The sequence below is a fragment of the Mya arenaria genome, chromosome 5, assembly GCF_026914265.1.
Source record: "Mya arenaria isolate MELC-2E11 chromosome 5, ASM2691426v1".
Taxonomy (NCBI): Eukaryota; Metazoa; Mollusca; class Bivalvia; order Myida; family Myidae; genus Mya; species Mya arenaria.
The window spans coordinates 72,153,066-72,297,244 of NC_069126.1; the positions used below are offsets into that span (position 1 = coordinate 72,153,066).

Here is a 144,179-nt window from a genome sequence, read left to right on the forward strand (position 1 = left end):
GTTCTTTCACTCCCTGAAGTTTCATTGAATATATAATAAAAAATAAGTATGATTTATGTATAGTACGTTTAAAGCATATTACTGTGTTCTGGTTCGCGTTGATAATGGTTCAAATTCCCCGACACTCAAATTAACACATACTTATATGTACAATTAGCACTTTCTTCGACCCACGGCATGGCGATCACTTTTGCCAAATTTTCTGGCACATTGATAGGATTCAATGCATTTATCAAAGTTGAAACATACATTCTTTATTTTAATCAGTATGATTTGATAAAAAACTTAAATGTATACTTGATGATATGACTAGCAAACTAGCTGTATTTATAAGGGTCTTATCATAAAAAGTTATATTCGAGTTAGTTCAACACGTTATTTATACATACTTGTAATCCAGAAATGCGATAAATTCCTTTTCTCTAGATCTCCTTACGTTTATTCCATTGGTTTACAAGCAGCAGTAAGTAGTACCGTTCGATCGGTATGTTCACCACACTCCGCAGTGACCGCCCCTGGCAGTGTTTCATACAGCTGGTTATTACTATCAACACTGACCAGGATATTCTAATGTTTACCTTCATTTAAATAAATACTTCTATATCCAAATATGTACATTGTTTTGTAAATTTGTGCATGAGCCTTTAAAACACGTACATTATTTAAAAGGGTGGGGGAAGTGTATAGCTTTAATAACAGGCCACTTTTGTTTGCGGCTGTTCATAAAGCCTGGGCAACCGTACCGTTCCGTTTTACATTTCACCGGGAAATGTTGATCTCCTGGAACCCAAATTTTAATATTGGATTTATTTACCTTTGGTATCATTGTGTTTGTAATATAACTTGTGATGGCAAAAGCCTGGAAACATACATAAATATTTAAATAAAATAAAATGATTTCACTGAATATAATATGTCGCACGTTTGAAGCAGATATATCTATACTGTATCGTTAAGTGTTTAGGAGTTAATTCGACGAATAATTGTCATGTGACTTTGCATTTAAACATTTTTATTTACATAATTCTTATCTCAAGTATGTAAATTTGTAGAGGCAACAGCCATCTTTGCATGCGCCTTATTCAGTATATTTTGCGCAGATGTGTTGCGCTTGAGAGCAAAAATTGAAGTATCTCGTAATAGAAAAAATGATATATTTGCCAACTGGTACATGTATCGAGCTTATTTTCCTAAATTTTTGCTGGTCAGTCTGGAGTAGTTAAAAAGTTATCTTACTTTCAATCACAGCAGGGAAAGCTGTTGCGGACACTACACATTTACAGTGTTATGCATCTACTTTTTTCAGCTGTTATCATTAACAGCACTTTTAATTGTCTAATCCATTGAAGAAACTCATTTGCCAAATATAAAACCCAACTTGACGGTTGTTTATTGATGGTTTGTGTATATTTTGTTCTGTTGGATGTTATTTACTTATTTCAACTTATTTTAGTTGTCAGTCTACATTCATTTATTTCTTTAAAAAGGAGGCAGGTAAACCTGGGCTGTTCATGATGTCAACTGTAAAAGTGTACTTAAAAAAAAACAAAAAAACATTTGAAGTGTTAAACTATGCATTTATTTGAAAATAAAAGAATATCAATACCACTATTTTGTTGCGGACACTACAGTTTGAACTCCATAAATGTACTTGTTACAAATAAAGTAAATTATGTGTTTGAGAGATGTTTTTGTTAAATTTTCAAAGTACATTTAAACTCACAGCAAATTTTAGACCTATTTTATGATCTTTCATTTGGTGTTTGTCAATTTATGCATATTGCATCATGAAAAGTCCGAAATATTTCTTAACAGAAACAAATTTATATGGCTGAAATATCACATTCTATCCAAAGTGCTTTCCCCAGAGACAATTCAAACACCTATTTATCAAATAGAAACAAAGTGGAGAAGGCAACTTTCACCAGTAAAACTGTAACAAAAGTAATGGAAACATACATACCATGTTGCAGACACTACACATTTGAACGCCTAGCGATAAGTAACTTGTAATTGGAGAAATAACAATATTTCTTATACATAACTTTTATCTTTATTTTAACAAGTTCAAAAGACATGTACTTACATGTTTTAATAACAAAATTGAGCAAACAGTAAAGAATATTTTGTAGACTAGATTGTAGACAGAGATTTAAAGTATTCCTCAAGAGATTCAATGTTGAAAAAACATAAAGTATAGCATTATTTAAAACAATTAACTTGGACTCTTTAACTTTAATCTTAGTCTTTAGACAAGGTGTAAACAACAAACAAAATTAATTTGATTTTCAGCCAAATAAAAAGTTTATAAACACAACATGCTTTGTTGCGGACACTACAAATTAAAACACAGAATCTATCTCGGGCATAAATGCTATAATATTTAAAATCAAACTTTGTAACACATGAGATCAGCCAAAATAATTATGTGTACTTGCACAATTTAGCACCCAGTACTTATAAACTGCTTATTTTGGTATAAGCCTGCCCTGGAAGGTGCACCAACTGACTGCTTGGATATGACTGAAATATTGTTAAAAGCGGCGCACAACCCAACAATAAAAATTAAATAATATCAAACTTGGCTTTCTGGTCAAAATTTAACTTCTAGGAACTTTAAAAAGCAACAATTAATAACTGTAACAATTCAACTAAAAACTGACAACATTATTCAGGTACAGTTCACTTGCACATAAGAAGGCTTTCCCTTTAAGTGTTTGTCATATGCACCAAAAAAACTAGCTTAAGAAAATTGCTTTACTTAAACACAAACAAGTTCCTCCTGTTTGTGCTTTTTGCAGACAATACAGGGTCTGGCAAAACTTCTATAATGCTAAGAATTGGCTCCCAAGATTCATCTCGAACATCTGGCCACATGTACAAGGAACCCTTAGACTTCATGAAAGACAGGCGGACTTCATGGCTATCATTGTCAACTTCCAGAACCTGCAATATTGAAAATCAAAACAAACCATCAGAACACTTTAATCACTGTCATTTGTGTACATATGTGTTTGTGTGTGTCTGTGTAATGTTGTATACCAATAAGGTAGATAATTAGATATTTTTCATTATTAGCAAATCATTTACAAGGAAAAACATATTTTACCTGAGCCATGTATGTCTCTTGGACAGCATTGGTGGGGCCAATCTTAACAGAAACATACTTGTCCTTGGAAACACTACCAGTGCTGAAATGAGAACAATGAAAGCATAAAACTAGTGTTTCTCTGTAGCTGTTGTACATTACATATATATTAAGTATTATATGAGTGTGGTTGTGTTACACTGTATGTAACAAAAAATGCATGTTTTTCGCTTTAGTATCTATATATGCACCCTTTGGTTATTAAACACTCTCTGCTTAGTGCTAGTTGGCTTAGTAACATGTAAGCATGGTGTGTGGTGTGAGACATGTCTATATTAACCATTAACCAGGCAATGCAAGCATCATGTACCCTGGGGGTTCCAACTAGTATAGATAATTTGCCTCTACTAATATTTGATTTATATAATAATTACAAATTTTATTTACTAGTCTGTTTATTTATTATAGCTATACCTTGTGTTATTAGAGTCACCATCAACATTTTCATTTAGAGCTTTGTTAACAGTTTTCTTAGCATCAACTTTCTTTTTCTGAGCTGCAAGGAATATAAGTAGATTTTGCAGGAAAAACACATGTAAGCAATAGCAGGATATTTAAGCAACATGCAGGTTATTTAGCAACATGCAGGTTATTTAGCAACATGTAGGATATTTTAGGGAAAATACAGGCAAGCAACATGCAGGTTTTTAAGCGTATGCAGGATATTTAAGCAACATGCAGGATAAAGGCAACATTCAGAATATAATAGCAACAGGCAGGTTATTTAGCAGCATGTAGGATATTTTAGCAAGAAGCTGGGCAAAGTAACATGCATGACAAAGACACAGTAACATATAAAAGCTGACTGTTAGATCACATGAAGCTTCCTGTTTGATCAAATAAATGTAAATAGTAATAATACTGCATTTAAACGCAAAAGATGCACTTACCGGTTTTGTTCTGCTTCTTCACTGGCGGTTTTCTGGACTTAGATGTTTTAATACACGTACCAACAGTTATGGTGGATTTTCCCTGCTCTTTGAATTTATCAGGTGTTGCTTAAGACAGCGTTAAGGAAAAATCTTTTAAATCTGAAATTAAATATTATTGATTTTAAAAATGTACCACCAACAACAATCTAAAATAAAGGATACATTTCAGTAGAATGACACGGTCAGTCCATGGCTCGACATACTGGCTGTTTAGGCAGTTGATATCGTCATTGCAACCATCGCAGAAACAGCTTAGGTTCCTGATCTGTAAGGCGTTTCCAGTAGTTTCTTTTGTGGTGCGCACACTGTGTATTTTCCTTGTTCCAACAATAGTTGAAGCATTGGCATTTGGACGCTCTCGTTTGATGTCCTTTGTGTCGACATATACAAATTCTCTCACATTATCTATTTTGTTAACTGTGAGTCTCTCATTGCAATAGTCATACAAATCTTTAGCATTGGCTATCACTCTCTTGCCTGAAATAACTGCCTGATGACATGAATTCTTCACGGTAGCGCCTAATCCATCACATACATTCTTGCAATGTGATGTCTCAAAAAAGTTACGTTGCATGACGAAACCTTTTTTCAGCACTGATGTCTGCAAAACTGACACGCCCTTTATATTGACACGCTGCACCATCAGTCCATTCATAAACAACATTCAGGTTGTCTTTGCTATTTTCAATCCTATCATACAGGTGGTCTCTAAACACGAGCACCCCATGTGCATCATGCTTCTGGTCATTGGACACTCCAATTAGTGAATGTCTCCTTTTAATGACTTGGTCATTCTCATCTTTTACTGAATAGTAGGTCATCATAGGGTGTAGCGTGACTTGGTTTGTGTCCCAAAAAGCACTCTGAACTTCATTTTGGAAACGACAACTGTAATTTTCTGCATAATCCATAATAACTACTGCTTCGTCGTCACCCATTTTCAATTTGCCTTTTTCCAGTTGAGTCAGCTGCCATTTAGCTCTGAATATATGCGATGGTAAGGGCTTCAGTACCATCTCTGAACGTTCTAAAAACTCACTAAATGTGCTAGATTTTGCTACGCACGACACACAGCGTTTTGTCTGGCCTTGTTTACCTTCTATGTTTATTGTTTCTCATCTGTGGTATTTGATGTTTTATTTTCCATACATTTTCTCAGTCTCTTGGAAGTTTTCACGATACTTATTTGGTCCACATTCATCACAGTTGCCTAGGATACATTTTCCATCAGGGTCATTGACATTGCCGCACAGCATGATGTCTGCCAGGTCAGTCTTTGTTAATTTCTTTGTGTTAGGATTTTTTCCACACAGGAAGTTGTTGATACTTTCAGCGACTAGTGCTGCATTGCAGCAGATCTGGCAGAGGCAGCATCTTCTATTCGTTTCACTTACTTTTCTCACATTCTTTGGCTTCAACAGATAAAATGTTGTTCGGCCTATTTTCTTGTCTGGATATTTCTGCAAGAAGGCTTGATGGGCATCAGTTATTGTTGCTGTCATGATAAACTTTGGCTGGCATTCTTTTGTCACATCTTTCTTATTTGGAATACAGCGGCTTACTTCTCCTGATATAAAAAACTCTTTTACCATAGCTTTTGTTTCAGCTGTTATTTTGCCTGCTTTTGCTTTTCTTACTCTGTTCCTCCACCAGCATTTGTCTTTCAGTGTTTTTGAGTTTTCATCTGAAATGTTCTTTTCTTTTTAAGTTTAGTTGCACTTTCATTCACAACGTAGGCTAGTGTTCTCTTGGCATGTTTCTTTTCCGTTTTTTGTGTACTTTGACTTTGACCGACTGGTGTACTATTTAGACTAGACACAGTTTCCATTACAGATTCTCCAATGACAGCCATTTCTCTCAATTTTGGAGAAGTAAGAATCCCTTTCTCTTTGAGTAGCTCATTTGTTGATGGTGATGTGGCTAGTTTCTCTACCAGTCTTGCTCTTTTTGCCGGTGTGGTTGGTAAGGTCTCTTTGACTCGTTTCAAAGCACGGTGTTCAGACCACCTTAATGTGAAGGGAAATTTTGCACTACTGGTGTTTTCCTTTACTCCATGAATGTTAGTGTTATTTTCAGTTCCTATTTGAATGTCCTTATTGTTTTCATTATCAGATTGAAGATCAATGTTGCTTTCATTTTCAGTTTGTGCATTTGTGTCCACATTTCTAATGGATTCTCCTTGTTTTGTGCTACTTTCTTTAAGCTTTAATCTCAGACGCCAATTTTGTGTTCTTAACACTGCTCTCTGCTTTCTATCTTCTGCTTGCTTCTCTTTTAGTGATATAACCATCTTTCTGGCTGTACTGTTGACAATATTCATTGTTTTATGTGTTTTCTGTTGCTTCTTTTTAGCCCTATACCTTTGCATTTCCTCACACTTTCTTATCTTCAGTTCCCTTTTCAATGTTTCATTATTTCTAGCGTGTTCTTTCTGTTTAGCACGTTCACGTTTCTTTCTTTCTCTATCTTTCTGTTTTGATTGTTCATGTTTACTTTTGTCTAGTTTTAACTTTGCACGACATTTCCTACATCTCTCAGTGCTAGTCATTGGTTTAGTTTTCATTTTTTGTTCTGCAACGAAAAGAAAAACGTGATAATAAGCACTGGACAGTTCCTGTAGTGTCCGCAACAAACCCAGAAAACAAGATTAAGCTGTACATAGTATTAATTGTTTTTATAACATATTTTGCTGCTTTGAAAGGAAGCACTTATGAAGCTTTTCACTACAGTACACTTTCAGAGTACATAGCATTTCCCAAATTTTGTTACAGGATTAACATACAAAATATTCAAATTTTGCATGATCGGCCTGTAAAATCAGCCCTAGATTGTTTACTTCATTCTTTTTGCTGTTTAATGATGAAAATGAATTGGTTCTGAATATTTACCGCAAAACAAATGATTAATTAACACTGAATTGTATAGAAATATACAGCTGAACTTTGCATTGCGGACACTACAGCGTTGCGGACAGAGACATTTATCTGCTGTAGCCTAAGTATTCAATGCTGCGAGGAGATATTTGGTATTTTTGTTTGTGTGTTTATGCAATTGTTGAAGAACAGTAAGTGCCCTCTCTAAGCAAACTGTAAGAGAGTTGTCTGAAGCCCTGTTGCGGACACTACACATTTTGGAGGTTTTAACTGACCTGAAACGAGAAAACAGAACTTCATTTTATCAACCGCAATTGTTCGCTGTCTTTGTTTTTATCAAAATGCATATGCTAATCTTCCTTTAGAACATATTTAAGATAAAATTATGATTATGTTTATGTAAAATATGTCATGTTTTACAAAAGAATGTGAAAAAGGTAAAATGCATAACGAAGGACTGGTTTTACATAAAGTAACATAACTTGAAAAGTAATCGTCCAATTTTGGTAAAATAAAAAACATACTTGGCACGAACTATTTTTGGAAAGGGGAATTTACAAGCTTATCCTATAAAATTGCCTCAATTTTATAGATTTAATAATGAAAAACATAATTTTTCTAAGTGCAACAGCATAACGATGAAAAACATCAGATTTTTAACACCAATTTTATGTCGTACAACATACATACCAAATATAGGCATGTTATGCCTCGTTGTCGAGCTAAATCCATCCTTCAGCAAAATAAAAAACACCGTTTCAAAGTTATATATTCAGTAGTATCTTAAAAACATAAGTATAACAAAGCTTCATTCTGTGTGCGCAAAATATACTGAATAAGGCGATTATGGGGAATGTATAAACTCAAAACTGAGTGTAGACGCATGGTGACATTATGAACATGCCATATTTTTGCTCTTATGTATAATATTGAATTTATGCTCTGAAAGGCAGCCTCAATCTCTGGTTCTAAAAAACGCCATGACGTCTGACTGATAACGATCGGGCTCGCTTATTGATAAACGCCGGAAGTGCTTAACGTGTAGCAACCGGAGAGCGGTTTTGAACACTCAACCGGTCTACGTCAGACAACAGTGACTTTTAAACACAATATTGTTCGCGGTATAGGTATCTGTAGAATATGAAATAAGCTTTACTTTTTTTAAGCGAAAATTCACGTTGGCATCCTAGGTTGCTATAAAGTATTTATGGTATACACAAACTCATATATTTCGTCAAAAACATATCAGTATATGTAAAGATGTCTTACATATGAGTTCATGTTACTGTTTAAATCTTGTAAGGAAATTAATAAAGAAAAGTTGAAGAAAAATCGTTCATTTTTACAATTCAATTTCTACAGTTTCCTCTTTTTTAAACTAAGCAGATTTTTTTTTTCATTTTTATGAACCACTTTATTGATTAAGCTTTAAAGGTATGGAAAAAAAAATTGTTTAAAAACAGCGTGGGGTAAATTAGTATTCCAAAAAGTCAAGAGCTGAATGTTTGTTAACACTCAATAGTCTTGGAGTGAACATAAATGTAATCATCAACGGTTTTATATGATATCCAATAGAACAATGGAAAGAAAAGCAAAGCCGATGAAGGATTAAGTTAAGAAAAAAATATAGTGATAATATACTAAGATCGTAACAGTTGTTGCGCCTGAGTATACTTTCGCAATATTTTGCTGTTCTATACTTTTATGCCATATTCTATCATCATACATTTAAGAGCAAATTTGACTTGAAACTGATGTTCATTGTAAAGAAATAATATACATTAATACACCTCCTTGAGGTCACGCACACGGGCTGTAAAACCTTTTACAGGCCCTTGAAGATGAAAACGACACAGGAAAGGTGTATTATCGCTATTATTGCAAAAAACAATACACACTATAAGTTACTTTTGTGGTTCAAAAAACTGTTAAATGACATGAAAATGCAAATACATATTTACAAAATAATCTCATCAACAAGTACTTGTTTGACGTCCTTAGCGGTGTTTATGTAGCTGTTTACCAGTAAGCTGGATCAAGGCCGCCACAATACACGACAACATTTTTGCTTGGACACTATTTTGTCAGTCTTTAGTCAATTTGAAAGTGTTTTTAAGGAAGTATACTGGATAACATACATACACACACGCACGCATATATATATATATCTGTGAGTGTATGTGCGTGTTTGTATGTGTGCGTGCGTGTGTGCTTGCGTGTGTGTGTAATCAAGTGTCCATATATATATATACCTACAGTAAAAACCCTGTATGCGATCACCCTGTTTCACGACCAACCCGCTAATGAGACCGATATTTTTAAAACCGAACCTTTTCCCCAGTAATTCAATGGTCGTAAATCCCTAAAAAACGGACACCCGTTATTCAGTAATACGACAACTTAATCCAGATTAAATAGTCACATGTTAAATTGATCCGTTAATGCGACCGCAAGCAGGTCCTCCCGAGTGATGTTATTTCTGCGGATCTGTTTCAGAACAAACTAAAATGGATTCCATTTCGTCGTATGCTATGAACTAAGTCATTTTCAACATTATTTTTTCTGATGCCGAAGATGAACACTCATATTCTATATATAAGAATAAAGAATAATGTATACACTTTTATTGTAGATGATTGTGTGTAGATTCAATAAATTGTCAACTGCAGCAAAATTGATTGTTATGTAAAACTGGATGAAAGACTTCCAAGTTGCATTAACATATATGACAAATATTACCCTTTCACTCCTTATATGTTTCACTTAGTCTTTAAGTATCCTTTAGCTATAACAAGTCCGGAAATAACACTTCAAGCACTTACATGCAGTGCCTTTGTTCATATTAGTTTCACCTGCGACATACGGGCGGGTGGCATCCAGTATGTTGTCCGATCAATAACTAAAGAGCCCTTTGTCCAATCAGGTGTGCGACATAGGGCCATATTGGCTCTCTTGGTTAAAACGTTGAGTCACATGTTGCTAAAGACAATGATACAAAGATTTAAAAAGAGGCACGTATATATTATGTTTGAAAATATATGAATTAAATACCGACGTCTAGAAGCATTGTGCTAGCATATATTCAGGCCATATTTATACCAGGGTTTATTTGCTTATTATGAAGCGTTACATACAGACAATTTATACACGTTAAGCACATCTGTTTCCTTAGCAGCATTTACATAACTATCGGATATTTTTGATACAAGCTTATTTATTTTGCTAAAACTAATGTTCCATAGTATAACGGTCTCGAAACTAAACGAATCCCTGCCGAGTCATATTCAAGCTACATGTACAGAAAAACCGCGGTAGCTCGAGGGATCCTGGGACCGAGCTAAGACCTCAAGTGATCCGATGATTAGAACGACCCCTTTTCGTCAGTTATGGAATGTCTTATCTTTTTAAAGTGTTAAGTCGTCAGTTTAATTCGGCATCGATTATGCTTTGCGTTGTTAAAACGTTTATAAGTTAAATAGCAGTCGTATACAAAATGTGAAAAGGTAAAAGAAAAACCAATTAATGAATACAGATTAAAAAAACACATTTTCTCAAACCACACAATAATATATTTAAATTCGTGTCGTTAATCTTTCAAAATTAGCTTCTGCAATGCCTTTATCAAGTATTAGCGGTCATGCGTAGACGGTGATAATCGTTTTTTTTCACTCCTTTTAAATTCCCTTTTATCTAACATTGCAATTTATACACCTTTCAGTTGTTGGTATATTTTCGGACATGCTTTTAGAAACATGTTGATTATTATGATCTTGAGGTAATACTAAGGTTTTGCGCATAATTTGTGTATTCGGGACCGGCAGCGGTACTCTACTCCTCGACTTATTTAGGTTTCGATGCAGCGACGGTATATATATTTTTTTTGAAATAGAAGGAATAATGGTCGTGCTTTGACATCGACTGAAAACCGGTTTTCGGACGACCGCCTGTTCGATCGACCGCGGTTTTACTGCATGTGTGCATAAGAATGCTGCTACGAGGAGCCAAAAAAGACTTAATTGTGATCGAATCAGTATAATTTTTTTTAAATCATACTAAAAGCGTAAATGAGGCACATGAGCCTATTCAGAGCGTTAACAAACTGAATTTGATGAATGGCTCAAGTTCCGAAGTGTCGTTACCTTTACAAATGCAATTTAGAATTGAGCACATATGCAGAGTAGCATAAATACAAATACAGGAAATGCACCACAATGCGTTTTTTTTATACCTGCAGAAACTTCAATAGTATCATGTATTAGTCAATGCTTCCAGTTTGTTTGTCACAGAAACAATTGCTCAAAATCTAGAACAAGTTCATAAAATATATTTACATATGAAACAATATTTACATATTGCCTTCATTGAAGTGAGATACTGCATCCTGTCAACCCGATAAAACACTGTCGACCCAGGTTTAAGCCTTAATTAGACCACGCTCACTCTAATCCAACCAATCGGCATTCGCTATTTCATTGCTCCATTTCTCATATACACGTTGTATAATCAAAAGTATATATTACAACTCCTAAAGCACGATTTCTTCGAGGCAAAATGGATCACATTTGATGAACAGTTAAGCATGAAACTATATTCATAGGCCAAGAAAAATAATCTTTAATTTATCATGCACCTATTTTTAAAACGTCTTTCATGGTTTAATACTAATCATTGAATATTCTTTAAAAGCATGTTTTGGTTGTAGGTAAATGTTTCGTCTCAATGAAACCTTAATACTGTAAACAGCGGGTATATAAGATACAAAACAATGAAAAACGAATCAGGACCAATTGCAATTTGATTATATTGATCGTGGTGTCGTTTACGACACAACTTTTACATTCACCAGATAGGGGTCGGGGCATTGGTGTATGTGTACTGCGGTGTATCTTCCGATGTATAAATATCCAGTAAACTTTATCCCCAAAAGTGGATTTTTGTAAAGCCACGTATACGGTAAACATTGATTCTATAACCATAGAAAATTCGTGATTGAGCCACACCAAAATACGCATTATCTGCGGTATGCAAAGTTAAATGGTATTTCGATTTCATGAGTCTTTGGATTGAAGAACAAGAACCAAACCTCCTCGCTTTAGTTCACGTGGTCTAACGTCCACGAGGAGTCTATCCTATACTCGATAGTGTTTTCCGAGAGTTGCCGAGGGATTACGAGCTACAATGTTTCCACCAAGAAAGTCAATATAGAAATTGCGAAACACGAGGTGCACGTGTAATGTTACATGACATTATGCGTACAAATAATAGTTGCAGTAAGGTTCAAAATTTCTTAACGAATGTTCACTTTAATTATGTACGGGTAGGCAGATTTGTGGTATATTAACCCGTCTTAACATGTACTATGTTTACATACCTGGACAACATAGAGCACAAAGAGAACGGACGAGTATCCGTTCAAGAAATGTTAAAGAAACGCCTCTCGATTATTTATGTTATGATACCGAACAAAAATCAGGACTGCCAATTACAACTAGATAACAAAATTAACAAAACGTATATCATAATCGACACGTGGTGGTTGTTAATAAATGTAATATCAGGTTTGTTCGTCACAAGGGTGTTTTCTCAATAACTTTAGCGAAAGCCACTCTGGAATAAAAGAAAAAGAAAACTGAACAGTTCCCCTTGACCTCAACGTCAATATGTCCATTAATCTACTGGTTGTGTTTTCGATTTTGCGTGTCAAAACCAAATTATCAAGTGTACTGGGTATATAGAGTGCTATCTTTTTAGTGTTTAAAGATAGCAATGGCCTTGACCTTTGATCTAAATATGCAAAGAAATCATTGAGTTAAATTATGTTTCACTAGTTTATATCTATTTGTATATGGAGCAATATTCGATGCAAGGGAGTTTGCTTTGTACAATTGTGTTAGTGTCGCGAACTTTGCGAAATGCCAGGTGTTGCTTTCATATGAATTAGTTAAATATACAATACATTTGAGATTGCTTCTAATGTTATACAGGTGTTTTATGGTTATCATATGTTTGAGCTATTATTGGTATAATCCTATGGTTTTACTTTATTATAGTTGAGTAGTTTTAGTATAACATTTCATTTGCACAATTGACCTTGTACCTAATCACCATGAATCTACCGCTGCTTTCATTTGTGTCATTACTCATGTGATCTCGCAAAAAATCACGTGAATTCGTGCTAAATACAAAACTCTTGCACTTCATGTTGAATTTGGCGGTAAAATTATAGTATAAAATGCCTTTGTAAGGCGTTTAGGAACAAGAGTGCAAAAAGAGAGTTGAAAGAGTTTATAATTATAACATCGTACAAGGGTAACATCGGACTAGCAATTAGAAAATGAATATGTGACCAAATGGATTATAGAAATTAGAAAGTGATAAAGTCTGGAAATAAATTAATTACCTACCGTATGTGATTAAAATAAAATCACTGTCACAGTTAGCCTGAAATAATTCGTATTACCAATATTACCAACTTAAGCGAGAGCAAAGATAAAACAAATGATATGACAATATCACCAAGTGTAAATATTTTAATACAGACGTCTTATATAACAGCATTTCTTTATATATTTCTTTCTAATATCAATTAAAGATGGGCACCCACAAACAGAATGAACTTCATCTTCAACATCGTTAAAACTTGGTATAACAACATAGACACTATCTATGATTTCGTACAGTATTACTTCTAGCTAATATACCGGTTTGAATATGAAGCGGGTGCACAGACAATCGTAGTCTAAACACAAAAAGTGTTGTTAATTAGTGTTGTCGCGTAATGCCAACGCTCACTTAACTTTCGTGATAGTTCGTTCAGTAAACAACCAACAACTGTTCAAGTGTTCTAAGTCTTTATTTTGTTATGTACCTTCTTAAGTATCATACGGGCTATATGTCTAGTTCATGCCCAAAACCTAACCTAACTAACTGTGTAACATGCTTTCATATATACTGCTGATTTCGTCTAGTTTGTGACAGGTGTGCATATTTAATTTCTTGTTATATACAAAAAGATGTATTCTACAGTCATGAACTGTCAAGCTAATTGGTCTAATAGCCAGCGGCTATCACGAACTGTCAGCATCTAAGTAAATCTACATTTGATCACCATGATGAAGTATTTGCTTTTTGTTACAAATAAACTTTGAATTCTACTATTGATTTTTGTTATTACTTTAAAGTGTTTCATACGTAACTTTTATGTTACGTGACACTTTAAAGTGTTTATACGAAACTACGTTACGTGACATTCGTCCGATTTTTCTTAAAAGAAATATTTCACCATGGGAATTATTTCATCGTACTTAATATATTTTAATTTAATTTCATTTCGAGATCTGAAACCCGAGAAAAATAAAATGTTTTGTTTTGCCACCAATAACCCTTGCGTTATACTTTTTATCCCAATATTTTTTCCAATATTTTTTTTTTTGCAATTTAACAAGCGCCAATTTAAATCTAACAGGCGTTGAAGTTCAACGCGTTTCCGCCCTAATCTTATTTTTAGGAAGTGTCATAAATAGGTGATAATTATTCCGTAAAGATCGGAGAAACTATCATGACTTAAACCCGCAGGGTTAATTGGTGTCAAAGTGAATTGCTCGTGAGAATGATGACACTTGCTAATGATGAGGTGTCAACAGGAATGTTGTTAATGGAGACATTTGATGAGAGAGAAATACTCTTTGGTATTTTTAATTTGATAAAAACATGTCAACTATACTTGATTAATAATAAAGTAGATGATCAGAAAAAAAAATAATTTTTTTTGTGAATATGAAGGTACGGTTTTGTTTTGGTTTTTATATGAACTATGAAGAAACAATAATACATGCAAAATAAGTAACACCCGAAACCAAATATGAAAAGTAATCAATATAAACAAACACAATACACTGAAACAGGAATAATAATAATGAATGAAGTCCACACTTTATAAAAGTCACCGAATTAGTTTCTAATCGACACTGTTGACGTCTATATTGTTCGTGGATGGTGACCGGGGGCGGTCACTTGAGCATCCGGTACACGTCGATGTGAGCGGCAATACCGGAAGGATGGGCGAAGCTGCTGGTCCTTGAGGCGGCATGTCGAGATTCGCAGTGGCACGTGTCCAAACGCTTTGGAACACGGCCCTTTTCATGGTGAGGGCTCTCACCGACCTTCGGGAAACTGTGGCATCACAGCAGCAAACGCAGACATGGACCTGGCGTTGGGTCGCTACACGGTGAATTTTCTCATGTACTTCAGTGAATAAGTCCATAAATAGATAAACGATTCTTATGTACAAGTCCATTAATGATGTCCATCACTATTGTGGTATCGTCGGCTGACGATTATTTTAGTGACATATCAGAAGTCCCGGTGGCTGTCAACAATTTTAATTGTGGCCCTCAGGGTTTAAATCCATCCGATCCAAGCAGGGATAAAGTCTTTTGAATGCTTCGGACAGCGGGGTTGCAGCCGACGTTGATTGGTTGCGGATACCCGGTTTTTCAGGCCTCGCCTCTGATTGGGCGAGAGTAGATTCCTCACTGGCCTTGTAGACCACCTGACTGTATTGTGGGTGGGGTTTGGGACGCGATCGGTCAGGAATACATTTGAGAAAGGCAGAATGATATTTACAAAGAATGAGAACGGTCACACTGACAAGCAGAACACCAGCTGCTATGATTGTAATTAATTTCCATAGTGGCCACCCAGAGGATACGTCAAGGACAGCATTAGGTAAGTAAATTAATTTATTCATTAAAGCTCTTAAGGGAAGTTCGTGTATCTGTTTCAATTCATCAGGCATTTCAATTTTTAAGACATTAGTAAGAATTTTATGGAGAGGATCCCAGATTTGAAGTGATGTGAAATTGGGAAGTACTTGATAATGTTCATAATTATTTAATAGTAGTCTTGAGTTATTTGTAAACCATGACCCCAGTGTAAGATGTTCATTATACGCTTTGCAGTTCATTTGCAACGATAGCAAACTTAAAGGAGCTTCTACTGTCTTTTTGCTGTGAGTTTGAATGGAGTTTTGTCATATGATTACAAATGTTAAGTCCGTTTTTGAAGCGATCATCCAAATACCATGATATAGATATTCTGCGGCTGGTAGGCATTTATTTGGTCTTGTTATGGTAGAGCATTGACTTTTGACTTTATTGTCTTGTTTCATAAATAATGCTGTAATACAGAACTGGGATAAACTCATTTGATAAAGCGCCATGCGAACTTCGCAGAATGGACTAATGCTTTGTGCACAAGATTGTAATTCAAATTCAGTTAGGATGGAGAATTGAGTGCGTTCTTTATTAGTAATCATTCGCGTAGAATCCAAATCGTAATGAGCTGTCATACTGATATTGTCTGCTTGTGTAAGACTGCGGTTTTTACTAATGAAAGGTACATCTAAATTGTAGGCTTGATATAATTCATATTGATTATTAAGTTCAGAAAGTGGAATCTTGATCGTTACAATTATATGTCGTTATACATTATTGTGTTACATGAGAGGATTTGATAGAATTTCCAAAGTTGTGTTTGAGGATCGGCAGGAAGGGTATATTGTTGCGGTAAATTCGAGACGATGTCTAACAGTATTTCTCTCAAATGTAATGGTGATATCAGGCTTGGGAATATTTTGCGTGTACTAAGCATATCTAACTTAGATCTAAATTCATCCAAATACATCGTCGCGTGCATTACTTATTGTTTTATGTCTTCAACAATGAGTTTTAAATTATTGTAGTTAATCGCGTATCCTTGCACCATTTCCAGTTGCTTTTCTATTCTACCCTGCCAACGTGACATTTTTATATTAACCATTTTTAATGCTTCGATTAATTTATTGATTGATTGCCTATTTTCGGATATATGGGATTGAGATACGTTTAAAACTGTTAAACTACTTTCAAGAATATGTATCACCGTTTGTTGTGTATGCGCGATCTTAGCAACGTTATGTCTCAAAGCTTGAACGTAGGAATCATCTCCTACCCCGAATAGAAATTTGAATATGCCTCCCAAAGGTAATAAAGACCGTTCAGATCGTTGTCCTAAAGTTTGTAACTCTGTATAGCTATTTAATACTTTCGCGTAAGTGTCCTGTACCTTTCCCAAATCTAATTGAATGTTCCTAATTGTTTCAATAAATGCGTCTTTATCAGTATACTTATCATTTTCCTTAAAATGCATAATAACCTGATTAGCCATTTCGGTAGAATTCATTAATCTCTGATCAACTTGATCAAGAAAGTTTGCAAACACCTTAGTGTCAATTACCAGTGCTAATTGCCAGTGTGACTTAGTAATTGAAATATCTTTAAGTTTTTGAAATATGACATTTTCGTATATCTCAAAAGTTTCACTCATGCCAATCGCGTACCAGAGTACAAGGTAATTAAGGTAATTCATCCTTGTTTCTGAAAATAGATGATTAATAAAATTGATAACAATCAATCATTAATAATCGATGTGTAGGTATTTACAGTATTTACAAACAATTACAGTATTTTCACACAAATACCGTATTTTCACACAATTACATTATTTTCACACAATTACTTATACAGTGCGAAGTCTTCTACATATGTCAACATTCTTAAAGCAACTCGTAGTCGCAAGTCGTAAGTGTCTGATGGTTAGCACATCGTTCTCATAAGAAAGGAATTGTGATTACAGCATAACGGACAAACATTTTAACATTGTTTTTATCGCGTTCTTTTTATGCCTCGAATCCTTCTTATGTTTATTGACATTAAGTGGGGGAGCGGAAACAGCCTCAATATTCATTGCTTCATCGTCGCTAGACTCAGGGGTTATCAAATTATCAGAATCAATATGATTTGTATCTGCGGGTGGGTTATTTAGATTGATGCCGCTCATAAGAGATTCAGAATCAGAACTGCTTAGAGTATCATTCGCCACCTCTGTTGGCATCTCTGCGACTTTAGATTTATTTCGTAGAATCTTTTGGAGTTCTGCGAGGGGTATTTCATTTTCACTATCAGACTCGGTGCCAAGTTCTTGCTTAACTCTTTTTGTTATAGGAGGTAAATTAACTTGATGGGGTTCTGAATCAATGGGCTCAGAATCATTTGAATCAGAACTTGATAAATCACTTGGTGGGACGACATAGTTTGCTCTTCGTATAGGTCGTTTATTGGCCATTCGTCAATTTTTGCATGTCGTATTTGTTCAGCGTGCACTTTAACAATATAGTTATCAAGTTGGTTTTTTATAAGGTAGGTTAGTGGTGATTTCTGTTCGATTATCCGATAATACGGTTTCCATTTAGCATCCAATTTATTATGTCTTTGAAAGTTCTTATAATAGACAGGGTCATTTAAATTAAAGAGTATGTCTTTGGCATTCCTATTTGCATACTCTACTCGTTTTCGTTTCGATTTTTTAAGCTGTCTGCGGACTTCTACAAATGCTTTATGTTGTGCATTAAGCATAATTTGATAATATTGTTCGCCATGGTATTTCATTCTGGGCTTAAGTAGATTATCGATTGGAAGAACCGGGTCTCGATTAAAAAGAAGGAAATAGGGTGAATGTTTAGAACTCTCTGATGTTGAAAATCTCATTGCGGCCAAGGTCATGTTAAGATGTACATCCCATTGTCGGACATTACCCTCTACTAGTTTTGATAAAATGTTATTGATAGTTGCATGAGATCTTTCATTTTGACCGTTGGCCTGAGGATGATAGGTGGAAGTTTTTACATGATCTATGTTTAATTCTCTCAGAACGGCCTGGAAAGCACCGCTAGTTACTTCGCTACCATTGTCGGAGATTAAACGAAGGGGAGTTGAGTATCTACAACAGATTTCTTCTACCAGTAAGTGTATTAAGGTATCTGAACTTTTGTCAGGTGCTGGAAAAGCCTCTACGAAGCCTGAATACATATCTAAGAAGCAAATTATGTAACAGTTCCTACTTAGTGTTAGGGGTAGGGGCCCCTGGACATCCACAGACACTACTGAGAATGGGTATGGTGCCATGTTCAGACGGTCTTGCATGGGAGCTTTTATTTTGGTTAAATTCCGACTTTGACAGGTAACGCATTTTTCAACATATGCGTGTAATTCTTTAAACAGTCCAGGCCAAAAATATTTTTGTTTAATGTTTGAAAATAACCTTTGACTACCCGGGTGCCCGTTATTATCATGATATTGCGTAATGACTAAAGGTGTTAAATGGCTGGGAATCACTAATCTTAAATTTGGCTCCTCATCGGCGTTTGACAAGTAATACAGAATGCGGTCTATTTCAATATATTTATTCTGCTCCGTTTTGCTAGGCTGACCATGTCGCAGTTTTATCTTTATTTGTAAAAGATTGGCATCAAGATCTTGTTCATTAGCCATTGACATACTTTCAAATTGTTTTACCGGTTCTACGAAAGAATCTTGTTCTTCATATTCTTTATCAACAACCTGTTTTTTATTTAGATAATGGGAATTAATTGCGTTGACTTGTTTAATATTCTCTGGAACATAATTTTCGGAAATTTGAAAGGTGTTATCACTTATATCCGGTTCGTAATCAGTGGGTGGGTCAATTTGGAAAGCATCGGACGATGGGGGGGCGACTCAAGAAATCTGCTATGATATTAGTTTTTCCGGGTATATATTCGATTTTACAATTATAACCAGCTATGCCTAACGCCCAAAGTTGAATTTTCTTGTTTTGCATGGGAGACTCTAAAATATATTTTAAGGGTTTATGATCGGTTCTAATAACAAAGTCAGCATTGTGTAAATAATGGTCTAATTTTTGTAATGCGTAATGTATGGCAAATGCTTCCTTTTCCACGGTAGTCTCATTTTTTTCACATTTTTGTGTGAGGCATGCTCCGATATTTTTATCTGAAGCGTCTGTATACAAAATGTATGGCTTGTTTATGTCAGGATAAGATAAATAGGGAATTTTCGTCAGATTGTCTTTAAGTAGTTGAAAACTTCGTTCACAGTCTGGTGACCAAAAGAATTTGACTGTTTTTCTAGTTAAATTAATCAATGGCTCAACCATTTCAGAATACTTTGGACAAAATCGGCGGTAAAAGCCGGCAGATCCCAAGACTGACCTAACATCTCTTACACATTTAGGAGTTGGAATTTGTCTAATTGCTTCTACTTTCTTAGGGTCTGGTCTGATTCCTAATTTGTCAATAACAAAACCTAAGTACTGTGTTTCTTCTTGCATGAATTGACATTTTTTCATTTTTAATTTGAGTTTATGTTTTTCAAGTTGTTTGAATACTTTTTGGAGATGTACCAAATGTTCTTCCTTTGTTTTTGAAAATATTAAGATATCGTCTAAATACGCAATGGCAAAACTTTCACAGCCTTCTAATACTTGGTTAAGTAATTCCTGGAACCGTCCAGGAGTTCCACAGAGGCCGTACGGAGAAGTATTAAACTCATAAAGACCTCGGAATCCGGTCGTAAAAGCAGTCTTTTCTTTATCTTGTTCTGCAAGTTTCATTTGGAAATATCCTGATTTAAGATCAAGCGAACTAAACCATGAACTTTTACCTAAAATAGCCAATATGTCATCTATGAGAGGTAAAGGATAAGATGTGGGTTTTGTAATTTTGTTTAATTGTCTGAAATCTACGCAAAATCGTTTAGTGCCATCTTTTTTATCTACTATTACAATGGCAAAAATCCAAGGACTATGTGACTTCCTAATTATATTTGCCGCAAGCATTTCGTCAATTGCATTGTCAATAATTTTCCTATTATTCAAAGGTGTGCGGTATGGTCGTAATTTAATTGGGGGGTGATCTCCTGTCTCGATTGTCATGGTAACGGTGTCAGTTTGAGTAAGATCGGAGTCATTTTTAGCGAAAAGTGTTCGATTTTGCATTATAATTGGTAAGATCGTTTCAGCATGATCTTTGGGTACTCGTAAGTCTGTCAAAATTTCATCATCAGTCATTGGATTACCTTTATTTTGAACAGAAGCAATCTCTTGAGCTTCTAATTTTTTAATATTGCCTATAGCACTGCCTTTCCTTAACTAAATTGTTTTATGAGTGTTATTTATAATTGCAATTGGAAATGTACGTTTGCTTTGAAATTTAACCACGGAATTAACAATTACAAGGCCTGGTTCAGAATCTAAAAATGAGTTGTTAATGTTTTTGAGCTCATAACATTTTTATGTTATCTATATTGGGATTTGATTTTACCTTACCATTTAATAAGTACTTTGTTTGTGGTTTCAAGACAGTACATTTTGTGAAGTCTCACAATTGATGCAATATGTAAATCTTCTTCCAAAGGTACATAACTATCATCGATGCACATACATTCTAAATCAAAATAGAGTCTTACCCCATTTTTTGATAAAAAATCCCTGCCTAAAATGATATTTCTATTTATATTTGGGACAACATAGAATTCGTGCACTTTGTGAACTCGGCCGATTTTAAATATTAATTGTACTGAGCCATCAACTTGTAGCGAATTACCGTTAACTGATTGTAAATGAGCGCGTTTATTGGAGAGTTTAGGTTTGTTTTGTAATAACCTAAGGGCCTTTCGACTAATTAAACTAACTTCAGCACCTGTGTCTACTAAACTTCAAAAAGAAATGTTTCCTATTTTTATCAGACATGAATTTGGATTCCCACAAATTGCTATAGTGAATGTTGACATATGTTTTCTCCTATCACCGACTTCTTTATGATAAGAGACACCTAGTTTTTTTTGATTACGTGAGGGGTAATATGGTCTCATGTCATTTCGACATTCCCTTTGAAAATGACCCATTTTCCCACAATTCCAACATTCAATCTTTGATTTCCAATCGTTATTTGGCCTATCACTAAATTGGTTATTTTGAACTTGAAATTCTTTACCTATAGCATTTATTTCGCGTTTTCTTGATTTACAATCTTTTATGTTATGACCGGGCCGTCTACAGTATATGCAGTATTTATTTGGTCTTAAATGATCAATTTCCATAGGTTCATGCCTATCATTGATGCTAATATCATGCCTGCTATTTTGACTCGGCGCATTACCTATTTGAAGATTAAATCTAGTTCTAAGATTTTGTTCATTTGTTGCACTACGCACCGCGGCTTGAAGAGTATCTGGATTTTCTCGCATTACTTTCATTTTTAGGAAATCATGTGCCAAACCATCAATAAAGAAGCCTATTAGTTGCCTTTCAATAACTACTAGGTCGCCGTTATGACCTACGAAAGCTTCTTCCGCCATCGTTAAAAGTCGTTCTGCATATATTTGAACATTTTCCCATGGTGTCTGTTTTATTGCCCTTAATAGACAGAAAGCATGTTGTGGATCTTGTACTTCCGAAAATCTTGATTTTAATTCCCCTTTTAGTGTATCCCAGTTATCATCAGGGTTACTTTTTAGATACCTTTGTATAAAATCACTAACTGCATTTTTGCTAGACTGATAAGCTACCATTTTTAATCTTTCGCTATCTAGACCCGTAAGAACGCCGTATTTTTCAATATTTTTTATCCAATATTTGAATTGTTTGGTATCCCCGTCAAAATATGGTACTACTTGTGATATACTCTGAGTGCCAACTACAGCCGATACATTTTGTAATTGTTCCTCTAAATTTTGAAAAATTCTACTAATATCTGGTTCTGCCATTTCTCTATGTTATCCAATAAAACCGAAATTGTCACTCACCCCTTTTTCGTTTCAGGTGGTTGTTAGTACTCGCCGTTGTGTTCCACGTCAACCCTGTTCTTGAATATCCTCGGTCAGCAGGCGCCAAACTTTTACGTGTCACGTAATGCCAACGCTCACTTAACTTTCGTGATAGTTCGTTCAGTAAACAACCAACAACTGTTCAAGTGTTCTAAGTCTTTATTTTGTTATGTACCTTCTTAAGTATCATACGGGCTATATGTCTAGTTCATGCCCAAAACCTAACCTAACTAACTGTGTAACATGCTTTCATATATACTGCTGATTTCGTCTAGTTTGTGACAGGTGTGCATATTTAATTTCTTGTTATATACAAAAAGATGTATTCTACAGTCATGAACTGTCAAGCTAATTGGTCTAATAGCCAGCGGCTATCACGAACTGTCAGCATCTAAGTAAAACTACATTTGATCACCATGATGAAGTATTTGCTTTTTGTTACAAATAAACTTTGAATTCTGCTATTGATTTTTGTTATTACTTTAAAGTGTTTCATACGTAACTTTTATATTACGTGACACTTTAAAGTGTTTATACGTAACTACGTTACGTGACATTGTTTCAATATATTCACGAAATTCATTTTGAAATATTTTGTTTGATTTATAAGAATACTTACACTTAAAATATTTCCTAAACTCTCTAGGTTTTTCTGAACTTTTCAATATCTTCCATTCTCTTTTTGTAATCAATGTTCTCCATTTTATGGGTAATATTTCTTACAATGAGTTTTTCGATCACATGAAATCAATGTGTTACAAAGATTGATCAAGATTTAAGATTTTAAATGCTTCTAAACACAGGTTTCAACAATACAGTCATGGTTAAACCAGCATTTATTACTATTTGTATAATGGTCAAAATAACCGGCATCTGTATTAAACATTCTTTAGAAAACAATAAGTCGGATACACTAAGTATAACGCTAGTAAACATAGTAACTATCAATGAAACAATTACATTTATCATGAACAATAAAGTCTTTTTTATTTTCAACCCTACTGTTAAAAACCCCACATACATATTATCAACCAAGATACTCATATAAAAACAGATCGTTTTCTAAAATGTCAAATAAATCAATATTATACAGTATTGTATATTGGCGAGTCTACACCCACACACATATATTCAAGAATGTTAAAAAAGGCGATCAAGTTTTAGTCAAATAGTTGTATCGAAAATAATTCTTATCATTTCAAATCTATCACTTAAATACTATTAAAAGCATAATGCTATTCCATCAATATTTCGCTTAGCGTTCCATGTTGAAATTTACGATATATATTATGTGTTTTTATTTCTTTAAATAAATATAACAAGAAGAATCACACCATGACTTAAAAAGGAAACAAATATCATATTTATCTAAAATATTTACAAAGTCTTTTCTCTCTTTCTTGTCCATAGTTAAATGTTCAATGTAAAAATCGGGAGTTCACCTCCGGCGTATCCCTATCTCCTCAACAGGGTGTCGTACAATACCCATGAACGCCTGCCTTCATTCCTAGCTTCCTCCATCTTTGGTACTTGTCTGCGGCGCTTGTTCAGTACTTCGGATGGAAACGGCTCGTACATCTGACGGCCTGTCCCCGCAAAATGTCCACTGTCTCCTATCTACCTCCTGGTCCTTGAACATTACACGAATCATGTAAGTATTACTTCCGTTTTTGCCGAACAAACATACGCTATTTCCCCCCATCAATTGGCCCCGCCACCATCCTCTTAAAATCGAAAAAAAAAACACCGTAGGTACCCTGATTACGGTCGTTTTGGTACGGAACCCCTGTTCTCAAAAAAAGTTATGCCTATCTTTTTTTTGAGATGTAAGTGGAAACAAAGGATTATTTATGGCCAAATCCGAATATTGAATTATTCTTTAAATATGATATGTTTTCAGAAGAAACATATAACCCCTTGCTAGCATCTCGTATTTTCGAGCTATGTGACGTATCCTTCTAACCTAGGCGTTAAATATTTATAGGAAACACGCGGCGGACCCTATTTCTTCTTTCTAAAAATGTCCTTTGAAATTCCCCATTTTGAGAAAAATCATAAACAAAATGCTTTTGTGTTATTAAATAAATCCTTAACAAAGTCGAAGAATTTCAATTCTGTTTTATTTTTATTTCTAATAAAAGCGAATATATTAAATGAACGGACGAAGAATATTCTCCAATACCTTGGATTGATTTTACCTTAATAAAACTTTAGAAAAACAAAAGTCACTCAGGAATCCGGTCAGTAAAACAAAAGTGTCTATATTTCAAGTTGAGGAAAGACGAGAGAAATGAAACTTCACTTAACCTTTTCGTCCTACTTGAGTTTTTATAATCGAATGAAACCATATGCAAATTTTAAGTACATACTGCATTCTCATAACCCCTGCATAACCTAATATTTATTTAAATATTTCAACCACGATTTGTGCATAGTTTGGGCATGGATATTAGTTATCAATGGTTGACATTATATGAAACGTAGGCACGTGATATATGCACTAAACAATAATTATACACAATAGAGGAGAAAACTTAAAGCTTAAACTATGTCTGACTTTTGTTATTCCCATAAACTCCTTACAATGGTATTAAGGCTGTCATGTTCAATCGAATATTAACCAAAAAGATATGAAAAGTAAGATGAAGGATATTAGGCAGAAACATGGTAAATTGGAGTAAGTGATAATATGGAAATTTAAAGATGTTGGACGATAATTACATAATAAATGCTGATAAAAAGGTGTACTATTAGCAATTCTTGAGAAATCAGTGACACAATTAAAATCTTATTATAAATTGTACTTAAAAAATAATAGGTTTAGGCAAATCCATTAATTCCAGAAATATAACTAAGAAACATAAAAGTTTAACCGTCTAAAAGCTTAAAAAGGGCCTATTGTTGCAGATAAATGAAAATAATGAGAGTATTATTCAAACGGAAAATCTGTATTTGCCTACGTTCTATTTTTTTAAAAGAATTGTTTGCTTAATTTTGGTAAGTGAGTGAAACTGCCTGACAGTGTTTTTTTATGTACGGTACTCTTTATTATAGGAGATCTGACTTAATCCAATATTTGAAAAAGGGGATGTTTTTGGAGGAAAGCCAATGAAAATCATACATTTTATAATATTTAAAATGCTGTTTCAATGATTGGGACATTCCAATCTTAATCAAACATTTTACCTTTACATTCATTTTAAATTTGAATGATTTTAGAAGTTGGGCTAGTTTAACCGTCACGTGTGTAACAAAATCGTTCGAATATGTCAAACATAAGTGAAATTTCAGTTGGCTACCTTCACCCGACTGACTTCATTACAAACTTACTTACTTACCAAACAACGAGCTAAGACAAAATGCAGAAACCATGTTCAAAGTGCATTAGTTCAAGGTCAAGGTACCATTTAGGGACAAAAACTAATTGTATAAAACTGTTCAATTCTTTTGTTTCATCAAAGTCTACCAAATAATTATTCAATTTTGCAAATTGGCCAAAAGATAACCTTTGCAGGGGCGGACCAAGAACTTCATGTTAAAGGAATTGTAACTAAGAGGGGTAACCTTTTGACTTGTGCGCCTCCATCAGAACCGACATTAATTTGGTTAAAAGCGTTATAAGACCTAAACGGTGCACCAGTTAAAGAAATAATTTATTTCATTTAAGAAAACCCTTCAGCAGTAATTCCTTCCCACTCATTCTGTTAATAGAACTTCACGACCGTAATCGGTAACAGTTTGTCATATGACGTCGTCCGATGGGGATTAATATGACAGACCGATGGTGACATTTCAAGTTCAGTACCAGTAAATATTTAAGTATTTCAAGTTCACGAAATAATTTTATTTATATGTTGAAATTATTTATTTGTTGACTTCAATTTGTAAACCGCGATTTCTTGAATTTGAAGTCATCAATTTAACTAAGGTTTATGATCATTGCATTCGCCAATAATGAACAATTAGAAAGCCATAAAAACGATATTATTAGAGGTAGGAGTGCACCTCCATATTTAGAAGTGTCGGTGCTAATATTCAGGTGCATATCTTTATTTCAGAAAATCAAAAACATTTTCAGACAGCCGCACCTTTCAATATAGAAATGCACATATATGTTGTAGTTAAGGTGCACCTCCGTATTTAGAACTGCACTTCCAAGTATAAAGGTGCACCTTTTAATTAGATAGAGGTGTAACTTTTAATTTAGGATTTACTTGCAAACTGATATTCACACAAATACGGCGACTAGTAGTTTAAATAAATAAACGAGCGATAATCGAAATCTGAAATATTGGTTGGTACAAACAGGTGGTGAAAAAAGAGGGTACGCATATGTCACAACACCTATTAATAATATGTTCGTACGAATTTTTCACACACGTGAATTATTCGTACGAATATATCTCATGTGTAACATATTCCTATATTTAAAAATTAAGGTTCAACAGGGCTATATGTCTTATTGTTTATAAAAGAGTAATTTTGAAAAATTGAAGAACAAGGGAATCCGAAATCTTTGAAATACAGTCATATTTAGTATAGCATCATTTCGTTTTAGTTAGTGTAGAAGTATCAACTATGGTACTATTGTAGGGACACAGTCTGCCTGACAAGAATGTGGTATATTCACGATGTTTCACTTTATTCATATGCTGATAAGTGTGATAATTTTACTTCCGCTTCCGCTGTAAACATTCCCACTTTTTCTGCACCTGAAATTATAATGTAAAACAACTATCTTCACTGGGTTCCAAAATAAATTTAGAAGCAGCTTTTATCAAATGGGTAAGGGCGTCAAACCCAACCTCAAAATTCAACCGAACCTCGCCCAAAATAGCATGCAAAGGCCTACGAGGAGGAATAGAGGTCAAAAGAGAAAAGTTATATCCACTGGTGTCGATCCACAGACAAGGAATCGAGACACTCCTTAGGTTCTCATACCGAAAGTGATTACAGTAGAGGCAGTAACTTGGTTGACTATTGTTTTAGTCCCAAACCATCAAAAGACAGGTCTAATATAAACGAGTAGTGGAAAGCTATATCGGTAACCGAATCAAACCCAAGCAAAAATACAACCCCTGTCAATATAATAAATGTATCCGCCAACAGCACACATTAGCAACAGCACCAGTATATCTACACCCTACAAAAATGCATTCCAGTTTTGTTGCAATCTCCTTTCCAAATGGGTTCTCAGATGCAACCCCAAGGCTCCAGAAACATTCAGAAGCCATTTGTGTTATCGGATAATGATATTCGAAGAATATAATCACTTCTTTAAGAGAGGACATGGCGGCCAAGGTCAACTCTGCCATCCATGAGCAGCTGAAACCACTTCCAGAAGAGGTGTATCAGCTTGTGACCCAGATCAATAATTTAAAATTTAATTGGGTGCTGCCAATCAATACAGTAGAAGGAACTGTGTTCTTATTAGCAACATCGCTGAGGAGCCTGGTTAGAACACTGACATTATTATCATGATTAAAGTAAGGTGGCCTGGATATATCTTCCAATGAAAATGACAGGTCCCACAGAAATGTGGGCAAAGGAAAAATCTAAAAACATCATTGTCAAGTTTGTCTCATGTAAGACCAAAAGTGCAATAAATAAGAAAGAGCAAGACATGTATTAATGAACAATAAACATCATACAGAAATGAACATGAATACAAGTGTAGGCAGTTAAAATGAAAATTCACCGACAGCTAGTAATTAGTAATTTGTTAGCAATATAAACAGACACATGGACCTTGTACAGCTCGGATTCATATCCCCTTCTTCATGATCTGTGAACTGCCAGTGCTTGGAGTAAGCTTCAAAGTTACTCACGTATATTGCTTGTTATTCATTTGCCAATCAACTACATTCTCCTTTATAATATTGAGTAATAAGTATTATAGTTATCTCACCTCATGGTTATAATCCGTGTCATTCTTTGAACATGAATGTTACATTATTACACTTATAATACGTAATGTATCTTTTCTTAATATGATTGTGTACATGCATACCCAATATGTATGTTAAATTGACAATCTAAGCACTTCTTTCGCTATCCACTATGCTTCTAAATTACTAATTCAAGAAATCTAGCATGTATGTAAGAAGTACTTATTAGAACTCATTTCCAATTTTACTCCATACATCCATATACCAATGGATTCATGAATTATAAAACACCACATCTTTTCTTTATAATATGTTGTCAATCATGTAAAATAACCATTTCTATATCTGATCTTAAACATGCTTCAACCTTTAAGGTCGTATTCAATGTCATTTGGAGTATTTAGAATATGCTTTAACATTTACTTAGCTACAATTCCAAAACTCTTAGAATGCATGTAATTAATGTCAGTAATTCAATACCTTAATACTATTATAAGCCTATATTAACACTTAAATCAAATACGTTACACATTAAAATCTGTGAGATTCATGTGAATTATTATTCCCTAGATACGTATAAATACTTGAATTTACATTGTTTCATCTTGATGTTATATCTTGACATAACAGTGGAATTTCTTATAGTTAGCATTGAGATGTACCATGCGTGTTGAAAATCATCATTAAGCAATATCGTTTGCTTAACTGTTTAACTTAAGGGTGACTATTTTGTATGTATATGTATGTGTAGGTGTTCACAAATTTAAAAACAAATACTGCCTTTAAGTTAAAACACTTTATAATGAATAATCTTATAATGAAATACCAAAATTCTTCAATATGAATTTAACTCTTTCATAACTTTGAGTATATCTGTATAATATCATATCTTCAGATACCATTTAATTTATGATGAAACATATATTAATATAATTTCCTCTTACCTCCTCAGACGTTCGGTTATATTTTATCTAGTTTTAATGTTTGTTCTTCCATGGAAAGCTTTTATTTTCATGTTTGAACATGCCCTTTTCAGTTTAAAATGCTATATTTCATTAGTTTGTTTAAGCATTAGATATCACATGTTTAAGGTTGCTAAATTACCTTCTGTCATAACCTATTGTATTGGAATAATTTCTTTCTAACTTTATAATTACCATGCTTTTTCAATCTGACACGCAAGAAAATACCATATATATTCATTAAAACGGTAAAAGTACTTATTTAGTCTCTTAAAAGGTTATTATTATTAAAGATTAAACTATCATACATCTTTAATACGTCTGACGTGATGTTATTAGCATATTTTAATAGGATTAACTTTGTCTTGAAATTAAAAATCAGTAATATACCTACCTGAATTAACCCTTCCTGTCATCATCCTGCGATTCTTTCAAGCTGCTAGCACTATGAATAACTTGCTATGTTTGATCTTTCCACATCAAAACAATTTTCCCATCACTTTTTTGGCTTTGTGGTACGTATTGAGTAAACATTATAGTCATTACGCATTATAGGACAGTAGTACATGTACGTTTCATTCTTACTTAGCAAACGTGTGATAATGATAAATCTGTGGAACGCAAAGCATCATCACCCTGGTGAACGAGAATGGTACATGAAAATGAAAGAGTAGACATCTCTTTTACCAAAAATATAAAAGAAAAAAATGTCCGTTATATCAAACATGTCAATATGTTATATATCAATTTGTACGATTTGAAGCAAACATGTAATAATGGAAAGGCTCGTGTACTTAACCTGTTTAATACTATTGAAAGTACACTTGATTACCAACAATACTTCAATAATTTACCACATGACTAACGATGTTATATTACTAGATTAAGAGTGTCTCTGCTCATTCATTAAGAATCCACACCGGTATACATTATGTTCAAATTACAATATTCCTAAATATGAACGTTTTTGTACTTTTTGTAATTGCATTGTAAATGATCTAGAAGATGATTATCATTTTACTAATATGTCCTTTTTGTAAACACATCAGAAAAAAATACAATGAAAATACTTGAACATTTAAGACAAAGCAGATAAAAGGTTTATAGAACTGCTCAGGTTTGAAAACAAAATTATTGTATCCTTTTATATAAGGGATTGTACGCTTAAATTATAATATATTTTATGATGTATTGTTTTAATATATTACTAGGTTATAAATAAAACACCATTGAACGTAACAGTTTGATAATGATAAATCTGTGGATCTTTAGATAAGTGTTTATCAATTAGTATTGATACTTATGTTTGAGCTGATACAATATCGTCATGGGCATTCTGGTCAATGATAATGATGTGTCCATGCTAATTGATTGCTATTCGTTTGTGTCTTGCGCAGCCTTCAATACTTTATGACATTCATAAGACAATGTCTTGTATTAAGAATAATGGAATAATATAATTATTTAGTAATAGATAAACATATGATTATGATTTTGTTTTATTATATTATCTTTTAACCAAATATGGTTTTAATAACTGACGGAGTTCCACAAGGATAAATTAGATTTAATTAGTTTTGCACCAGAAATAAGTTCATGACTTTAACCGATAATTCTCTGGAACATTTCCCTCAGTTTATAATATTTTCTTTACGTCTTCTGGCGAAAAACCCTTTCTAATGTCTGACATTGTAACACCCATGAACCCTTGATATACCATTAAAATTAATGTTTTTGATGGTTTCATTATCGGCTTTATCTGGTTCCTAAATTGTACATGTTAATGAAAATATGTATAAATAAATGAATTATGAATGTTATGTCGCAGACACCACTACGCCACTCTTCATAAGCATTGTCACCAGCAGTATTGTATCACGAACACTACAACCTTTGGTAAAACGTATATAAGATGGAACAATTATTGATATATTTATTGTTGTACATTGTCTTTTTGTTCATTTGTACAACGTCTAAAGGGCAATGGTAAGGTATATTAAACACAAATACCTCTTCTAAGTCGCTCATAGATCCCCAAACATTCAATTAGAAAATTAATTATCGTTTTAAAACTTGTAGTTATTTTTTTTAAATATTTATTTTGACTAGTTCTTTAACATGGCGTTTTAATGTTTATAGTAAGGTCCCTGTTGACATCCAAATTAACCGTGGCATTTTAGTCAAATTAAAATGTGTATATACAATAAGCGTACTGCATAACACACCCATATGTAAAGTTTTTTGGTATAAATTGAATCAGTAAAATATTTTCTTAAATATCATAGGGGCTCACCCTAGTTCCACGCTAGTGAAATGTACTTGACACAAATAAATGTGGACACCAGCTATACCACAATATTCAATGTTTACTTCTTGTGAGCCCCGCTAACAAGGTCAGTTTGCTCTCAGGGAACCTACTCAACTCTGATCTTAACTAGACAATGTTGTAGCCTCTACAAATTCCAATCGCGTATTTAAAAAAGCTTATTAGTTGACCAGTTTTATTTTATTAAGGTACAAAAACAGACACACTGAGTATAATTGATCATTCAGTAATAAAGTACATAAAAACATAATAATGTATAATGTACTACATTGACATATATCCTTGTCATCTTAAATACATGTATGTTCTGTAAATGCTATATATCAATGCTATCAAAACGGAACGGTTGTAAAATACGAATAAATGTAAAATTATACAAGTACACTTAAATTATATGCTTACTGAGTATATATTTTACCAAGCCGTACTATAATGTTAGTATCGTCAGCTTTATTACTTCATCGAACGTAATGTGGTTCTGCTCTAAACATATGGTTGACTCAGATTGCCTACCAACAAAAATACTGGCGCTTTTATACTTGCACAGTAACCGTAGTTTTAATGGAACGCCACTACCATGAAAATTGATTACAATGCCAACCTAAACGTTGGCGGTGCAAACAAATTGAGAGACAATCGTGTGACCGCCAAACAAAATAACGTTTTAATATATATATGGCAGTCATCTTGAAAATGTACGCTACTGATGCAAAGAAAAGCTCTGGACAAAGCTTTCAGATTTTTAATATATACATAAACAAATCAAAAAGATGAGTCACTATATACATGATTGATGCAGATACAGATACAAACATAGATCTTGACCTAAAAACGGCGGAAAATACGCAAACAAATAGCTGACATCTTGCTAGTACAAACATGTTACGATCAATAAACACAAGAGAAATGGATATATCGTTGCATCGGCGGTGAGGAAAACAAATATATGTTTGAAAACAAAAAACATATCGAAGGAACTTTAATTCATCGTCTTAGATATGAAGCATGTTTATATTGAATAAAAATTCACTATATGCTTGTAATTACCAGGTGGGATACTAGTATTACATATCTAAATGGCATTTTGACAAATGCAAATCTAGAGTCAGTTTATGATATTTTTGCCCCACCAAATGTTTACATGCTCTAGGTGGAATGGGGGTAATTAATTTTTTTTCAATATAATATGTTAATATTAATAACTTTCAGGTAAACACTGTACTAATAAATATAATATTTTTCATCCGTAAATGGTTCATCTATCTGATTTACATTAACAACACTGTCCGTATGTGCTTTAGAGAACAACACCGATTTTAATTCGGATTAAAAGTGTCGACGTCATATGGCGTTGAGGTCCACTGTAATGTTATTAAAAGGAAACTTGAACTCATGAACAGCTTTGTATTTCTTATTTTTGAATTTTAAACCAGGCGCATTCAAAAAATAATTTAACGTTGTTTTCTTATTAAAAAAGCTCAAATCTCTTTTTGTCATGCTCGGTTAAGTTCTTTGTCTTTGCTGATGCAAATAAAAAGGCTACAATTGTAGTATAAGTGATGTATTTAATTACCAACACGAAACGATGAACAACTGTAAAAAAATCAAAAACTAATACAATGGAAATCAAATTATGCAGAAAGTCACGAATCAATCATAAATTTAATGTATTTAATTATCATCTCCACATAACATCAGAATCGAGTATGACCTCCAGGATTGGCAACTACTGCATTAGTCAACGCCCCATAAACCAACACAACTTGCACACGAGGTTCATTGAAATGTTGTACCACTCTTCCCAGAGAGTTCTGGTTCGCAGTCAGGTGAAACAGAGGGCCACGGATAAGGTTCTATTGGGTTAAGATGTAAAAAGTTAAAGGTAAGCCGTGTTGTATGAGGACTTACGTTGTTTTGCTGAAAATTAACTCAGTGCGTTGACGTACCATCCGAACGACGACTAGTTCAACGATTTAGTCAATATATTTTATGGCAGTCAGTGTCCCTTGGAAAAAAATGTGCACCTGATCTTGGCCTTTCTGACACATATCATGTTACATTTACTTGCTGTTATAAACGTGAAATTGTCGAAGGAGACACATTTAAACGTCTAGCGACGGCCTCTTGTTTACGTCCATACTCTAGTATTTCCTAGCGCGATTTTCATGAGTAGGCATAGCAAGTTATGAAAAAAACTATTTTTGTCCCAAATTCATTCTTTAAACTCATGTCTGGTTATGCATGTGATATTTTGTGTTAGAAAGCTGCATGTCACAGTTGCACAAGATGCACGTGCAAATCCTGCGCTGACCCAAACTGACTCCATTGAAGTTTACTGGAACGTGTTTGTTTTTGTGCGTACCAGAGACATGATATAAATGTATCCATTTGTGAAAACTATATTTTTCTAAGTAGCCTTTTGAATTTACAATAGTTTATATTGTCGAAAACATACATATCACATGCACACTGCATGGAGAAAATCAAAATTTGGGTGAAATAAGCATTCTTTTTAGTTTTGTATGCCTTTATATTGTCTAAAATCAATTTTGTATATTTAAGACGGCAAATGACATAAAAATGGGGATTGGTATTGAGTGTAGATAACAATTTTGGATAATGTGCCGCTAACGCTGTGTTGGCTCGACGCTATTTTAAATGTCTCTCAAATGTATATAAAATATAGATTTGCCTGTAAATCCTTAATACTTTCAGACATTTTTGAAAGGGATCATGTGAAATATTTTCCTAGATGTTTATCCCTCTTATTTCTGTTTAATAAGACAAATCAATTATAACCTTTTTTGGACGATCCTTATGTATTGTGTAATATGGATTATTTACAGATGTCCCAACGTAAAGCTTAGGTGCAGCCCTCCGGTTATTATATAAAAAGCAAAAAAAAAATAACATCGTGCATGCTTTCATATATGATATAATCAGGACTAATTGTAAAAAAAAATGTAAAAAAAATAAATAAACACACACTTGACACATATCCGTGGAATGTTGAAAATTAATTGGTAGTCTCATAACTCCAAATACTTCATTGCTTTGATATCCTCAACAAAGAATGGTTCAGCATCGCTTTACAATATAATGAATGTTTCATAGGCAAGAAAAAGTACAAAACGCCTAAAACTTCACTCCTTCTTACGTCATCATACAGCCTCAAGCTTTATAGCTTCCACTAACTTATCTAAAGCACCGTCTGTATCGGGTCCTTCAGCACTGTGTTGTTGTACACGGGATCATCTACAAACCAAGAAAAACAATGAGAACAAACAAGATGCAAGAATTCTGCTTTAAAAATTATTTTAAATCAATGTTTTTTTCAATAAGTTACACATACAATCTATAATGTATACAATGCTGGGTGATTCTCATTACATTTTCCTGTTCAATTACACTCCACATTAAATTATTGCTCATAATAACTATAGCTTTCAAAGCCAATTGATATTTACTTTAAAAGTTATACAACAATGACCAGATAACCCAAACGTTGAAGAAGGGAAACACCTGTCTGATTAAGAAAACATATATTTAATGTATACAATGCTTCTACCTTTGACATTTTCGTACGAAACATGTGTCTTTAAACCAGGCGCATCCAACGGCGTGTACACGTGAACATTGTCGAGGCTGAAACAAAGCAGGTTTGTTAACTATTTACCTCAATATATATCGCATGAGAACGTTAGAGCAAAAACAAAAACTTAAGTGTGACCCTGCCTGCATCGACATCGGTTTGCAATTAAGATGATTGAAATAGATAAACATAGTTTCTCCCGAAGGAGTAGTTTACTGAATCATTGAAGTGAGCACAAATGGTGAAGAGAATTTCACAATTTATAACTGAAATTCATTCTATGAACAGGATTTTATTTTCTGCAATATGATATTTGATGTATATATATATTTATAAAAATATTCTTCCTATTTTTATATTGATTCTTTCATTGACAATTTAAAAGATATTTTGTGTGTTTGACTGTGTTATATGTGCTAAATGCTGAATGATTACGGTAAAATTGAATACAAAGACAGAAATACTGTATAAATTTGTATAAACGTAATTCAGTAATTTGTAACGTAAATGTCGAGAAAATATGTTATGGCAGCGGTGGTAAGCGACCAGATCTTAATCGACCGTTTGTCGTTTAGAAACTTAACTAGATTAACTTGATTGTTAAGTTTCTCGCGAAAGGCGAGTTCACCGAGACGTTGAGGTGACCAAATGAGGTGAAGAGTGATTTAACTTCCAAGTTAGTCAAATATCTTAATCTTATTATATTAGGTTACTTACGTTTTAAAAGATATTATATTATTTCATTGTACCTTTTCTTTATATAGATTTGAAGGTTGAACATTTGTCACAGAACATTTGGCATTTGGAAGGCTGAGCATTCAGACTGATCTGAATTTATTTTTGTCAAATGTATATTTTTAAGTATGCATTTTTGTAATCAGCTAACGCCTATCAGAGTGTGAGGAGTGTGAAGTGTGTGAGGAGTAGCTGCTAAGGTCACAGCGGGGAACGCTTTAAAATCTTCCATTTACCTGAGTATTTCTGTTTTTTCAGTTGTTAAGGTTTAATACACTTTTAAGACACCAACTAAAAGTTGTAAATAAGTATATAATAGCATTGTTTTTGTATACGTATTTGTGACATTTTATGTAATTGAATTGACCATTTTAAAGCCAGATTATTAAAGGATAATTTAATTTGTGTAACTTTTGAATAGTTAATGTGATAGAAATTCATTTAAAATATTTTATGCATAATACTGAATTATGCTATATGTTATAAAGACATAGTATGTATACTTGAGTGAGCTTTGGACACGGTTACATAACATAAATTCCAGACTAGAATTCTATTATAAAGTACATTTTCCTATTAAATTTCATTGCCGAAATCGAAGATCAATTATGCGCTTCGGACGTCAGATCTAACTTAGTAAAATAAAGTTACGTACACACTTTTAGTTTCGTTAGTTACTCATTCCCATTTAACTTTGAATAAATTAACGCTTTGAAAATACTTACAATTTTCTGCTTAATGTAGCTCTCAAACCAATTGGATAGTTATTTGTACTTAATGCATAACTTAAAAGTTTATTGCCACACCAACCCTTACCAAGAGTTGTTCGATATACGCCAGATTTATGTGTACATTGGATGTTACTTTTACGATAGATAATATGTCATAGACAACAGTTAAAGGGTCAGTAAATATGAACGGCAGAAATAATATAGTAACTATGACATACGTACATAATGTACGCACCACGAAATAATTGGTGCCGAATTTGTGATGCATTGTTAAATTCATAGACTGACGATTCCCAATATGTTAAAATATATTTCAAAGAAAGAAAAAATGTAAACCATCTCAATGTTGCTATTCATACACTTGTGTACGTCTTGAACTATCAAAGAAGTATTTTCATTTGTTTATCTCACCCATTGTCGCCATTATCTGTAAAATAGAAAAATAGTAAAATCTGTTTTTTCAGTTGTTAAGGTTTAATACACTTTTAAGACACCAACTAAAAGTTGTAAATAAGTATATAATAGCATTGTTTTTGTATACGTATTTGTGACATTTTATGTAATTGAATTGACCATTTTAAAGCCAGATTATTAAAGGATAATTTAATTTGTGTAACTTTTGAATAGTTAATGTGATAGAAATTCATTTAAAATATTTTATGCATAATACTGAATTATGCTATATGTTATAAAGACATAGTATGTATACTTGAGTGAGCTTTGGACACGGTTACATAACATAAATTCCAGACTAGAATTCTATTATAAAGTACATTTTCCTATTAAATTTCATTGCCGAAATCGAAGATCAATTATGAGCTTCGGACGTCAGATCTAACTTAGCAAAATAAAGTTACGTACACACTTTTAGTTTTGTTATTTACTCATTCCCATTTAACTTTGAATAAATTAACACTTTAAAAATACTTACAATTTTCTGCTTAATGTAGCTCTCAAACCAATTGGATAGTTATTTGTACTTAATGCATAACTTAAAAGTTTATTGCCACACCAACCCTTACCAAGAGTTGTTCGATATACGCCAGATTTATGTGTACATTGGATGTTACTTTTACGATAGATAATATGTCATAGACAACAGTTAAAGGGTCAGTAAATATGAACGGCAGAAATAATATAGTAACTATGACATACGTACATAATGTACGCACCACGAAATAATTGGTGCCGAATTTGTGATGCATTGTTAAATTCATAGACTGACGATTCCCAATATGTTAAAATATATTTCAAAGAAAGAAAAAATGTAAACCATCTCAATGTTGCTATTCATACACTTGTGTGCGTCTTGAACTATCAAAGAAGTATTTTCATTTGTTTATCTCACCCATTGTCGCCATTATCTGTAAAATAGAAAAAACAAAGCAAAAAAAAAACATTACGATTTGTATGTATACGAGCATACATGTATAATCATGTATCTATATAATTGCAATTGCATACTATCTTTAAATGTATATTTTAAGTTACCATGTCCATAAATAATTCTGACAGAAAGGTGACATACAATCGAACATACACAATTCAGTCGAGGTTTTTCAATTTGAGTCTATACTTGTTAGACATTCCTTTAGCTCTGATACAACCAATGCGATTACAACAGCACACAAATTATATATAATCACAGCTAATGAAGCCACAGCCACAGAGAATGGGTTTACCCCGCCGATGGATTAATTGGCATGGAACCAAACTTTCATGACCAAAATAAGTTTTAATAAAAATCAAATTTTGCAAGCAATACAATCGTTATAGATAAGTAAGTTTAAAATCTTACCCAGAGCAGCGTACGGGGACTTATCCTATACAATGGAAATGTCTTCATAGGTCTGAGTTGGGTTGTACCCACGAGTATTAGCTGCTTGTCTGTAAATGTGACAGAGTACTTCGGTAGTCTGTTGTGCGTCATAGGGCCTTCATATCATCATTATTCAGAAAACCATTTAATAATGTTTAAAGCGATTCTTTACACTACAAACGTTCGGTGTTACCATTGCTTTGGTGGAAATTACTGTTTTCATTATAAATAGAAGCATTGTTCTGAAAATGTTCAAAATAATAATGTTTTGAGTATATGTTTGACAATTGACGTTTAAATTCACTTTAGTCATCGGTGGATGTGACAAAGACCCCTTATTATAGCATAGTGGACAGAGGGATACTTTTTAGGGTATGCTGTAATCTAAAATTCAACTAGTGTTAGAATGCAAATATAACCCATGCAGAAAAAAAGGCTCTTAGATCGTATCGTTTTCTCTGCGAAATTTCAACTCATATTGAATTGCAAAAGAATATTTCATGTATGCGTAATGATCATATCATATGTAGAGATAAACCAAAGATGATCATGATTATGTTTTATAAATCATATTTAACATAATAGGATATACATTGAGACTTGTGGACCACAGATTATGGTGCTTTATACTGGTAAAACACGTATTGATACCAACCATCATATTGTCATTTCATATAAAGACCAATTGGTGACAAGCTAGGTACACATTTTTTTATTCTTATTCAAAACACAATATCTTTTTGACATTCATTGCTGTTCGAAGTTTCATTCACATTCATCCAATATCTTTTACAATTCCGTTTCGGTATGTTTTGTTCTAGCATATTTTTCTAGTGAAAGAGGGCAATTTGGTAACGTTTGTTACAGAGTGATGGTTTTTGTACCATATCGATGCATCTATTCAAGTCATGTTATTCTTTTAGAAAAGTTCAGATAAAAAGTAAGATGACATACTTCATTTAAATAAAAGGATTGTAATTCGGACAATATCAACGTGTTTTAATGAGGTTAAACAGACAGCTAAACGGGCATACACGTTTATTATTAAATCTGCTTTGTATTTACTCGCTAAAATGGTGACTTACGTATCTATTGCCTCATCTGTGTTTGCATCATGATACAGATCTGAAAATGAATATCAATAATAATTTATAGCTCGGTTAATTTTCCAATTCTTTGTTCCATGTATAGTCATGTTTATAACTAGTGCATATACGTTTGTAAAGTTGGACGCTGTTTAATAAAAAGAGCACTTTAAAAAAGTTCTCTAGGTCTCTTGAAATTCCAATTATTGTTTAAAAGTGGCTGAATTGGACTGATATATCAGTACAACAGCTCATTGACCTTTATCCGAGTTAAAATCTGCTTATTTCCACGGAGAGACGATAAGACCACTTAATTTTATCTTAAGTATTCAACTTGCATTTTGGCAGGGTGTATGCGTTTGATGTAAGATTGCGAGAATTCATTCGTAGATGCAAAGTAAACTTCTATGTAAGTATATAAGAAAGAGTAACATTGATGAAAAAGTTAGTTTGATTGTTTGCACATACATTGCTTAGCACTGATGACATATCGCATGAAAGTGTTGCCTAAATCGCATTGAAGACTTAAGTATATCGTGTCACACTTATGGCAGCGTTCAACCCAAAGGACATATTGATAGTATGTGCGATTTGAGGAATTATGTGTTTAATAAAAATGGGTATGACATAAATATTTGAGGCTAGTTAAAACTTGATATAACTTGTACATACAATGAAAACGTATAAAGCTTAGACTTTTTATGAAAGACTAACATTTAACAAAACTATTGTTCATCAAAGACTATGGTGTTTTTTTTATTTTATTTTAAGATTTATATGTTCAACTTATTAATGTGATGATTTTTGAAACCTTAAGCGTTTAATCATTTAGTGTGTTTTAACTGTTTGAGTAAAATTAACAGGGCAGTGTTCATAACTGTCTCCCTTCGAATCACACACGGAATAGTCTACAGGTATAACTCTAAATAAAGGACTCGTCCTATCTGTCCTATAATGCAGTAGGTGGAATATATGTTTTGTTCATTGTAAATTAACGGTATTGAATGCGTGTCAAAGATACGTGGTTACGTGGTCCCTGAGCGTATTGTGGTGGAGCAATACATCTGATGTCGATTCTCGGATTATGCAAGTCGTAGTAACTTCGTGAACGATTAACACACTCTAGATCCCCAATTACTGCTAAAGGAGCATCTATGATTTGTTGAATGTGGAATGTCTAGTGTTGGTATTGCTGCTCAGAACGCAACAAACACACTTTATAGAGGGTTCGTATTATAAGATACAACTGCGCGGTGTTTAAAGTTGTAGAGTAGAAACTCAATTATTTGAGGGTCACAAGTGCCAATTCATGGAGGAATAAGTCACGTAGTAAAAGTGCCGCTTTAATAGCAGTGTCAAAAGTGAGTCTTGATAGCGAGACAAAGCGCCGGTTCGTTTAAGAGGGTTTGTTATAGACTCGGGTGTTTGTTGAGAGAAATTAATTGTATAACGTTAGGTCATCATAGCACAAAACCCTAATTAATTGAAAAAGAATGAAAAAAAAACTGGATTCCATGTAATATTCTGGCCATTTATAGTATATCATGGATATTGAATTGTATTATATTATATTGTACAAGTGTTAATTTCTACATTAAATATGCGCACTTAAAATCTCACCTTCCCGAGATAGTTTGATTGGACACAAACAGTCAATGTTGTACTTTCGTCTCAAAACCATGACCACAACTATCACCAAAATAATCGCTGCCACTATCAATGCAGTTGTTCCACCAACTATAGATCCAACGGCTCCAGGTGGTGGTTCTAGATTTAAACAATAGCAACATTTAGCATGCAAACTACTTCAAATTTATCTTGTAAGTAAGCATTTAATATTGTCAAGAAAGAAACATCTATAGGAAACTATATATCTTAAACATCATTGGTACGCCGATATTTTCGGTATTTATTTTAAGATTTGATTAGAGTTAATAACGGCATATTCCTTTAGAAATCAATTTATTTAATAATCAGGCCTTTGTTCTTACTTCTTAGTTCATTAATCCAACGTTGTCTGAGTAATTGGTTCAGTCGATCATCCAAAGTACTATTTCCGTCAAAATATCTAAAAGCCCGATGTTCCTTAACTCATCGTGGCTATGTTATTGAAACATTACCTCAACAAAGCAAACAATCTGTGAAATGATTTTAAAATCAGAGCAGTTCACCTGCTTTTTTTGCGAAGGAGTTATTTTTATGACAATTGTGGATCAATTAATGTCACTCACGTGAACCTTTATGTCATTTAAGCCCAGATTAGTGCTCTAGAGTTTTTTCTTGGATACAAAAAAACAAACTCTAATCTTTCCCCTGTGAATAGGACTGCACTAAATTATTCAAACATTTTACTCTATTTCATTGATTTGTCAATAGATTGCGTTTTTCTTGCCATATTCGTACACAGTCAGGTTTAAATCAAATCAGCCGATGCTTGAAATAGCAACTCAATAATAAATAGGATCGTTTGTGGACTTTTGAACACTTCCTCGGTTATGCTGAAAAAATATTTGCTTGATGATTTGAATAATGCACACCATGAATGGACGAGCAATAATACCGCTTTTCGAGCCTATCTGTCGTATTAGTGAACCATGTTTTCTGTTATCGATTTTGCTTAATGCAATAACACAACTATTTGTTGAAGCACTAGATTAAACTAACTCCTCCACTGAACATGTAATTTAGAAAGACGTTGATATTACAGTTATATTTTATCAACTCGTAGGACATATTTTATTATTTTCTTCAACGTATTCTGTTGAACTTTCACTTTAAAACATCGTGCACTATTCACCGATATTGTACTCAAAAGTAAAACATGATTTTCTGAATCAAGTTCATGGTAACTTATAATTTTAGTTGGAAAAAAATATTCACACGACCTTGTTGCATTGTATTCCATATAAAGCAATATTAATAAATAAGTTACCAGTACCCGGAAGAGACGGAAAGACGGGATTAAATAATTTATTCAACAACTAAACGATGACGGCTACAAGCAAAGCGCAAATATATCACCTGCAAAACCTCCGAACGGTGCTAAATAAAATATCGATTTTTGCGAAAGAAAACTGTTAAAAAATACTTTATACCTACTCTGCTAGAGTTTCTACGTTAGTGATTACCATTCATAGCTGCAATGTTTATGTTTGTATTTGGTTGATTTATTACATACCGACAAGTCGAATTGGAGTGTCGAATTGGAGTGAAGTATTTTGTTTACAGTTTCCTTTTTCATTTCTTGAAAATAGAATGACTTCATACGTCGATCCATCGTTTAATCCTGTAAGTAATATTTTGTACTGTATCTTCTGATCAATCTCATCTGCCGTAAGAACCAAGTATTTCGAACTTTCAATCATTTTGTACAAAACGATAAATGTTTGCTTAAGTCCACCATTGAAGTGACTGATCCACCCGATAGTAGCTGAAGACGAAGTCGTTGTACTATATGTTAAATCAGTTGGACACTGAGGGACATCTGTAATAAATAAACTACAGATATTTTTTTACAAAGAATAATATATTTATAGAAATTTGCATATAGTAAATTTAAGTCGAGTTAAGCCAACTGCTTAACTCATCGAAAAAGAACATCTAGTATAGAGCATCGGTGGCCTTTGTTTGAATCAAACCATTCACACACCGCAAACACTTCATAAACTTGTAGACCTGACAGGATAACATAAGATATTTTATTTCTTTTATTTTGTGATTCTGACCTCCAGCCTTGTCACAACTAGCATTCAATCCTACAAATGTAACCATAGTATAGTGTATTATAAAGCACAATACATAAATGTACGAGGGGTAAATGTGTGGTTTTACACATTGGCCTTCATAACTTGGGCTTTGTGATTAATTTATTCATATCATATGCCATAAACATGAATGCTAAATATGTCCCCTTTCTGTTGGTATACAATTTAAACTTTTGTTTTGACTGATATTCGTTTACTGTTGACGTCAAATGTTTTTGTTAAGCGTTAAGCGTGTGTTATGTTCGCAACAAAACAATATGTTCTAAAATTCTGAAGGTCAATGTTGGTATCTATAGCTTGAACTTAATTGAGTACAACGGTAAAATATTTCAATCACTTTTCTATGAAATATTGCGCATTGGCGACGAAATTATGTTATTATATAGATACCATTACGGAAGTTACAGGGTGCGTTTTTTACGCTTTTCTTTCCGTTTTAGCGTTCGAAACAAATGAATATAATCTCATTTTAATATGATTTTACTAGAATAAGATTTATGCGTGAATGTAGCATAAGCAACAAGTGGAACAACTCGAATTTGCACTATGTTCACTGTCCAAAAACCCGTAACTAAATGCAGGGATTTTAGGGCTTCAATTAACGCCGTTTTATATATTTATATAAGGTAAATCAAATGACTGATGGTTAAAATTAATACTATAAATGCAAGAATAACTGGAAAATTAGATTCTTGAAAAAAGAATGTTTGGTTAAAAACGGGTTAAAGATTCTGAACCAATGCAAAAAATGTAATAGAAGTAAAGTTTCATACTCATTATTTCAAGAAATGCAAAAACATGCATATCAAATGGTAGTCCAAATGAATGTACGCTGATGGACTATTTACGATTTTTGATATGGCAAATCCTTCACGTAAAAAATGTTTTGAACCAAAAGTGGGTAATTATTCCGATCAGTATTCCGGGTTTAAGCATATTGCGTCTATAAAATATCATAAAAACAAGAAATATTACCAGATAATGTTATTTAATAATAGTTCCGTACACAAAAAATAAATATCCAATGTATAACTATAAGTTTGATGGGTTTTTCTTTATTTCATTCTGTCAAAACATAACGATATACGCATGAAGGGCACCTGCAAGACTGCAGTTCACAGTTTCACAACAATCGAAACACTTCGGCCATGGCCGAGTTGTTATGATTGTATTTACGAGGTCTATCTCGAATCTTGTCGGAGATGGCCGAGTTATTACGATTGGGTCGAGTTGTTCCGATTGGCATAATTGTTGTCTGTGTCAGTCAAGTTTCGTTTTATTGGAAAGTTAAATCATGTGTTTTAATTCATTTATTGCTTGTTTTGTGCAAAATAACTTTGCACTTACATGGTGAAATATGAATTTAAACCTTACAACATTGTAAAATATCAATTTAAACCTTAATTATTCTTTTCAAACATAAAATACTTTACTTAATACAATTTTTATATTTTTTAAACCCATCCGGTTTTTGCACAAACCCATTTAGACGTTAGGGATTGGAAAAACACCGTATTACAAGTCTATTATTTTAGACTAATTGAATGGGTGTAAATTATTAAAAGTTGACCATTGAATAAAACTGTCCGGATGCATAAGTAAAGAAGAAACCATTGGCTTCAGGCTTATAAGTAAATAAGTTAATGTAAAAGAAAATATGTTTTAGTGTAATATGTTGCATATTAAAGTAAAAAACAACCTTTTCGTTTCTTTACTGTAGATATGCTCAAAACAATTGAGCCTGATAATTCATGTATGTATAGAGTTCGGACTTTTTCTGAAAAAAATGTTTATAAGTTTGCTTAAAGCGATGTGTTTCAATGAATCTACTTTCTTTTGATATAATTTGATACTAATTATTTTTTGTTATCAAAAGTAAGGCTAATAATAAACAATTTTGTCTAAAACTATAATTATGTTTGACTTTTCTGTTTATGAATAATAACAAATTATCTAAAAGAAGCGATATTATATTTCAGTTTAATAAAATAAGACATGGTAATATTCTAGAAAAATGAAACTTAAACTTTTAACAAGTGTTTTTCATTATATAATTCTAGAATTAGCAATAAATGTTTATAAAGGAAGTCTTTGCAAGTAGTATTAAAATCTAAGGCATACATTTCATAATGACGATAAGTTGACTCAGAACTTATGCATTTTATTAATTTATATTTATGTTTCTAGCAGAAAATGTTTTTTTGTTTATTTCTTATATTTGAAAGATAAAGGAGCATTCGGGATCAAACTTGAATTGTTCCAAGACCTTATTTCCATGTTGACAATTCACCAATGTTCCGCATATAAAACGTATCATGTAATGCATTTTACAGACATTATTTTCCAGCTTTTCCTTTTCAAATATGGTTATATAGGATTAATACAACCATAATTAAATGCAATATTAATAGAAACCAGTTTTACAGCTTGTTTACAACATTCTACAGCTGATTAAGGCCAATTTAACACTTTTCGGGTTGAAAAATAAGTCATTTTTTTAGTGTTAGTGCCGATTTAAAAAAAAAAAATATTACAAATTCAAAATTGAAAATTTATACAGTTCTGAACATGTCCTAAGCTGGATAAAAAGTATATCAAATTCCATTACAAGATCCCATTTTTAAAAAAAAACCCACAGTGGTTCATGCTAATAAAGGTATTCAATAAATTGTTCAGTAAACAAAGTTTAAATACCTTGAGGACTTAAGTTGAATATTTTGTTGAAGTCTGGACTTATTCCATTGGACACCGTAAGCAGATAGGTTGTAAAATCTTCTTGCTCAATAGCATTGATGGTGAATGTTGTAAAAACACCGGCATTGCTGATGGTGTATTTGTCACTGTTGTGAACTTGAGAATACGTTGTCCCTTTCCATTTGTGCCATACATATCCGTCTTTGTTTGGAACAGGATATGCCACTACATCAAAGGAAAACGTTGCATTGCCGCCAAAAGCCCCTGTAACATTGCTTTCCCATTGACCTCCTGATGCTCTTGGTGAACCTTGTAAAAATGCATTTCTTTAGGATTATGGGTGGCTTTAAAATAATAAAATACCTATGGCCTTTTTCATACTACATACTAAACCCTTTTTCTATAAACGTAATGATTAGTTCACACAAAATTAAATCCTATACAGTACGTCATAATAAATTCAACTTTCGATTTTTTATGTGTCTAAATTTGTTTAAATGAGCATCATAATTCGGCAACTGTTATAAAATATGGGTTTCTTACATCGAACATAAACGTTCATTTCTTTCATTGGTGCCGTCTCAATCTCTGTGTAGTTGTTATATCCACGACAATAGTAACTTGCTGTATCAAGACAGCCAGCTTGTTGAACATCAAATCTCAAATGAAGAAACCCGTCGGTCTTTTTTAGAGTAACGTTGTTCTGTATCCTGTCCGATTTTCCAAATATAATGGTGGAGTTTGGGTTACTGTCAACTTCACAATAGAAGTTAAGCGTTGTGTTTTCATCAACAGTAACATTAATCGCGTCGAGATGACTGGTTAAACCAAACTTGGTCACAGACGTTATGTCTGCATAACACAAACGCATATGTTTATAAAAGTAATTAAATGAGAACAAAATGACTTTGTTAATCTTGCTTGTCATTCGATATATTATTAAAAAGCAAGGTATAACTGGTTGTTTCTCAAATGATAGAAATGTTGACTATTTACAGAAATACATGTACTATAAAAAAACTAAAAAAATATGTTTTTGTATTCGTAACATGACTCATGTAATTTTACATTTCTTAATTCGCATTTTGAAAATAATTTAACACTCGGAGCAAGGCTTGCATGTCACAAATGCAATTGACACACCTAACTTTACACTTTTAAGATAAAGTTGTTTGGCTGTTTTGATACCAATACTAAAAACTACAGAAACGAGCTCAGTAGCAAAAAGTTTTAACATTAACCCGGTTTAATGGCACTGGGTACACGCCAAAGACATAGAACACAAAAACAAAAAATCACGAACAAGAAACATGGAAGAACAGTATTGAATCGTAATTTGTTTAAGGTACGTGCGGGATCAGAGGGACTACGACGAATTATACTTTGTTTCATGCAACAGCATCGTACCACAATCACGTTCTAATGTTAGCTCATAATATGAACACTTACACCATACGTTAACCTGGAAAATTCCAGAATCCTCTCCAACTATTTCATTCTGCTGTCCCGTTGGCTTCATGATGTTACGAACTGTGCAATTGTACATACCACCATCGCTTTTCTTCAGTGACGGAATGAAATGTGTTCCTTCGGTCCATGTAATCCGGTCGTTTAACCGAGCAATTACGACTGTTGTTTCTGTTGGGTTACCTGGCTCGTATTCACATTTCAGAGTTAAATTTTCACCTAACAGAGCGCTAAGCCTGGGAAGTTGATGCAACCGTGGCGAATCTAAAGTGTTAACATGACATTATTAATCAAGGATTATATGTTGAAGGAATAAGGTTCATTGGTTTATGAAAATATTAAATTCTTATATTCACTAAATATTTGCAGAACCTCTCTGGTATATTGCAACTGCGGGGCCGACAGAAACATTTTAAAATTAAAATTAAATTAAATTGTGCCTTCTCATATCTCTTTTAAAAAATTATATATGGGGCAGAGCACAGGTGTGTGTATTTGAAACAAGGCGCTTGTTTCCATCTTAATACATAATTTTGTAATTGAATTTTTAAAAACAAACGGAAAATATATGTCATTGTATTTACAAATATATATAAATATATTAGGGATGCAAACGAATGGTAAAACAGGTATTCGAATATTTGGTAATTCTTTCAATCGAATATTCGAATATTCGATTACCGAAATACATATTTTAGAAGATGTAGTAAACTACTGATTTACTGAGGATCCTGATTTTCCCAAAATGAGCTTTTGAAATTCTCCATGGACAGGAAGAAAAAAACCAATCAAACAGTGTTTTTCGCCAATGGAAGGTCTACCGTAGAATGATCAGCCTCGTTATGAGATTGACCTCTAAACTGACTAAATATAACTATAGAAAACCCAAACCAACTCGAGAACTAGTAAAATAATAAAACGAAAAGATGAGTGGATTGGAATCATCTATTGTACAACAATAGTGGAAATATATCCTTAAATCCATTTCAAAGCAAGAAAATTGTATCGAAAGATGGAAACGGTTTACAGCACATCATATGCAACAACATTATTGAGCCCAATATTACATAATTATGGCATTCATATCATCACCTCGATTTGCGCTATGTTGCACAGTATAATTTGCAGCCAAGAAAACACATTTGTGTTAAAACCGATCCCTAGCATGTTATTGTAAAAGTAGGGGGACTTTTTTATAGTACCCGACGGTATGTCCCTAAATTACACATGATGCGTGTATAGTCATCACATTCACACCTCTGGCATTAGGGGCCAGTCGCTGTAAAAACAAGATTACCGAGCTTTATAAACAACATTAGTGATGAAGGCAAAATGTGTTTTGTTCTCTTTATTTAACATTTTTTTTCGAATATTCGAATTCCGATTTTGACATTCGAATACCAAACGTTTGATCGAATATTCGTTTGCATCCCTAATATATATATCAGTCTGATAATGTTCATCTAATACTGATATTAAAATGGAAAGTACAAGGACCAAAACAGACCACAAATGCATCAAAATAGCATCACCGCTTTGATGGGAATATCGCCTGCGAAAAGTCACTAAAACTCGAATTCAGTGGAGTTATGTATTTATCTAGGACATAAGGCCATATGTTCACACTTGTACCATCATGTATCAGTAATTACGAAATAAACAACCAAAATCTTAGAATGGATACTGCCGCCAGTTTATGCGAAGTAGATGGCATAGAGTCATTTGTAGGTAAAAAATACCGATCAATAGGGCAATAGGGCTGATAAACTCTTATAAACATAGGATTTGATATAAGAATAAGTGAATTTGTTCGCAAGGTTAATAAAAGAATATCGTATATAATGTCGCATTTAGATAAGACACAGTAACTCAGATTCTGACCAGATTCCAACTAATAAAACATTTCTTCAAGGCCAGACCGGACAAGAAATATCGCAATAATATAGCCTCTCAAGTGTCGGTTGCAGCTGTTTAAAATAAAAGAACTGAAAAAAACTTTAGCAAGGCCAGATCGGACTAGAAATATTGCAGAGATATAGCCTCTTGAGTTTTTCCAGGATTTGACTTATTGATCTAATTTATGACCTCATGCGACATAGTTTCAAACTAAGCAAAGATTGCTTCAAAGTTTCATGAATATTGGAGCTTGTATATTTTCTTTGTTTCTTTACAAGTTTTCTTTAAGAGTTGACCTTATGACCAAGTTTTTGACTCCATGTCACCCACATTTTAAGTCTACCTAGAATACATAAAGGGAATTATTCTGACCACAGTTTAAACTAAGTTTGACCAAACACTTCTAATAGTTGGTTTCGGACATGATGGTTGAAGTTTTTGACCTAGTGATTAAGCTTCTTACTTCATGCGACCAAGATTCAAAGTAGCTATTGATTTTATCAAAGAAAACATTTTGATTGCGTTATATAAATATTGCCTCTGATGTTTTCCTGTCATTTTTTTCTATGTTATGACATAGTGACCTTGTTTTTAACACCATATGACCAAGTTGCAAATTAATTCTAGAGATAATCTAGGAAAACAGTCTAACAAAATATTCATCGATATTCGACCTAATTTAATGTCTTCCGCGTGCTCCAAACATAGAATATAATCCATTAACTGAGTTTCTATGATTTGACCTAGATACCTAGTTTTTTGACACCACATGACCCCTTAATTGATTTTATATGATTTGACATATTGACATAGTTTTTGACCTCATATGAACCACATTTACAAGCAGTAAGAATATTTTGAGATGGACATTCTGACCAAGTCATCAACTGACCAATTCGTAGCTCAACAAGGTTCCAGTCAGAAAAGTGGACATACGGACGGACAAAATAACGTACGGACGGACAACGCCTAACAGAACAATACCCTATTCGATTCGGCAGAGGATACAATATGAGCATCATCAGTGCCAGCATTTAATTTGAAAATAAGCGCTTTTTAAGGATGGTTGTAAAATTCAACACAAAAATGCCATTGAATGATTGGCTGCTTAAGATAGTCAATTGGTCAGTATGCATTTAAATATAGTGTATTATGTTTTATAATAAACAAGGAACGGTACTCTATGCATCATAGAGGCAAAGATTGAATAAAGACATTATCTTTATTATTTATCTCAAATTGAATCATATCTAAATTTAGCTAAATTTTAAGATGTCATCTTAATTCCTGGTAAAACAAAATCTTATTCATCATATTGCATCAATCGTTTGCCAAATAGCCCTGAACATAATCAAACTTTGTATGAACTAAAAATTAAAGACAAGAGATGTTTGTCCACCCTAATGCACCCTTAGCATCAGTAAGATTTATTCATGTGTTTTAGTGGTTGCACAAGATGTTGATAAAATCGAAGAGGAATATAGCTTTGAACATCGGTTTCATAAAGATGTTGACTGTGACCGTGACCTTTGATCAAAGAACACCCAAAAAATAAGAATCAAACACTAGTCAAGGAAAACCTAGCACTGATTTTTTCATAGTCATTGGTCGTGCCGTTGTCAAAATATTATACGGTTGATGTTTTTTTAGACTGTTTACCGTGAAAATAACCTTTAACCTACTGACCTCTAAAACAAAAAAGGTCACGTGAAACATACCACCAACTAGTCAAACGATTCTGAAGATATAGAGTTCCCCGCAAAACCAGCTTAACGGGAATCTTAAGTTGACTTTTGATGTTAATACACCACCTTAACTATACACACGTTGTCCAAAATAAAATAAAATGAAAACCGAATCACAATTTTCAACATAACATTGAATTAATGTGTTTAACCTTCTAGTAGGCCTTGATTCTGATTCTGGATTGTTCAATATTTGGTCTCACGAAAGAACAAAACCTCAAAACGCCATGTTTTGGAATAGTATTTTGTACAAATAGAACATAAATTTATGATATTCTTTTAATCATTGACTTTTCCGTCTAAAAGTGATGTTTCAAACCGCCGACAATGAATTCATTTGCACGCGTTCATTTTTTTTATCTCAATATTGTTTTTGTTTTAAAGAAGCTTAAGATAATTTCCATCGTAATATTCAAGTTCTTCTGATATTTTTTAAATGTGGCTACAATAAACATAAGCGGGACTTTCCGATTATGTTTAAAGAAAATAAGTTTAGATGTATAATACTTATAATTACTATGTAAATTCATATTAACTTCACAAGTATAATTAAGCTGTTAAAAACTCTTGAATGCTCTCTTCAAAATTGTTTATACAATTAACAAACAATCTCCGCGGTTGTTGTTTTATAGTCGAGAAAAAGACATAACTCGCCATATATTAAGGCCATAGCTATCAACCTTGTTTCTTTGTTTCTGGCAAGTTTCATATTAAACTGACGACGCCACTGCCACCACCGAAAGCGACACCAAGTCAGAATTCCACGATTTTCAATGAAGAGCTGAAAATCACATGATTTTCTTTATATAATACTGTAGAAACTTACATAGTACATCCATGGTGACATCAGAAGTTACCTCTGTTGTAACTGGAGTTTTGCTGGTATCCGAAGGTGTCATCGTTGTTTTAACGGTACATTTGTAACTGCCTCCGTCCTGAATTTTGATCCCGCCGGTCCAGCTTAAAACTGAATTTGAACTAACAACGGTACTTCCTTTGGTCCAAGTAAAGTCATAAGTGGATGGATTAGGTTTTCCAAAACTGTGACACGTCACCGTCTTAGCACTGTCTTTAATTATGCTAATCGCGACGCCCACTGGAGAACCGTTCACTTTGAATTCCGGTGTTGAAGGGGGATCTGCAAAGGAATATAGTTTCAAAGATTTGATACCGTACCATGAAAATAAAAATCAATAGGTTGTAAATAAAATGATTTTAAAGATGGGACAACTTGTTTATAATTTTCTTTATATGTCAAGTTGAGATTGAAACCTGTTTGTTTGTTTTCGTTTGAAAAACTTTTTTAACATTTTTTTTCTCGATATTCTAATATTCATATATCGCATTGAATGATTAAATGATACTAAAATAAAATCATCATTGTACAAATAATATCTGCACTTATACATCCAAAAAAAAACAACATGATACTTATATTAATAAATAATGTGTGTAACAGTACTTTGATACTTAACTCTTTTTCTGATTAATGTATCGGTTGATTGCTTGTTCGAAAACATTCCTAAGCGCCAGTAAACAAACAAAGGAAGACTATTTAAATCTGTTATTGATAAAATATTACATAGGAAGAAGAAAGAAGTTTTAGTAAACAGTATATAAATTATTATAATCAGGGACAAACTAATGCTACTATATCATACAGTGGACGCAGTATTCATAGTTGTTTTTCATTTTATCTAATATAAACTGACATTTTGTCACGGGGGAAATATATGATATAGTAAACAACAACAGTCGAATTAAGATAGCTTGGCCATAGATGTCCGGCTCAAAGTTAAATTTAACACATCAGTGACGCTACAGTAACGGCATTCAGTTATACTTACACATAATATTGACGTCAAATATAGCCTATTGCAACATCAGTGACGCTACAGTAACGCCATTCAGTTATACTTACACATAATATTGACGTCCAATATAGCCTGTTGCAACATCAGTGACGCTACAGTCACGTCATTCAGTCATACTTACACATAATATTGACGTCCAATATAGCCTATTGCAACATCAGTAACGCTAGTGTCACGTTATTCAGTCATACTTACACATAATATTGACGTCCAATATAGCCTGTTGCAACATCAGTAACGCTATAGTCACGTCATTCAGTTATACTTACTCATAATATTGACGTCCAATATAGCCTTTTGCAACATCAGTGACGCTACAGTCACATCATTCAGTTATACTTACACATAATATTGACGTCCAATATAGCCTGTTGCAACATCAGTAACGCTATAGTCACGTCATTCAGTTATACTTACACATAATATTGACGTCCAATATAACCTTTTGCAACATTAGTGACGCTACAGTCACATCATTCTGTTATACTTACACATAATATTGACGTCCAATATAGCCTGTTGCAACATCAGTGACGCTACAGTCAAGTCATTCAGCTATACTTACACATGATTTGTTGTAGAAAACAACATTCGCATTAATGTAGCTTGTAACAATCACATGATTCAATTGTACTTACACATGATATTGATGTCCAGTTGAACCTGTTGCAACGGTCCCGCCTCATGCGTGGCAGTACACGTGCACGTGTTGTCTTGGTTACGTCGCGCTGTGAACTGTACAGAACGACTGACTGAACCGCCGTTTATGCTTGGATCAGACTCGATGCCATTGTAACAACTCCACGCAAGACTGGCAAGAGGATTACCGCCAGTACTTCTACATGTCAGCCGTTCGGTGCTATTCTCTATCATCTGGTAGTCCGTTATTGTGTTAAAATCGTCAATCACTGGCGGATTAGGTGGAGAATCTTCAATATAATAACGATTTGTAAGTTGTAACTCATATTGTATATTATACATCTGCAAAAGGCTGACGCTTGCAGTGTTCAATTTTCAGTCGTTTATTGTGCTCAGTGCCCTTTAAAACGCAAAGTTTTACTACATTATAATGATTAATTGTTTTAGAAATTTGTTTATCAGAACCCTAAGCACAACAAAGAGGTATATCTAGATAGCGTTATTATTCATGATTTTACCCCAATTTGAATCATTTGTTTACTTATTTAGATTGCAATATTAAAGAAAGAACTAAAATATCTCATTTTGAAAACCGGTCTTGTCAGACAATACATAATGTCATCTTTAAAACACTTGGCAGAATATCGATGAATTGTAAATTGCATTGTTAATAAAAGTAAACTTGGAATAAAAAAAAATCCTGATGAAACCTAAATTTGCTTTATTTTACGATTTTGGTTTGCTTGTCATGTATGTTGAAATTTTTAAGACATATTATAATGCTATTAGTCCCTGCACATAATGTAATAATATAAATAATATAATATAAAAATCACAGTCTTAACATATCATTTCTTTTCCATTTTTTATTCTCTATATCATACTGTTAATAGCTGCGTTTATAAATAAACTGATTGTACTGTAAGTCTTTGATTTTCATATCGAAATATAACCCTCAAAGAATTTTGATTAGGGTCCCAAATGATGGCATCTTTGAACGGAGGATGTAATTTGAAGTTATGTTAAACGTCAAGTTGAGTGACAATGCAAATATTTAAATAAGATGTTGCTCACATATCATAAATATTTTCTTTGATTTTTTTAAATGGTTTCATATACAACATTTGTTCATGAACAATACACAAAACACTGAATATCAACCAACTTGAAACGATCATCAGCACATATGTAGTATTTATCCATAGGCGCTAAAAAAGGAGGCCGAAGGAGTGACCCAGTGAAAAGGACAATGTACCAGTATTCCAGCGTCCTGGATTCCATCCCTGGCTTTGGAAGCTAAGATTTTACTGCCAATGTATGTTAATGTATTTAAAAAACGTTGCTTCGAAGTATTTCAAAGATGAACTTAAATTACTAATATCAGTTATGTTTATACGTTTTTTTTGGCTTTTAAGACAGTTTTATTACATTAAACACAAATAAAAATATGGCAATAAATACGTAAAGACACACCGATTTCATTTTCAATGATCAGGAGATATGATAACAATGATTGGAATTGAAACGGCTGGGGTTTTATTATTCATACGTTACTATGAACAAGTTGAAATTAGAGGTTGACAAGCCAGATATCATATCGATATAGATCTGTTACATGTGAACAAAACCAGATAAAATAAATTTTGTTGCAAAATGTTCAATATGAAAAATGTATTATACGGCGAAAATGATGGAAGTGTGTATAAAACGCGTGATATTACACTTGATTGCAACTAAATAATATACATATCAACGTTGGCAAATTATTAGGTCCGAGAAGTTACTATGTCACTTTTTTGTACTTCTCAATTTAAATTCAAAATTAAAATGTAAGCATTAATGGGTCATTAAAATACAGAGAATTGTTAACCATGACTATTTATGCAAATTAGATACTTGGCACTTCAAACGCATCGTATGTTTGCTAGGATACGATTAATATGAAATTGATCCTTTATTGTGAACCAAAATAAGTACAGCAGAAAGGAAATTCCTGTCACGGAGCTATTGGATCAGAATTTTAATAAAAACAAACATAAGCAAAAAAGGTCATATGTATATACATGGGACGGTGTAAGAATTTTAACAATCCTGTCAATTTGTGGTATCACTACTGTTTAAGGAAATGTATTACGGTATTAACTCGACAGATATGAGAAAAGTTTAAATCCAAATCCATTTCTAGATCTACGGTTGACTACATGTGACGAATAAAATCGTATGTATTCATCATAATTGAAACCTTATTTTCTACTACAGCTCAGAATTACTGTATGACTGACACCATGCTTTCTGTTGCTAACCTTATTAATGATTTAACATTGCCAAGATTACTCTGATGATTACGGAATTGAAAACACTTACCTGACACACTGACGATAACACTATTTCCGCTGTTTATATTCAAATTTGCTTGGCACGTAAAGTTGTCGTTCTGATAATCCCGTTTCACATTCAAAATAGTCAGCGTGAGACAAGTGTAGGTGAACAGAGTTTCGTTGAGACCAGGTTTTCCAAATATTGAACATGGTTCAGGTTGTTTGATTTGTATATTGTATTTTCGTGTCGAATTGTTTCCATTGTTTATCCAATTTATTAAATACATCTGTTCATTTCCAGTATACGTGCATGTTAATGTTAGTGATGACCCCTCCGGAACAGTCGCTGCTGATGAACTTATGGTAACGGAACCATCAGCACCTATAATAAAAACATGAAGTACTTTTTAGAAATGTGTTATTTTACCTTTAGACATTGTATGCACGAGTTTAGAAGCGTACACGTATTGTGCAATGAGTACGGTCACCAAAGATGGAGTCATTTACAGATATTTCAAAGAAATATGTATTTTTCATAATATTTTTTATAAGTCACTTTTATTAGCAATTCGAATTTACTCCATTTTCAGGCTTATGCGGGAATATATTTTTCATTATTTACTACAATTACTTTGAAACTTTGAACTTTTTTTCCAGTCTGACTTAAAATCAACAATATTAATTGTGTGTGGGCCTTTTTGAATCAACGTCACGAAGACATATATCATACAATGACCTAATAAACTTAGGGGTCCGAATGGCTCATGTACCGAAATGTCTTGTATCGACACAATGTATAACGAATGCTATCTAAAATAATCATATTATGTATTAGTGTGTATTTAAATTCTCAAAATATATGAAATAAATACCGACGTCTGAAATAATTTTGCCTGCGAATAATCAGACCTTATTTAAACCATGGTTTATTTGCCTTTTTAAAGAGTTATTAACAGACAAATCATATACTTTAAGCTCATCTGCATTTCTAGCAGTATCAACATGAATATCAGATAATTCTGAAAGTTTCTTCATTTTGCTTACATTAAATCTCCATTGTATACAGACTCGAACTCGAGCGAATGTCTGCCGAGTCATTTTCAAGCTACATGTATGTGTGTAGAAGAGTGCTCCTAATAGAAGCCTCAAATAAGACTTAAATGTGATAGAATCAGTTTTTTTGTTGCATAATTCATACAAAGCGCGTAAATGCCTGGCACATGAGCGTAACCCGTCGGTTACCAAACTGCATTCGGTGAATAGCTCATGTTCCGACTTACGAATGCAATTGAGAATTGAGCTTATATGTTTCCTTAGCAGCATTAATATATGTACACACATATCTACTTGACTCAATAGACAGACCAGAAATGTATATAGATAAGCATTAAGCAGACACGAAACATAGGCAGACACAATCTGCCTGGGCTATTTTTTTTGGCCTTATTTTATCCTTCACACGGGGAAAAGATTACTCATATTTATAATTGATTAGTTTCTCTGAATGAGTTTCTTTGTAAACATAATCACTTGATTGACGTTTTCAAGAAAAAAAAACACACTGCCTTTTAAAAAACCAGGTAGTGTATATCGATGAAATTATGCAACTACCGCCATAGGCCAACCATTTTTAAAGTGAATAAAAATTAAAGGACGGCGGTATTATTATGTTTTAATGGGTTTTATTATCATTGTATTTGCTATCTTTAATTGTTTCTGTTTTTATCGGTAAAAATGCAGTAATTAAAAATCGATATTTTTCTTCCAATGTCGCGATTTAAGTAGGATATATATTGTGTTTGTACCGGAATTGGACAAGAAAAATCAAAATGGCAATATTACAAACGTCAAAGACACTATATAATGCTTGCACTAACTAAGGACCTACATTTAAACGTTTAATTATTCTATAATGACAATTTTATTTAATGGAACATTTTCAGCATTGTCGCAGACACAAGATGTGGTGTTACTGAATAGCTGTTGTGGTAGTTCTGCCCTATTGAAAAGAAATATTTCGAACTCCCTATCAAAGTTTTGCATCCCTTGGGAAGTTCTGTGTGGCAAAGGTTTGTTCAACATATTTGCCGTTAAGGAACACATGATGCAATACAAATGTCATGATGAATACGCAAACTTTGCTACACGTTTAAGCAGGATAAGAAAGGGTAATCTTAAATCTGAAGGGATCAAAATCCTAGAGGACAGAGTCACTAAAATTATACATAAATGCTTCCGTAGACAGGCATTACATATATTTATAACGAATACTAAAATAGACAAACGCAATTGGGAAAGGCTAAGGGAATACAGTTCAGCCTACACTTCAGTTAACTAGATTGGAAAAAATTCAGCATCTCTACAAAAATACTCTGTTTCTTATTATAAATCAGATATGGGAGAAAATTTAAAACACTAGTAATCATAGAACTTCGCAAATGCGAAAAAAGAAAATGATGTTCAATATGGTATTGTGAATGGGGCTCAGTGAAGGATATTTGATTTTGTAACAAACTTCAGCAATGTTCACACTATTTTAATCAAACTTGACAAGCACAACGTTCGAAAACCGACAAGAACATCATCACCATTTGACCTATCTCGCTAAAATAAAAGTGTTGTGCTAATCAAACGCGTTAACGGTTTATTCTCAACCTTCTCAAATGGGTCAGTTTGATTGCGAATAGCATGGGCACGATTCCCGCTAAATTCTTCAATTGCTTGTAACATCCACGATGGACACGGTGTATCAGTTGTTGAGTTTAAGTTGGCATTTCCACACGAGGTAAGTGGCGGTAAGGCATGTAGTGAGTCTATCTTTAGCACTACAAGGCATAATGAATCTACACGTTGATGCAAAAGGAATACAATAAGGAGCTCTTGTTAAAACACACATGACTAAACTACAACAGACGATGCAATTGGAAAGCTCGTTCAATTGTCTCCATTACCCATTAACATGCTTAACATTACCAGTGACGCTTCTCATGTTTATATCAAACCTACCAAATGGTGTAGCAGATTAACTCTGCAACCTGTCTAAAATATTGGGCGTCACAGAAATTCACTGTTATCCAAACGATTCGATGTTGCAGCAATTTACTAAAATAACATGACAAAACAATACCCCCCACGGCCTTTAATGCTTCTTTGAACATTTGTATTTGGTGCAAGCCAAACGTACAAACATTGACAAAGTATTAATTCAGCTACCACCTAAGGGCATACATTTCAGTTGGAAGTCATAATTAATCAATTAAGAAGGAAAATTACTCCAATAAATGTTGCCCTAAACAGAGAGATTATACGAATCTTCCATGGCCGTGAGTGAAAGATATTTTACGGAGTCTCCGCAGAACACAATGTGCAAGGGCTGGGATGAATCTATCTTACACGAGCGGCTATGATAGATGCTTTTTCTCCGACCTTAGTTAAACAAAATACAGTAAAAATATCTTTTTTTCGCTGGAGTTATTTTGTGCTTAGTGCAAATAAATGCGTATAGATGTAATAATTTGTGGTTGTCATGAATTTGCGCGCAAGGATTTAGATTGTGTTAATAGTCAACTAGTTATTAGTTCTGAGGGGAGAGCAGAATTATTTCTTGAATGGAGGGAGAAAACCTTCTTATGGTGTCATTTGAAGCAAGAAATAATTGATTAGGATTTTAAATATTTCCACAAGACAAGGTTTCCATGATGCTGCATACGACTGTCTTCAACAAGGAAGGTAATTTTGTGATGACAATGAAAAAGAAGGTCAATACGAGTACTTGTTTTATCCCTGCCCTTTGGCAAGATAAGAATTTCTAGCACGGTCAAATTTTTATCTACTTATCTGAGGTGGAAGAAACACCATTCCAGAATGTTTGAAACAACTTACTATTATTTTCTGTTTGAATCAGTCATGTCTAGACCTTTATATATATACAACACGGTAATTATAATTTTGTTATACAATAAGACATCAAAAAGTTACATACCAATCAATCGTCCATAGATCTATAATATGATCGATGCATTTTGCATACACTACTTCAAATCCGTGACACACACAAAGCAAATTCATTTCCCAAGCAATCAATGAGTATTTAGTTTACCAAATAAGCTATATCTATATCTAAGTCATATTGCCGAAACCTCTCTTTATCAATTTACCAGGCAGAGCGACCAGATAGTATATCTAATAAAATTAAGATTTAATCTAAATAAATACGCATTTGAGATTAACGTTGTGTTTTGTAATAAATCGGAAATATACGTAATTGTTTATGTACTCACCTATGGATATCCTGCAAAATATAACTATCACAAAGGTAATTCTTAAGTGTAAGCTTGACATGACTGCATTATCATACATAATGAATGGAAAATACGTATACTTCAGTAGTTTGCTCAATAATCAGGAAGTTTAAATCTGTCCTAGTTTATTTAAAGCATACGACAGCAGATAGACTTCCTGATCGTATACACAACCTTGTGAAATCCTATGAAAGTTAGTGGAGTTATTTAAACGTAATGAAATACTCAATTTCTCAAGAAATAAATTCATGAGGTTGTTATTCATCTTCATGATTCATATCCCGTTTGGGGAATGTAAATTTAAATATGACGGAAGCTTATAGATATGTTGTGTTCGTTTCGATCTGAATTTTTGAAGAACGACGAATATCTGAAATTTTGAAATAAATATCAATATATCTATTCACCCTTCCATATCGAACATTTACTACAGGAGTGCATTGTGTTCAAAATGTTCTTAAGGTGTAAGTGTGGATCAGTGTGCACTGGTTACCTGGTTTCCCTTCGATTTGATGGTCATTCCTGGCGATAACACATACAGTTATTTGATAAAAAATAAAAAATAAAAAAAACATTTCTTTAATGTTCATGTAATTAGCGTTTGTTGCATTGCGGCAATCTTTTTATCTCGTTTACAGTTTGTCGGGGTTTAATCATTGTTCGTGTAACACGTGGATGGTTAAATACAAACCTTCATACCTGTATATACACAGATAATGGAAATTACAAGTTAACTTACATGAAATTGCGATCTTAAAATTGTTATCTGAAACACAATTGTTATCTACGTGTAGGCTGCATGTTTTTTTTGCAACTATTCGTTTTGGTACTTTTCTTGGCACGTTGTTCGTAATGACAACTTTTCGATCAAATTGAAGATGTTCGACTTAAGTCCATTTATCGAGATTTTCTTTAAACTGCAGGAAATCATAGTTAGGTTATGCTAGATCGTTGTTAGGAGTAGCCCCTTTGATAAATCTAAAGAAAAATATGTATGAATATTAGGGATGGAAACCGGATACCAAATCGGTATCCGGATATTCGTATCAAGTTTTCGAATTCTAATCGGATACTCGTATCAAATTGTTTTCATAATAAGAATCAGAATCAGAGTCAGAATCAGAATGTATTTTATTTGGATTTAAACATGTAGTTTATCATCCAAAAATATGTTACAATAATATGTACAAGTCAATAGTAAGTAAATACAAACACAATACAACAAACGTGTTATGTTAACCTATAATGGTATAATATATACAGCAGTATACTGCATAAAGTTACATTTAAGTATTGTTATTCACTTCAAAACTCAATGAGCAAATTTATTAACAATAACAGTAATAATAATAATAATAATAATAATAATAATAATAATAATAATAATAATAATAATAATAATAATCGCAAGAATGAATATATTAATGAAGTAACTCATCATAATCCGTTAAAACCAAAAATTAAATTAATAAGACTTTGCTGGAGGGTAAATTAATAACTTTCAAAACAATTATCATATTTACTAAAAAGGTTCCTTACACAGGTATGTGTATTTATATTTAGACAAAAAGAAGGCATTTATTTCAAATAGAGCTAAAATAACGAGGGGAGAGCATTAAAATAAATATGACTTCGAGAAGGAAACATTTACAATACATAGAATGTTAAAACAATGACAATCTTAACCTTGTAATACATTATCTCTAATTTTAATAGCACAACGTATATAAGTAATCATTTTATATAATACATCAGAGTTCTTGCATACAACAAGTTCAAGAAATTTGACCATATTTGGTCTTTGCATAACATGCGCCGGTAAATAGCGTTTACGGATAGTTTTATATTTTTGACAAACACACATAAAATGGAATTCATCTTCTATGTCCCCAGAATGACACACTTCACAACGTCTCTCATGTCTCTCTATACGATTGCGACCGTATCGTCCAGTTTCCACCCGTAGATTATGGCAAGATATCCTCATTTGTGTGAACAGTTTAAGCAAATGAGTAGGAATACTCGCACTTAGATATATTTCATATTCGAAGTCTCTTTTTATTTCCTTATAAACTATTAACACATAGTTTGATTGTAAATTACTTGTCCAGTCCTGGATAAAACAGTCTTTAATTCTTTGCTGGAACTCGTTTATAAATAGTTGAGTATTTATATGTGAGGCATTCTCCCAAACGTCACCAAAGCCGTATTTAAATAACAAGTTCTTAACATTAAATAACCAATTTTTCTTATTTGATTCTAAGTCCCGAAAAGACATCTCATATATTCTTTTTACAATACAATTTTTGGTACATAATAGTTTTGCCCAATACTTGATGATACGTGTGTAACGGTTAATGAAAGTGTTACTTTAGCAAGTTGTTATTTACAACGTTCAACAGCTAGCATGCGTTTTCAGTCAAAAGCGTTGTAATTGATCCTTCTGCTGCGTGCATACAAATGCACGTTAAACATTCGCTTACTTGTTACCGTTCGGATACGGTAGTTAATATGTAGACTTAAAGTGGCACTCTTATTCAAAATCAATACATACACATGTATAACAAACATAAATTTTGAGTGAAAAACCTTTAACTACTTTCAAAATAATGCATTTATGCAAACTATAAATTACATGCATTTATTCTTTTTGGTATATTAAAACAATTGTATTAATTATGTGAAAACTTATTTGGGAGTAAGAGTGCTTCTTTAAACAAACTTAAGGCACAACAAAATGCTTTAAATTTCTAAAACATTATTCTTCAAAGTTCAAATTGTTGTAAGTGAATTATAGAACTTCAGTTTAAATGAGTTTAGAAAAAAGTACAAGTGAAATAAGATATCAAATGACTTCTTTTAAGAAAGTTAGCTTTTTATATAAAGCATTTAATTAAATGGGTAGTTATATGTATATAATTCTGGAAGAGTCAGTTACTGTTCTTCTCGTGGTAAGTTGATATATCACAATAACACATTGTGTATGACCAAAACGAACTATACAGTGATGCAACAGGATTTGGCATTAATATATAGTTATAATTAAACATTCTATATGCAAGTAACGTAGAACTGAATGGATATAAAATATATAAATTTATATTGTTGAAACTATGCAGTAATTACCGTAAACATTCATAAGCGTATCGCCTTTGGCTTACAAGAAATGATGTGCATGTAAGAGTAGGCTAATACGTGAACACATGCAAAGAATATCAACGCGCTTAAATGAAAAAGGTTTTAAGCAGCTACTAACAGTGTTATCATCTCAAATGGAATAAAATCATAACAAGAAAACACATTTTAACAACGGAGAAAAACACGATCATTTTGAATACACCTGTTTACTTTCTTTGGTCTTAATTTTCTTGAATTTATTTTTCGAAAATATTTGAAAACTTAAAAACAGATAGGAACGTGAACACTGTGATAATTAACATAAAGGAGATGCCCAAATTTCGAAACTTGCAATTACAATTATGCATGTTTAAAAAACAGGACGGAATGAAATCAATAAGTATGAACACGAGTTTGCAAGAATGAGCATTTATTCATCTCAATTCAGTTCAAGCTAAAAATACCAACATTGACCTTGAGCATTTTAGAACATCTGCTATTGTTTTGTTGCGAACCTAACACACGCTAAACAAAACATTTTGACGTCATCAGTAAACGAATATCAGTCAAAACAAAAGTTTGAATTCTATACCAACAGAAAGAGCAACTATTTATCATCCATGTTTATGGTATATGATATAGACATATTAATCAGAAAGCCTAAGTATGGAATGCCAATGCGTAAAATCTACCGAATACCCCTCGTATATTGATGCATTGGCTTAATTATACACTATACGATGGCTATATTTGTCGGATGGAATGCTAGTTGTGACAAGGCTTGAGGTCAGAATCACAAAATAAAAGAAATGAAATATCTTATTTTGTCTTGTAAAGTCTACAAGTTTATAAAGTGTTTGCGGTGTGTGGACGGTGAGATTCAAACAAAGGCCACCGATAATCTATAAAAGATGTTCTTTATCGATGAGATAAACAATTGGCTTAAATCGACATTTTTCTGTATGTAATTTTCTATAATTTTATTAATCTTTGTAACACACGAGCCTCTGTAGTTTTCTATATTACAGATGTTCCTCAGTGTCCAACTGGTTTAACATATAGTTCAACGACATCGTAATCAGCTTCTATCGGGTGGATCAGTCACTTTAATGGTGGACTTAAGCAAGCATTTATCATTTTGTACAAAATGATTGAAAGTTCGAAATACTTGGTTCTTACGGCAGATGGGATTGATCAGAAGATACAGTACGAAATAATACTAACAGGATTAAACGACGGATCGACGTATGAAGTCATTCTTTTCTCAAGAAACGAAAAAGGAAACTGTAAACAAAATACTTCACTCCAATTCGACACTGAACTACTTGTCGGTATGTAACATATCAATCAAATGTAAACAAATATATTACAGCGATGAATGGTGATAGCTTACGTAGATATTCTAACAGAGAAGCTATAAAGTATCTTTAAACACTTTTCTTTTTTGCAGAAATCGACATTTTAAATCTAGCACTGTTCGGAGGTTTGGCTGTCGATATATTTGCACTTTTCTTGTTTCCGCCATCGTTGCGTTGATAAATAAATAATTTAACCCCGTCTTTCCGTACTGTTAACGTATTGATAAACATTGCTTTATATGGAAATTGAAATGCAATGCAACTAGGTCGTTTGAATGTTTTTAAAACTAAAATTATAAAATTATACCATGTACTTTATTCAGAAAATCATATTTTACCTTTGAGAACATTTTTTGTGAATAGTGCACGATATATATATAATGAATAATAGTTCAATAGAATACGTCGAAGGAAATAATTGAAATATGTTCTTGGTGTCGATCAAATATAACTGTTATAGCAACGTCTTCCTAATTTACATGTTCAGTGGATTAGTTAGTTTAATTAAGTGCTTCAACAAATGTTTGTGTTATTGCATTAAGCAAAATCGATTACAGAAAACATGATTCATTTATACGTTATATAGGCTCGAAAAGCGGTATTATTGCTCGTTCTTTCACGGGGTGCAATATTCAAATCATACAGCGATCATTTTTTCATAACTGAGGAAGTGTTAAAAGTCCACAAACACTCCTCTCAACTAATATAAAAGAATTTATTATTTAGTTGCTATTTCAAGCACCAGCTCATTTGACTCAAACCGGACTGTGTACATATTTTGTAAGATTTAGTATCACATCAAATCCCTAGACCACTAATCTGGACTTATGTAAAATAGAGGTTCACGTGTGTGTTATTATTAGATGCACAATTGTCATAAAAATAACTCATGTCTTAAATAATAGTCGCACTGTTCAATTTTAAAATCGTTTCACAAATGGTTTGCTTGGTTGTAATAACATAGTCAAGATGAGCTTAGACACTGCGGGATTTTTTTAAATATTTTTACGGAAACATTACTTGAATGATGTACAGAACCTATTATTGAGACAACATTGGGGTAATGAAGTACAGGAAGACAAAGTCTGATTTTCAAATAAAAACATTTTCACTGGAATGTGCCGTTTTAAATTCTAGTCCAATCTGAAATCGAATCCTGGAAAGTTTGGAAATTGTTATTCCAAAGAAATATCATATCTGTTTAAAAGTTTTATTTTCCTATAGAGGTTAGGATAATATTATTAATTAGATGTTTTTTCTTTCTTGGCAATATTAAATTCTTACTTACAAGATGAATTTGTAGTAGTTTACATGCTAAATTTTGCTATTGTTTAAATCTAGAACCACCAGCTGGAACCATTGGATATATAGCTGGTGGAACAACGGGAGGAATAGTGGCGGCGATTATTCTGATGATAGTTGTGGTCATTGTTTTGAGACGAAAGTACAACTTTGACTGTTTGTGTTCATTCAGGTTTTCTCGAAAAGGTAAAATTTCAAGTGCGAATATTTGATGTAGAAAATAACACTTGTACGATATAATATAATACAATTGAAATTACAGGATGTACTATAAATGGCCAGAATATCACTAAGAATGCCAGTTTAAATTCAATCTTTTTCAATTAATTTGGGTTTTGTGCATTGATGATCTCACGTTATACAATCAATTTCTCTCAACAAACACCCGAGTCTATAACAAGCCCTCTTAGACGGTCGTACGATGGCCTACAGATATAGGTGGTATTCATATATTCAAAATACAACGGAAGCTTGTCAATGTACTGCGCGACTTTTATTTCAAAATGTTTTGACTTTAAACAGTTTTTGTAACCATAAGCACTGTGAATCACGTTTAAAACTACCGGAAATAAATTACAACAATCATATCAGCTGTTCTGAATGAATCGGCGCTTTTTCTCGCTACCAAGATTCACTTATGACACAGCTATTAAAGCGGCACTTTTACTACGTGACTTAACATGCATAACTCCATGAATTTGCACATGTGGCCCTCAAATAATTGAGTTTCTACTGTGCAACTTTTAACACCGCGCAGTTGTATCTTAAAATACGAACCCTCTTTAAAGTGCGTTTGTTGCGTTCCGAGCAGCAATACCGACACTAGAAATTCCTCATACAACGAATCCCAGATGCTTCTATAGCAGTAATTGGGGATCTTGAGTGTATTAATCGTTCACGAAGTTCTTACGACTTGCATAATCCGAGAATCGACATCAGATGTATTGCTCCACCACAATACGCGCAGGGACCAAGTAACCACGCATCTCGACACACATTCTATACCGTTAATTGACAATGAACTAAAAATATATTCCACCTACTGCGCGGAGCATAATAGGACAGATAGGACGAGTCCATTATTTAGAGGTATACCTCTATCTATAGACTAGTTCATGTGTGATTCGAAGAGAGACAGTTATAAACACTGCCATGTCAATTGTACTCAAACAGTTAAAACACACTAAATGATTAAACGCTTTATATTTCAAAACTCATCACATTAATAAGTTGTACATATGTATCTTAAAATGAAATAATAACACTCTAGTCTTTGATGAACAATAGTTATGTTAAATGTTAATCTTTATAAGAATTCTAAGCTTTATACGTTTTCACTTACATACAAGTTATATTAAGTTTAAATATCTTGCCTCCAATATTTTTGTACATACCCAATTTAAACACATAATTCCCCAAATCGCACATACCATCCATGCGTCCTTTGGGTTGAACGCTGCCATAAACGTGACACGATATATTAAGTCTTTAATGCGATTTAGGCAACACCTACACACGATATGTAATCAGTGCTAAGATAATGTCATTTCACAGCAATGTATGTGCAAATAATCAAACTTACGTTTTCATCAATGTTACTCTTTCTTATATACTAATATAGACTTTGCAACTACGAATGAATCCTCGCAATCTTACATTAAATGCATACACCCTGCCAAAATACAAATTAAATACTTTAGATAAAAATAAGTGGTCTTATCATCTCTACGTGGAAATAAGCAGATTTTAACTCGGATAAAGGTCAATGAGCTATTGTACGAATATATCAGTCCAATTCAGCTACTTCTATACAATAATTGGAATTTCAAGAGACTGAGAGAATATTTTGTGTGGTCTTTCATTAAAGCATCCAATTTTACAAACGAATATGCACTTGTTATAAACATGAATATACATGGAACAAGGAATTGGGAAATAATCGAGCTATAAATTATATTTGATATTGGTTTTCAGATCTGTATCATGATGCACAAATAAAACAATAGATACGTAAGTCACCGTTTTAGTGAGTAAATACGAAGCAGATTTACTTATTACCCTGTATGCCAGTTCAGCTGTCTGTTTTTCCTCATGAACACACGTTAGAGTGTCTGAATTACGTTTTTTTGTTGATTTAGTCAAATCCAGTATGTCTTCTTCCTTTTTATTTAAATAAGGAATAAAATGATTTAGAAGCATCGATATGTTACAAAAACCTTAACTCTGTAACAAATGTTTCCAAATTGCCTTCTTTGAATAGAAATGTATGCTTGAACAAAACATATCGAAGCGGAATTGTTAAAGATATTGGACGAATTTGAATGAAACTTCGAACATCATTGGATGTGTTTTGAATAAAAATCAAATCTGTGTGACTAGTTTGTCACCAATTGGTCATTATATGAAAGAACAATATGTTGGTTGGTGTCAATACGTGTTTTACAATATAAAGCCCCATGATCTGTGGCCCACAAGTCTCAATGTACATTCAATTATGTTAAATATGATTTATAAAACATACGATGACGTTACTAATGCTTGGAACAGATGGTAATTTGCTATTGTATACAATACAATAACTCATTTTCCATTCACCTTACTTTCAAACTTACATGAACGGTGATGATCATCTTTGGATTATCTCTACATATGGTATGATCATTACGCATACATGAACTATTTGTTTGCAATGAATATAACTTGAAAACTCGCAGAGAAAACGATACGATTTTATAGCCTTTGTTTTTCGCATGGGTTATATTTGCATACTAACACCAGTTAAAATTTAAGATGACAACATACCCTAAAAAGTATCCCCCTGTTCACTATGCTATAGTTCGGGGTCCTTGTCACATCAAGTGATAACTTAAATGAATGCCTAAAATGTAAATTGTCAAACACATGCTCAAAACAATTGGCAGATGTTGCATAAAATATTTTTTGAACATTTTCAGAATAATGCGTCTATGCATATTGAAAACAATAATTTCCACCAAAGCAATGATAACACCGAACGTTTGTAGTATATAAAATCGCATTAAACATAATTAAATGTTTGTCTGAATAATGATGCTATAAAACCTTATGAAGCACAACAGATAACTGAAGTACGCTGTCACATTTACAGACAAGGAGCTGATACTCGTGGGTACAACCCAACTCAGACCTATGAAGACATTTCCATGGTAACGGATAGATTCCCGTACGCTGCTCTGGGTAAGATTTTAAACTTACTTATCTATAACGATTTTATTATTTGCAAAATTTGATTATAATACAAACTTATTTTAGGTTTTGAATGTTTGGTTCTAAGACAATTAATCTATCGGCGGGATAAATCATTTCTTTAAATGTCTCTGATTACATATATAATCTGTGTGATGTTGTAATCGCATTGGTTGTATCAGAGCTTAAGAAATGTCTAACATTTAAGTTTCATTTTGAAAAAAACACGATTGAATTGTGTATTTTTGATTGTATGTCACCTTTCTGTCTGAATTATTGATTGACATTGTAACTTAAAATATACAGTTAAAGACAGTCTGCAATTGTAATTATATAGATGCATGAATATATATGTATGATGATATACATACAAATCGTCATGTTGTTTTTAAATTCATTTTATTTTACAGATAATGGCGACCATGGGTGAGATAAACAAATGAAAATACTCCTTTGACTGTTCAAGACGTACACAAGTGTATAAATTGCAACATCGAGATAGTTGGCATTTTGTCTATCTTTGAAATATATTTCAACACCTATATTTCAACACCAACGGAATCGTCATTCTATGAAGTTCATAATGCATCACAAATTCGGCATCAATTCCTTCTTTTCTGCCATAGGACACTCTGCCGCTAATTGTGCTGCTTTAGTCATGGTTACAATATGACATATTTATCGTCAAAGTAACATCCAATGTACAGATAAATCGGCCGTGTAAACTACTCTTGGTAATGGTTGGTGATTCAATAACATTCTAGGTTATTATTTAGTACAAATAAATATCCAATTGGTTTGAGGACTACTTGTAGCAGATAACTGTAAGTGTTTGTAAATTTAGTTATAGTTGAATGGGAATGAATCAATAACGAAACTTTTATTATATGAAAATTTATTTTACTAAATTAGATCTGACATCCGGACAGAATAGATCTTTTTGGGGGCAATGATATTTAATTAGAGAATGAACTTTACGACATATATTCTAGTCAGGAATTTATGTTATGTACCGAACCAAAGCTCACTCAAACATACATACTATGTCTCTTTATGGCTCTGATACAAACAAATAGGTTCATCTAACATATAGCATAGTATTATCCATAAAATAGTTCAAATGATTTCACAGTAACTATTCAAAATATGCAAGCATTAAATTATCCTTCAAAATACTGGCTTCAGATGTTGTTCAATTTATTACATTAGATATCAGAAATACTTATACAACCGTAACCATAAAATGATTTAACGATATTTATTTTACAAATCATTGAAATACGATTATACAAATGTATACAGTATTTCGGTTTATGTAGTAGGTTGTACCGTTATCATTCAGTATATAACACATGGTCAAACATAAAAAGCATCTTCAGAATTGTCAAAGAAAGAATCATTATAGAATATGAAGAATAATAAATATCAATATTGCAGAACATACAATCATGCTTATAGAATGATTTTCAGTTATTATGAAATTCCCTTCATCACTTGTGCTCACTTCAATGTCTTAGTAAACTACTCCTGTCGCGAGAACTAATCTAGTTAAATCGTCTTAACTGCAAACGCGACGTCGATGCACGCCGGGCCACATTGACTTTAGTGTTTTGCTTTAACGTTATCATGCGATATATATCGGGTTAAAATAGTTAATAAACATGTTATGTTGTGTTTCAGCCCCGATAATTTGCACGTGTACACGCCGTTGGCTGCGACTGGTTCAAAGACAAAGTTTACTACGAAAATGTCAAAGGTACTAGCTATGTATACAATGAATATATGTTTTGTTAATCAGGTATTTTCATTCTTTAACATATGTTATCTGTTTATTGATATAGAACTTTTAAAGAAAAGATCAATTTGCTTTGAAAGCTATAGTTAGTATGAGCAATATTGTTTTAGTGTAATTAAACAGGAACATATAATGAAAATCACCAGCATTGTTTACATATAGGTGTATGTGTAACTTGATTTAAAACTTTCATTTTTGTCTTCGTTTCAATTTTTCAGCAGCATTCTTGCATCGTTTTTGTTCTGATTGATTTCTTTGTTTTGTAGATGATCCCGTTTACAACAACACAGTGCTTAAGAACCCGATACAGTCGGTACTATAGAAAAGTTACTGTAAACTAAAGCATGACGCTATAAAAGGACGTAAGAAGGAGTGAAGTTTTAGGGTTGTTGAACTTTTTCTTGCCTATGAAATGTTAAACATTCATTTTATAGTAAAGCAATGTGGACTCATTCTTTGTTAAGGATATCACAGCAATGAATTATTTGGAGTTATGCAAATACCTATTAATTTTCAACGTTCCATGGATAGGTGTCAGGTGTGTGTTTAATTATTTTTGTTCAAAAATCACTTACATTTAGTCCTTATTATATCATATATAAAAACATGCATGATGCTCTTTCATTTCTATTTTTTTATATTCTAATCTGAAGGGCTGCAGCTTAACTTCACGTTGGAACATCTGCAAATAATCCATATTACACAATATACAAGGATCGTCCAAAATAGCTTATAATTGATTTGTTTTTAAAGACGGAAAGACGAGAGAAAAACATTTAGTAAATATTTGACATAATCCTTTCTAAAATGTCTGAAAGTATCAAGGATGTACAGGCAAATTTATATTTTATATACATTTGAAACACATGATATGTTGCGTCGAGGCCAACACCGCGTTATCGGCGCATTATTCTTAATTGTCAATTACATCAACTCTTTCCAATCGCCACACTCAATACCAATCACCATTGTAATCATATTGTTATTGTAAAGATACTAAATTGATTTTTTAAATAATATAAATGCACACACTACTCAACAGAATGCTAATTTCACCTAATTGTTGAATTTCTCCAGACAGTTGCATGTGATATGTATGTTTACGACAATTAAAAAATGTAAATTGAAAAGGCTACTTAGAAAAATGTAAATATAGTTTTCACAAATGGATACATTTATATCATGTCTCTGGTACGCACAAAAACAAACACGTTCCAGTAAACTTCAATGGAGTCAGTTTGGGTCAGCGCAGGGTTTGCACGTGCAACTTGTGCAACTGTGAAATGCAGTTTTTGAGCCCAAATATAACATGCTTAACCAGACATTATTTAAAGAATAAATTTTAGACTAAAAGTGTTTTTTAAAACTTGCGATGCATAGACTAAGTCATGAACATCGCGTTAGGATTTTGGTAATGCTAGAGTGTGGACGAACACAAGATGCCGTCGCTGGACGTTTAAATGTGTCTCTTTCGATAATTTCATGCTTAAAAAACAGCGAGTAAATGTAACAGTAAGTGTGTACGACAGGCCAAGATCTGGTGCACATTTTTTCCAAGGGACCCTGACTGCCCGAACATATATTGACTAAATCGTTGAACTAGTAGTCGTGCGGATAGTAATTTTCAGCAAAACAAAGTAAATCCTCATAAAACACGACTTACCTTTAAGTTTTTACACCTTAACTTCATAGAAACGCATCCGTGGTCCTCTGTTTAACCTGACTGCGACCCAATATAACTCTCCGTGATGAGTGGTACCGCATTACCGTGAACCTCGCGCGCAAGTTTTGTTGGTTTATGGGGCGTTGACTAATGCAGTTGTTGCCAATCCTGGAGGTCATATCCGATACTGATGTATTGTGGAGACGATCATAAAATACATTACATTCATGATTGCTTCGTGACTTTCTGCATAATTTGATTACTATTGTATTACTATTTGATTATTATTTTTACATTTGTTAATCGTTTCGTGTAGATAATTAAATACAACACTTATACTACAATTGTAGCCTTTTTTATTTGCACCAGCTAAGGAACACGAACTTAACCGAGCATGACAAAAAGACATTTGACCTTTTTTAATAAGAAAACAACGTTAGGTTACTTTTTGAATGCGAGTGCGCCTGGCTGAAATTGAAATTAAGAAAAATAAAGATGTTCACGAGTTCAAGTTTCCGAGTTATAAGATTACAGTGGACCGCAGCGCCATTTGGCGTCGACACTTTTAATCCGAATTAAAATCGATATTGTTCTCTAAAATATTGATGTGCCCAAGCACTTACGGACAGTGTTGTTAATGTAAATCAGATAGATGAACCATTTACGGATGAACAAATATTATATTTATAAGTACAGTATTTACATGAAAGTTATTAATATTACGAAGTTATATTGAAAAGTAATTTAATTATATATTTACCCCCATTCTACTTAGATCATGTTAACATTTGGTGGCGCAAAAATATTATAAACTGACATTAGATTTGCATTTGTCAAAATGCCATTTAGATATGTAATACTAGTATCCCACCTGGTAATTCAAGCATATAATGATTTTTTATTTAATATTAACATGTTTTAAAATCTAAGACGATGGATTATAGCTTCCTTCGATATGTTTTTTTTCAAACATATATTTGTTTTCTCTCGCCACCGGTGCGACGATATATCCATTTTTCATGTATTTATTGATCGTAACTTTTTTGTACTCGCAAGATGTCAGCTATTTGTTTGCGTAACTTCCACCGTTTTAAGGTCAAGATCTATGTTTCTATCATTATATGTATAAATCATGTATATAGAGACTCATCCTTTTGATTTGTGTATGTATATATTAAAAATATGAAAGCTTTGTCCAGAGCCTTTCTTTGCATCAGTAGCGAACATTTTCAAGATGGCTGCCATACATATATTAAAACGATCTTTTATTTGGCGGTCACAGGATTGCCACTGGATTTGTTTGCATCGCCAACGTTTTGGGTGGCATTGCAAGCAATTTTCATGGTAGTGGCGTTCCGTCAAACTATGGTTACTGTGCGAGTATAAAAGCGCCACGATTTTCGTTGGTAGCAGTCTGAGTCAACCATTTGTTTTTAGAGCCGAACCACATTAAGTTCGATGAAGTAATAAACCTGATTTTAGCTGAAACAACATATAAAACCAACAAACGTATGGCTTGGTATAATTTATTCTCAGTAAGCATATAACTTAAATAAACTTGCATAATTTTACATTCATTCGTAATTTTACAACCGTTCCGTTTTGATAGCATTGATATATAGCATTTACAGAACAAACATGTATTTTAGATAACAAGGATAGATAGCAATGTAGTACATTATACATTATTATGATTTTTATGTATATTATTACTGAATGATCAATTGTACTCAGTTTGTCTGTTTTTGTGCCTTAATAAAATACAACTGTTAAACTAAAAAGCTGTTTTTCAAAACGCGATTGGAATTTGTAGAGGCTACAACATTGTCTAGTTAAGATCAGTGTGAGTAGGTTTCCTGAGATCAAACTGAGCTTGTTAGCGTGGTTCACAAGAAGTTAAAATTGAATATTGTGTTATAACTGGTGTCCTCATATATTTGTGTCAAGTACATTTCACTAGCGTGAAACTAGGATTTAAGAAAATATTTTACTGATTCAATTTATACCAAACATGTTTACATACGGGTGTGTTATGCAGTACGCTTAATACAAATACACATTTCATTTGACTATAATGCCACGGTAATTTGGATGTCAACAGGGAACTTACTATACGCATTAAAACCATTTTGAAGAACTAGTCTAAATAAATATTTAAATAGCAGTAACTACAAGCTTTAGAACGATAATTAATTTTCTAATTGAATGTTTGTGGATCTATGAGCGACTTAGAAGAGGAATTTGTGTTTAATTTATCAACACCTTACCATTGCCCTTTAGATGTTGTACAAATAAAGAAAAAGACAGTGTACAACAATAAATATATCAGACATTAGAAAGTGTTTTTCACCAGAATACTTATACTATAAACTGATCGCAATGTTTCAGAGAATTATCGATTAAAGTCATAAACTGATTCCTGGTGCAACACTAATAAAATAGTTTATTTGTTTATTATTATTATAATTATTATTATTATTATTATTATTATTGATTTATACTAAACATTGAAACTGTTCGATGAACTGTTACATTTACTCGCTGTTATAAGCATGAAATTATCGAAAGAGACACATTTAAACGTCCAGCGACGGCATCTTGTGTTCGTCCACACTCTAGCATTACCAAAATCCTAACGCGATGTTCATGACTTAGTCTATGCATCGCAAGTTTTAAAAAACACTTTTAGTCTAAAATTTATTCTTTAAACTAATGTCTGGTTAAGCATGTTATATTTGGGCTCAAAAACTGCATTTCACAGTTGCACAAGTTGCACGTGCAAACCCTGCGCTGACCCAAACTGACTCCATTGAAGTTTACTGGAACGTGTTTGTTTTTGTGCGTACCAGAGACATGATATAAATGTATCCATTTGTGAAAACTATATTTACATTTTTCTAAGTAGCCTTTTCAATTTACATTTTTTAATATTGTCGTAAACATACATATCACATGCAAACTGTCTGGAGAAATTCAACAATTAGGTGAAATTAGCATTCTGTTGAGTAGTGTGTGCATTTATATTATTTAAAAAATCAATTTAGTATCTTTACAATAACAATATGATTACAATGGTGATTGGTATTGAGTGTGGCGATTGGAAAGAGTTGATGTAATTGACAATTAAGAATAATGCGCCGATAACGCGGTGTTGGCCTCGACGCAACATATCATGTGTTTCAAATGTATATAAAATATAAATTTGCCTGTACATCCTTGATACTTTCAGACATTTTAGAAAGGGATTATGTCAAATATTTACGTAAATGTTTTTCTCTCGTCTTTCCGTCTTTAAAAACAAATCAATTATAAGCTATTTTGGACGATCCTTGTATATTGTGTAATATGGATTATTTGCAGATGTTCCAACGTGAAGTTAAGCTGCAGCCCTTCAGATTAGAATATAAAAAAATAGAAATGAAAGAGCATCATGCATGTTTTTATATATGATATAATAAGGACTAAATGTAAGTGATTTTTGAACAAAAATAATTAAACACACACCTGACACCTATCCATGGAACGTTGAAAATTGCATAACTCCAAATAATTCATTGCTGTGATATCCTTAACAAAGAATGAGTCCACATTGCTTTACTATAAAATGAATGTTTAACATTTCATAGGCAAGAAAAAGTTCAACAACCCTAAAACTTCACTCCTTCTTACGTCCTTTTATAGCGTCATGCTTTATAGTTTACAGTAACTTTTCTATAGTACCGACTGTATCGGGTTCTTAAGCACTGTGTTGTTGTAAACGGGATCATCTACAAAACAAAGAAATCAATCAGAACAAAAACGATGCAAGAATGCTGCTGAAAAATTGAAACGAAGACAAATATGAAAGTTTTAAATCAAGTTACACATACAACCTGTTATGTAAACAATGCTGGGTGATTTTCATTATATGTTCCTGTTTAATTACACTAAAACAATATTGCTCATACTAACTATAGCTTTCAAAGCAAATTGATCTTTTCTTTAAAAGTTCTATATCAATAAACAGATAACATATGTTAAAGAATGAAAATACCTGATTAACAAAACATATATTCATTGTATACATAGCTAGCACCTTTGACATTTTCGTAGTAAACTTGTGTCTTTGAACCAGTCGCAGCCAACGGCGTGTACACGTGCAAATTATCGGGGCTGAAACACAGCACATAACATGTTTATTAACTATTTTAACCCGATATAAATCGCATGATAACGTTAAAGCAAAAACACTAAAGTCAATGTGGCCCGGCGTGCATCGACGTCGCGTTTGCAGTTAAGACGATTTAACTAGATTAGTTCTCGCGACAGGAGTAGTTTACAAAGACATTGAAGTGAGCACAAGTGATGAAGGGAATTTCATAATAACTGAAAATCATTCTATAAGCATGATTGTATGTTCTGCAATATTGATATGTATATATTCTTCATATTCTTATAATGATTCTTTCTTTGACAATTCTGAAGATGCTTTTTATGTTTGACCATGTGTTATATACTGAATGATAACGGTACAACCTACTACATAAACCGAAATACTGTATACATTTGTATAATCGTATTTCAATGATTTGTAAAATAAATATCGTTAAATCATTTTATGGTTACGGTTGTATAAGTATTTCTGATATCTAATGTAATAAATTGAACAACATCTGAAGCCAGTATTTTGAAGGATAATTTAATGCTTGCATATTTTGAATAGTTACTGTGAAATCATTTGAACTATTTTATGGATAATACTATGCTATATGTTAGATGAACCTATTTGTTTGTATCAGAGCCATAAAGAGACATAGTATGTATGTTTGAGTGAGCTTTGGTTCGGTTACATAACATAAATTCCTGACTAGAATATATGTCGTAAAGTTCATTCTCTAATTGAATATCATTGCCCCCAAAAAGATCTATTCTGTCCGGATGTCAGATCTAATTTAGTAAAATAAATTTTCATATAATAAAAGTTTCGTTATTGATTCATTCCCATTCAACTATAACTAAATTTACAAACACTTACAGTTATCTGCTACAAGTAGTCCTCAAACCAATTGGATATTTATTTGTACTAAATAATAACCTAGAATGTTATTGAATCACCAACCATTACCAAGAGTAGTTTAATACACGGCCGATTTATGTGTACATTGGATGTTACTTTGACGATAAATATTGTAACCATGACTAAAGCAGCACAATTAGCGGCAGAGTGTCCTATGGCAGAAAAGAAGGAATTGATGCCGAATTTGTGATGCATTATGAAATTCATAGAATGACGATTCCGTTGGTGTTGAAATATAGGTGTTGAAATATATTTCAAAGATAGACAAAATGCCAACTATCTCGATGTTGCAATTTATACACTTGTGTACGTCTTGAACTGTCAAAGGAGTATTTTCATTTGTTTATCTCACCCATGGTCGCCATTATCTGTAAAATAAAATGAATTTAAAAACAACATGACGATTTGTATGTATATCATCATACATATATAATCATGTATCTATATAATTACAATTGCAGACTGTCTTTAAATGTATATTTTAAGTTACAATGTCAATCAATAATTCAGACAGAAAGGTGACATACAATCAAAAATACACAATTCAATCGTGTTTTTTTTCAAAATGAAACTATAAATGTTAGACATTTCTTAAGCTCTGATACAACCAATGCGATTACAACAGCACACAGATTATATATGTAATCAGAGACATTTAAAGAAATGATTTATCCCGCCGATGGATTAATTGTCTTAGAACCAAACATTCAAAACCTAAAATAAGTTTGTATTATAATCAAATTTTGCAAATAATAAAATCGTTATAGATAAGTAAGTTTAAAATCTTACCCAGAGCAGCGTACGGGAATCTATCCGTTACCATGGAAATGTCTTCATAGGTCTGAGTTGGGTTGTACCCACGAGTATCAGCTCCTTGTCTGTAAATGTGACAGCGTACTTCAGTTATCTGTTGTGCTTCATAAGGTTTTATAGCATCATTATTCAGACAAACATTTAATTATGTTTAATGCGATTTTATATACTACAAACGTTCGGTGTTATCATTGCTTTGGTGGAAATTATTGTTTTCAATATGCATAGACGCATTATTCTGAAAATGTTCAAAAAATATTTTATGCAACATCTGCAATTGTTTTGAGCATGTGTTTGACAATTTACATTTTAGGCATTCATTTAGTTATCACTTGATGTGACAAGGACCCCGAATTATAGCATAGTGAACAGGGGGATACTTTTTAGTGTATGTTGTCATCTTAAATTCAACTGGTGTTAGTATGCAAATATAACCCATGCGAAAAACAAAGGCTATAAAATCGTATCGTTTTCTCTGCGAGTTTTCAAGATATTCATTGCAAACAAATAGTTCATGTATGCGTAATGATCATACCATATGTAGAGATAATCCAAAGATGATCATCACCGTTCATGTAAGTTTGAAAGTAAGGTGAATGGAAAATGAGTTATTGTATTGTATACAATAGCAAATTACCATCTGTTCCAAGCATTAGTAACGTCATCGTATGTGTTATAAATCATATTTAACATAATTGAATGTACATTGAGACTTCGGGGCCACAGATCATGGGGCTTTATATTGTAAAACACGTATTGACACCAACCAACATATTGTTCTTTCATATAATGACCAATTTGTGACAAACTAGTCACACAGATTTGATTTTTATTCAAAACACATCCAATGATGTTCGAAGTTTCATTCAAATTCGTCCAATATCTTTAACAATTCCGCTTCGATATGTTTTGTTCAAGCATGCGTTTCTATTCAAAGAAGGCAATTTGGAAACATTTGTTACAGAGTTAAGGTTTTTGTAACATATCGATGCTTCTAAATCATTTTATTCCTTATTTAAATAAAAAGGAAGAAGACATACTGGATTTGACTAAATCAACAAAAAACGTAATTCAGACACTCTTAACGTGTGTTCATGAGGAAAAACAGACAGCTGAACTGGCATACAGGGTAATAAGTAAATCTGCTTCGTATTTACTCACTAAAACGGTGACTTACGTATCTATTGTTTTATTGTGCGTGCATCATGATACAGATCTGAAAACCAATATCAAATATAATTTATAGCTCGATTATTTCCCAATTCCTTGTTCCATGTATATTCATGTTTATAACAAGTGCATATTCGTTTGTAAAATTGGATGCTTTAATGAGAAGACCACACAAAATATTCTCTCAGTCTCTTGAAATTCCAATTATTGTATAGAAGTAGCTGAATTGGACTGATATATTCGTACAATAGCTCATTGACCTTATCCGAGTTAAAATCTGCTTATTTCCACGTAGAGATGATAAGACCACTTATTTTTATCTAAAGTATTTAATTTGTATTTTGGCAGGGTGTATGCATTTGATGTAAGATTGCGAGAATTCATTCGTAGTTGCAAAGTCTATATTAGTATATAAGAAAGAGTAACATTGATGAAAACGTAAGTTTGATTATTTGCACATACATTGCTGTGAAATGACATTATCTTAGCACTGATTACATATCGTGTGTAGGTGTTGCCTAAATCGCATTAAAGACTTAATAATATCGTGTCACGTTTATGGCAGCGTTCAACCCAAAGGACGCATGGATGGTATGTGCGATTTGGGGAATTATGTATTTAAATTGGGTATGTACAAAAATATTGGAGGCAAGATATTTAAACTTAATATAACTTGTATGTAAGTGAAAACGTATAAAGCTTAGAATTCTTATAAAGATTAACATTTAACATAACTATTGTTCATCAAAGACTAGAGTGTTATTATTTCATTTTAAGATACATATGTACAACTTATTAATGTGATGATTTTGAAATATAAAGCGTTTAATCATTTAGTGTGTTTTAACTGTTTGAGTACAATTGACATGGCAGTGTTTATAACTGTCTCTCTTCGAATCACACATGAACTAGTCTATAGATAGAGGTATACCTCTAAATAATGGACTCGTCCTATCTGTCCTATTATGCTCCGCGCAGTAGGTGAAATATATTTTTAGTTCATTGTCAATTAACGGTATAGAATGTGTGTCAGAGATGCGTGGTTACTTGGTCCCTGCGCGTATTGTGGTGGAGCAATACATCTGATGTCGATTCTCGGATTATGCAAGTCGTAAGAACTTCGTGAACGATTAATACACTCAAGATCCCCAATTACTGCTATAGAAGCATCTGGGATTCGTTGTATGTGGAATTTCTAGTGTCGGTATTGCTGCTCGGAACGCAACAAACACACTTTAAAGAGGGTTCGTATTATAAGATACAACTGCGCGGTGTTAAAAGTTGCACAGTAGAAACTCAATTATTTGAGGGCCACATGTGCAAATTCATGGAGTTATGCATGTTAAGTCACGTAGTAAAAGTACCGCTTTAATAGCTGTGTCATAAGTGAATCTTGGTAGCGAGAAAAAGCGCCGATTCGTTCAGAACAGCTGATATGATTGTTGTAATTTATTTCCGGTAGTTTTAAACGTGATTCACAGTGCTTATGGTTAAAAAACTGTTTAAAGTCAAAACATTTTGAAATAAAAGTCGCGCAGTACATTGACAAGCTTCCGTTGTATTTTGAATATACGAATACCACCTATATCTGTAGGCCATCGTACGATCGTCTAAGAGGGCTTGTTATAGACTCGGGTGTTTGTTGAGAGAAATTGATTGTATAACGTGAGATCATCAATGCACAAAACCCAAATTAATTGAAAAAGATTGAATTTAAACTGGCATTCTTAGTGATATTCTGGCCATTTATAGTACATCCTGTAATTTCAATTGTATTATATTATATCGTACAAGTGTTATTTTCTACATCAAATATTCGCACTTGAAATTTTACCTTTTCGAGAAAACCTGAATGAACACAAACAGTCAAAGTTGTACTTTCGTCTCAAAACAATGACCACAACTATCATCAGAATAATCGCCGCCACTATTCCTCCCGTTGTTCCACCAGCTATATATCCGATGGTTCCAGCTGGTGGTTCTAGATTTAAACAATAGCAAAATTTAGCATGTAAACTACTACAAATTCATCTTGTAAGTAAGAATTTAATATTGCCAAGAAAGAAAAAACATCTAATTAATAATATTATCCTAACCTCTATAGGAAAATAAAACTTTTAAACATATATGATATTTCTTTGGAATAACAATTTCCAAACTTTCCAGGATTCGATTTCAGATTGGACTAGAATTTAAAACGGCACATTCCAGTGAAAATGTTTTTATTTGAAAATCAGACTTTGTCTTCCTGTACTTCATTACCCCAATGTTGTCTCAATAATAGGTTCTGTACATCATTCAAGTAATGTTTCCGTAAAAATATTTAAAAAAATCCCGCAGTGTCTAAGCTCATCTTGACTATGTTATTACAACCAAGCAAACCATTTGTGAAACGATTTTAAAGTCTGAACAGTGCGACTATTATTTAAGGCAAATGAGTTATTTTTATGACAATTGTGCATCTAATAATGACACACACGTGAACCTCTATTTTACATAAGTCCAGATTAGTGGTCTAGGGATTTGATGTGATACTAAATCTTACAAAATATGTACACAGTCCGGTTTGAATCAAATCAGCTGATGCTTGAAATAGCAACTCAATAAAAAAAATCATTTATATCAGTTGAGAGGAGTGTTTGTGGACTTTTAACACTTCCTCGGGTATGAAAAAATGATCGCTGTAATTCCAATATTGCACCCCATGAAAGAACGAGCAATAATACCGCTTTTCGAGCCTATCTACCGTATTAATGAATCATGTTTTCTGTAATCGATTTTGCTTAATGCAATAACACAAACATTTGTTGAAGCACTAAATTAAACTAACTAATCCACTGAACATGTAAATTAGGAAGACGTTGCTATAACAGTTATATTTGATCGACACCAAGAACATATTTCAATTATTTCCTTCGACGTATTCTATTGAACTATTATTCATTATATATATATCGTGCACTATTCACAAAAATTATTCTCAAAGGTAAAATATGATTTTCTGAATAAAGTACATGGTATAATTTTATAATTTTAGTTTTAAAAATATTCAAACGACCTAGTTGCATTGCATTTCAATTTCCATATAAAGCAATGTTTATCAATACGTTAACAGTACGGAAAGACGGGGTTAAATTATTTATTTATCAACGCAACGATGGCGGAAACAAGAAAAGTGCAAATATATCGACAGCCAAACCTCCGAACAGTGCTAGATTTAAAATGTCGATTTCTGCAAAAAAGAAAAGTGTTTAAATATACTTTATAGCTTCTCTGTTAGAATATCTACGTAAGCTATCACCATTCATCGCTGTAATATATTTGTTTACATTTGATTGATATGTTACATACCGACAAGTAGTTCAGTGTCGAATTGGAGTGAAGTATTTTGTTTACAGTTTCCTTTTTCGTTTCTTGAGAAAAGAATGACTTCATACGTCGATCCGTCGTTTAATCCTGTTAGTATTATTTCGTACTGTATCTTCTGTCAATCTCATCTGCCGTAAGAACCAAGTATTTCGAACTTTCAATCATTTTGTACAAAATGATAAATGTTTGCTTAAGTCCACCATTAAAGTGACTGATCCACCGATAGAAGCTGATGACGATGTCGTTGCACTATATGTTAAACCAGTTGGACACTGAGGAACATCTGTAATATAGAAAACTACAGAGGCTTGTGTGTTACAAAGATTAATAAAATTATAGAAAATTACATACAGAAAATGTCGATTTAAGCCAATTGTTTATCTCATCGATAAAGAACATCTTTTATAGATTATCGGTGGCCTTTGTTTGAATCTCACCGTCCACACACCGCAAACACTTTATAAACTTGTAGACCTTACAAGACAAAATAAGATATTTCATTTCTTTTATTTTGTGATTCTGACCTCAAGCCTTGTCACAACTAGCATTCCATCCGACAAATATAGCCATAGTATAGTGTATAATTAAGCACAATGCATCAATATACGAGGGGTATTCGGTAGATTTTACGCATTGGCATTCCGTACTTAGGCTTGCTGATTAATATGTCTATATCATATACCATAAACATGGATGATAAATAGTTGCTCTTTCTGTTGGTATAAAATTCAAACCTTTGTTTTGACTGATATTCGTTTACTGATGACGTCAAAATGTTTTGTTTAGCGTGTGTTAGGTTCGCAACAAAACAATAGCAGATGTTCTAAAATGCTCAAGGTCAATGTTGGTATTTTTAGCTTGAACTGAATTGAGATGAATAAATGCTCATTCTTGCAAACTCGTGTTCATACTTATTGATTTCATTCCGTCCTGTTTTTTAAACATGCATAATTGTAATTGCAAGTTTCGAAATTTGGGCATCTCCTTTATGTTACTTATCACAGTGTTCACGTTCCTATCTGTTTTTAAGTTTTCAATTATTTTCGAAAAATAAATTCAAAAAATTAAGACCAAAGAAAGTAAACAGGTGTATTCAAAATGATCGTGTTTTTCTCCGTTGTTAAAATGTGTGTTCTTGTTATGATTTTATTCCATTTGAGATGATAACACTGTTAGTAGCTGCTTAAAACCTTTTTCATTTAAGCGCGTTGATATTCTTTGCATGTGTTCACGTATTAGCCTACTCTTACATGCACATCATTTCTTGTAAGCCAAAGGCGATACGCTTATGAATGTTTACGGTAATTACTGCATAGTTTCAACAATATAAATTTATTATTTTATATCCATTCAGTTCTACGTTACTTGCATATAGGATGTTTAATTATACCTAAATATTAATGCCAAATCCTGTTGCATCACTGTATAGTTCGTTTTGGTCATACACAATGTGTTATTGTGATATATCAACTGGCCACGAGAAGAATTACTGACTCTTTCAGAATTATATAAATATAGTTACCGATTGAATTAAATGCTTTATATAAAAAGTTAATTTTCTTAAAATAATTAAGTTGATATCTTTTTTCACTTGTACTTTTTTCTAAACTCATTTAAACTGAAGTTCTATAATTCACTTACAACAATTTGAACTTTGAAGAATAATGTTTTAGAAATTTTAAGCATTTTGTTGTGCCTTAAGTTTGTTTAAAGAAGCACTCTTACTCCCAAATAAGTTTTCACATAATTAATACAATTGTTTTAATATACCAAAAAGAATAAATGCATGTAATTTATAGTTTGCATAAATGCATTATTTTGAAAGAAGTTAAAGGTTTTTCACTCAAAATTTATGTTTGTTATACATGTGTATGTATTGATTTTAAATAAGAGTGCCACTTTAAGTCTACATATTAACTACCGTATCCGAACGGTAACAAGTAAGCGAATGTTTAACGTGCATTTGTATGCAGAAGGATCAATTACAACGCTTTTGACTGAAACGCATGCTAGCTGTTGAACGTTGTAAATAACAACTTGCTAAAGTAACACTTGCTAAAACACCCACAGCCTTTTCTGCTCGTGTATAACAAACTCAGGTAGAAGATACTGTAGATATTTCTTAAATCAATATTATTTATTTCACTCTAATGTTGGGTGTTGTTTAGGTGATGAAAAACAAATTATTTCATATTTAGATATTATTTTAGGAATTTTCCTTAACGAAATCAACTTAATTTTACATATTTAGATAACATTTAAAGTGAAGTCAGTGCAAAAACTAATCGATTAGACAAACAAATGTTTTTCTTGTTAAATACATTTTTTTTATCTATACTATAATTATGAAATACTTTTTTGTTGATTAATAATGATTTCATCTAAAAGAACTTGTATTATATTTCAGTTTAATAATATAAAAAATGGTAATATTTAAGTTTTATAAAACTTGAAAATAAATGCTTAAACTTTCAAAAAGAGTATTTATTATATCACTCTAAAATTAACTTTTACCGTATTTAACGGAAGTCTTTGCGAGTAATAATAAAATATATGGCATAGATTTCATAATGACGATAAGTAAACTCAGAACTGATGCATTTTATTAATTTTTATTTATGTTACAAACAGAAAATGTTTTTGTTTATTTCTTTATTTAAAGATATAAGAACATTTAGGAAAAATTAAATTGTGCAAGTCCATACAAGTTGCACTTGCATGTACATTTTTTCCATGTTAACAATTCACCGATGTTTCACATGTAAAACGTACCATTTAATGCATTTTATAGTCATTATTTTCCTTTCGTTTTTTTTTTCTTTCCAAAGATAAAAAGGATTTATACAACCACAATTAAATAAAAGAGTTACAGAAAACAGTTTAACAGCTTGTAAACAACATCCTACAGCCATTTAAGGTCAATTTATTAGTTTTCGGGTCGAAGTCATTTTAAAAGAGTGCTAGTGCCGACTTAAAAATCATTTAAATTCATTTTGTGATCAATATTAAAAATGTGAAAAGTTCTGAACATGTCCTCAGTTGGATAAAAAGTATTATTAAAACAATCAGTGGTTCATGCTAATAAGTTTATTCAATATATGGTTCATTTAACAAAGTTTAAATACCTTGAGGACTTAAGTTGAATATTTTGTTGAAGTCTGGATTTATTCCGTTGGAAACCGTTAGAAGATATGTTGAAAAATCTTCCTCTTCAATATCATTGATAGTAAATATTGTAGAAACACCGGCATTGTCGACGGTGTATTTGTCACTGTTGTGAACTTGAGAATACGTTGTCCCATTCCATTTGTGCCATACACATCCCTCTTTGTTCGGAACAGGATATGCCACCACATCAAACGAAAACGTTACATTGCCACCAGTAACCCCTGTGACATTGCTTTCTCGTTGACCTCCTGATGCTCTTGGTGAACCTTGGAAAAATGTATTTCGTTAGGATTATTAATGTGCTTAAAAATAATAAAACACTTAAGTCCTTTCTTGTACTTAATATTAAACGCTATTTTATAAATGTATCGATAAGTTCACACACAAAAAAATCCTACACATAACGTCACATTAAAATCAACGTTTGCTTTTATGTGTTTAATTTTGTTTTAATGAGAATCATAATTCAACAATTGGTGTAAACTTTGGGTTTCTTACATCGAACATAAACGTTTATTTCTTTCCTTGGTGCTGTTTTAATCTCTGTGTAATTGTTATACCCAAGACAATAGTAACTTGCTGTATCAAGACAGCCAGCTTGTTGAACATCAAAAGCGAGATGAAGAAACCCGTCGTTCCTTTTTAGAATAGCGTTGTGCTGTAGCCTGTCCGATCTTCCAAATATAATGGTGGAGTTTGGGTTACTGTCAACTTCACAGAAGAAGTTAAGAGTTGTATTCTCATCCAAAGTTATATTATTCGCGTCGGGATGACTGGTTAAACCAAAGTAGGACACAGAAGTTTTGTCTGCAAAACACAAACACACATACATATTATTGTTATAAAAAGTGTATAATCAATAAAATTTGGTAAGTATTGCCATTTTGTATATTATTTAAAAGTATGGTTTTACAGGTTGTATCATTCTGTTTCACAAATGATAGTAAGATATACTGTTAAACTTTTCACAGTAAAACAGATATCATGTACTATACAGAAAACTAAAAAAAATATTATTGTACTCGAAACATGTTACATTTCATTTTTTGCTTTATCAAAATGTATTCAAACTCGGAGCAAGGCTTGATTGTCACAAATGCAACACACATATAATGATAACTAAACACCTAAAGGATCAAGTTTTTCGGCTGCTTTAGATCATAATTTGTTTGAGGTATGTTAAACAGACGGACTACGACGAATAATACTTTTTGACCTTCTCACCCAATTCTCGTTCTAATGTAAGCTTATAATAGAAAAACTTACACCATACGTTAATCTGGAAATTTCCAGTATCCTCTCCAATGATTTCATTCTTTTGTCCCGTTGGCTGCATGATGTTACGAACTGTGCATCTGTACATACCAGCATCGCCTCTCTTCAGTGATGGAATGATATGTGTTTGTCCGGTCCAGGTAATCCGGTCGTTTAACCGATAAATTACGACTGTTGTTTCTGTTGGGTTACCTGGCTCGTATTCACATTTCAGAGTGAAATGTTCACCTTCCAGGGCGTTAAGCCGGAAAAGCTGATGCAACCGTGGCGAATCTAGCATGTAAACATGAAGTTATTCCTCAAGGATTATATGTTAAAGAAAAAGGTCCATCAGATAGTGAAAATATTTAATGTTTAATTCGAATATTTGAAAGATCATTCGAGTATAATTCAAACGCGGGGCTGAAAATAACATTTAAGGCAGCGAAACATATTATAACAGCAGCGTTGCCAGCAGCATTGGCATCGCTTGTTTCGTGAACGGGATATTAATTTCATCGCAATCAATAAACACCATAAGCTCGGTTTTTGAAACCTCAATAATATTACCAACATACAGGTTAATTGGAATACGATAGTTATTTAAATGGTAAATATTCATCGCAGGATCGCGTATGGGTGTGAATCTAACGGCAATGACCTGCTTTAAGAAAATATCAGGTGTACTGATAACCTAATGCAACATATATCACTTAGATTGTCGTTAAATTCACGTCACACACCGCAATTGCAATTTAGTTGAAATATAATGTTTGATTGTTTAATTTATTAATTGTTTGTAATTAGATCATAAAGCGTATCAAAAGGGTGTACTACATTTGTCATGTACCTGTATTTTGTGGTATACTAAGGAGTTGATAGTGTGCTTTTGCGAAAAAATACCAATATAATGACACCTTATATATAACCAGATATTTTCCTTTTTTGTAATGATCTGTATTTAAAAAGAAACGGATTTTATCATATCATTTATTTGAAATAGAACAGTACACATTGTCCCCAATGTTTACTGTTGAACAAAAATAACACAAAATTAACTTGTTTTATGCAATTATTGGGTTTGGGTTTTTTAACACTCGCATATGCTTCGTTTGGTTGAATCATGATGAAATAAATGATAAAATGATGATTGACTGAAAATGACTATTTCATATTAAACATGGATCATCTCGGGTGATTTATACTCCAGATTGTGAGTTTAATATCTAAGTCTGGAGATCTCGACCTTGTTGATAAATTCAATAACACTTTTAGAAATATTGATGATATTGTTAGTTTGCATAATCCGGTATTTACAGATAATATTAAATCGATATACCCTTCACAATTGCACTTAAGAAATATAGTACATTCAGTTTGAAAGCATCCTATTTAGATGCAGCTCGAAGTAAGAGTAGACATATTGAATATCCATCTGTATGATAAACGTGATGATTTTAATTTTAAAATAATTAATTACCCTTCTTTAGAAAGAGATAGACCTAGTTCACCATATTATGGTGTTTTTATTGCACAGTTGATAAGATTCGCAAGAATATGTACAAAATGTCAAATTTTCAGCTCACGCAGTAAACTTATGAAGGAAAAACTTCTAAAACAGGGTTTCAGATATCATAAATAAAGAAAATCTTTCTCGGAATGTGTTAATGGTCATTATAATATTATATCAGTACAATAGTAGTCTTAAATCTCTGATTGCTAAAAGTATTGATCATTACATAACTAACTTTCAGTACTTTGATTTTATGAAAATTTGCCGATTCCTGTTTCTAAAACCGTTTTTGACTTGCTAGGAAGGTTCCAGCGTGCCGTTTTCAAATTATAATTCAAACTGTGTTTTCTTAGACTTTTTACCGTGACCTTAACCTTTAACCTATTGACAATCTAAAACAAACCATAAAAATCAAGTGCAACATACCGCGAACAAGTCAAACCTTTTTGAAGATATACAATTCCCCGCAGAACAAAATTAATGGGAATCTAAAATTAACTTTTGGTGACCATGTTTATGAGTAACACCTTTGATTTGAAACGCGGACCATAATTTTCAATATATCAAAACATTAATGCCTTAAACCTTCATTTAAAGTTTCAGATGATTGTTTTTCCCGTCCTGCTTCTGGAATGATCAATCTTTGATCGCAAGAAAATACAAAATACCAAGAAGCCTGTTTTCCGAAATTGTTTTTGTTTTTGTATAGTTTTTTTGTACAAATAGAACATAAATTTTATTTTTTCTTTAAATCTTCGACGTTTTCTCCTAATGATAATATTTGAAAACGGCGATATCAATCACATTTGCACGCGCTCATTTATTCATTCTAAATACTGTTGTTTTTTTTTAATGGAGAGAGTAATATTAATATTAATACGTATTAATATTAAAGTGTTTCTGATATCTATTTAATGTGGCAACAATGTGCATAAGCGGGATGTGTTCCGATAAGATTTGAAGAACCTATCTTAGATTCTATCCTCAAATATCTATGTAAATTCATATTAACTTCACAATTACAATTAAGCTGTTAAAAATCTTGAATGCTCTCTGCAAAACTACTCATACAATTATAAAACGAGCGCTGCAGTTATTGTTTTTTAGAGACATAACTGGCCCTATATTTAGGCCGGAGTTATCAGCCTTGCTTTAAATATGGGTTTTGTATCTAGCAAGCATCATATTTAAAAGCCAATGCCACCACAAAAAGCGACACTAAGTCTGTCACAATTCCTCTAATTTCCTTCTTCGTACAAGCAAAGTACTGAAAATCCCATATATTTCTGTACAGAAACTTACATAGTACATTAATGGTGACGTCAGATGATACCTCTGTTGTAACTGGAGTTTTGCTGGTATCCGAAGGTGTCATCGTTGTTGTAACGGTACATTTGTAACTGCCTCCATCCTGAATTCTGATTCCGTCGGTCCAGCTTAAAACCGAGTTGGAACTAACAACGACACTTCCTTTTGTCCATGTGAAATCGTTTGTAGATGGATTAGGTTTTCCAAAACTGTGACACGTCACCGTCTGAGCACTGTCTTTAATTATGCTAATCGCGATGCCCACTTGTGTACCGTCCACTTTGAATTCTGGTGTTGAAGGGGGATCTGTGACGAAATATAGTTGTAAATACACAAATTTAATAATCAATAGGTTGTAAATAAAATGATTTTGAGGAAATAACAACTGGTTTTTATTCTCTTAAAAGGTCAAGCTGATATTGAAACCCGTGTGTTTGTTTTGGTCTGAAAGGCATTTTTAAATAAACATTTATAATCCATATTCAAATATTCATATACTACACTGAGAACATACACAACTATTAATTGTACCAAGATAAAAGCATCACTGTACAAATAATATCTGCACTTTTAAATCATAGGGAAAGGCCGTGATATGTATATTAATAAATAATGTGTGAAGCGTTTTCTGATTTATCACGCTTTTTTTCCGAGTAATGTTTCGGTTGATAGATATGTTCGAAAACATACCTAAGGGTCAGAAACAAACCAAGGAAGGCTAAATAAATCTTTTTGATAAAATATTACATAGGAAGGAGAGAAAAGTTTAGATATTCTAATGTATAAACTAGTATAATCAGGGACAAACTAATGCTACTGTCGAGTACAGTTCACGCAAGTTGTGTTTGTACTTTTATATGCCATGCATATATTTTTCTGCAGTTCTAACAGGCTGTAAACAATTGAAAGTGTCAGGGATTTTGACTTTGTAAGCGCCACAATAATACCATGGCATTGCATTGTCATGTTTTATTTTTGCTTAACCGACATTTTGACACGGACGAATAACTTGTTGTAGAAAACAAATACCTTCGCATTAAGGTTGCTTGGCCTTAGATGTCCAGCTCAAAGTTAAGTTAAACACATCAGTAACTCTACACGCACGTCATTCAGTTATACTTACACATAATATTGACGTCCAATGTAGCCTGTTGCAACGGTCCCGCCTCATGCGTGGCAGTGCACGTACACGTGTTGTCTTGGTTACGCCGCGCTGTGAACTGTACAGTACGACTGACTGAACCGCCGTTAATGTTAGGGTTTGTCTCGATGCCGTTGTAACAGCTCCACGTAAGGCTTGCAAGAGGATTTCCCCCAGTACTCCTACATGTCAGCCGTTCGGTGCTATTCTCTATCATGTGGTAGTCCGTTATTGTGTTGAAGTCGTCAATCACTGGAGGATTAGGTGGAGGATCTTCAATAGAATAGTTATTTGTATGTTATCTGGTATTGGATATAACACATTACAAATAAACTGACTTTTGCCGTGTACAATTTTCAGACGTTTATTGTGCTCAGTGCATTTAAAAAAGTTTTACCTGATTATAATGTTAACAACTGAGGTATATCTACATATGATGTTTATACATTATTTTATCTGAATTTGAATCATTTATGTCAGCTACTAAGGGCAAACGAGAAATAAAACTGCAACACAGCATTCAATGGAACAATGTTAACCCACATCTGTTTACTTATTAAGATAACAATATTAAAACAAATAAATCAAATAACTTGCAAATATCTCATTTTGACAACCGGTCTTTTGTCAGACGATATATAATGTCATCTTAAAATACTTGGCAGAATATCGATGAACTGTAAATTGTATTGTCAATTTAAAATTAATTAAAATTGGAATGAAAAAAGATTTTCAGTAAACGAAGATTTGCTTTTTTACGATTTTGATTTGCTTGTCTTGTATGTTGAAATTTTGAAGATATATTGTAATGCTATAAGTCACTGCACATAATGTAATAATATAATTAATATAATATAAATAATCACAGTCTTAACATATCATTTCTTTTCCATGTTTTATTTTTCATATCATTCTGTTAATAGTTGAGTTTATAAATTAACTGATTGTACTGATCATCTTTGATTTTCATATCGAAATATAACCACCACAGAATATAAATAGGGTCCCAATTGAAGGCATCTTTGAATGGAGGAAGCTATTTGAAGTTATGTTAAACGTCATTTTGGGTGAGAATGCAAATATCTAAATCAGATGTTGCTCACATATCATAAGTATTCTTTTTTTCAAATTGTTGTTTTATACAACATTTGTCCGTGTACTATACACAAAGCATTGAAAATAAACCAAGTTGCGACGATTATCAACACATATGCATTATGTAATATGTGTTTAAAGTTTGTTCTTGCCAGTCACTGAGACTGTGTACAAATTCTTGTCGTCATCTGCTTAAAGTAAAAGCAATGTCAATACAGAATTTAAATTCAGCCCAAACTTAGTTTAGTTTAGTTCAAAACATTTCTTATATCAATAGGAGGTTACCTTCGACCGGTTCGGTTGTGCAAATTGGTATCATATCATGATATGCGTAACTCGTTGAAAAGTAAATAGCGAGCAGGACATGCTGTTTTAATTATAATTTAACCAAATACTATTTTTTTTTTCTATAGATGATTATTCAATAAAAAGCTTACATCTTACGTCTAGAAGCTTCGTTCCTGACAGTTTCCACTGAGAGTTGATATTACTTGCCGCGCAGCAAATCCAGAGATTATTATCCGAACTGGTTGCTGTGAATAACAGTGAACTTTCCACCTGTATAAGACCGTTGCTTTCACACGGTGATCTGGATATGGAAGTTATTATTCGCATGCCATTCCTGGTACAGCTGCTACTAGAGGTCTTATACCACTCCACCGTTGGTTGTGGAAGACCCCCAGATGTACGACACGTGAATTTCTTCGATGAGCCCGCGTTGACAGCGACATTTGCCTCTGTCGGTGATGTCAAAACTACTGTTGATATTGACACTAAAATTGATTATAATTATTTTTACAAAACTTACGTTAACAGTAAAACGTAAAAGTATTCACACGTAAATATATGGAGTTTGTATGGACATTATCATCAATAAATTAGTGAATGTTCATTTGTTTCAAATTGAAGTAACCTGTGTTAATATGTAATTCTCAATCAGTAAAAACACATTTTGCCATCAGCCGATGTCCATTCATTTAAACATTGTTCAAATGCACCCAACTGAAGCGTGTTGTTACAGTTGACGATGTGTCTAGTCCAACAGTAATATGTTTTCGCACAACCCGGACTAGGTCCGGCTGTAATCATCTGATATGCGCCCCTTCCTGAGACTTAAAGTATATATCTCGTCAAAATGGGGTAAGAGGGTACAGAAGAACACTTCAAAGAAAAACCTTGGTTATTTGAAGTATTTTATTAGATAATAAATGTTCATTGTTTGATTTTGCCTTATCTTCCCATTGATGTTGTTAATAACCACCCAAGTCGTAAATGCAATGGACAAACCTGGATACATAAAATAGAAACAATTATTTCGAACGACCTAAGTTTATACGTCTATATATCAAAACAGCAACATATTTGTCAAAATTTGCAATGTTTGCCAACCACTAAATAGCACTTATTCATCAAAAACCTACTACGAAGATTTTGAGTTCTTACTTGAAAAAGAGTGGACAGAAGAACTTACGGAAGTCCATTTGGAGACGGTGAAGATGATTTGGTATTTTATGCGTAATGAAAGTACGTCGGTTGGAAGAACTGATTGTGGTGCATTAGGAGAATGCGTCAGTCTTCCCTTACGTATTGACCATGATCTCGGCAGTTAACTCAGAACTACTATCTCTTTATTTTGGTTACGAAATGTTGTCGCTATATTATTCAGCTCGCACCAGGTACCAGCTGAATGTGTTATTTAAGGCTATGCCTGGTATTTGATTTAAAACTGCAACTGACTTCTATAACTATTCTTCTATTATCATATAAAATATACTGACGCTGGATAAAAACTTAATTTAGACGAGGAATCGAACACTATTGCCGGTTCCGAATGCACAAATCATTCGCTAAACCTTATGATTAAGTTCACACATTTCCATTCGGCAGGTGTTATTTTTGTCGGATATTGTAAAAATTGCAATGACAAATGAAAGGGAATTTGGAAGGGTGTGAAGAACCGATTATCACCGTTAACTTTAACCGCTAATAATTGTTAAGGGCATTTGCGAAGATACTTGTGAAAAGTTAATGACGATAATTTATTTATATTCTTAAGTTTTTTGTTTAAAAAAAGTTGTTTATTTTGTAAAAATAAACTTTGCTATTTATTTATTTATTTTATTCGTTTATCTGTTACATTTTCACATTTAGTTTACGACAGCTTTTGAACGTATGATAAACAACAAACCGAATAAAAGTCATTTTTGGACGGTACTGCCAAAGCCGTTCCTAGGTCCCATGCTACTTTTCGATAGGCATGCATCAATTGGTCCTCGGCTTTATACCTCAAACAGAAGCATCTAGGAACTAGTGATTAACGGAAGTGCACGAACAAACAATACAATGAAGATCTTCCTACGCGAAAGTATAACAATTTTCTTAAACACGATCTTACTTCATGAGTCAATACATTTACTTTTATTACATTTTAAGAACGTATCAAGCTAAAGTTATTCGTTAGGTTCAAACTGAATTCTAATCAACTTATATGCTATTTCTATGAAGTGTAAACAGATGAATGAATGTACAACGTTCCATTTATCTTTCAATACATCCATCAGACCTGTCAATCAAACAAATTGACCAATGCGAAAGCTGCAATTAATTCACCGCGTCCCATCCGCAATGTTTACCCACAACCGAAGCAGCGATATCTACACAACAGGACAAAAAATGTACCTATAAACTTATTCGTTAAAAAGGTTCAAAGATGCGCACGGGGGACATGTAATGCGGATGAAAGGTATCGTGAAAGACTCAATGAAGGCCAATTTATACGGTTTGCCGACCCCGAAATTCGACATTGAGAAGTGTAAACACTGTGGACGACCACACGAGCAACTAAATCTAAACAGGATAATCCAGAGAAAGCTGTCTGCTAGAAGTTTAGTATATAAGTATTTAGTATATAAAAATGTGATTGTATCATATACAGATCACAAAATACAATTATTCAGATTATAATTGATAATTGATTTTCGTCTGTATTGTTTACGTTGATGTGTTCTAAATATTGGCCTCCTGTATAAACATGATCATGCTACTAAGTTGAAACCTCAAACATTTTCAGATTATGTATGGATCCAGTTTAAACTAATATTTAAAAAAAAATCTCTGTCATCTCCGGAAAGTTTCGGTGGCTATATATTTAGAATGGAATTTTAAAACCGAATTAGTTTGTAATTGATTATTTTATTACAATGATTTGATATCAGTTGATGACTTATATTTGCAGATAAAAGTGTATCCTCTTGCAGCAGGGAATAAGCAACAAGTAAATATGACGAAATTTTAATGATGAATATTAGTTTTGACCATGACCTCTGACTCTATGACCTCAAAATCCATAGCTGTCATCAACTGGTAACTCTCAACCTAAATGTCAAGTTTAAGGGTCATGGTTGAAGGCATTGTCATCACACAGACAAACTCTTTGCTCCCAAGGTCAATGTGACTTTGCCCTTTGACCCCTATTCAAAAGGGGTCATTTAACAGGTCAGGCCCAACCCCCAAGTCAAGTTTGAGGGCCATAGGTGCAGGCCTTGTCGAGTTGTCACTCGAACAACATTTTCGCATTTAAGGTCACTGTTACCTTAACCAGATAACCCCTTAAAATCAATAGTGGTCATCTTCTGGTAAGGCCCAGCCTCCATGTCAAGTTTGATGAACAAAGGTCTAGGCATTGTTCAGTTATCACTCGGACAAGCTTTAAAATCCTTTTACCATTAAGGTCACTGCGACCTTGACCTTTGACCCGATGACCCCTAAAACCAATAGGGGTCATTTACAGGTCAGGCTAAACCTACATGTCAAGTTTGATGACAATAGGTCCAGGGATTTTCGAATTATCACTCGGACCATCTTTGGTCTACCGACGGACCGACCGACCGACCTACCGACAGACCGACCGACATGTGCAAAGCAATATACCACTCTACTTCGAAGGGGGCATAATTAATGGTGCTGTTATTACTTTCTTTCAGCAGTTATCTAACTGTTGGTCATTATTTTAGATCCTGCACACGCTGTCTTTTCGAAGCTTTCCAGAAGACGTCAACTCAGCAAAGGACTGACTTCAACGTCTATGTATATAGAGAGTAATGTTATTGCCATTTTAACGCAAATTAATTTGCATACGCTTTGGATGGCCTGTCCATCTGTATTCATCTGTTCTGCAACAAATCTGCAAATATAGTCGTGCTATAAAAAAACATAGAAAGTAGGTTAAATAGGGTGTCTCAACCGACTGCGAAATTACTACAGTAAATGTAAACACATTGGATTTGCGTTTACTGTTTTAATTGCAAATGCTTAAATGCTTAAATGCATAACGTTGTGTTGTTGTTTCACTATGTTACAGCCCTACTTTTAGAAATATAGCAGGTTAAGTTAAGTCTTATTTAAAATATTATCATAAGAATATGATCACAACTTTCTCTTATAATTTTATCAATAAGTTTGTTGATTCCATGTCCAGTCTTATTAATTTGAAAATATTCATCGTAGCATTCGCAAGTTAAAAGAGGTTAACTGTTTCGAATAGGGGTCATGTTCAATTTGACCAGTTGGAAATTATCCGTGGGAGGCATTTTTAAGCTGTATTCTCACAGAGTTGAACAACTATTTCCCCAATATTTTGTTAAAGAATGATCCAATTATTTTTAAACATCTGTAAACCAGCTATACCAGGCTGCTGACAAATGATCAGATCACAATCGTTTTCATATTTACGTTTGAAATAAGATGTTTTAAAGCTAAAAACTAATGCTTTAAGAAAAACGACATTTTTGTCAATTTTTACAAACAATTGACATCTGCTATATTTCTGACTAATCGTATTGGAATGAATTTAAGACAATGCATTAATACCAAAATCAGTTTATTTTGAGACAAGAACTATTTTTTCATCAACACTGTCAATGTGTGAGAGTGCAGCTTTAACATTAAAATTTGATTCAAAACATTTGTAATATTCAAGCTGATCTCGATAAATTAGAGCTTGCAGCTCAAGAAAGCGGTTTGAAAATGTCCCGGTATAAATTTATTCATACGGTCAAGAGGCCATCTTAGTAACACCTATGGCTGCAAGAAGCGGGTAACCAACTCCATGGACATAAAAGCTTATCCTTATACACTTGTATAATTTGTTATGAACCAGGCAGCCGAATAGGTCTGGCGCTTGGAACAGGGTACTGTAACATTCCTAACTTTTTTACCTAATAATTAGGAACAAAGTTGTGTCTAGAATTTAAAGAAAATATCAATCAAATAAAAAGACAGCCAAAATAAACAGAAAGACACAGTCCACGTTTGCACATATTGTTCTGGTGTTCTTGTCTGATTGTGTCGAATTGCTGATTAAAATGCCCTATGTTGATGTCGAGTTTTTAATTGATCACAAACAAAAACATTTTGAACTACCCATTTTGGTTGATAAGTGGTTTATTTAGTACCTTGATAATACGATAACGAAATACTAATTAAATACCGACAATGCCACTATTCACTGAAACAAATGGTCACCAAGACAGCAATGCGCCAGCCTGATTAACATGCAATGTTAACACCGTATTATGTCTTCTTTATAAATGCATAACAATATCACCCCAAGTATTATTAAAATGCTCTTCATACAAAACCTATGTACATAATTTTGTATTCTTATAGTTATTGTATTCATATTTTATTGTGTTTCTGAACAGTAAATGTAAATTACACAGGTAAGTTCAATGCATTTTCTTGTCTTCTTTTATGCAGGGTGAAGCTCAGCTCATAATGACAAGGTATGCAATGAGAATTTGACCGCTATGCTTCATGTAGTAGATAGTGAAATGTGAGCGCGAGATACATTTACTGATGACGTGCATAATTGATGTCGTTGCAAACACCTACAAAATATGCATACAGGTTATTTAAATTTTAGAATAGCCAGCCCAAAATCATCCTAAACACAATTTCTCTCAACATTGACAGAGCTTCGTTATTGTATCTGTTATATCCATCAGTTTGTCACTGCCAGGTCATACTTTAAACATCAACCACCATTGCAGTTTCAAAAACTAGTCAATTATTCCAATTCAACTTAAAATTAATAAACGTTTAGATGAACTATCTCAAATTTGCCCATGTTCAAAATAAAACAGATTTCAACTTATAATTATGTACAAATAAGGTTTAAGGCTTTAATTTAATAATAGCGCATGTAACCATTTGCATAGAATCTGCCCCCCCCCCCCTGCAAAAGAGACCGAGAGAGCATCGATGTTATTTACTTCAATCTATTGGAGGATCGCATGTTGGAGTTTCAGTTAGCTAAGACTGAGTCTAAAGACTTTTAAGAATCACAGTCTCTTCCATGGATGCCTAGAAATAATTTTTAAATACAAATAATTTGAATAACAACTACTTATACTCAAAACAGTCTGTTTTGTCAACTTTTAGAAAACATATTCCAAAGATTCTCCAGTTATGAAAATGCTTTTGGACAAACATTTCGGTAGTTTAGTTTACAGTCCAAAACTCAAGAAATAAATGGGATTTTCCCAAACAAAGAACACTACTTTAAATAAATGATACTTTACATCAATAACATTATTTCTACGAACTAAAAATATTTATCATTATTATGAAATTTCTTAGTACAAATCGCTGTAAGAATACTTGACGTTGTTTGTTCACCTTGTTTCACTGCTGGAATGCATTGATTTTTATGTGAAATACATAGATTATTGACATTATGTAACATTTTCACCCTGTGCTTCCTTCTACAATGTTATTGTGTTTTCATGTGTATCATGCATATTTAATTCTTTGCACATTATTAAACCACTTATGATTAATCCACTCATGATTTAGTGTCGATCTCATTTCATGTTATTTTTTTGTCCAATACAAATGGTACCTGTATTAAAATATTGTGATGATGGGTGTAATTTCCAGTCCTTCATATTAAGTGATAATTGTCAGCTGCATCTTTTCACCAAGAATTGCAATACCTTAATTTCTTAGCAAGACACCGACACAAACTTTGCCTCATATGTTATAATATGTATTATTGCTTTATGTGGTTGCTGTCAGAACAGGCACTAATATTCGTCAGTACAGATTTTTTGATAATGTCATGTTTTAAATAAATATTGTATTAGAGACTGCTCAATTGCAGTGGTAAAATATTTTTAATCTTCCATAAAAATAATCCTGTGATAAATCCTTGATATTGCATCAATAATTCCCCCCAAGTTTTACATTGTCTTAAAAGCACTTCTGACTTTTCAAGAACAAATTACTAAAAATAGTTGGTATTTTCAGTTTAACTTTTTTTAAACGAGAAAATGAAACGACAAGTGTTTTTGTCCAAATGGTGCTCATTTGCATACTGACAGAGACGAATTGGTTACTTAATAACTTAAGTACACCTCTTCCCAGAGAAGTGGTCTGAGGGATAGAGTGTATCCCCTCATCAAAAAGGGTGATCTTAACCATGCTAGTAATTATAGAGGGATAACACTGTTAACTACCTTCGAAATCGAACTATATACAGCATACATTGATTTTACTAAAGCCTTTAATTATGTTGTGAGAAACATCATGTGGTATAATCTTATAAAGTTAGAAGTTAGAGGCAAAATGTTAGATATTATAAAATCTATGTTTACAAGTTTTAAATCACGTATTAAATGTGATAATGTTATGAGTGAATACTTTGATAGCGTTCCTGGTGTACGTCAAAGGAAATCTGTATCTCCTTCCTTATTTTCAATGTATTTAAATTATATTGAAGAGTACTTTATTACAAATGATTTTAGTTAGCGTTGATGTTGGTGTTCTTAAGTTGTTCGTGTTATTGTATGATGATGATTAGGGTTATAAATTTTAGAAAATTACTGCGATAGATGGAAGTTAAGTGTAACTTCTGTGAAAAACAAATGTTTCATTTTTTTAAAAAGGAGGAAGATTGGGGAAAAAAAACTTTTGTATAATGGTCAAGAGTTGGAAAAAGTGAATAAATTAACTTATAGTGGTATTGGTTTTACACCTGAAGGGTCATTTTCTTCCACGTGTAATACAATATCTGGACAAGCTCTTAAAGCGATTTCCAAACAGAAGAAATGTTTAAATAAATACCCTACATTGATAATTAAGCACAGATTAGATCTGTTTGATAGTTACCTTTCCGATTTTAGCGATGGTTCAAAAGTATGGGGATTACAAAATAGTATACAATTAGAAAGAGTACACCTGTTTTTGTAAGGATTTATTATGTGTTAGAACACTGCTTCGAAGAGATTTGTATATGGAGTGTTAGGTAGAACAACATTGTTAGCTTAACGTTCTCAAGTGTTATAAAATATAAGATGAACATTGTGCAAATTGAGACTTTAAGATATGTGAGAATAGTGTATGATCAAATGTATTATGATTAAGATGATAATCCAAATTTCAAATCATGGATGATTTTTATCCAATCATTAGGCTTTAATCATGTGCGGATGTACCAATGGTGTTGGAGATGTTAAGTAATTAATGTTTGCAGTCAAGCAACGAATAACTGATATATTTATATGAACATGGATATGAGAGTAAAATGATATTACTAGAACTTGATTATACATACTGTTTGCATATTTTAAACTTCAATCTTATTTGTCAAATGTTAATTTATAAAAAAAAGTATAGGAGTGCTTTTTCGAGAATAATAGCATCAGTACATAGATGAGAGAAAAAATCCGGTAGATGGCACAAACCTGTAGCAATACCACTAGGTGATAGTAAATGGTCTGCATGTCATTATCTAAAAGAAGTATTTCATATTATGCTTGAATGTCAAGTATATAAAAATCAAAGAATTTAAAACATATTAATATACCGCCCCGAACAATTCCAAATTGATTGCATTTTTTAAATCGCAAAATGTTATTGTAAACAGAAACTTTGCCATGTATGTGTATGGGCAATGGAATAAAAAGAGAGATATTTATCCGGTGACCTGCTTACAAATCGGTTCAATAACAAGGTGCCGTGTAAATTTATTTTTTTAAATCAGACCACGTGATGTTTATCTACAGTCAGGTGGTCATGTGACCGCTAAAACGAACTTCTTTTCTTTTATGCAATTTCAGAGGAAAAGACCAAATGATGCTTCAGTATCTGACTAATAGTCCACCAACAACCGACCTAAACAATCACTTGCCCATAAAGTCCAATCACTCTGCATAATAATGACGCAGACAAAAAAAATCGGCCAGAAAATCATCATGTGATGTGAAAATCTTACCCCACCCGCAAATAATTAAAGCTGTGCAGCATTAACGATAGTTTATTGTATTTCTGTGGTGATTGACCAAATCTCACTTTCAACAGAAATGAATTGTCTATTTGCCGGTGCAATTCTAAACATCCAGCACTATCAACATGAATTAATTCCATTTAACATGTGGCGATTGTTTGTGGGGTTAACTATAACCACTTAATTGTGTGTAAGTATTATTTTTATACTCGATATATTTTATTAAAATATAGAAATGTTGTAAAAAGGGCCCTAATGAGGAACTTAATGGAAATGTCATTTATTTTTAGTGGGTTGGGTAAGTCTGCTTCCATTTGACAGGTCTATGCTGAGAAAGAAAAATTAATTATGGAGCTCCAGTGATCAATGGCAAATATTAAGCACACAAATACTGTATTTGATTTCTTTGAAATACAAATAAGTCTGAATCTGACTTAGATTATCTTAACTCAGTGTATTTACAAACTTTATTTTCTTCAGGCTCTGAATTCCTGTTTTGCTGTAATGCAAAATGGCAGATGAGGTAATGGTTGTGCTATTTTCAAAATTTGGACAATAATGCAAGAATCAAGTACCGTTGTGGTTTAAGCCAAAATGTTTTTACAATTTATCAACAAAGAATCACGTTATTAAAATATTAACACTGTTGTGGAATTTCAACATGATAAGAATTTTATTTTACATCGATTCTTAAACTTGGTCCAGGTGCAGACTTTAAACTTTGAAAATAAATATCTTTCAGAATATCAAAACAACGCATTTAAGCTGCTATCTCACAGATTGACAGATCTTCTTGGTAATTTCTTAAAAGCCTTTTAATTGATATCAAAGTAGTAAGGGAGGTGATTCTTTACATTAAAACTACATACGTATATGGCTTAAAGCGATAAGGAACAATTATATTTTTCGGCATTTTTCCAAACAATTGAGATCTGTTCTATTATGCGTGACCTTATATGAATAAATTGAAGGATATTTTTACCAAATTCAGCCGATTCTGAGACTTATTATATAAAAATTAACTGTGAGTCACTGTCCGATAAGAAAATGTTTTTCTTAAACGCTAGTATTGGTTTAAGCGATACAAAATCAATTTTCTAACTTGAATATGAAAGACTGTGATCGGATTTTTTGTCAGCAGTCTAATATCACTGGTTTCTAGACATTTGCACAATAGTTGGCTCATTAAAAGACAAAAATAAAAAGGTGTCAGGGCGGTAAATCTGTGAGGATACAGCTTTAAACTGGCATGGTACTAAATGTTTTGTGAATGCTTTTTTATGTTATTTCACAGGCTTTTAAAATTGATCTGAAAATCTAATTCCTTTTATTTCTGTCGTATTTTATATTATTACATTTTGTTTGGATTTCAGGCACTGGATGTAATCAAAAAAGCCATTTTACTGTGGATTGACTTGCAATACATGGAAAACATGTAACATAACTGGAATGCCAATGTTGAAAGGAAAATGTGCAAGATGGCATTGGCAGACCAAATAAAGGACAAATGATTTTGTTCAGTTCAATTTTAAAGACTTATGAAAATCCTTTAATAGGGCACATCCTTGAAAATGCCATATTGTAAATTGAAAAGGTGAAAGTGGTCTAGAGGATAAGCCCAGGTGTTCGCCTCAAATTGAAGTTTGTGGGTGCAAGTCCCACCAAGACACCTTCTCATGGCCTCAGAAAAAGGAGGTCCGTACTAGATTCTACCAAGAAAACAGACTCGAGAGTTATTCTGTTAACTTTAAGCTTGCGTCGCAATACAGCTGAAATAATTAGGCATACAATAAGATGCTAGCTGACTTGATTTATGTTTTCAGTTTGTCGGAATGTTTATTAGAAGTGATGAGCATTGCCTACTGCAACCAATATTTATTTTCTTTATTTAAATTGAATTTAACAAACACGTAACGTGGCTTGTGATTTTACAGAATCAATTATATTTCACTGATGATGGGTTTATTTTCTAAAATGATGAAATAACAGTTCTTCTGAATTTCCTTGTTTTTGATTGGAGAAAATGTGTTGAGGGTTTGGCATAGCATTAGTGGCATCATCATCTTTGCTATGTGCAAATTAAACATTCAAACAATGTAATAAAAACTATAAGGTCAAGTCAAGTACTCAAAGAGGCACAAGGTCATTGCCAATTTAGAGACATTGAACAAGAGACTAAAAAGCAAAAACAACACAAGACTGGTAGCAAAAATAGCCTTAATATTATGTTTTCGGGTACCGCCATGGAATGGTTAGCCTTAACGTATCACTTGGTATTTAAACTAGTAGTTAATAAGCATGGAGCCTCTAAAATTATAATTAGATTAAAAAAAAACAACTATAATTATATCTAATATTTTTAGACAAAAAATGCATAGAAAGATCTATTGATTTGACGCATAGTTGTGTTTTAGTTCTCTTATTGTGAATTTACGATTAAATCTGGGCCAATTTTGAATTTTTTAATGAAGTTTTAATTTTGTATTTGCAACTCGAAGTCATAAACGGCGGTTAAACATCCGATTGTGAAGTCTCCCAAGCTTCTCAATCTACTTTAAAGGGCTTGGTGCAGAAATGAGATTTAAAAATTGGAGCAAAACCTTGATTATACTTAATATTACACTGGATTACACACAGATGGCTCCGTTATTGCTTGGTTTATATTTATAATAAAATTAAGGGACATGTTGATCAAAACTGAGAGTTACTGGAATTAAACTTGTTTGCATCTTATAGAGTCCGATATTAAAAAAAGTAATTATGTGTAAACAATGGTCAACGGCTTATTATTTTAAATTGGTCTCTTGTTAAGCATTATTGAAAAAAGAGGTCTGGGTTTACATTGCTGTAAAGCTTAGTAACCTGGCTTAATATTTTGTTTTATTTGCTTTATTTACAATTGAGTATCTTATCAGTTACTGTTTTGTTTTTTTTAATAAAAAATGACAATTTACACAAAGCTAATAATTATTGATTAAGACAAATCTATTGTGTATGGAAAATTTTAATGAGTGTGTTTATCCACAGCATAGGAAAAGTATGCTCTATGAGACGCATGAAGTGCCTTTAACAAATACTATTTGAAGACAAGTCAAGTTAGCTAACTCAACGTTTTGGCCACACTCCAATGCACTTTGTATGGTATTCTACCCATCAAACTTATTGGGTGGCTAGTCAAAAATATTCATTTTGCAGCCCGAGCCCAATAATTCTGAAGTAAAAGCATGCATGGCTATCAACTGCTATAGCTGACTTGGAGCCAAGCTCACGCTCACCCTACCACAACGTACCACAACCCGAAATATTCTGCACGATGCAATCAAAGCTTTTAACAGAATAGTTATGTTGTTTTAATGACAAGGAAAGCATAAAAACACATCAAGCACACTTTGACTTACATAAATATCTGCTTTTAGACAAGAACATTTAATTTAACACAAAATGGTAATCCATTTTCTTGTTGTTACAGTGGGCCTTCTTTACTCTGATTGAAATGGTTTTTATCGCTGGCGGCCTCATCGCACTTTCGTATTTCCTTACTATAAGCTTGCCGGAGATTGCGCGTTAACGTCAAGCCCGTTTTATTTAGTATCATGTGAAAATAATTCATAAAAACGATACATGTTCGTCTTTCAAAAGTGGCAAAAAATTAGATTGTATTCATTTGAGGCTCAGACTAGTTAAGTGCAACGGTGGATGCAGTAGCTGACATTTGTTTTCTTAAAAGTAAAATTAATAAAGTTTTAAACAAAATTAACAATTGTTCTATGCTTTTATTCATTTAACGAAACATTTTTAATAAGGTTTGGGGCTATTGTTATAGATTAAACTTAGGAATCCGTATATTCTCTTTACAATAGTATTTTGTAAATAACGTATTATAACAAATTAAGCACCAATATGAACTGTGTGCAGTGTTTAAAAATAATTTAGGTGTTCGTAAAAGCAAATTTATATCGTCATCATTTTCTATGTGAAATAACAATTTAGAATAAAAAGTTTTATATTTTTAAATAGCAAAAATGGTAAACACTTGATTGTTTTACACTTAAATGATGAGAATGTGGAAATCATTTATTCAACTGGAGAAATGGAAGCGAATCTTCATATTTAGATAAATATTGTTATAACGGAAATGTAAAGACGACAAAGATATAAAATAAAGATTCTCAATTTAGTAAAAGGGAGTAAATTTCCTTTATATCTTTAACATTTCTATTTGGATGCGCTAGTAAATTAAGATACAGTTTATGCCTAAGGTGTTTCTACTAAACGCAGTATTGTCAAGCACACATTAAAATAGTAATTAAAATATAATTAACTATAGTCACTGATATTACACAAGAACATCAATTACCTTATATGACTTCAGGGCGGGTAACAAGATAGCATCACCGGAGTACACCAATCATTGTGATAGTTGTATACATTGTTTTGGTATAGTTTACTAGACCTGACCGCAGTGTCGCGTCGTGCTGTGTAATTGATATATTTTTGTTTGGTATAGTAATGATTAGGGTTTTGAGAAAATGTCAGTCTGAAATGCACAAAATTATGACCGAGGGAAAATACTTACCGTGTTAGGGAGAAAGGTTAATTGAGAAAGAGGTGTAAATTTATATTTAATCAGTTTCGTTATTGATCATTCAAAAAATAGCAATTGCTTTAAATGGTTTAAACTCAATCTTGTTGGAGAAGAGTTGTGAGAGAGAGATTCATTTTTAATTACGTTGATGGTTTTAGAAGTCAATTATTGTTTTCAAATAATTGCATTTAAGTTATCGTTTAAATAATTTAAGGACAATGAAGTCCAGAGGAATAATTAATTGTTTTCACAATCTTGTTTCATAGAAGACCTCTCGGGGTACGTTTAAAACAATTTAGAACAATTCATAGTTTAATTGTTAAGTAAAAACTCGATCGACAGAAGTCTTCATATATTTTGTTGCAGTAAAAATCAAATTATTAATACTAAAACTGTTAATGTTACATGTGTTCAGGATACCGTCGGAAATGTGTTAGTATTTAGAAGAGAAATCCGTTACATAATTAGGTGATGAATAGGCTACAATTGGTAAAACCAAATTAAGCGACTTTGGGTTTTACCATGTATAACTCGCACAAGAAGTACGTGATCATACTTCAGTAGCGAGGACAAATTTTAGGTTGATATGAACGTTTTCCTCGCGTCAATGCAATGCAGACCAATTGTGAATATATCCATTATCCGTTTGGACTCGTATGTTCAACGGATTGTATATAATGAGTATTGCTCCACACAAAAACAGGTTTCTGGTGTTAGATATTACCCCTTTTATTCGTATACCCAAACAGAACAGTCGTTGTGGTCCCATTGATACAATGTCGAATTGCAAAATGATTGGTCAGGTTCATGTTACGCTTACCTTTTCTTTCACTGCATTTGGGTTTAAATATATGTTTGATTGTGGTTAAATAATTGAGTTCATTTCAGATAACCAAACATTTAAAAGCCTGGGCGCACGTGGACGCTTTTCAGAATAACAAAATTTCATGGCCTAAAATAAACCGCCGAAAGCAGGATTCCTACCCAAATAGCTAGATAACCGGACCATTGTCGTAGCTATATTAACATTATGTGTCCATAAGCAGTGAAATGAGGCCAAAGGAGTGATCAAATGGAAAGGACAATGGACCGGTATTCCAGCGACCTGGGTTCCATCCAAGGCTTTGGAAGCTTATATTTTACTGCTAATGTCTGCAAATGTATTTCTCAAACGTTTCTACGCGGTTTCTCAAAGGTAAATCAAAATTAATATTATTAGTTATGTTTTTTTAGATATTTGAATGATATATAAATATATAAAATATAACCATAAATTATCAAGGCCACACCAATTTCATTTTTAATCATCAGATAAGATAACCATGATTGGAAATGAAACGGCGGGGGTTTCATTATTAATAAATACGTAACTAGGAACATGTTGAAATTTGAGGTTGACAAGCAAAGCCAACGGTTTGGATTATATAGCCTCCTGTGCTAGAGCATAATCCGCAAGAAAACCTTACTTTGTGGTTCTTGTGTATTTCAATGGGTCTTTCAATACTGTTCATATTACCAGGTGGGGATCGAATGAATGCGAAGAGTTTTATACGAAAGTTAGCCTTGTAACCTGGATTTCAGACATCCTATAAATAGATAATTCAATTGCATGGACAATGCTGTATATTAGTACCTAGTAAGTGCAATGACATGGTTTATGTTGATTGCGAAAGTGCACTGGTGCGACAGAAATATTGCTATTACCGTTATTAAATATTGTCATAGATAAAAGGTAGTGATATATGTCTTAAAACAAAGCATTGCTTTTTTTTTAAATGTATATAAGATGTAACTCCTAACAACGAAATACCATTCAATAGCTATGAGGTGAAGCATTTAAAGTTTGTCAGAACATCTCGTAAGACCGAATAGATATAATTGTTTTCGGATTGATGTCATTATCTGGGTATGAACGCAGTTGTCTAGGTTAAAGTGTATGGAGTCCGATGGACGCCACGCGTACTGGGACTAGTCCAATTGCATTAATATCCCCGATAATGACATCAATCCTGCAATTCTTTACTTATACACCAATAATTTATCATTTCATTCATCAATTCTTGACAAAATACTTCATTTCATTTCAGACAACCCAATATTAAACCTTCCTCACCCATTCAGTAAATAGAACGACCCGATCGTAACCGGAAACAATTTATCAAATGACGTCACAATAACGCGTGATAATATCAATCACTTTTATACGTAAAAATTGAAACACTAATGGCAACAAAATATTAAACATATCATATATTAACACTTTCTAAATTGTTGATTTTATTTTACGGGACCTGCTAACACAATAAAAACAATAACAAGATATTGTTATCCGATGATTCGCGATCCGAACATATTCGAAGATCTTGCGTTCATCGGATGATAACCGCAATTGCCGAAAGGCAGTTCATTTAAGGAATGGAAGTTGAGGTGTAAACATACTGGTATTATCAAGTTTGTACCTGAACTTTGTGATGTATTATTGTGATAGGTAGTGCTTATAGGGACATACACATTTGGCATATGATAAATAACACAGAAGTTAACGTATAAACACGGCTCTTAGAATTGTTAATAAACAAATTGTGTCCATTCCCACTAGACTTTATACATAATCATCAGAGTGTAACAAGTTGGAGATGAAACCGCTTTATGTGTTATTCATTGTCCAATTTTAAACACACAGCTGATGGGAGAAATCGGGACATTTTGTTTACATGCCTGGTATCGACTTAGTCTAATATATCATAAAGCAGCTAAAGTACATACACAGATATATGTTGTGTGTTGTTCAAGGGTTGATTGAACGATTTTGGTCTTTAAGGTTGTTTACATGTTTGTGTTTTATTTGATTAAAGGAAGTATTTCACCTCTCAGATTCATGCTCTTATTTTATTTTGAAAACGTGTTTAATTTATATATAGTTAATGCATTTATTTGAATGAAATAAAACAGGTTCTTATTTACAACTTAAAGTTTGTTAACACCATAAGATAATGTACCATGCATGTTAATTAATTAGTAATAATTACATGTCGAGTCTGAAGAAAAACAATCTATGTCAATAACCTTGGTATCTGTACCGTAAAAATCCTTACTTTATACATGATTTATGATTGTATGGTGTACTGCATTAGTTTATTAGTAGCTGTCATGTTTATGTATTTGTATACATGTTTATGCACGTCCACTTTATGATATGTTTAAATCAATGAAGCATTCAACCTCTTTACGCATTGCCTTTGTATTAGTCTTTTAATATAGCTTCTGATATGCTTGTATAATGTTCTGCAATGGGAATTATAGATACTGTGTTTTAGCACATGTGTATGCAAGTGAAAGTAAGGGTTTGTTTACATCATTTAAGCATTTAATTTCAGCCTGCATTGGCTGTAACTTAGTATTTGCAATTGACTTTTGGCGATTCAAAACCCAAATGAGCAAATTGATTAAATAATTACCATCCGACCAGTTGTAATGCTTATGCTGCTACTTGAACTGTTGCTGCTTCTTATACTAGTAATTGTAATGCTAGCGCTACTGGTACTAATAACAACTCTTTTACTACTACCTGAATGACAAAGTTCTAAACCTGTGGGTCATCTGGCTATATCAAAATAGCAAGATATTCTATATCGAAAAATGAACGTTTTTTGCATCGCCGGTTAATTTTTGCAAACTCTGTACAATAGAAAACTCTTCTATGTACTCATTTCAAACATGGTAACATACAACAGTGACTAACAAGTATAGTTAAATGAGGATCTTTCGGCTACTGGGCCTTAGAGTTAAGTCTCCGTGGTATTGTCCATGAATTATTCTGTTTGTAATTCATTAAAACTACATATATATATATATATAAGTGTGAAAAATGAACTTTTACATTCATATACTTTTATAACATTTGCTAAATTCTCTGCTGGTTAGCCAATATTTCACATGCCTAACCATTGGGAAACATTTGAATTTTACCTCTATATTATAGTATACAAATACTTCTAATTGTCATTATTGCCTTACTTTTGGGGCACTTCAAATATCTGAAATTGTTTAATTGGTGGAGAATATCCCATATTAAAAAACAACGTATGCATATGTATGAAAAGTTGGAAAATATGGGGAGTGCGATTGAAATAATCCTGTCAGTTTGTGGTATCATACTCCTGTTTAAAGAGCCTTTTCCATTTGTGAGCCACACAAATGATTTTCGCTATAGCAACTGCCTTAATGGTATTTTTTAAATCCAAACCATTTCTCGATCTAATAATTTGTTGACAACATGTGACGAATAAAGTTCATCAAAATTGAAACCTTATTATCTACTACAGCTCAAGATTCATGCTGATCTTTGTATATGACTGTCACCAAGTTTTAAGTGGTCAACCTATTTGATCTGACTAAATAAACGTTCTTTGACTTTACATTGACAATAATACACTGATCATTAAGGTGTTGAAAACGCTTACCTGACACACTGACGATCACACTATTTCCACTATATATATTAATATTTACTCCACACGTAAAGTTGTCGTTCTGATATTCCCGTGTTACTTTTAAAATAGTAAGCGTGAAACAGGTGTAGGTGAAGAGAGTTTCGTTGAGACCAGGTTTTCCAAAAATTGAGCATGGTTCATGTTGGTTGATTTGTATATCGTATCTTTGTGTCGAATTATTGCCATTGTTTGTCCATTTTATTGCATACAGCTGGTCATTTCCAGTATACGTGCATGTTAATGTTAGTGATGACCCCTCCGGAACAGTCGCTGCTGATGAACTTATGGTAACGGAACCATCAGCACCTATAGAAAAAAATAGTACATACATTTTAGCAATATGTTATTTAACCTTTAGATGTATGAACGAGTTTAAAAGCGAACACGCATTGTGCAGTGAGTACGGTCACCACTGACGGAGCCATTTACAGATATTTAAAAAATCGATATTTTTGAAAGTTACTTTAAATTTGTATTTATTCCATTTCAAGGCTTATGCGAAAATGTTTCTTTTATTTTTTTAATACAATAACTTTGAAACTTTAAACTTTATTTCCAGCCTGAGGTTAAAATCAACTATGTTAATTGTTTGTGGGCCTTTTTGAATCAACGTCCCGATGTACCAAAATGTCTGTATCCGTGTGTATTACATTCTCAAATAATATGAAATAAATACCGACGTCTAAAAGCATTCTGCTTGCAAATAATCAGGCATTATTTAAACCATGGTGTATTTGCCGTCTTTAAAGAAGTATTTACAAACAATTTACATACTTTAAGCACATCTACATTCTTAGCAGCATTAATATGAATATCGGATATTTAGGAAACAAGTTCCTTCATTTTGCTTTTATTAAACTTCCGTTGTATTCAGACTCGAACTCGAGCGAAGCTCTAAAGAGTCATATTCAAACTACTTGTATGTTTGTATAAGAGTGCTCAGTTACCAAACTGCATTCGGTGAATGGCTCATGTTCCGATGTGTCCGATGTGCTACGAGAACAATTTTTAGAATTGAGCTTATATGTATCCTGTGAAGCATTAAGGCTCCTATATATATATAAACAATGTGTTTTTCATCTACCAGCAAAAACTTCCATAGCATTAGGTATTAGATAATACGATAAGTTTGTTTGAAACAGAATCAATTGCATTTTAGTCGAGGAAATTTACTTGGGTAGCATGATTCTATGTCGCAGATGGGTTTCTGTGATACACCTTATAGTTATTCCACAGTTTCCGTCAACATTATCACTATTTAACACATTCAAATCTCGAAATGAACATTCTATTAACCGATGAATATACGACAACCATTTTATATCTAGTAAAGATCACCATGACATGAATGTTGTCTTATTTACCCCTAATCATTAGAGCTCATCTCATGACCGTGGCCAATGTGCATACAAGGCATGGTGACTGTACAAGCAGTGATTAACAAGTAATTGATTGGAAACAGTTTCGCTACCAAAGGTGATGATGACCTTGACTTTTACTCTGCTGACCCCCAAAACAGTAAGGTTCATATAATAGAACACGGTCGATGAGCATAGCATATTTACATACTCTATAATAAGTCATTCACGTGCTACGATTTTCTTCTAGAAACGGTAACCATGTCATTTATCTTTGATATACTGACCTTAAAATCAAACGGGGTTATTTACTAACCATAACCAATATGCATACCAATGTCAAAGACACAATAACATGTCAAATATCAACTTTTCAGATTGCGTGATTTGTGTTCAAAGGAAAACCTATAGTCTTTTTTCAATTAATTAATCGCACATTCATAGCGTTAGAAGCGTCTTATACTTTATTTTGCGCCGTAAACTATATCTCAAGCTATTAAAATTGAACTCAATGTCGTATTCTTTTAAAAATAAGGTTTCATTTATGGATCGAGTTTTTATACAATAGTCTAACTTTTCAAATGTTTGAACATCTTAAGTTAAGGTACATGCACGTGTTTACCAGAAAACTAAAATGTTGCCCGATTTTTTTTATAATGATCCTCTTATGTTTGTGCTACAACGCCCACTCACGTTTATAAAAACAAGCCATTCTACGTCATACACATTATTTGTCTTTTAAGGACAATTAAACACAAACACATTCCAAAACAGTTTATTTAACAACATTTAATATATACAACGTATTTCGACATTTTTTTCTCATCGCTCAAGCTGCATTTTCTACACATAAGAATTACGAGCCAGTATACTGATATTGTTTCTCAAAAATAAACGGGAACGGTACATTTTTTAATTTTAATCGTAATTAGTACTCTTTTGGCATAACCAAACATTACCCTATTGATAAGTCTGATGTGAGTGTAGGCTTAAAATCAATGCCCCGATGATGACTGACTACCTCCAAATGTAGACCTGGTCACATCAACGTTATAACATAGTACATTTACATACTTCGTACACGCTTACCCTGCACATCGCCGTAACGTTATTGCGTTTGTTTCAAGCGTGACAACTAATGCTAACAACATAATTTCCAGCAGATAAACAAAGAAGTATAGTATTAAGTAAAATCATGTTTCGCTATGATATATTTGTTTTGTATGGGGAGTAATATTTTATGAAAGGGTGTTTGATGTGTACCACTTTGTTAGGCTAAAATATTACCAATTTATGGCGATAGCAAATATAAAGTTAATCATATGACAATATCACCATAGAAACTTGGTTAGTTTGTGTTTGAAATAAGTTAGTACTCATTTACTATTTTACGGTTTTCAATAAATATCCCACTGACTTTAATCCAAAAACCATCTGTCGTTAAAGATCCAAAGTGAATGTATTATCGGTGTGTTGCGTATACAAATATTTTGTTTATTTGTACTGTTATTCTTTGTTAAAACATCATGACAGATTTTACTTCTTTGTTTGTATCACATCATTATTTCCACAGACGGACAACAAAAGCCGTACCTTACTTTTATATGTATGTAACAAACACATAACATTTTAATTATTTAGAAAATATACAAACGAAACCATTGTCTCTTTTATTTGTTAGATCATATTTTTAAAGTAGTTTAAGATTTAGAGAACTAACAAATCCGTTGTCAACATATCAATTTGTATCGTTGTGTTTATATTGTATCATGATCTTATTTGAATATCAATTATCATGCAATTCTTTACAGACCATGTGAGTTTGTTGTTTGGTTTTAGTTCAATTTCATATGTCTTTACACTTTTCTCCACATTGAAACGGTAATTATTCGACAGAGTATTTACAGAAGCGCCAACTATCTAAAGCGGTCTATATTGCAGATGTTAAAAATTAAATCAAATCATAAAAATAAGCCAACCATTCGGAAAAAAAGCTGTACAGACTGAAATCGAAATACCAATCGTTATCAATCGAAACAATTGACCTTACGACAGGATTTGATTGATAGGTCCTATCAGCCAATCAGAATGTAGGGCTGATAAGCCGTGTTGCTATCCGCCATTTTGTCCGTCAAACTGACCAGAGTCCGTCATATACATGCGCTGGCAATTCCTCGCCTTTTTAAGTATTATGGTAAAAAGTGTTGTCATGGCACTTGTAATTCGGATACAAGGTAGCCAGGCCGACTAAAGATGGCTTCCAATTCGTTCCGTATTCGAAACCAGCGAGTTATTTAGAAAAATGCAAGTGCTGCATCAGACTCTGTGGAAGACCTCATCAACAGCTGAACTTGGAAATTTTGAAAGATCGTTCAATGGCGAAACATCTATACGTCTGTACAAAAGTATTTTTTTGAACAAAACTACTTATTTCAATCCGCTCAAAATTTATTTAATACTGAAATTGTCCGTGCATGACCTAAATAAGTGTTACTATTTTTAAACTATAAACATCGTACATTTATGCTTTGGCTTGTGTTGTCAAATCGGCATTAATGGCCATTTAATATCAGGTTCAACATGGACACGATTGATTTCATTCAAGATAGAGGTAATTTTGTTGATACCGTTATGTAGTTTTTATTAACTGCTTTGCTTTCAAAGTAAATCAGGAAATATCGTACAACTAAATTTTTGTCCGAACCATCGCATGCTTCCGAATCTCATCTTCTCGTATGGTTCCTATGTAAACAATGGCTTTTGTAGCTGTCATTCCGACACATTTCATGGATTTCTTATTTTCATATCAGCACTTTGTCGACGGGAAATCCAATCAAGAAAACCCTGACCCTCAAGCAGCTACTGTATTTGACCAGCTCACACCAGCTAGGCCTCCTCCAAAACTCAGATTAATATTTGAGCTACCAAAAACAACGAGAACAGATCGGTCTGAATCGTTAAGGTATTATTTTCTGTATAAAACAATTTATTTCACTGTACATTTAAATCAATTATTATGTTCATAAGAACTTGATTCTGCCAAACATGTGCTGTAAAGACTTAGACTTATTATGAATAAAGAACAAGTCAAACATGTACATATTTTCATTGTTATTCTTATTTTTTGGGCCATTTACGTAAATCTACAATATTTAATGATAGTTCATCCAATGTTCAGAGTCCGGATCACATGCACACTCGATTAACAGTATTCTTAAAGTTGCACTCTCACAGAATTCTAGTTTGACACTTTTTGTCTCAGAATCGGCTTATTTTGGCATTCTTTAAATTAAGACCTAATATATAAATCACAAAGCAAACTTCTCCGAGCCAAAATATGATAAATGCAATCGAATCATGTGTAAGTTGTCAAAGTGATCAATCTGTGAAAGTGCAGCTTAAACAGTGAAAAAAAACTTCTGCTAATGCTATATATTTTAAAATATATTTGCCATTGCAATAAAGAGATATTCATCTACAATATCATACATAAACACCAAAGAAATATCAAAGTTTAAGTAATGTTTGCAAAACAACAATGTATTTAATAAATCTAATATTAAATATGCAACAACTGGTGTTATACTCCAGAACTGAAGCTAACATCATAGAGGTACATCCTTCCAAGAATCCATCAAAACAACATGCTGAACAACTTCAAGAACTCTCTTCAAAAGACCACACTTTCCTGAAATAAATAAAAGATGCCAATATTAAAATAAATCAGTTACATGTATTGTTAAATATTTTAATACTAGCTGTAAATGCTACTGCCTTTGATGTTTGCTTTCTACATGTATATCATAATGAAATATTGACAAGATAATAGCTAATGTTTTGTGGTTGTTGTTTTTCTCTGGACAAATAGTCCATTACTTTTGTACAGCAAAGTAAAACTAAATGTTATAAAAAGCTTTAAAATAGGTCCTACCGATTATTTGTAAAACTTGTCATCACTGGTTTTCTCTTGCGGTTGACATTGCCTGGACTGGCAAATATCATGTGTGTGGGTGGGGGGGGGCGGTTTCCGGTCTTATGCTAGGTCCCCTGTGGCGGTAGGCTTGTTTAAGACAATAATAAGGGGACTTCCTTATCTCCATCAATCAGAATACTTTAATGGTGTCAACGGTAAATAGCAGGAGACCCTCCACCAGCCTTAACCGGTAAATGGGGGGAGGGTAGTGTGTGTGGGTTAGAACCAGCTGCCCGGTCAGCTTAGTTGGTTAGAGCGCCGGGCTAGTGTTCTGGTGGTTGTGAGTTCGAGCCCCACACCGGGGGCACTTTTCCTCCCAGGTCTACTTTTACAGCCAGAGTGTGTGAACATGTTCAACAATTTCTGTAAGAACAAAAATCAAAGCATGTGAATGTTTGAGCAATGCAAAAGTTACAGATTGGTATCACCCACGATTGTCACTTGTCAACTATTACATTATTATTCATAAGGGGAAGTGTTCAATCGCTTAGAACTGAAACTTTTTATGCATAACCCCAATAAACCATTTCTGCTCATACTATAGAATACAAGGTTATACTGTATAGCTGGCATGTTACTGTTATTTAATGTCACTTCCGGGTTCCCCATTCGGGCCATTTATGATTTACTCATATTGTGCGATGATTTAATCTTTGTTTGAACAATACTGTACGAAGGACCGGTGTTATTAAAAGTTAAACTTACCCTTGTTTGCATTTACAGTATGCGTCACACACACGCTTTTCCTTTGTATCGATGCCAATGTTGACAACATGGCGGCTATCCGATTTTCTCTGACTTGGATAGATTTCACCCCGTAAATGTTAGATATCGTCATTTTCTAAAGATATATCGAGCCTTCCGATGTAGCAGCCAGTTACAAATTCCTTTGACTTCTATTTTTTTCGCATTGTAATGTCACATTTATGATAATTTGTCAGGAATATCGGAAAGCGAAACGACGCGAGACGCCATTACTTCCTCGTTTGTTTGACGGACATAGACAGAGTTCGCTCCCTTGATATCAGGGGGCGTGGCTAAGAAGCCGCTGTCGTAAGGTCAATTGCCATTATTGAGAATGACTTTCCTGTGGAATCGGTCTGAATAAAGACATGAAATCAGTCAGATGGTATTCAAGTGAATATCGTATGATTACTGTCCTGAAAGAACGTTTGCTACGAATTCGTGAAAAAATGGTGTTTAAACGTTATATAAAAGTGACACTCGATTTAATATACGGCTGGATACGAATTACTCGAAATTATTTGAAACCTTATAGTGCATGTGATAACGTACAACTTGACCGGTCGTCTTTCTTACAGCACTGTAATATCTTGATAACAATTTTGTTATGCTCGACAAATCTTGTCCGTCGGTGACAAAGGTTTGTTCAATATATTTGGACTTAAGGAACACATGCTACAGAAGGAGTTCGCAAACTATGCTACACTTCTAAGCAGAATAAGAAAGGTTTATCAAAAACGTGACGAAATCTCAATCCTACAGGACAGAGACACTGAACTTATAGATACAAGCTACAGTAGACAGGCGTTACATATATTTGTAACACATATTGAAATGTAAATTGGAAAATGCTAGGTGATTACAGGTCAGCCTCTACTACAGTTGACTAGAAGAGGAAGAAAACCAGCATAGCTACGAAATTACTCTGTTGCTGAGAAATTTAAAAACACTTGTCAATATAGATCTTTGCAAACTGCCAGAGTAACGATTGTCAGAGATAAGGCTGTTCAATATGGTATTGTGAATGGGGTTCGGGGAAATATGACTTTTACCAAACTCCATCAATGCTCACACTATTCTATTCAAACTTAACCGACACAACGTTCGAAAACTGACTAGAACATTTTCACCATTTGACTTATCAAGCTTAAATCATAGTGTTGTGCCAACTAAACATGTTGACGGTTCATTCTCAGAATCCTCAAATGGGTCAGTTTGAGTGCAAATAGAATGGGCACGATTCCCGCAAAATCCCTCAATTGGTTGTAACATCCACGAGGGTCACGGCATATCAGTTGATGAGTTTATGTCGGCCTTTTAAGACGATGTCAGTGGCAGTAAGGCATGCGCTGAGTCTCTCTATAACACTACAAGTATTTACTGATTCTACACGTTGATGCAAAAGGAATTACAGGAGCTGCTCATGTTCAAACAGACATGTCAATACTACAACGGACGATTTGAAAACCATTTCGTTTGTCTCAATTACCCAATAAAATGCTTGACATTAATATTGACGCTTCTCATTTCAAGATCATTACACCTACGGTATGGTGCAGCAGATCAAATCTGCAACTTATCTTACTAATTGGGTTTCACAGAGACTCACTTTTACTTTGGTCTTTTTACTGATCTATCGATTATCCTGAGCTTCAGACCTGGAATGATTGGCTGAACTGGAGAGCTTGATGCAGTCCAATGGAAGCGTAAAGTATTAAGTAATTTTGGGACATTTTAATGTAGATGCCTTAAAGCTGCACTCTCACAGATTGAACGTTTTGAAAACTTTTTTTTTTCTTGGAACGAACCAATCGTTTGCGAAATTCCATGGAAACCAGGTATATAAGACTCCTGTCAAAAAATAGTTCAAAATTTGATGTTTTGTGCATTTTTCTTAAATGGTTAGTTACGGTTTAGGCCATAAAACATTAATCTTTGAACGAAAATATGAAAACCTGCGACCTGATTTTTTGTCAGCAATCTTATATCATTGGTTTGCAGATATTTACGCAAATATTGCCTATTCTAAGACAAAAAATAAAAAAAAGTTGTAAAAATGATAAAAATGTGAGAGTGCAGCTTAAAGACCTAGACTATTTATTTCTCTTACAAGTTTACGCAACAAAAGACATCTCGAAAACTTTGATCATGTTCAGAACGTATATCAAGCGATATTCAAAATCAGTAAATAATTAGTATCAACTACATCTCCCATCTCCGACCATTATTATGTGGTCAGGAAGTTAAAAAAACCACATTGCCATTAGGCGAGAATAGATGTTTTCAATATAATCTTGTAAACTATTTCGAACAATAGAAATTATACACGAAATTAATGCACAAAATCAACAGAAGCCGATAAATCTCTTTTGATTTAAAAAAAAATTCATTAGACCTAAAACCGTTTATTGGCATCACAATGCATTTTCAGCGAAATTTACAGATTGACATACGTTGTGTTTTTAAATAAAACGGGAATACACGTAATAAGTTATGTACTCACCATTGTATATCCTGCAAACTATAACTACAACAAAGGTAATTCTTAAGTGTAAACTTGACATAACTGCAGTACCACACATTATGAAAGGTACATTAGTGTACTTCAGAAGTTTGTTAAATAATCAGGAAGTTTAAATCTGACCTAGATAATAAAACGCATACGACAGCAGATAGACTTCCTGATCGTATACATTACCTTGTGAAATCCTATGTAAACATATGTTATAATAGGGATAGTAAATCGTAATAAATATCTCTATTTCTCAAGGAATAAATGATTGAAGTTGTTATCCATCTTCATGATAAATATGCCCTTCAGGGAATGTAAGTAAATGTATGATAATCCTTACATACAATGTTGTTATAAAACCTTGATGGAATGCTAGTAATTTAGATATAACAGAAGCCATCAGGTATGTTGTGTTCATTTCGATTTGAATTCGTGAAGGCGCTAGAACGCAGAATATCCGAAATCATAAAATATAACAACATATCTCCTACTATTTCAACCCTTCGAATCGAACATTTAATACATGAGTGCATTGTGTGCAAAATGTACTTAAGACATCAGTGTTGATCAGTGTGCGCTAGTAAAAGGATTTTCCTTCGATTTGATGGTCATTCCCCGGCGATAACACCAACAGTTACAATCGTGAATCGTGATCAACACTACAGTCATTTAAAGGGAATGCACTTCGTCAGGAGCCCCTTTTAACAGTACATAGTGTTGATTAGTGGATCGCAGTACTGTGTTGAGATGTTCAGTTTAGAATTCTGGTTGCTATTTTTGGTACTCAAAACTTTTCAAATTGAAGATGTTCGACTTAAGTCTTTTGGGGCCTTTCGAGATTTTCTGACTTTTTTAAACTGCATGAGTGCATAGTTATTTTGTGCTAGATCGTTGGTAGGAGTAATTCCCCTTTGATAAATCTGAAGAAAAAATAAATAATTTTGTGCGTTTAAAGGAAAGCTATAAAAGCATATAAAATACTTATTTTAGTTACAAGGCTTGACTGTAATATAATAAAATGTCGTTGAAGTAACAGACAATATTAATGGAATAAACTAAAGCAAAGTCAGACGTATACTTTACACAACAATTAAACAATACAAACGTGAATTTAGGAATAATCCATCCAGTCTTATCAGCTTATAATTGATTAATAGTAACTAGTTCTTTCAAATAAACGAAAAGTTTAACAACTAACTGTGTGGTTTTCCATTATTTGTTCCATGTGCAAAACATAAAATCGAACTGTAATTGTTGGCGAACATGATCCATCAAAGGATGACAATTTCATGTAATGTTTAAAGTAAACTGTAAACAAAATTTAACGACTATTTTTCACAGGTTTTTCACCGATTGCAAACTATGAGCATGTGCGGTCATCACAAAAATATTTGTTCATGTTACAATTACAATATTTTGACTATTTAAATGTACATGTCATGGATAAACTCACTGTGATGTAGAACCAGAACGAACTATGCTGTAGTGACATTAAAGTGCCATATATGTGATATATGTGACATAATTGAAAAAAATATGGTATCTTGTGTCCTCGTATTGTTTTGTAGGAAGGCGGCATATTTAAACATTTACTGTGGGGTTATGGAATATTGTAACCGAAAGTAAAAGTTTCTGTCAAAAACTATAATTGCTAATGCAGGTTATATTGAATGTCAATGTTTTCGCCTTTTTAAGTGAAGGAGGGGATTTAAAATTACCCTTTTCATTACCCCTTACTAAATATGAAATCGAGATTCAAAATCTAACCCTAATTTATCCCTTACCCAAAATTTTAACCTCTAAATACTCGATTTCGCGTGCCATATAGCAAGCATCTTTCATGGCTGTCTTGCGCATTTCAGAGATTTGTCACTGGTGTTTATAGCTGCGTTTCTTACTGTTTCATCTTGAGTTTGATTTCTGCCAGTATTTATAATTTATATCGATAATTTACCCTCTCAAGTACAATAAATGGCGCTAGCCATTTCTGAAGGTACATTTTTAGATTTCTTTCGTCGGTTTTTAAAGCAAAACTAGCCTGTACAATTATTATCTTTACTTTTTTCAAAAATCAGACATTTATACAACTTCGTAGGAGGAGTTTCAAAAATTGCCAGGCAATCGGCCCTCAATGGACAGAAGCTATTCAAAGAGCGGGAAGACCGGATAAACCGCCATATATAAATATCCGTTACCCATATGAACAGAGGATGCATAGTTCCAAAAGTTCCAAACTTCTGTAATTCTATTTTAGGACAGTAAAGACAGTCAAGATGATGATGGCAAGCTACCATATTATGCATTTTGGCGGTTATCGAGAAAGCCAAACAGACGGGTTTCCAAGTCGTGTAAACCCAGTCAAGCTATAAATTTACGGGGAAAAGGGGTTGAGTAAAGATAGGAGCATAGTTGGATGCAAATGAAGAAAGTTCAAGAGAAAAGCAGTAAGCATAGACACAACAGGGTCAAGGCAATCGTATCAATGACTGTTGGTGTGACAGGTACGTATGGTCTGCATGGTCCTCAAACCATTCCAATTAACCAGGTATACTCAAATTCATTTTTAGTTTTTATACTTCCGCGATGCATACTGAACACTATATTAATCGTCCACAAACACGTGACACGACCTTGGCAGACTTGTTAAAGTATGTACATACTCTACATACCTCATATTCATGACAGCAACACAGCAAACATTATACTTCATGCATTCCATTTATTTGAAAAAGCAAGTCTTAATTGAATATAATCCTAGCAGATAAGTTGAAGTTAATTTGTTTGGCATTGAAGAAGACATAAACATTGTGTTACGGCAACGACAGAATGGCGTGAAAAAGGAAATTCCGAATTCCGGTTCAACGAGTCACAGATCGAAAAAAACTAGATGAAATTTGATAAAAGATACATTTCAGATGAACATTCCGTTTGATTTTAAACAAAATAAAACAGTAATATACCTGGTTGGTAAAACACTGACGTGTGATATTCTTCCAACTATAATTATCGATAAGGTAAATATAAAATGTAAACTTGCCATAGTCGTGGCTATAAGCGACTGATAATATGACAAGTATGATGTTTAGTGCTGTTAACCGTGTAATATCCTTCAAACTATAATTATCGCAAAGGTAAATATAAAATTTAAACTTGCCATAGCCGTGGCTAAAATCGACTGATAATATGACATGTATTACGCCAACTAGAACTTACTTTGAATCAATATATTTGGTGTAAATTGCCAAATCGGAATTCGCTAGGGCGCTCACAAAAGAATAATATACAACAAAACATTTGGTAAAACAAACAAATTTAAACATTTCAACATTTATTCCTGTACCTGTTTGGATCAAAAATATTTAAACAGTTCTTGACTATATGACTGAATATGGTTAAAACTGTGATGGCGAGTAGCGATTGAGGATGTAACACGTTTGGGATTTAGCTTTTAAATACTGCCCTATTCATGAAGTGCGTAAACAATACAACGATCTCACGTAAAATCGTGCCAATTAATATAATGTTGTTACTTCTTTCACAATCGTTGTAAAATACATAAGTTTACGCTTAAATCAATCTTGAATTTTGCGTCTATAACCTTCCTTGAAATACTCCACATGTTTCTGTGCATTTATTTTAAAAAAAATTCAAGAAGATGTTATAACTAATCCAAAAGTATTTTGCTTCCATATATGAATTAAAAAGATCCATGTGTAAAGGAACATTACTCACTTAAAAGATATCTCGATTTTTAAGTGCGTAACATTCCTCACCTTCTTAAAAATAAACCACTCTCTGTCTTTGTTTTAAGCATTCCTTTTTTATTAAGTACTACTTCTCATCTACAAAATGACCCTTTTTGGGAATAAATCCAGAAATGGATGTTAGTAACGCTTATCACATGCATGGTGATTGGCGCTATGATTCATTAAAATATGATAAATCCATAACTTGTACAAAAATGATTCCATTAAAGGATGAAGCGGATTGGGCAATAATATGATGAAGGTATGATGATAAAATGTGTAACATTAGCACTTCTGGAGAAACGGTGACAAAATTGATATTATTATAAATTGTACTTTAAAAAATAGCATTAATCCCAGAAAATTATCTAAGAAACATAAAATTTAAAACGTCTAAAAGCTTACAAAAGGCTTCTTGTTGCAGATAAATGGAAATAATAAAAGTATTCTTAAACCAAAACATCTTGACATGACTAAATACAAGGATGTAACAAATACATACTCTTTATGACTTAAAAGTTCAAAAAAGATTTGTAATAACAATGCTTACTTTTAGAGGAAAGCCAATGAAAATAATACATTTTATAGTATTTAAAATGTTGTTGAAATAAGTGGTTTATTCCAAAAAATAATTGAAAAATTTACTTTTAGTATAAATATTTATGCGAAAAACTACAGAAACAAGCTCAGTAGGAAAAGTTTAAACTTTTACCCTGATTAATGGCACTGGGTAAACACAATAGACATGGAATATAAAAAAAATCACAAACAAAAAACATGGAAAAACAGCACAAAACTCCACAAATAGCACATTGCATACATACTATATATAAACAAACTAGATATGTTTATCACGGATTGTTAGGTACCGCCTTGGAACGGTCAGTAAAATATAAATTTACTGGGGGTTTAAACGAGTTTAAGTGCACAAATCTCACTCTAATCCTAACATTCCTTGAATGATTCAAGAAGTATATCTTTATGTTATATTTTCTATATTAGAGTATTTTTAGAAAATCGAAGAACTTGAGAATCCGAAATCTTAAAAATACAATAATACTTAGTGTAACATCTTTTCTGTTCTCGGTAGTGTTAAAGTATTAGTCAAGTCATATCGTGACAACATTACACCAAATTGTGCACTTTGGGTTAAAATTATGAAACTTTGCCGAATGATACATATTTAAGTTCAGGTTAAAAAAGCTCAGGACCCATCTCAATTTCGTCCAAGATGGCTGCCAAAATCCAATATGGCCGCCATGACCCTTAATATTGTATAGAGGAATTTTATTAGTAAATAAATTGTGACATGACCTCAGTAAATACATAATTTACGTAGTATTTACTTTTTCATTAAATCTTACGGAAGAACTTTATAATACAAAAAAATAATTTCATACAGAATTAGCTTTTTGTTGCCATGGCAACCATTTTCCCCTAAAAGTCAAATTTGTCCGCCAATGTAATCTACCCAAACCTGTAAACTTCTTGATGTTCTTTAATTTTTCTGTGAAAACAGTTTGTACATATGTGCAAGTTAAATGTAAATGTTTTCAACATTCTTTTAAGTGTGTATTGTTGAATAGAATTCTAAAAAACATCCATAGCAACGAAAAACTTTTTAATCTCATGCTTATAATAATCATTTAAAATGACTAGAAATGATAGTGACAGTCGGGTCAATAATTTATTATTTAAAGTGTATGAGACAAGCAATTGTATACACCAAAATGTTCGGTTGTAGTGTATGCATGCAAGTGATGGCAGAAATATTCAAAGCGTGGCGCGGGCTGAGAAATCCAAGATGGCATCCGAAATGGCCGCCATAAAATGTCAATTTTAGTAAAAATATTATCTATGAATATGTTATTTTTCTTTTATAAGTCATAGTTAAATAATCACATGGCTACTTCTTTCATTATGGACCCTAAATTTTTATACAGCATTGACCACTTAAAGGCCAACGTAATGATCGTTTCAAGGTCAGAATATGAAAAATACCCAAGCATTTAATTTTCCCATATAGATATGCTTTTCAAAGTCATTTTGGCAATATTTTCATTTTTTTTTTTGGATAAGCCAACATTTCAAGCATTAAAACATACCAAGGGTGGTTGCAAACTTGCTATTTATGTTAGCGTCTTATGGATAATTGAGCTAGTATCAAAATAAAATGACCTTAATAACTGACATATTCAATGTCCAGGTCAAGATCACTACAAAAAATCAGAAAAATATCAAGGTTTTCTGTCTTCGTTGTCTCTTTTGGTTTATTAAGTTTTGTTTGCTCACACAAGGGTCTGTCAAAATTGGCAATGTATAAAATTATTTATTTTTGTCTATCACAATTAACCTTTCAATGATCGTTTAATTTATATAGTACGCAAGCTCCAAGCAACTAGAACTTCTCCAAATAAATGCTATCGAAGGCAATCTCCATAAAAGTGCTCTTTCCGAGGTTATCATGTAACACTGTTTCGATGCAATATATATACATGAACAGATGGTAGATGTTTTATAATGTACTTCGCTTTGACATGTAAAAATAAGCATTTCAAAACGTTTAAGGTCAAAATCTTTTGAATGTCAAACATTATAAAAACACACACCACATAATCAAATGAGTTGTGTTTACATCTTTTCCCAACACACAAGTCACGTTAACCATAATGTGTCCCTAAATTAGCCCATGCACTGCTTAACAAGCTGCATTAACAAATATTTATTTGCGTTTCAAATAAGCTTATCCACCAACAGAGAATATCACTTTTCAAGTATATCCAGTGCTTTTTCACCATAATGTGTTAATATTGTAGTACAAAAAACAAACAAGAATATTTATGTCCAGGTCTAATCAGTATTTAGAAAGCAAAATGTGTTTCTATTAGTCCACTGAGTACCTCAAACCATATAAGAGCTCAAGATTTACTCCTAACGTACACTGTGTGTCCAAAGCACCTTTTGAAAGTCCATAATGCAACTAATACAATACGATGGCTCTATTGCGCTCTATCGATTTTACAATACACAATTATTTTGATACATTTTAGAGCATTTTTTTACATTTTAGATAATTTTAGTGTAAAGAAATCGTACCCGCCTTAGTTAACCAAATGAACCACATTTAGGCAACAATGAAGCCCATTCAGAGCAAAACTTTTTGACTACATTTTGACAACCATCGGAGCGAACCAAACCCATGGGCAACTCTAATGAAGCGTAATCAGTGCCAAATAACTTCTTTTTGTCAACCATAATCCCATTTCAGAACCAGCAAACACATGTGCTTTTCTGATAGAGCCTACTTGGTATCATGATAATCGGTGGTACAGCCCAAACAGAGATAAAATCCACACATAAGCAGCTCCAAGCAAGTTTACTCAATGCCTTATAGACCTCTTTATTACCATAAAGCCAATTAAAACCAAAACAAACATCTCTATTAAAGCCTGATCAGTAGCAATCATATTACATATGGTAGCTATGAAGCCCATCTAGAGCCAAACACATATGCAGTCCCAATAAAGCTACTTAGTGCTAACAATACCACTTTTGGGAGCCATGGAGCCAATTTAGAGCCAAACTAACTGATGTGTAGCTCTAATGAAGCTTAATATGTGCCAACTAACCCAGTGCACATGTGCATTTCTAAATAAGACTACTCAGTACCCCAAAACCCATGTTTAGTTAACAACAAACTTCATTTAAATCCAAACAAGCACACTTGTGCACAACCCTTAATTAACCTAATCAGTGTCAAATAAAACAGTTTGGTAACCATACAGTAAAATTAGAGTCCAACAAACCACAATTCAGCTATAATAAATTGTACTTAGTGCCGCAAATAAACCATATATTAGCAACCATACAGCACATTCAGAGTGAAACAAACCCATGTGCAATTCTAACAAAGCCAACTCAGTGCCAAACAGGCCAAACTTTGGCATCCATGAATCCCATTTAGAGCTAAACAAACGCACATGCAGCTCGACTTAAGCCTTATCAGCGCCAGCTTAACCACATTTTGACAACCATTGGCATCTCTTATTAAGCCTTCCAATTTCTAAATAGACGACATTTTGACAACCATAAACCCAATTCAGAGCCAAACAAACATATGTGCAGCTCTCAATATGCATATCCAGTTTCAAATACAACAATTTTGGCAACCATAAAACTTTATCAGAGCTCTAAATACTCACGTGGAGCTCTAATTAAGATTAAGAACATCATATTGGGAAACATGAACACAATTTAGTGCCAAACAAACGTTTAAGCATGCGCAGTGCTTTATTGTCCACATTTTGGCAACGGTAAAGCCAATTTAAATCTAAACAAGCTTATGTGAAGATGTATATAAGCATTCTTAGTACGTAGTTCCACATATTGGCAATTATTTAACCCGTTTAGAGCCAGAAACCCTTGTGCTGCTCTTAATAACCTTTTCAGTGTTGGACAAACCACATTTTGACGACCATTTTGCTCAGCCAAAGGCAAATAAACCTGTGTGCTACACATTTTGGCAACCATAAAGCCCATGCAGGGCCAACCAAACCAAGCGCTATAATAAAGCCTACTACTCAATACCATATGATGGCAATATTTGATTTGGTGGCAATATTTGATTGGGTAGCCAAATTTAATTTGGTGCCATATTTGATGTTTTCTGATTCGATCCTTACCCTAACCATAAACCCCGTAATTAACTAAGTAATGTTAACGATTTCATAAATAGTAACGAAATGTAAAGGAATATTCAATTTTCAATTACGGTTTTAAATATTGAGTAAAAAATTAATTTGCATTAGTATCAATTACTTGAATGTTATACAGAAATTTTGTAGATTGTTTGTACTTTGACCTTGATATGGCCTTGACCTTGACTTTGAGGAAACATAATGTACATGACCAATATACATTGAAACATTATACTCTTTTCTATTACCATACACGCATTGATAAAACAATGCTCAATTAGATATTTATGGCGGCCATCTTGAACGCCATCTTGGATGTCTTGGTCTTCTTTACACGAAATTAAGTTTAAAAAAAGCAGCACTACTGCAACATATTCAATTAATGTTACTTTTCAAACATGAATTTATAAGAAGCATCAAAAAAAGGTTTCTTTTCTCTTAAAATCGGTAAATTAATCATTTTGAAGGAAATCATTGTTGCCATGGCAACAAAAAACCTGTTATCGAGGAATATTTGTATGAATTTGAAAAGATTCACTTTCAACATCTTAAGTCATTAAAAATCACTAAATTATGACTTAATTGCGGTCGCAGTACATAGTACCACAGTACCGCAACAATATATTAACACAATTAGAGTAATGGCGGCCATCTTGGATTTTGGCGGCCATATTGGATGAATCCAAAGTGGGTCCTGAGCTTTTTTAAATCATATTCACATTTTCTGCATGTATACCAAGTTTCAAGATTTTAACCCAATGTGCACAATTTTCTCACAATATGACTGGACTATATCGAGTTTAATGTTATTGTGAGGAAAAAGTCCGTCTGAAAAGTTAATATTATATTCAGGATGATGCCACTGTTCCCCATATGTTTTAGGATATAACAAACAATTACAAAAAAACTTAAATATGAAGTCATTCAATATATTAGAAATGCAAAAAATAATTAAAAGAAACGCATCATCAATTTTGGAGGGTGTTTATTCCTTATGACTTAAAACAAAAGAAAAGTATCTGTAAATTTGACAAAATTGAGAAACATAATGACAACATTATCATGCAAAATGAAGGACATGATATTTTATTCTAAACATGCTCGTAATTTCAAAATAATTAAGAAAGACGGAGTTTAAATATACATTTTGTTTGAAAAAATAAAAAATAAACATTTTCATAATTTATTATGATGTATACCAACATGTCTGTTATATTTTTAAACTAAGCTACAAGAAGTTGATCATTTGTCTTCGGATTTTCCGCACATAAAAATCGAAAAAAAATAAAATAATCGAATAATTGCGCGTTTCTGTTAGGAATTAAGTCTTTACTATACACCCATGTGTAAATTGCTGTGACAATGGAACTTAGTAGTAAAGCGCTGGATCTGATTGTTATTTGTTTAATATTGCGACATATTTTAACTTTATACAATCAACAAATTTTCATTTAAAACTGAGAACCTCTTTTGCGCTTAACATTTATTTACATAATTGTATGATATATCTGGTAAGAAAAATACATTTTTTATTTTCTTTCTTATTGCTTTTCACTTTCGCTTGCCTTTGAATTGCCTTAAATTAAATAAGTATAATTTTTCTTGCTACCTTTTTCGAGAAAAAAATCCATAGAAAAATTGATCAACTTGTTGCCTTAACAGAATATTTGTTTTTGTTACTGTATGGAGTCCAATACCTGTTCTATCGGAGGAAGTCTTTAAGGTGTCAACTTTATAATTGTACCTAGTCCAATGCCTATCCAATTCATAGCAGTATAATTCCAATCAAACTTGTATAAAGAAAAATGTTTATAGGAATAGGATTGTTATGTATAGAACACATATTCACCTTTAATTAAACTATAATAATGTCTCGTTAAAGTTTTTATATATGAGCTCCCTTCAGACTCATATTATCAACACATTGGAAAACTAGATAAAACTTTCTCACCAAACTCATCAGATGCAATGCTTTTTGAAATTATTCTGATGTTTTGTTTTTAATATGGGTCATTGTAAGGTTTTTCATCATTGAAGTACTTGGGGTTTTCTTATTATTTTCTTATTATTTGTTTTATTATTAAGTTTTCTCAAGTTAATGCATACTTTGATAAGATTTACCTTTTACGTTTTTTCTTTATTCATGATGGTTAGGATAAGAGTGAGGTTTGTGCACGTAAACTGGTTTAAACCCCCAGTAAATTTACATTTACCGTTCCAAGGCGGTACCTAACTATCCTTGATAGACATACCTAGTTGTTTATATATAGAATATATGCACTTTTCACATAAGTTCTGATAGTACTACAACAATTGTTTACGCAACGTTTATGTATTTTCTACAGATTGTTATGGCTTAAAGGCAGCCACGTATACATGCTGTAATACAATTTAGTGATACTGTAGATTTGAGTACATAATCAATGCTACAGTTAAAAGAGTATTGAAAAGTGTAGAAACAAAAATAAATCACATTTAAAAAAGTGTAACCCTTTATCGAATGCCAAGGTCTATTGGTAGAATAAACATTCTACATAAAATGTATGCACTATTACAAAATACATTTAAACATGTCTTATTTCGATGTTAGCCAGAAACTAAAAACTCTAATTGTTTATGTTTTATTGGTGGATTTAGGCCGATATTGGAATTTGCTTTTTTGTATTTTGTTTATACTTCAAACATTTCCGTCGCATTTGCTTTTTTTTCGTATTCTTATTAATGAATATGGATCCAGGTTAGCAAAATATTACATTACTTAAGTAAATGTAATATACTTCTACCACATGTCATTTATAAAAGATCATAGATATCATAGATAATAAAACCAAAGAATGGCGCATCAAACGGCGTTTCAACTTTAAGTAAATTAAACAATATCTTAGATTCATTCTATGAACAAGTTTGATTCTTCAGCATTTCCGTCGCATTTGCTTTTTTTGTATTCTTATTAATGAATATGGATCCAGGTTAGCAAAATATTACATTACTGAAGTAAATGTAAATGTACTTCTACCACATGTCATTTATAAAAGATCATAGATAGAACGGCGCATCAAACGGTGTTTCAACTTTAAGTAAATTAAACAATATCTTAGATTCATACTATGAACAAGTTTGATTCTTCTGCAATATATTCTATTGATACGTAATCTTTCATGGCCAATTCTGAAAAAGTCTTTTGTGTTTAATTAGGTTTTATGTGGTGTATGCTACATAAAACAGCAAACAGCTTAACTGTTTCAATAACGCAGTATATGTCTGTGAATTCCCTCACTAAGGCCTCGTTATCACTCATAACATCCACTGATATCTCTGAAAACATATCTTTATGCACAACCCGCTTGTCTGCTTCTCAATTTTCGGCAAAACATTGTCTAGGAATTCTTGATAGTCCAAGGCATGTCGGTCAGCAATTGTCACAACCAGACGTTCCAGTTCTCTTTTTCCATAAATGGCGGCAGCCTGAAGTTTTGTCGCCTGTCTCTCGCCGCGTGGATACTTGCCTGTCTTTCAAATGCCAGCTACCGGTCGTGCCTCTCAACGCCATAGTTGTCGTCCATGTGGCTCGCATATACTCCGGGTGTACAACCCCACCCAGTCGTTTGGAGTGTGTGTGTGTGCAGCAGCTCACCAATCTGTATTCGTGTGCGGCAACTTCCGCTTCAGGTCCCACCATTTGTTGGTACCCCTCGCTGGTGTATTGCAGTTATGCTTGCTCATGTCTACGCTGGGCTTTTTTAAATCCCCGCAGGTCGGTGACAACCTATTTCAAAACACCACCCATGTCTGACATCATTGCTGTCATTTTCGCCTGGGCTGGTTCAATATTGATGTTGATAGATTTATATCAGTGTTCAAATGTAGAATACATGATGCTTTTAAACAAGATTGGGATGGTGCTGTAAAAAAATTGCACGGTGGTAGATATGTATAGAACTTTTAAGACTAGTCTTGAATATGAACGTTATTTGGACATTTTTTTTCTTTTGTAGACTACGACTTTCTGTGCACCGACTTCATATTCAGACTGGTAGATACGCTAGAAATAATATTGTTCGAAACCAAAGATATTGTCTTTGTTGTTATTCCAATGATATTGAAGATGAATTTCACTTTATCTGTGTGTGTCAAGCTTTTAATGATTTTAGAAAGAAATATATTAAGAAATGCTATTATACAAGACCGTCTGTATTAAAAGATTTACAACTATTGCAATCAAATAATAAAATTGAGCTTATTAAACTATGTCTATTTGTTAAAGATTCGCTTAATGTAAGATCAACAATAATTAATGTTAGAACTTTTAATTGTAGCATTTGTTCATCCTCTGATTTATATAGATGATTTTTGTATATATATATATACTCGTTTTTATTACATTGTTTGTTATTATGCATACACGTTGACATTGATCAGTATAAACATATGGGTTAATGCCGATGTATACTGTACAAATCGAAATAAACTGTCTGTCTGTCTGTCTTTCTGTCTGTTCGCTAACGTCAGGGTGCGTCTGTTGTATTTCAGAACTTGCGTAGCGGTATGGGCTACAGTTGACACACTCCTCTCGTTCCCCGGATTGCTCTCGTCCTCCTTGTCTGGCTCCTAGTTCTGGGGCAGGTAACCTCTTCTATGTTTGCGTAGTTTGCCATATCATGAGAATATGCGTATCACTGGATTGGTATAGAATCACCAATCCCACATCCGCAACAAAATGTAGGGGGCTTACCCTAGTTTCACGCTACTGAAATGTACTTGACACAAACATATGTGGACACCCGCTGTAAAAATCTATTCAGTTTCAACTTCTTGTGAGATCTGCTAACAAGTTCAGTTCTCATTTGACCGTCTCAACTCTGATCTTAACTAGAAAATGATGTAGTCTGTACAATTTCCGACCCCGTATTCAAAACAGCTTGTTAGTTTAACAGTTTTATTATATTAGGCGAAACAACCCACGATCAGAGAATATCAATATTATCAAAATTAAACGTTTGTAAGAATACGAATAAATATAAAATTTATACAAGATCACTTAAGTTACATGCTTATTGAGTAAGTATTATTTCAAGCAGTACTATAATGTTACTATAGTTATTTGCTCACTTTAAACTCAGTTTTATAACGTTTTTGAACGTAACGTGGTTCGGCTGTAAACCAATGCTTGACTAAGACCACCGAATTGTGTGGCACTTTTATACTCGCACAGCAACAGTAGGTTGGCGAGACGCCACTGCCATCAAAAGTGATGGCTATACGACATCATGCGAGACGCCACTGCCATCAAAAATGATGGCTATGCCACCCAAACCGTTGGCGGTGCAAACAATTCTGGTGGCAGTCAAGTGACAACCCACGAAATGAACGTTTTGACAAGGTACGCTACTGATACAAAGAAAAGCTCTGAACATAGCTTCTAGATTTGGAATATAATCATAAACAAGATGTGTCACCTTATACAAGATTGATACAGATACAAAGATAGATCTTGACCTTAAACCTCAGAAGTTACATAAAATAACAAAATGAATGACATCATGCAAGTACAGCAATCCTACGATGAACAAATGCAAGAAAATGAAAATAACGTCGTACCAGCGGTGTTGAAATTGAATGCATTTTACCAAAAACATATCGAAGGAAGATATTTTTCATCATCTAAGATATTAAAACATTTATGCTGAAAACAGGTTCACTATATGCTTGTAATTACCGGCTGGGTTAAAGTCTCTCTGATTTGCAATTTTGACCAATGCGAATCTAGAATCAGTTGATGATGTTTTTACCACTTCGAATGATAACATTCTCTAAATGGAATGGAGTAAGTACAAAATGAAATCACTTTCAGTAATATAATGTCAACATTTATATTATTCAGGAAAATACTGTACTAATAATTATAATATTTTCAAACAGAAAGGAAAATGTATTTTGATAAAAAACATAAACAACATTTTACGTATATTCCGTGGCACATCTTTATATTGGAGAACCGCACCAAGTTTAATTCGAATTATACGTGTCGACGTCAGATGGGGTTGCGGTTCACTTAGCTGTTATAAAAGAAAGATTTGGACACGGGAATAACTTTGTGTTTCCAATTTTACAAATACTTTACGCCAGGAGTACACGAACGCATTCAAAAAATATAAACTAACGTTGTTATGTTATTAAGTTCCTGCTAGTTCCATTTCATTTTCCTATATTTTCAAAAACATACAGATCACATGCACACTGTATGGAAAAACTCGAGATTTGGCTAAAAAAGCATCCTTTAAAATGTCTAAAGCTAATAGAGTATACTTAAGACAGTAAATTACATATCAATTGTGATAGGTATTGAGTGTGTCGAATGTAAATAGATGATGTAATTGACAATTTAGGAGTATGTGTCGCTCACGCGGTGTGGGTCTTGACGCAACCTATTATATCTTTCCAATGTACATTAAATATAAATTTATATGAACGTCCTTGATACTTTGAGACATTTTTGTAAGGAATGATGTCAAATATTTACCTAGATGTTTTTTCTCTCTTTTCCGTCTTTAAAAAACAATTGTACGATATCCAGGACGACTCTCGTATATTGCCAAATATAAATTATTTACAGATTTACATACGTAAAACTTAGTTATACCAGGGTTGTAACATAAGTATTGAATCGTTTATTTTTAGATTAATAACAATATTACATATCATAATATACAAAACAAAGGCTAACGAGCAGCATACATGTTGTTATATAAGGATTAAATCACAAGAATTTCTACAAATTACAAATTTAAACACGAACATAACCATGGCATTTGTAACATTATTATGTAATTTCCCTATTTTCCATCTCTGTGATATCCTCAACAAAGAAAGGTTCAGCATTGCCTTCACAATATAATGCATGGTAAACATTTAACTGACAACGAAGCGTACAACAATCCTAAAACTTCACATCCTCTTACATCGTCGAACAGCGTCAAACATTATAGGTAAACTTTCCGCTAGTTCATCTGAAACAACGACTGTGCCGGGTCCTTTAGCACAGTGTTGTTGTAAACGGGGTCATCTACAAACCAAAGAAAAGATGAGAACAAACACGATGCGAAAATGCTGCATACAAACTGAAACGAAGACATAATGCAAACGTTCATAATCATTTTGTTCTATTTAGTTACACCTACAACCTGTAATGTACGCAATGCTGTCGAGTCTCGTACTATTTTCTTCCTAATAATACTAAAGAAATTGTGCTCATAATACTATAGATATCAAACCAAATTCAATGTATACAATACTACTACTTTTTACGTTTCCATAGACTACATTTTTCTTTTAAACAGACGCATCCAACGGCGTGTACACGTGCGAGCTGTCGGGGCTGAAACAGAGCATGTTTGTTGACTAGCGATAAATACAATATTACGTAGCTTCAACTACAAATTCCTTATGAGAATATTACCGACCAACCAATTTCTGTTTAAACTTAAATTAGTCGACTGCAGTCTATGTACATTTTGCAATTCAAATGAAGAATCAATTGAACATTTGTATTGTGAGTGTCAAAAACACAACAATTATGGAATAAATTAAACAACTTAATTGCATTGACATAAATGAATATAACAATTTACAAACATGAAGCCCTTTTAGGCATTGTCAAGAAAAGCAAGTACAGTAAAATCTGTAATTTTCTAATTATTTTAATGAAATTTTATATTTACTCAACAAAATGTAATGACCGACAATTGTTTTCGATGCATTTTTGCATTATCTAAAATTAAGAAACAAAATAGAAGAGCAAATAGCATTTAACAATGATAACTATGAAACCCACATAAATAAATGGGAAGTTCTCGATATTCTAAGCAACTACATTGTAATATACATATAAAGAAATATTTAGCCTAAACAACGCGCGCGTGCGCGCGCGTGTGTGTTTGTGTGTGTGTGTGTGTGTGTGTGTGTGTGTGTGTGTGTGTGTGTGTACGTGCGTGCGTGCGTGCGTGCAAGCGTGCTTGCGTGCGTGTGTTTGTGTGTGTGTTTGGTAGATTTTATTCTTAACAACATAGTAATGTTTAAGTATTTATATATATAAACATTTATTTCTCATTTATTTTCAACATATATCATATTTACATAATGAATAAAGAATATATATTTATATAGATATTCTTAATACATTATGTAAATATGGTATATGTTGAAAATAAATGAGAAAAAATGTTTGTTGACTTTTTAGTCCTATATATATCGCATAATAACATTAAGGCAAACTATCTGTAGTAACTGTAACAAAAGTAGTTTATCGAGACGTTGACGTGACCGCATGCGATGAAGAGTTAATTAAAAAAATATTTAAAGACATTCTTTAACATGCTTTTTTTTGCAATATAATTTATTGATATCAAGCAACCATATTTCATAGCCAATTCTGGAGATATTTTATTTGCGCTTAATTACGTTCTGTGTGGTGTATGCTAAATGATAACGGTACAATTTACTTCATATAATTATACAGAAATACTGTATAATTTTGTATAGACTTCAGTTTTGTGTAAGGCAATGTTCGGACTTCATTTTTAGACGATTTACCTAGAATAAAAAGATTCTCGCTAGAGACAGGTTTACCTTGACGTTGAAGTGACAAAATGTGGTGAATAGAGTTTAACCTTTCAAGTTAAAATTAAATAAAATATTAAACTTTTTCTATAAACAGGATTCTGGATTATTTTATAATATATTATGTTATTTTATTGTTTCGTTTTGTAAATATGGATGGGTTGAACAATGGAAGTAATATGTCACAGAATATTTGGCATTTAAAAGGCTGAGATTTAAGACTTATCTGACTTAATTTGTCAAATGTTTGTTTTATATTATGCATTTTTTAATATTCTTACAGTCGTGTGTAATGTGAAGTATATGAGGAGTTGCTGTCAAAGTCACAGCGGGGAAGGGTTTGAAATCCTACATTCATCTGAGTACTTCTTTGTTGTCAGTTTACAACTATAATTTGTATATAACAGCATTGTTTTGGAATAAGTGTGATATTTTATGTAATTAAATTCACCAGTTTGGAATCATTCTTGTGAGGGACAATTTAATGTTCACATATTTTAAATAGTTATTGTGTAGGTAATTCATTTTATCACTTCATGTATATCATTGAATTATATTATTTGTTAGATGAACATATCTGTTGATTTCAGAGCCATAAAAAAGTGTGAGTGGTTGAGTGAATTTTGGACCCGCTTCAATAAAATAAATTCCAGACTAGAATATCTATCATAAAATACATTTTTTTCCCAATTAAATATCATTGCTGGACTACCACAAATTTATTATGCGTTTCAGACGTCATGTTTAATTAAGTAAAATTTAATTTAAGGGTAGTTTTTGAGTCGTTCCCATTTAAATAAAGAAAAATTAACAACACTTTGAAAATACTTACAGTTTCTTGCTACATGTTTTCTCAAACAAAAGTGAAACATTTTTTATACTTCATATATAACCGAGAGGTTTATTAACACACCTAACCCTTACCGATAGTAGATTGATATACGGCAGATTAATGCGTACATTTCAGGTTACTTTTACGATACATATGTCATAAACAACAGATATAGGATCAGTAAATATTAACGGCAGAAATTATATTGACTATTTAATAGTATGTCTTAAGCAGCACAAATAACGGCATAGTGTCCTATAGCAGAAAAGAAATAGTTAATGCCGTATTGAAACATTGTGAAATTCATAGGTGCACAATTATCTTTGTGTTGCAATTCATACACTTTTGTACGTCTGGAACTGTAAAAGGAGTAATTTTATTTGTTTATCTCACCCATTGTCTCCATTATCTGTAAAATAAAATGACTTTAAAAACAGCATACCGCTTTGTATGTATACCATCACAAATGTTTAATAATGTATGAATATAATTGCAATTTGCAATTGCAATCTCTCTTTAAATGTACATTTAAAGTTACCATTTCCCGGTCATCAATAATGCAAACAGAAAGGTTACATACAATCGAAAATACACAATTAAATCTAGGTTTATTAATATAAGACTATAATTGTTATACATTCCTGAAGCTCTAATACAACCAATGCGTCTACTACAGCACATATATTATATTTGTTTACTAATCGTATTTAAATCAAGCGAATTAGAGAATTGGTTTACCACGCCGATGGATTCATTTTCGTAGAACGAAACATTCAAAACCCAAAATACGTTTGTATAATAATCAAATTTTGAAAAACAGTACAATAGTTATACATAAGTAAGTTTAAATTCTTACTCAGTGTATCGTACATAGATTTGTCCGTTACCATTGAAATGTCTTCATAGGTCTGAGAAGCGTTGTACCAACGATTATCAGCTCCTTGTCTGTAATTGTGAGAGCTGTTTAATTGTACGTCATAGGGCCTTCATATCATCATTATTCAGAGAACAATGTAAGAATAAACAATGCGATTGTTAACATTAGAAAAAATCAGTGTTAACATTGTTTTGTTGGAAATTAGTGTTTAGTGTTCAATGTGCATATATGCATTACTATGAGTAAATATTTTATCAGCAAAAGTTCAGAAAATAGTTCTTGCAACATCTGCAAACTGTTTTAAGCACGTGTTTGACACGTTGATAGTCATCACTTGATGTGATTAGGCCCACGAATAATAGCATAGTGAATAGGGTGATTATTTAAGGGGGCATGGTGTCAACTTAAATTCATGTGGTATTACCCTTGAAGTAAACATATGCTTTATATCATAATGCTTTCACTGCGATATTTCAATTTATGGTCAATTGCAAACAAATATTTCATGTATGCGTAATGACCATACCATATGTAAAGATAAACCAAAGGATGATGAACATCATCGTACAGGTATGTTTGAAAGTACGGTGAATGGAAAATGAGGTATTGTATTGTACACAAAAGAAAATTGTCATCTGTTCCAAGCACAAGTATCGTCATCGTATGTTTTTTTTCAACATCACATTTAACATAATGGGATACACATTAAGACCTGTGAATCCCAGAGTTATGGTTCTTAATATTGGCTTAAATACATATTAACACAGCCAACATGTTTTTTTTTATTTCATTTTAAAGCAAATTGGGGACAAACTAGTCACACATATTTAATTTTTGTTCAAAGTACAAGATCTTATGCCATCCAAGTTTTATTCAAATTCATCTGATGTCTTTAACAAGTTCATTTTCAATATGTTTTGCTTTAGCATATTTTTCTTTTCAAGAAAGGCATTTTGGGAACATTTTTACAAAATTATGGGTTTTTTTTGTAACATATCGATGCTTTTTAATCCTTTTCGTTCTTAAAAAAAGTTCAGATAAAAAGTAAATTGACATGCTGAATTTGAAGAAATTTGCAAAGGATCGTTATTATGACAATATTAACGTAGAAATTACATCACTTTAATAAAAAACAAACGATGAAACGTACGAACTTTGATTTCTGTTTACGACAAAACACATAACAAATTAGGACAAGCAGACAGCTGGACGGGCAAAGAGGGTTATTAGTAAATCTCATTCGGATTTATTCACTAAAATGGTGACTTACGTATCTATTCCGTTATCTGTGTGTGCATCATGATACAGATCTGAAAACGATTATCAAACATAATGTCTGACTCGGTTGACTTCTTAATTCTTTGTTCAATGTATACTTATAAGTATGGCTAGTACATGTCAAGTTGGATGCTATTTAATAAGAAGAACACTTTAAAAATGTTCTCTCAGTCTCTTGAAGTTCCAATTATTGTTTAGAAGAGACTGAATTGGACTGATATATCCGTACAATAGCTCATTGACCTTTTCCGAGTTATAATCTACTTATTTCCACGGAGAGATGATAAGACCACTCAATTTCATCTGAAGTATTCAATTTGTAATTTGGCAGGGTGTATGTGTTTGATGTAAGATTGCAAGAATTCATTCGTTGTTGCAAAGTAAACGTCTATATTAGTACGAGTATATAAGAAAGATAACATTTATGAAAAAGTTAACTTGATTGTTTGCACATACATAGCTGTGCAATGACATTATCTTAGCACTGATTCCATATCGTGTGAAAGTGTTGCCTAAATCGCATTGAAGACTTAAGTATATCGTGTCACGTTTATGGCAGCGTTCAACCCAAAGGACATATGGATGGTATGTGCGATTTGGGGAATTATGTGTTTAAATTGGGTATGGTCAAAAGTATTCGAGGCAAGTTAAAACTTGATATAACTTGTACATAAATGAAAACGTATAAAGCTTAGAATTCTTATGAAAGACTAACATTTAACATAACTATTGTTCATCAAAGACTAGGGTGTCTTTTTTTATTTCATTTTAAGATACATATGTTCAACTTATTAATGTGATGATTTTTGAAATACAAAGCGTTTAATTATTTAGTGTGTTTAAACTGTTTGAGTATAACTAACATGGCAGCGTTCATAACTGTCTCCCTTCAAATCACACATGAACTAGTCTATAGATAGAGGTATAACTCTAAATAATGGACTCGTCCTATCTATCCTATTATGCTCCGCGCAGTAGGTGGAATATATTTTTGGTTCATTGTCAATTAACGGTATAGAATGTGTGTCACAGATGCGAGGTTACGTGGTCTCTGCGCGTATTGTGGTGGAGCAATACATCTGATGTCGATTCTCGATTATACATGTCGTTGGAGCTTCGTGAACGATTAATACACTCTAGATCCCCACCTTATTTACTAAGAAAGGAGCATCTGTGATTCGTGGTATGTGGAATTTCTAGTGTTGGTATTGCTGCCCCGAACGCAACAAAATACTTTCTAGAGGTGAAGTTGCAGAGTAGAAACTCAATTATTTGAGGGTCACAAGTGCCAATGCATTGAGGTAGCAGTGTCAAAAGTAAATCTTGGTGCGAGACAAAGCGCCGGTTCATTCAGAGCAGCTGATATGATTGTTGTGATTCATTTCCGGTAGTTATAAACGTGATTCACAATGCTTATTGTTAAAAACTGTTTAAAGTCAAATCATCTTGAAGTAAAAGTCGCAGATTACATTGACAAGCCTCTTTTGTATTTTAAATAGACTTAGGAATAACACATTTATCTGTAGGCCATCGTACGATCATTTAAGAAGGCTTGTTATAGACTCGGGTGTTTGTTGATTGTAAAGCGTGAGATCATCAATGCACAAAACCCCAATTAATTAAAAAGAATGAACTTAAACTGGCATTCTAAGTAATATTCTGGCCTTTATAGTATATCTTGTAATTTCAATTGTATCATATTATATTATACAAGTGCTATTTTCTACATCAAATATTCGCACATGAAATCTCACCTTTCCGAGATAGCCTGAATGAACACAAACAGTCAAAGTTGTACTTTCGTCTCAAAACAAAGACCACCACTATCACCAGAATAATCGCTGCCACTATCCCTGCAGTTGTTCCACCAACTATAGATCCAATGGTTCCAGGTGGTGGTTCTAGATTAAACAATAGCAAAATTCAGCATGTAAACTACTACAAAAATATTCTTGTATCTTGTAAGTATTTAATATTGCCAAGAAAGAAAGGACTTGTGATTATCTTAACCTCTTTATAATCTTTTGAATATATCTTAAACATCTTTGGTACGCCGATATCCAAATTTTCGGTATTTATTTTAAGATTAGACTGAAGTAAATAACGGCACATTCCTTTGAAAATCAATTTATTTAAAAATCAGGCTTCCTGTTCCTGTACTTCATTAACCCAACGTTGTCTGAGTAATTGGTTAAGTCGATCATCCAAGTACTATTTCAGTCAAAATATCTAAAAGCCCGATGTTCCTTAACTCATCGTGTCTATGTTATTTAAACATTAGCTTAACAAAGCAAACAATCTGTGAAATGATTTTAAAATCAAAGCAGTGCACCTGCTATTTTTGCGAAGGAGTTATTTTCATGACAATTGTGGATTAATTACTGTCACTCACGCGAACCTCTATGTTAATTAAGTCCAGATTAGTGCTCTAGAGATTTTCTGGGATACAAAATCTTATCCCTGTGCCTAGGACTGCACTTTCAAACATTATACTCTAGTTCATTGCTTTGTAGATAGATTGCGTTTTTCTTGCCATATACGTACATAGTCTAGTTTGAATCAAATCAGCCGATGCTTGAAATAGCAACTGAATAATAAATAGGAGTGTTTGTGGACTTTATAACACTTCCTCGATTATGCTGAAAAAGTATTCGCTGTATGATTCGAATATTGCACCCCATGAAAGGACGAGCAATAATACCGCTTTTCAAGCCTATCTATCGTATTGATGAACCAAGTTTGCTAAAATCGATTTTGCTTAATGCAATAACACAAATATTTGTTGAAGCACTCAATTGAACCAAAATATGATTTCTGAATCAAGTTCATAGTATACGTTTATAGTTTTAGTTGGAAAAACCTATTCACACGACCTAGTTGCATTACATTCCATATAAAGCAAGATTAATCAATAAGTTAACAGTACCCGAAAGAGACGGAAAGACGGGATTAAATTATTTATTCAACAACGAAACGATGACGGCTACAAGCTAAGTGCAAATATATCCTGTTAGTATTATTTCGTACTGTATCTTCTGGTCAATCTCATCTGCCATAAGAACCAAGTATTCCGAACTTTCAATCATTTTGTACAAAACGATAAATGTTTGCTTAAGTCCACCATTGAAGTGACTGATCCACACGATAGTAGCTGAAGACGATGTCGTTGTACTATATGTCAAATCAGTAGGACACTGAGGGACATCTGTAATAAATAAACTACAGGCGTGTGTTTTACAAAGATTAATAAAATTATAGAAATTTACATGTAGTAAATGTAAGTCGTTTTAAGCCAATTGCTTCACTCATGGAAAAAGAACATCTATTTTGAGCATCGTTGGCCTTTGTTTGAATCAAACCGTTCACACACCGCAAACACTTTATAAACTTGTAGACCTTACAAGACAAAAGAAGATATTTCATTTCTTTTATTTTGAGATTCTGATCTCCAGCCTTGTCACAATTAGCATTCAATCCGACAAATATAACCATAGTATAGTGTATTATAAAACACAATACACAAATATACGAGGGGTGATCGGTATGTTTTTACGCATTGGCCATCAGTACTTTGTGATTAATATGTTCATAACATATACCATAAACATGAATGATAATTATTTGCTCTTTCTGTTGGTATACAATTCAAGTTTTTGTTTTGACTTATTCTCGTTTACTGATGCCGTCCAAATGTTTTATTTAGCGTGTGAAAGGTTCGCAACAAAACAATATAAGATGTTCTAAAATGCTCAAGGTCAATGTTGGTATTTATAGCTTGAACTGAATTGAGATGAATAAAAACTTATTATTGCAAACTCGTGTTCATACTTATTGATTTCATACATTCATGTTCTTTACACATGCATCCATAATTGTAATTGCAAGTAACGAAATTTAGGGCATCTCCTTAATGTTACTCATCATAGTGTTCACGTTCAAATCTTTTGTTAAGTTTTTAAATGTTTTTGAAAAATAAATTCAAAAACAAATAAGACCAAAGAAAGTAATCAGGTGTTTACAAAATTATCGTTTTATTCTCCGTTGTTAAAACGTGTGTTCTTGTTATGGTTGCATTCCATTTGAGATGATAACACTGTTAATAGCTGCTTAAAACCTTTTTATTTGAGCGTGTTTATATCCTTTGCATGTGTTCACTTACTAGCCTACTCTAACATGCACATATCATTGACTGATACGCATGCTAGCTGTTGAACGTCGTCATTGACAACATATTAAAAACAGTTACTTCACCCACAGCATTTTCGGCTCGTGTATTACTCTAAAGTTAGGTGTCGTTTAGCTGATGAAAAACAAATTAGTTCATATTTATCAATTATTTTATGAA

The 144,179-nt window shown here is 33.0% G+C and overlaps 4 protein-coding genes and 2 long non-coding RNA genes across 11 annotated transcripts in view; 1 reads left to right on the forward strand and 5 right to left on the reverse strand.

The window, feature by feature from the left end:
* Positions 1-5,743: 5,743 nt before the first annotated feature.
* LOC128235935 (uncharacterized) lies at positions 5,744-6,628 on the reverse strand. The gene has a single exon (XM_052950722.1). It carries the CDS (start codon positions 6,626-6,628, stop codon positions 5,744-5,746), a length of 885 nt encoding a protein of 294 aa, XP_052806682.1.
* Positions 6,629-23,951: 17,323 nt separating this feature from the next.
* Positions 23,952-60,588, reverse strand: LOC128233540 (uncharacterized). 3 transcript variants are annotated; one of them, XM_052947256.1, is made up of 15 exons: positions 60,470-60,588; positions 56,236-56,571; positions 53,871-54,161; positions 52,185-52,496; positions 47,700-47,981; positions 46,794-47,102; positions 46,251-46,559; positions 42,971-43,276; positions 41,413-41,559; positions 39,793-39,832; positions 38,687-38,775; positions 38,237-38,252; positions 37,300-37,315; positions 35,399-35,475; positions 33,649-35,085 (listed from the first exon to the last, which is right to left on the reverse strand). In XM_052947256.1, exons 1-11 carry the CDS (start codon positions 60,546-60,548, stop codon positions 38,712-38,714), a joined length of 2,475 nt encoding a protein of 824 aa, XP_052803216.1. In that variant the 5' UTR covers positions 60,549-60,588; the 3' UTR covers positions 33,649-35,085; positions 35,399-35,475; positions 37,300-37,315; positions 38,237-38,252; positions 38,687-38,711. The 3 variants fall into 3 exon arrangements, with proteins under 3 accessions (XP_052803217.1, XP_052803216.1, XP_052803215.1); XM_052947255.1 differs by lacking the exon at positions 37,300-37,315; XM_052947257.1 differs by lacking the exons at positions 33,649-35,085; positions 35,399-35,475; positions 37,300-37,315; ... (2 more) ...; positions 39,793-39,832; positions 41,413-41,559 and adding an exon at positions 23,952-24,284.
* Positions 60,589-64,646: 4,058 nt separating this feature from the next.
* On the forward strand, positions 64,647-72,050 carry LOC128233461 (uncharacterized). The gene is made up of 7 exons (XR_008260695.1): positions 64,647-64,938; positions 66,307-66,453; positions 68,242-68,277; positions 69,395-69,483; positions 69,903-69,918; positions 71,173-71,248; positions 71,554-72,050. It is a non-coding gene; the product is annotated as an uncharacterized LOC128233461 (long non-coding RNA).
* A 2,420-nt stretch (positions 72,051-74,470) lies between these two features.
* On the reverse strand, positions 74,471-119,914 carry LOC128234164 (hemicentin-1-like). 2 transcript variants are annotated; one of them, XM_052948201.1, is made up of 14 exons: positions 119,780-119,914; positions 111,172-111,507; positions 93,275-93,610; positions 91,725-92,015; positions 90,596-90,907; positions 87,793-88,074; positions 87,025-87,333; positions 86,484-86,792; positions 83,341-83,641; positions 81,824-81,970; positions 78,796-78,884; positions 78,359-78,374; positions 77,026-77,102; positions 74,471-76,717 (listed from the first exon to the last, which is right to left on the reverse strand). In XM_052948201.1, the coding sequence occupies exons 1-9, from the start codon at positions 119,856-119,858 to the stop codon at positions 83,520-83,522; spliced, it is 2,376 nt and encodes a 791-aa protein (XP_052804161.1). In that variant the 5' UTR covers positions 119,859-119,914; the 3' UTR covers positions 74,471-76,717; positions 77,026-77,102; positions 78,359-78,374; positions 78,796-78,884; positions 81,824-81,970; positions 83,341-83,519. The 2 variants fall into 2 exon arrangements, with proteins under 2 accessions (XP_052804161.1, XP_052804162.1); XM_052948202.1 differs by lacking the exons at positions 74,471-76,717; positions 77,026-77,102; positions 78,359-78,374; positions 78,796-78,884 and adding an exon at positions 79,998-80,035.
* Positions 116,122-117,521, reverse strand: LOC128234166 (uncharacterized). The gene is made up of 3 exons (XR_008260896.1): positions 117,238-117,521; positions 116,491-116,895; positions 116,122-116,247 (listed from the first exon to the last, which is right to left on the reverse strand). It is a non-coding gene; the product is annotated as an uncharacterized LOC128234166 (long non-coding RNA).
* A 14,972-nt stretch (positions 119,915-134,886) lies between the features above and the next one.
* LOC128234165 (uncharacterized) overlaps positions 134,887-144,179 on the reverse strand; it is a 14,914-nt gene continuing 5,621 nt past the window's right edge. The window contains exons 5-9 of one of the 3 annotated variants that reach the window (XM_052948204.1): positions 141,589-141,735; positions 139,827-139,866; positions 138,536-138,624; positions 138,073-138,088; positions 134,887-135,294 (exon numbers count right to left, since the gene is read on the reverse strand). In XM_052948204.1, the coding sequence (XP_052804164.1) occupies positions 135,291-135,294; positions 138,073-138,088; positions 138,536-138,624; positions 139,827-139,866; positions 141,589-141,735 (296 nt within the window). In that variant the 3' untranslated portion in view covers positions 134,887-135,290. Of the gene's footprint in view, positions 135,295-138,072; positions 138,089-138,535; positions 138,625-139,826; positions 139,867-141,588; positions 141,736-142,861; positions 143,040-144,179 lie in introns of those variants that run through there. The other 2 variants (XM_052948203.1, XR_008260895.1) reach the window with 2 other exon arrangements.

What these genes read in the sequence shown, in the direction of transcription:
- LOC128234164 (XM_052948201.1), bottom strand. Translation starts at nt 119,858, where the DNA reads ATGTGTGGTACTGCAGTTATGTCAAGTTTACACTTAAGAATTACCTTT. An exon ending in TGTGATCGTCAGTGTGTCAG is followed by an intron (nt 93,611 to 111,171) that starts GTAAGCGTTTTC and finishes AATCAATTTTAG; the next exon opens with TGTCAATATCAACAGTAGTT. An exon ending in ATTGGACGTCAATATTATGT is followed by an intron (nt 90,908 to 91,724) that starts GTAAGTATAACT and finishes ATTTCGTCACAG; the next exon opens with ATCCCCCTTCAACACCAGAA.
- LOC128233540 (XM_052947255.1), bottom strand. Translation starts at nt 60,548, where the DNA reads ATGTATGATAATGCAGTCATGTCAAGCTTACACTTAAGAATTACCTTT. An exon ending in AATCAAACTATCTCGGGAAG is followed by an intron (nt 39,833 to 41,412) that starts GTGAGATTTTAA and finishes ATTCATTTTCAG; the next exon opens with ATCTGTATCATGATGCAAAC. An exon ending in ACAGATGAGGCAATAGATAC is followed by an intron (nt 38,776 to 39,792) that starts GTAAGTCACCAT and finishes TCACATTTACAG; the next exon opens with ACAAGCAGCTAATACTCGTG.
- LOC128235935 (XM_052950722.1), bottom strand. Translation starts at nt 6,628, where the DNA reads ATGACTAGCACTGAGAGATGTAGGAAATGTCGTGCAAAGTTAAAACTA.